This window comes from Gambusia affinis, linkage group LG13 (genome assembly GCF_019740435.1).
Source record: "Gambusia affinis linkage group LG13, SWU_Gaff_1.0, whole genome shotgun sequence".
NCBI classification, from domain to species: Eukaryota; Metazoa; Chordata; class Actinopteri; order Cyprinodontiformes; family Poeciliidae; genus Gambusia; species Gambusia affinis.
This window is the reverse complement of record NC_057880.1, coordinates 10,088,620-10,202,753: the sequence shown is the minus strand read 5'-3', so window position 1 is coordinate 10,202,753 and position 114,134 is coordinate 10,088,620. Positions and strand designations below refer to the sequence as shown.

The 114,134-nt window shown below is 40.3% G+C and overlaps 1 protein-coding gene across 1 annotated transcript; it reads left to right on the top strand.

Annotated features, from left to right (window-relative positions):
* The first annotated feature begins 22,384 nt into the window (after nucleotides 1-22,384).
* On the top strand, nucleotides 22,385-112,613 carry LOC122842130 (ankyrin-3-like). The gene is made up of 51 exons (XM_044135728.1): nucleotides 22,385-22,933; nucleotides 48,896-48,997; nucleotides 49,109-49,207; nucleotides 51,663-51,761; nucleotides 52,581-52,679; nucleotides 54,845-55,030; nucleotides 55,882-55,905; nucleotides 58,432-58,530; nucleotides 59,345-59,443; nucleotides 59,547-59,645; nucleotides 60,210-60,407; nucleotides 61,380-61,478; nucleotides 61,587-61,685; nucleotides 61,767-61,865; nucleotides 61,944-62,141; nucleotides 63,844-63,942; nucleotides 64,319-64,417; nucleotides 65,977-66,174; nucleotides 66,449-66,547; nucleotides 67,070-67,168; nucleotides 67,407-67,505; nucleotides 67,612-67,707; nucleotides 68,271-68,343; nucleotides 68,472-68,528; nucleotides 74,368-74,491; nucleotides 76,080-76,091; nucleotides 79,463-79,565; nucleotides 80,089-80,139; nucleotides 81,245-81,354; nucleotides 82,095-82,127; nucleotides 83,575-83,799; nucleotides 83,914-84,068; nucleotides 84,381-84,592; nucleotides 84,781-84,988; nucleotides 85,108-85,204; nucleotides 86,180-86,408; nucleotides 86,507-86,632; nucleotides 87,623-87,745; nucleotides 88,275-88,301; nucleotides 90,104-90,185; nucleotides 91,363-98,610; nucleotides 99,500-99,574; nucleotides 100,682-100,813; nucleotides 101,119-101,262; nucleotides 105,693-107,079; nucleotides 107,186-107,345; nucleotides 107,798-107,872; nucleotides 108,199-108,282; nucleotides 108,411-108,517; nucleotides 109,526-109,602; nucleotides 111,499-112,613. Exons 1-51 carry the CDS (start codon nucleotides 22,811-22,813, stop codon nucleotides 111,516-111,518), a joined length of 14,067 nt encoding a protein of 4,688 aa, XP_043991663.1. The 5' UTR covers nucleotides 22,385-22,810; the 3' UTR covers nucleotides 111,519-112,613.
* The last annotated feature ends 1,521 nt before the right edge of the window (nucleotides 112,614-114,134 follow it).

Sequence of the window (114,134 nt, the reverse complement as noted above, 5' to 3'; positions counted from 1 at the left end):
ACAAAAAGTTATCCGAGTTCTGCAACACAAAGAATTTTTCTAAAAATTACTGGCGTTACATCCACAGCAAAGGGTGTTATGTAAAAAGTGAGTGGGAAGATGAAATCACTGCCAAAAAGGGAGGGAAAAAAGTCAAAATTACAGAATAATAAAGTTTTGTCAGCACTGTAGGGCTTTGCAATAATGATGACTAAGTTCTGAGGGAACAAAAAGGCAAAATTGTTTCCCTCAGTGTGATTAAACAATGGAGACATCCTCCTCACTGCTCAGCACTGAGAGGGATTGAGTAGTTCAAGGAAGATCTAGGCTCTGATATTTATCACAGCTCTTCTGTCTGTGATTTAGGATCATTAAGAGCTTTGGACACTAATAAGGTGACAAAAAGTAAAGGTGTAAAATCTAATTTGAAAGTCTGCTTAGGTCTGACTTTTTCTCCTGCAAGGAGCAACTAAAGCTTTTTGATTTGAGTCGTGAACATCAATCAGGGTTTATTCACCTCCAAATATAGAATACAGGTGAAACTGTTGTAGTTATAAATGGATTATTCTCAAACACCGCTGAAGCATTTAATCAAAGGTGGCAAAAATGCCACTAATTCCTGTCAACTCTTCCTGATGACCTGCCTGCTTCAGCCATATTTGTCCAAACGCCTTCAGTGGAAGTCTTGCTTTCTTCAGGCCTGTGCTCCTATTGCACTAAAACGATGCGCATCCTTTAAACCACCCAAACTACCCAAACTACCAAACACACATCAAGCGGAGTGACATCTTGTGACCTTGATTGAAATGTCTTAACATAATGTTCACCAACCTTTTGCAGCTGGAACAGCTTCATCTCCTCTGCAAAGGCTTTTCACAAGGTTTCTGGGTTTTCTTCCACAGGTCAGACGTTGATGGCTCACAGTCTCTAATTTATCCAAAAGATGAGGTTACCATGTCGACACTGGTGTGCCCTCACGGTGGAAAAGGATGGGGGGGGTCATTCTCAAACTGCCCCAGCAAAGTTGGGAGGAGAATGTTGTCCTAAACGTCTCGGTGTGCTGAAGGCAGGGGAACTGAACATGCTTGCTCAAGTATCCATTTTATTTCATGCTCCATGACAACCTGCTGCAGGAAGCCTGTATTAAATCAAATAACATCACCGCCCGGAAAGTTTCCATATTCTCACAGTACTGCACGGGTCTGTCGGTGTGTGCTAAAGAGCCTCTAACAGAAGGAAGCAGCTTGCTGCATACGTTACCAGCATAATCACAGTTAAGAGTTTTGTAAAGGAAGCATTAGTATTGATTCTGCACAGTCCGGAGACTGGGTAATGTGCTGAGAGCAGCCATTAATGAGGAATCACAGGAAATAAAAAGCTCATATAAGAACAATAACATAAAGAAAAACATTTGAGACCAAGACATTGTGGACGTTTTTAGTGACTCTTTTTAGGTGAATCATGCAAATTTGCTCACATTAGAATATCTTTAGAATTCATGTATTCTTCTGTGTTATCGGGATGTAATTAAAGACTTTTTGTTCCCAAAAGAAATTAGCTCAAGATCAATGTACTGCTTTGAGGTTTCCCATAATGGTCAGAAACAGACCACAAAATAGCACACTTTTAGGAAGGATATCAAAAGACCAAATGTATCTTAATATATGTGGCATTTAAAAAAAAAAAAAAATCTACATGGTCATGTTGGGAATGTAAAAAGGCTCCAGAGCTTCTGTAGTAGATTGCATAATGTTGAGATGCTTCACCAACTGGAAATATTCACCTTTAATGATAAACTCAACATATCTTATGCGACACGTTTCTTCACATTATTGATCTTAATTTGCTCCCCTCTCATCTGTCTTTCTCTGCCTCAGTTGCCAAAGCAGAATCCCCCTCCTCCAGGCAATCGCTCTCTCTGGCTCAGCCGATTAAAACATTGTCCACTGTGTGACCTCCTTTCCTCCTTACACTTTCAGCCCATATCTGTTGCTTTTTTTTCCCCCCTTTCCTTTCATTTTTATTTTTTTCATCTCTCACCCTTTCAGTTACCTTTCTTGTTTTGTTTTTTTTTGTTGTTGTTTTTTTTGGCTGCGGTCTCATTGGAACACGGAGTAAAACCTGAAGGAGAGTTTCGTTTTCCCTAAAGAAGCAGCAGCTCACGCATGAGCCAGGCAAAGAAAGACCTGCCTGAACATCAAAGCCTCCTGCCTTTATCGGCCTGCTGGAAACCCAGAGCGCTGGCCAGAGAATAGGTGAAGGGGATGTAAAATAAGCATCTTCCAGTAAAAAAAATCTCCCCCCCACTGTAGGCATATATATATATATATATATATATATATATATATATATATATATATATATATATATATATTATTTTTTTGTGGCTGTCTGCATTTCAAAGTATGCAGTTTCAGGCCTTGCGTGTGTTCGCTAGCAGCCCTGCAGCCCATCATGTAGCATCTCAAACCTGCCTGCAATCAAACTCCTAGTGTTTCTCTGCATTGGAGTCTCAGGTGGGGAGAAAGTTTTTCCATGGATAAATATGAAAGACAGTGAAAAGTTTGACTACTTGGTTGCTACTGCTGTGCACACTTCTGATTCCCTTAATAAAACATTATTTCTCAACAATATTGACTTGTTAAAATATATTTCTTTTTTTGTTATTAACAATTTTTATTGAGAAGGCACATTACAATACAATTATATAATTGCGCCGAATACATTCACATTGTTACATGCTTCCTCTATTTTCTAAGTTTAGACAAGAGAGAAAGAAAGAAAAAAAAAAAAAGGAAGAAGAAAAAACAAAAAAACAAAAACAAAACAAAACAAAAACAAAACAAACTTGGGGCAGTACCGACCAATAATGGACATATCAAGTTAGAGCATAAATCTGAATGACAGCAAGGTTTACGAAAAATCAGACACAACAGGTTTAACATATTCTGTCCACTTTGACCATATCTTGTAGAAAGCATCTCTCTGCACATTAATGGAAAAAGATAGTCTCTCCAGTATATAGATCTCTTTCACTACATTTATCCAGTCTTCAGTTGTTGGAGGTTCCCGTTTAAGCCATTTTCTTGTGAGGGCCTTTTTGCTCCCGGCCAGTAAAATGAACAGAAGTTTTTGATCGTTGTAGTTCAGTTTGTCAACCGGTATGTTACATACAAATATGCATTCAAAAGTTAAAGGAAAATTAGCCGTGAAGATGTTCTGTAAATGATTATGGATTTGAGACCAATATTGCTGAATGGTTTGGCAATCCCAGAAAATATGGAAATGATTGGCGTCATCCCTTCCACATCTCCAGCAGGTAGAACCCCTTCCCTGGTATCGTTTCTGCTTTGGGGTTATAAAAAATCTTATAATATTTTTCCAGCAGAATTCACGCCAAACCTTCGATCTTGTTGTTGTCCATGGAATCTTACAGATGTGGCCCCAATCTTCTTCTGAAATTGTCAGGCTGGCTTCTTTTCCCACTTCATTTTAATGTAAACAGTGCTGTCCTTCTTACACCGCAGGATGGCGTCATATAACCTGGAAATTGTTTTACCTGGTTTTGATTTAGTTAGTAATATAAACGTTTCCACAAATCTCAAATTATGTAAATGTACTTTTAGCTCTTTATTAAAATAATTTCTGACCTGTAAAAATCTAAAAAAGTCATCTGCACATAAATCATGTTTTCTTTTCAGGGTCTCAAAGCATTGGAACGTCCCTTTATGGAGAAAGGAATAGTAATTAGTTAGGCCTTTTGAAATCCACTTCTTGAATCTATCGTCCTGTTGATTTGGGGGGAAATCCGAATCGTAAGCGCACCATCTTAAGAGTTTAGAGGCATTTTCTAAATCACAAATTCTAATTGCTTGCTCCATGCAGATATCATTACTTGTGATATTGGTTCATCTGCCAAATTAATTTTACTCTGTAATTTTGTGTCAGCTATTATGGCTTTAATCGGCATTGTTTTGACCGTTTCCCCTTCCACATTTTTCCATCCTGCAGTGTAATCCGGACAACACAAACATATCAAAGGTCTCAACTGAGCTGCACAGAAATATTCTCGTAAACATGGAAGCCCACAACCCCCTTTTTCCTTTTTTAATTGTAGAGTTTTGTATTTGACTCTGGCTTTTTTCCCTTTCCAAATGTATTTGGACAGCATCTTATCCCATTCTACAAATTGTTTTGCAGGAACTGGTAGGGATTGAAATAAATACAAAAGTCGGGGGAGAATGTTTAAATTAACTGACTCAATCCTGGAGTGTAGGTCTAAAAAAGGTATGGCATTCCATCTTTGGATATCTGACTTTATGGCTGTGTTCAAGGGGGCATAATTGGCTTCAAACATTTCATTAGGGTCACGGTGGATCACCACCCCCAGGTACCTAATACTATCTGCCTCCCATTTCCATTTATAGCTATTTTTAATTTCAGCTGGTGGGTCATAATTCACAGTTAAGGCTTGTGTTTTGTTCACATTAACCTTGTACCCTGAGTATAGACCGAAATCTGATAAGATTTTCATTAACTTGGGGAGAGCCTGAGTAGGATGAGATATAACAAGCAACAAGTCATCAGCAAACAATGCCAATTTTTGCTCTCCTCCAATGGTCCTTATTCCAGTTATATCCCGTCTTTGTCTGATCCATTGGCTCAATGGTTCTATAAACAAGGCGAAGAGGAGTGGCGACAGACAGCAGCCCTGTCGAGTACCTCGCTCGAGTATGAATGATTCAGTAAGGTCTCCATTAATTTTAATTCTGGCTGTTGGTTTATCATACAACCCAGATATAGTATCTATTATAGATTTATCAAATCCAAATCTCTCAAGGACCTGGTATAAAAAGGGCCACCTCACGGAATCGAATGCCTTTTCGGCGTCTAAACTTAACACTAAAGTCTCTATTTTTTGTCTGTGAACCTGGTTCATAATATGTAAAACTTTCCTAATGTTATCTTGAGTTTGTCGATGTTTAATAAAGCCTGTTTGATCATTATGTATTAGTCCTGGTAGGATAATTTCAAGTCTCTTAGAGATGATGGAAGTGAACAACTTATAATCAATATTTAATACACTGATTGGGCGGTAGTTACTACAATTTAGATGATCTTTTCCTTCTTTTTTAATTATAGAGATTATTGCTTCTTTCCATGACGGGGGTACAATTTTTCCCTTCATTACCCAATTAAATGTTTTCTGCAAGATGGGAGTCAAATGATCCTGCATTATTTTATACCATTCTGGGCCAAATCCATCTGATCCTGCCATTTTACCCCCTTTTAATCTTTTAATTGCCGAGTGAATTTCTTCTCTGGTTATTGTGGATACTAACAATTTATTTTGTTCCTCTGTCACTGTTGGTAGCTCCAAATTAGATAGAAAAATATTAACATCTTGGTTGTTATCTACATGGTTTTGGGAGTAAAGTTTTCTGTAATAGTTCTGAAAACATTGTTGAATTTTCTCCTCTTCGGTTTCTAATTGGCCATCTAAAGGATTTCTTATTTTGTGTATCGTCCTCTCTGCTTGCTGCTTTCTGAGTTTATATGAAAGAAGTTTTAATGATTTCCCGCCTACATCACAGTACTGCTGTTTGTTAAAAATTATTTTTCTCTGTACTTCAACCATGTTTAAGTCGTCTAATTCTTTTTTAAATTTTGCTATATCCGATTTAATGCTGTCGTTCATAGTCACAGAGTGTTCGTGTTGCAGTTTTAACAATTTATCTTCCAGGTATTTACGTTTTTGTATGTTTTCCTTTTTTAAGTGGGTGGATATACTAATTATTTTCCCTCTAATCACCGCCTTCATTGCGTCCCATAATATTCCTGGTGACACCTCCTCATTATCATTTTGAGCTAAATAATTTTCTATTTCTTTTTTTAACTTCTCTTTAATGTTTGGATAGTTTAAAATATTTGTATTCATCCTCCATAATGTAGATCTCTTTTTCCCATTCAGACAAATATCAGCGTAAACTGGATTATGGTCAGAGATTGTACATGGACCGATTTCGCAGGTTTTAATTTTAAACAAATCATTCTTGAACGTAAGAATGTAATCTAACCTAGAATATAAGTTATGAGGATGGGAGAAGTGGGTATATTCTCTATTAGTTGGGTGATGTTCTCGCCATACATCCACTAATCCTAAATCGTCCATGAGGTGTCCCATCCTCTTGCCAATATTTCGTCCATCGCCTTTCCCACTAGAAGAATCAAATTTGGTGTTTAATAAAATATTGAAGTCACCACCGCATATTAAAGTTCCCTGACTCCTCGTTGTTGCAATTTCGAGAATCTGTCTATACAAGGACCATTTGCTGCCCGGTGGAATGTATATATTCAGGATGGTGGTCATGATACCATCAATCCTGCCCGTAATCATTATGTAGCGACCTTCTTTATCTTTGTACTCTGATATGTGTTGATAGTTGAGAATTCCAGATAACAAAATTGCCACTCCCCTTCGCCTCCCAGACTTGTGGGACGAAAAAAACACATGTTTAAAACCCATCTTGTTTAACTTAACATGCTCGCTATCCGGTAGATGTGTTTCCTGCAATAAAACAATTTGGGCTTTATCTCTCTTAAGTTTAGATAGGACTTTCTGCCTTTTTACTGGACTATGTAAGCCATTAATGTTGTTTGACACCAATTTTATCAACCTGCTACTCATCTAACTTATATTTCTTAATTATATCACAAAGATTATTGGGCTCCCCGCTCACTCTAAAAACACTGAACATAGAACATATAAAGAAATCAACATTAAGAACAAACAGAACTCACACTGAACTCTTGACGTCCAAGGTGGGGGTCTCGGATGAGAACCCTGCTTCACCTCCGAAGGCAGCTTCTTCATCGGTTGATGAAGGGGCCCTTGGTGGCTATGGCTTCGGTGTAGAGAGCACCGTAAGAAACCTGTCTTATTTACTTATTGTACTTCATAAACCAAATACAAATCTTAATTGTTAGTAACAGAGTGAATAAACCTTAATTTTCCTTATGCGTGGGAGAAGACCTCTTGAAGGCTCTGAGTTTTTCTTTGTAACCGGCTGCGGGGTCCCGCCTCTTGTTTGCTGGCCCACTCCCCGATCCGCCGCGTACTCTGGTCCAGGTCAGCTGCTTCAGATGCTCCAGGGCCGTTTCTGGTGACTTGACGACCCGCACAGCGTAGCCTCTACTGGACATGTCTTCAGTAGCTTCCACCACTGTATTGTAGATCTTTGTTTCATCTCCATATTTCACCCTCAGCCGGGCAGGAAAGAGAGTCTGAAAGGGGATTTGAAATATATTTCAAGCTTCTTGCCCAGGCAACTTTTCAATGACCAATGAGCAACGTCCTATCTTTTTCCTGTAAGTCTGAGTTTGTTTGGAGTGCTGATAACTGGTATCAGAGCCCAGTGAGTTTTCTCTTTGGGTATGAAGCATTGGTTTCCTTTCCTCTTTCTAAGGTAAGAGTTGTTAAAACTACATGTAGCAATCTATAAACTTCATGTTCGTTAAGCGGCTGATTGCAAGTTGGCAGAGTGAGCCGATAGCCTGACTTTTTTTTTTGACAAATTGAAATCAGCTTATTGTGCTTTTGTTACTTTTATAAAGGGCAGAGCAAAAAGAAGGATGACATTTAGAAATACACACTTGAAAAATATTATTTTTAAGACTGTGTAACTTTGTGTGTTATATCATTTAGCAGTAAGAGGAATAATTGCTTTCTTTTCTGTTTAAAATAGAAGCAGTAAGATGATAATCAAATTTACATCGAATTATTGCCTGGACGCCATCATACTGCAGCTTATTTACTTAAGATTATGACACAGTAAGAATCTCACAACAGTTCATGTCAAGCTAATCTTGTACTTGAGTGCAGTGTTGACCTGTGATTTTATTACGCTAACACTGCTCTCTTCTTCTTCTCCTCTTCAAGAACTTTAACATTATTTTTGACTTTATTACTTACCATGTGTCTTAGTCAGTTTTTCTATAAATTTACAAGTCATCCCAAGTTTTTTCCCACAACAAAGTATTTTTCTTATAGTTTTTTTTTTTCTTGTTTGCAATAAATACAACCGACAACCATCCGGGTCAGATTTGGAGGTCTGTGCTTGTTCTTTCGCTCCCTCATCTGTCTGGGTGAGCCACTGATTTTTGCCCTTTTCTTATTTTGACGTTTGAGGCCAAATTTGCATAAGCTGGAAAAAGACGGCCCATCCCTCCATGAGTCAGGTTGAGCTAAAATATAAAATACCTGACAGTTCCTGCTACAAGATGTTCCACACACTGTTACATCCAATGTATTTCTTTATTGTCTTCCTTATTTTTATATATTTTTTTAAAATATTGAACACTGAAAGACATGAGCCTCTTGATGTCTATGTTCAGTCTGTAGGTTATAAACAACACTTGGATCCCAGGGGATGTCAGGAGTGGCATCTGTGAAATTCCAGCAGCAGGAAAGCGTGTTTTTCTTAATGCCTTGTGATGGCCTCTTCGCTGCCTCCTTGTTTCCATGGAGACCGAAAGAGGTGTGGAGAATCCTGAATCCCCGATGTGGTCGCTGAGTTTGTTTGCCACCGTCGCTTTTCCATTCCTGTCTAATCCACCCTCTTTGCTTTGCATCATGACAGCAGTGAATAAGAGGAAACGCAGACGTGTGTTATCTTCTGCAATCTTGAACCTTCATTGACATTTTTGATTATTTAAAGAATCGAAACAATCAACCCCTTTAAAAATAAGTAGGAAAAAATTTTCTTTTACAGCAGCAGCAAAAAAAAAAAAAAAAAATCCCAATGTTTCTGCTGTACACTTGTCCTCATTCCCGTCTAAATTGTGACCCTGTCTATCATTCCCTTTGTTCTCTTCAACAATGGCGCTGACCTGCTATATTGTCTAAAGCCGTGTCCTCCTTTTCCGCTGTGAGAGGCTCGTTTGCTGATCTCCTAACCAGATTAGCACTTGTCTGATTAACAGCCTCCAACCAGTAACGCTGCTTACATCCAGAGTGTGGTTCAGGCCAGAGTTTCGCGCTCTTACTATCCCTGCTAAGACCGCCTCGCGACGTACAACAAGCTTTCCCTTTTTGCACCTGATGAGCTTGTGGACAATGTCAGACCCGGGTGAGATTAGCTGAAGATGAGGGGGGCTGAAAGGGTGAGTTCGAAGACACAACCACAAGGTGCTTGTGTGTTTTTCTTCTACTGTTTTGGGATTTCCAGAACAAGATGTTGCAACAAAGTGACTTACACAAAGCTGCCGGTACAATGTCAGTACTCTGGCAACCTGTGTCTGTGTTTATGGTGTGACTGTGGGGTTACTTTCAGATTGTGTTGGGTTAATCAGGATTTATGTCTCAAACTTAACAGTCAGATCAGGTGAGATAAGATTGTAGTGTAGTGTAGTGTAGTTTTATTTACCCAGGATGTGCATGAGGTAGGAAACAGTTCCTTGCAAAAGCATTCATACCCCTTCTTTTACTCTTTGCCATGTTACAACTTAAAATATCTGTTATGAAAAAAAAAACACAGCAAAGTTTCTCATAATTGTGAAAAAATACACAGTTTTTACATTTTTGTGTCATGAATTTGCATCAGCCCACCTGAGTCTAAACTTTGAAGACCGACTGTGTTTAGCGCTGCCAGAATTTTAGGGTATGTCTCCACCATCTTTGCGTCTTCTTGTTTGTAAAATCCATTAAGCTCAGTAAGAGTGCCTAGAAACAATCATTTTCACATCTTGAATGATTTCAGCCTCTTGCTAGCTCCACCCATCCTCCTCATCAGTTCAAACCAGCTTCCCTGATACAAGCATAATGATACCATCACTGGAGAAATACATTTTGTTTCTGAATTTTCTTATCCTGGGCTGCACAGTGGCGCAGTTGGTAGAGCTGTTGCCTTGCAGCAAGAAGGTCCTGGGTTCGATTCCCGGCCCGGGGTCTTTCTGCATGGAGTTTGCATGTTCTCCCTGTGCATGGTGGGTTCTCTCTGGGTTCTCCGGCTTCCTCCCACAGTCCAAAAACATGACTGTCAGGTTAATTGGTCTCTCTAAATTCTCCCTGTGTGTGTGTGTGTGTGTGTGTGAATGGTTTGTGTCCTGTATGTCTCTGTGTTGCCCTGTGACAGACTGGCGACCTGTCCAGGGTGAAGCCCGCCTCTCGCCCGGAACCTAGCTGGAGATAGACACCAGCAACCCTCCGGACCCCATTAGGGACAAGGGTGAACAGAAAATGGATGGATGGATGGATGGAATTTTTTCATCATCACATCAGAGTAAGATCTATCCATAAATGCATCGTGCTTGGAAACCTTTGAGAAATGGGTTCAGCAAGGTGAATCCAAAGGGTTGAACTGCAAAGAGAAAAGAGGTGGAACAGTAATCTGTTCCCCTTTTCTCCTAAAGGGCATTCACAGGGGATCAGGCAGATTGAAATTAATTTGTTTTTTACTCAATATCCAACTGCAAGGTAGTATCAGCCTTTGAGATACAGAACGGTAGGATATTAATGTTCAGGGGCTCCTCCATTTTCTTGGCCTTTGACTCATCACCTTTTCATTTCGGCCTTCGTCTGAGTTATCATGACAGGCTGGGCAGCAACAATGTACCAGGTGAGGACACAATGTGAAGGGGTTGAGGCAAGCGAGTTGCAGAGGGGGTCTGAAATGGAGAGATACACGCATCGCCAGACAAATTTTTCCTCCATGCGCCGGAGCCGGGATGACAGCCATCGTGTGGGGACCGGGGACAACGGGCTGAGGGCGGGGAGATTGTGTATGTGTGCGTGTGTGTCCATCTGTGCATGGCCTTTGCAGCACTACTTCCCATAGTACGCCATCACTCGGACTGCCTTGCTGGAGTGACAGATCAGGAAATTTCCACTGATGTGGGACTGGGGCCCAGCTGGTAGGCTGGAGCAGCAGGGGAGGGCCCAGCGGAGTGAAATGAGAAGGAAAGAGCGAGGAACGTTTGGTGTTACTTATCAGACCTGCTGAGATCGTGCAGCTTTTATGGCTTACAGAGGGGAACACTGATCGGTTCGCTGCCATCCTTTCTCTGCCTGTCTCTGTGTTATTGCTTTTAGTGATAAGAGAAAGCGATAGCCTCTGTGATGAAGGCAGCATGAGACTCATCAGGCAGGATGACAATTTTTCTTTTTTCTGACTAAAGATGAGATAAGCAGAGCTTATTGTGCCACATTCATTAATTCTTGTTAAAGTTGATGTTGTTGTAGCATCTAGTCATCATTGATGTTTGATGTTATGCAACGTTTTCAACGAATGAAAGGTAAGAGAAATGGTAACAATACATTTATCTTACCTAAATTGTAGTACTTTATTCATAGTTTTTTTAATTTATATTTGATCTGATCCAAATGTATTCTCCCTATATATTTGTGTGACAGATTATTATCAACATCAGCACCACTGGCTGATGTTGAACGTCATTTTTTTTTTTTCTTTTTCAGAACAATAGTGTTAATACTCCAGTGCACTGTGGGGTGTGTCCTCCTATTTCTGCGTTTCTCTACTGATGAACACCTGAAACCAATAATCAGTGCTGAGGAGGCAACTTATCTGTAATTAAAGAGTGATGAATCAATTTATCATTTTATGTTTGTTTTTTTTACTACTACTAAGAATACATCTGCCTGTGTCTGTCATCAGTAACCAGACATTGTCTCTTGCCATTTAAAGCCATACATCTCCATGGATTCATACTGCTGCCACATACTTAGAACAGATACTGTTGCATCCTTCTCTGCTGTAAGCCTGTACCTTTCTTTGTGCTATTTGGGCTCAGGCTTTTGTCACTTTGATCAAATGCATAAATGCTGCTCCAGGTTTTTTAGTCAACGTCTAATTTAGGCTTTCTATTTTATGCCACATGACTGGTTTTCACCTTTCTGTTGAATGGACTGTATTTGCTCTATGAAAGCCTTTTCATTTAAGAAGACATGGATAATTTATACTTGCCTCATAAAGAAAAGGTAAGAATGATTATGGCCCCTGGATCATCCATGGCGGTTGCCTTCTAGTGACTTCAAGGACTTTCTGGGAAGCAAAGCTCTCCACTTCAGTTCCTTTACCTTAATGTGCCAAATAGTTATTTTTTTCCTCTAATAAAAATCTTGAGTTGCTTTTAAAAACAGGAGTTTTGTAAATGGTAAAAAGAAGGTAATGTACACCCTCAGTCAACTCTATTTAATTTAAATTCAATATGCTTTCTCCTCGTTAGGACCATACCGAAGATCTCTTTAATAGTGGCATTTATGGAGGGCAAGGAACAAAAGAATGACCTATGAAAATACAAAATAAACAACAATAAGAAAACAGAAAAAATATTCCATTGTTTAATATTTTAAGTGAACCAAAGAGCCACTTGTTGCTCAGAAGCTGCATGTGTCAGACCCCTGATCTAGCAGGTGATCCTTTCTTAATATGTCTGCAGCTAAAAGTGAATCACCCTCTTTAAATTAAAACTGTAAAGTTAAATTATAAATTAAAGGTAACAAATTAGCTATAGTTGTCCTCGCCAGAAATTGATTATTTAGTAAATTTTTTATTATGTCTTCGGTACAAGGGTCACAAAAGTTACCAGAACCAGTTCTACAGGGACACCGTGCCCTACTGGCCGCTTTCTACAACCGCTCATGCTCCTTATTTCCTTTTTGATGGAGTTTAAATTGACAGAAATGTCCTGCACCACTTTTGGTATGTGAAAGGAGTTGACATTTCCACCACCTCTGATTTGCCCTGCCCTGCTAGCCCAGGTCCAGACTATTCAGTGGGTGTGTGCATGCATTCGTGCATGATGATCATTGCAGAGGTGTGAGAAAGACCAAGGCGTTGGATACATTTGACCCAGACTGTGGCGGTGATTTCGGGAACAGCATCTAAATGCCTGCTAATGCCGTTTGCTGCTTCGCTGTTAAACTGCAAACACAATTAGCTGATTTATGTCCATTTAAAACTTAAGCAAGCTATGTTGGTAACCTTTACATGCAGTCCAGGTTCCTGATACTGTATCAGATAGAATGCCAAGCTTTTGGCAGCGCTTTATAAGAACTGGAATGAGCTAAGCGTAGTAGAGCTACATTTCCATCACCAGAGAGTCTTATGTCTGGATAGTGAGCATCTTTGGCTGGCAGTACAGCTTCCCTTTCCAGAGGATGGTAATGAATCCTGCATGTGATAAAACGCTCTAGCTGTAACCGGAAAACCTGTGTTTAATTCCAGGCTTCGTGTTACACACGTCATGTGACAGAAAACACCCAACATCGTCAGGAGTGGAGAGTGTGATGTGGAGGTTAGGGGTGGGATGATGGGCAAAATCCACACTGGGTTTTTTTTGTTACATCATCTAGTGATGTGTAATTTGAAAGAAGGCAGCTTGATATTAAGCACGTGACTCATTTGGACAGATAATTAAGGGAAATTGCACACATCAAAGCATGATTTACTCCGTTAGTAACACATCAAAGCCTTACGCTTTCTGCTCAGGATTTATAATTGCTTTGCCCCACCCCCACTAAGAAAACTTGCTCTTAGTTAACCGTCTTGTTGTCCTCGGGTCAAAATGACCCGCCACTGTGTTAAAACTTTCACTAAAAGATCCACCAAATGTTATTTTAGGACAACAGGAGGGTTAAGATGGTAATGGATAATACTTTATGCTAACTATGTTATTTATGTAATAAGTGTAGGGTTACATTTGGTGCACTGGACAACTAACTGAAAATTCATCATTGTGTCTCTTCAGAAAGATTGTGAATTTCTGTTAATGAGAAGTCAGTACTTCTACTGGAGTCTCGTTACAATCTATTGAAATTTTACATCTTTCTGTACAACTGGGGAAAGTTGCGTAACTTATTTTTATTTTACCAAACCACAGAGGCAACAATGCTGTACATGGTGTGTGCCAAGTTGCCATGAGATCCACTGTAATGGGAATAAATTCTTATGAGCTACTGGCCTGACTTTACCTTTCTGGTGCAAGACTCGTGTGGACTTAACTTAGGGTGTAATAGGATCTCGTGGCAAGACAAGATATTGAAACACTGTGACATTTCTCATCAAAGTGAAGTCTGTTAGTAGGACGATACCCATTGGCTGTTGGCATGGGAGTTTATATGGTGAAGTAAGTGTAAACTATCATCACTGTTCTGGGATATGAATATCACCCTGAATCTATGTTAAGACTCTTTTTATGGGTACAGGACAGCATCTGATTGCAGAAACATTGGAAAAGAAAACCCTTTAGGAGAAAATCACTTTAAAATTGACAATATTTATAGTACCAAATATAAATATGTACATCTGCTTCAGCGCTTCATATTGGCGCCAAACTAAAAGTGTATTCAACACATGAAGAGTTTGATATGTCTACGTTAAACAGAGATTCACACAAACCCCAAAACACTTTTTCCATTTATTTTGTTGTTGTTTTTTTTGTATTGGAACTACTCTAGAACGAGATTGGAACAGGAGTTCTTGGGACCAGAACTTAAGGAATGGCGTTTTGAGCTAGATTAAGAACAAAATGCTACACAGAGACAACTAAACTACATTTTTTAAGTATCTTTCCTGACATACAGTCAGTAAAAAAGATCAAATGGAAGTAACTGTAGCTGTTGAGGTAGAAGGTAATATTTGCCTTCTAAGTGTTGAAGCTCCAGTAAAAGTACCTTTGTTTGTTTATGATTGGTCTCACAAAGCAACATGAGTCTTTCATGTTAGAAGTGCTTTCCAGGTGGTTGTTTTATGTGTCTGCATGCGTTTGTGTGAGACTTTTATTTGGGTCTGGCAGACAACGCAAGAGTGAGCAAGGCTCCCCAGGCACAGTGCCTCTATAATCCCATCATGACCGCGAAACTTGACACTGGGGAGGATATTCCACTGGCCAGCAGGTTAGACCGTAGAGCGTGACTGAACAGACAGCCACTTCTTACAGTTAAAGTGACACATTCTGTTTAAATATGCAGAGATTCATGCACACTCCTGCTTCTTGTCGGCTCGACACAGAAGTTTGTGCATGCAAGTGTTTACGAACTTCATCCGGAAACCGTCCAGCCCCCTTATACATACAGATCTATAAGCAGTTATGCGCTCCCTCCCAGCCTGTTTTGTAGTAATGAACACCCCTATTGCTGAGCGGGCGGTTAGATTTTGGGCACACTGAAAGCATTACACCAGCATTTTCAGGCATATGGCATGTAGACCCACTGATGAGCACACACATATGGTGCTGGTGGCTTCTGCTGCTTCACATGGAAGGAAGTCACTGTGCTTGCCTTTGATCGGGCTCCAAATCATAGAGCAGAGCACACAAAGTACAATCTAAAAATATAGATTGAGGTTGCATTGCACAGTGTGGAAAAATAAACCAATTTCCAGTTTCCTTCAGCTTTATTAAAATGGGATATAGTTTAAGAACACCCTAACAAGAGCTCCCACAGCACTGCAGCAGCACTTCTCCATCATTTCAACCCGAGTTTCACATTGGAGGTTTGCTGGTGGTGAGTTGGTACGGTGTCTTCACTGGTCAAGAAAATCGCAGATATTTGAGTTTCAGAAAGGTGGTGGTCGAGTCAGCTTCTAAGTTCTTTATGGATCTCTGAGATCCTGTGCCATCCTCTAAGCCAAAATGCAAGTATTAAATCATTCACTCTCTATGGTAGAATGAACAAAAGTACTTTGCTTCCTTTGGAAAAGGCGTACAGAGATATAACATACAAGGACATTAGTGCAGAAATAATAAAATCCAAAATGACCAACATTCCAACTCATCTGCTATGTTCATTACAAACCTTTAAAGCAGCTGTTTTGTATCTCGCCCTTGTAAACCTACTGCAGTACAGTAGGCTGATATAAAGAAGCCCGTGAGCAGCAACACGCAGGGTGTGATCGCGCAAGGCCAAGTATTACTGTTTCCAACAGACCGTGTAATTGTTTATTCTTCTGCTGCCATTTTCTGTGTGAAATGGGGAGAGCTTCTCTTTCTTCCGCTGCACAGTCATCACAGTCAGACTGACCCTTGTTTCAGCTAACAAATTAACTGCACATTCATTACAGCAAGTCGGTAATCAGAGGGACGCTGTTTCATATTGGCAATGTTTGGATGTTGTCAGGAAAAAGGCTGATTATGTTATAGCTGATTTCTTTTAACTTGGTTTATTCAGGATGCTTTTTAAAAAAAAAAAAAAAGAAAATAATACTTTGTATAAAATAAGTATTTATTATTATTATTATTGTTTTATTTTTTTTATTTTCACTGGTTTTATAGTAAAAGTGAAATATATGTCACTCTGTCAGAGTCCTGAAAAATCAACAATGGTTGTAGAAAGTGACTATTATTATTATTATTATTATTATTATTATTATTATTATTATTATTATTATTATTATTATTAGTTGGATTAATTAATTATTAATTAGTTTCAATCTAACTCATGACACCCATTTCTGCTTTATAGATCATGTCAGTTACATCTTGTATATGTTATGTGGGTTTAGTTTGGTGCCAAAGCACCATTCAATTATCTAATAAGTCCTCTTGCAGTCAGTCAACCATTCCACCCTTGCAGACCACTTCAATCCATGGAGTAGACACTGCCTTTCTGTGTGTGTGTGTGCGTGTGTGGGGGTGTGCGTGCGTGTGTGTGTGTGTGCGTGTGCGTGCGTGTGTGCGTGTGTGTGTGTGTGTGTCTTCAGCTGCAAATCTCTTTCTGCCCCTCTGTGGGGAAACCAAGCAAGGACATTTTGATCTTGTTATGAAGGGCGCTGCTTGGTTGTGTGACACATATTTAGGTAGGTTATTGGTGGCTAACTGGGTTAAAGCGCTCGTCTAATGGCATATTTTTTCTTATCCGGAGGGGAGACATTACAGTGATTGTGATGATGGAGTTGTGCAACACGGGGGATACTGAGAGGAGTTTAAGTAAAAAGGGTCAGTGATTTGAATGGATTGTCCGTGTAACATAATAAATGAGTTAAAAGCAACACAAAATATTTTTCCTTCATATCTAACCTTCCTGTGTCACTCTTGAGTCTAAAAGCAACCTTGCTCACAACACACACTGATGGATTCTTCTTGAGTATTTTATCACAATTTGCTCTGCGATTTTCTGTTTTACATCTTGGTTGGATTTCTAAAATTAGAGATTGTTCAACTCTGTTGCCAGAGCTATCAGTTTTACCTTTACCAGAGTCCCTCCTGGTACGTTTACCTTTAAGGCAAGGGCGAATGAGTTACAGGGATCTATTTCTAGTTCCATTTCTGTTAATTTATCTGTGTGTGTATAGTAAGTGTATCACATCCTCATTCCCTTTGTTTTTTTGGACTACAGTTGTTGAACACTAGAGGGCAGCAGAGCACCAAGAATTTGTTTCAACTCTCTCAACCAAACATGAGATTCCATTTCCATCAGTTCAGAAACAGTTTCTGGACGTTTTAAGCTCATAAAACTTGACCAGCTGTTAAAATGATCCTCTCTCTTATGTATAACCAGGCATTTGAGAACTGTGTTTGTGCATCTGGAGAAAAATCAAATTGAACCTTAAACAAAAACATTTATTCTCCAGCACTGTCACAAAAACATACAAGTGACTCCTGAAAGCTTTTCCACAAATTAAACATAGTAGTGTGTTTTTACTAACCAAACATTTCCAAGAGTACGCTGTCAGTACTAATATTCATCATTTATTTGTTACCTTTAAAGTGAGTCGAGAAGCTCAAACCCGGACAGATGGATTTGCATTGCCTGTTCTTGCTGGTGTGTGGGGTTACACTGTTTGTGTGCATACAGGGGTTTAAAAAGGTCACTGACGGCGATGCTGCTGTTTGGTGTTGCACCCGTAGGAGTCGAAGCAGCTGGAGACAGACACACGACATACAATGATCACCGCAGACAATGGACTGAGTCAAACAAAGTGGCATCAGGGACACCCGGACTCACATGAAGCGTTGATTGCCGACTGACCTTTGGGTTCAAGAGTGTGAAGTTGAATTTCTGACCTATCAGTGATCGTTATAAACACCCTGATTATTGCATGACGGCAATTTGATGTCTGAACTAATTTCTTTACTGTAACTATTGAACAGCTCCAAACTTTTATCAGCCCTTCTCTTGATATTTTATGGTATTGATTTTCAGAAGTGTTTAGTAGATTGTATTATTGTTTTTATGTTATTGTTGATGTATGTAACGGGTCTCTTGTAAATGAGACGATGAGTCTCATGAGATTTTTCTGTATAATAACGACTCAATAATAATCTAGATATGCAACGCTTTAAATAGATCATTACCAGTTTTTAAAAAGTTTTTTTAAACCAAACTAAAGCCTTTGGGGGAACTACAGTAAAAAAAAAAAAAAACACTTGGAACTGTATCTATTCTTAGTAAATAAGCATGTCTAAACATCACTGCCGATTACGTTCTTTCAAAATGTAGCAATTGAAAAACAGCTGCAGTTCTTCACAACTAAATTAAAATGACAATGTCTTGACAAATGCAAATCTAACTTATTTCTGTAGATGTGGTCGTTTTATCCCGTCTTTGTGTGTGGCCTTGTGCCCAAAGAAAAGTGGAAAACATCCAATTCTCTTCCACTGCTTGAGTCTGCTGTCCTCCTGCCAACTTTGCTCCATAGTAGTAGTCTTTTTATTTTCTCTCTCATTGCCGGCGAAAGGCTGGTGTCTGGAATCTAGGCCACCTTGGCAGTGACTTTTACTACAACTGTTGGATCAGAGTCGGGGGGCTGATGGTGTTAATTGAGGGGTTTTTTTTTCTTTCTTTCAGCTTATTTGTTGAGAGGCTTTAAAATAGATAGAAAAGAACTTATCTTCACATTATTTGAAGAGACATTCCCAAAATTCTTTCAATTTCAATTCCTAGATTATCTTTTTTTGTACTCATGATTTGTTTTTGTTTCCAAATGATTACTAGATAGCCTACTTCTTCCACCTCCCTGCTCCCACCCATCTCCATCCCTCTTCCTGCCTCCTTATCCATCCATCCCGTCCTCCCCAGAGCCATCCCATTGGCCCTCGCCTAGCAACCGCATGATAATTTGGTATAATGTGACACCCCCTCTGATGCATGATAGTAGACAGGGGTTGTAAGTCAACATACGTCCCCCCCTTTTATAGCCGGTGGCTTGTGCTCGTGTTTGAAAGGGAAGACAAATGAACTAGGGAGGCTGAATACATTTGAGGGAGAGAAAAGGGGATTTCACGCTCACAGCGTTACATGACTGGTGTCCGGCGGCTCAACCTGTCATCTCGCTCCCTGGAGGGCTGTTTTCGTCCCTCTTTACCCCTAAGCATCTGATTGTCTCTTTTCTTATTCCCAGCTTCTCTCCGCATGGCTCCAGTTTAGTCCATATGTACATGTGGAGCCACGAACAAAAAAAATAATGATAAAAAAAAAAGACAGATTTAGCGCAGTGTGGGCAGGCAGGAAGCGAGGCAGCCTTTCTACATCCAGAGGACCCAAGCATCCGTAGGTACTTCTGACACGCAGGCAGGCAGGGGAAGGAACACAAAGATGGCTGCTCCGTCTGTCTCCACGCTGCTGTGTCTGACGTGAGCACGGCGGCTGTGAAGGACATTGTGATCGAGACATTTTTTCATTCCTAGTGTTTCTTTTCTTTCTCCCCTCCATCTATATTTTTATTGCTTCTTTGTGGGGTAGATTATTTTCCTGTACATTCCTTGTTTTTAGATGTTGCTACTTTTCAACAACAACAAAAAAAAAATGATTTAGCAAACCAAAAGCTCCCTGGATCCTGTTTGACCTTTTTTACTGATCTCGGATGAGGTGACCACTTTGAGACTGTAGAGAAACACAGCACAGAGGACTCAGAATAAGCTGGGAATAAGATTGCTACTTTTTAAATGATTCATTTATTCATCTCACAGAATTATTTATGACATCATGACGAGTTTGTTCATTTACTGGATTGGCTTTTGAGTCGCTCTTTGATTCATTGAGTTTTTGGGACATTAATAATAAGCATGTGAGCAAAGACTTAGACACACTCTCAAAGGCAAAGTGTGTCTGTTTATAATCTGACGGATTTCTTCTGTCATTGTTCCCCTGTTGTAGTTTCTCCACGAGTCCATTTATGTGACGCTTTCTTTATGCTTACATATATACATACGTATGCAGAAAAACAGCACAGATTATGTTTGTGTTCATTGTGGCATCTATTAGTGGGTGGGATGTTTCAAATGAACCCGTTGTCCTCACACAGATTTTGGAGCAAAATTTTTGAGTGAGTCTGGTAAATGCAAAATTGAGGTACTGGCTGTTTTGGACATTAGCCATTAAGTGCTTTGCAGCATTTCTCGTTCTCTTCCAGATCTTTTCAGGTCTGAGATGATGAGATCTGCTGCGGTACGTTCTGTACCTACTATATGTCATTTCAAACTCACATGGACCTACATTCACATGTGCACTTGGGGATCCTTTTCCTGGAACGAACAGAATTTTCTGACATGCTTGTTATCCCTCTACATTTCCACAGCATTTAGCAAAAGAAGAAGAAGAAGAAAAATCAACCCTGATAAAAGGCCATTCTTTCCATTAACTTTAACTGATATAGTTTTTTAAAACATCAAGTGCTATTTTCAGCGCTCTGTAGGGAAAATGGGGAAGTATTAGAGTAAGCTCTGTGGATCCATAACAGCTTTTTAAATGACAAGGTTCTGCTCATGATCCTGCTTTGTCTGGTTTATGGGCCTTTTTGACATGTGTCTAAAGCTGTGGCTATCAAGTATCTGTAAGAATTACAAACTTCCTCTGAAGTTGAATGAATTTTAATATGGTATTACACCATCAGCATAGTGGATTTATTCTAAATTTATTACCAGATTCTTATTTCAAGTGTAACTGTTTCTGCTCTTGCGTTAGGACATCTGCACCGTCTCGATGCAGATGAGTGTTTGACTCGGTGTAAGTGATTAAGCGTCGTAGCTGTGACAATATCGTTGTTTATGTTTTTTACCACGGGAAACTGCAGCTTTTAGTTCTGCAGTGGAATAATGGGCATCCATCCACTTTGAGTCTCTGTCCATGTAGTACTCTGGTGTGATGGGAGAGGTTCTGCCTACTGACTAAACTTTTTACTGTTTTTAAACAAATCCTCTGTGGATCATAAAGACTATGACATTCTTAAATTCACTTTTACAGTCAAAGTTTGTTTGTTCTCTCTGTAAATCAATGGGTTCTTCTGGCTACTTCAGAGTCAGAAAAACAAAAGGCGTGCTTGTGAGGTTAAATTGTCTGACTAAACTGCTCTTAGATTAAGAGTGTGTAGGTGTGTGTGTGTGTGTGTGCGTGTGTGTGCGTGCGTGTGTGTGTGTGTGTGTACTGTTCTTGTCTGATTGAAATACAGGTGTGAGTGCCCATGTTGGTCATATTATGCTGGTATTATGCTTACATACATATGGGTATATAAAGAAGCACCAAGCAATGATCGACTGGAAGGTCAGTTTGTGAATGTCTGATTGTTTTCTCTATTCTTTTCATGCATCAAGACTAAGAACATCCAGTATTTACAGACTACAAACACAATCACCAGCAGCCCTTCCTGTAATAGATTCATTAAAAATTAGATAAGTTTAAATGTGACTAGTCTCCAAATTCCTTCATTTTCTGTTGAATCAAAGCTATGGTCTTTAACAAAGAACCTGCAGCACGTTCTTTCTTTTGTGCGAGTGTGTGTGTGTGTGTGTGTGAGAGAGAGAGAAAAGTGGAAGTGCACACAACCAGAATCTAGAGAAATGTGTTTGGGTATCAGCCAGGAAAAGCTGGATCAGTGCATTTCTAGTAACATTTCTTATTTTGAATATTTGAATGTTTCAGACAGACTCCAGATGGCTTTCTTAATACATTTGAATGCATGCTAGCTGATTCTGTGTTTGCAGACAGGCTTGTTGCTTGCTGTGTGTGTGGAGTAGGGGTGCAGGGGGGTGGAAATTATGTGCATTCAGTCTTTTTCACCCGTGTCCTTGGCGTATTTCTTCCCCCATCCCGTTACTTGGTCACCTCCACCTTGTAATCTGTGGGGATCGTAACACACACACTACTGTTGCTCCCCCACCTTCTTCCCACTCCGAGAAGCAATGCCTTTGGTTCATTCATACACTTACTACCACTCACATGTTACTGTTTGTTCTCTCTTTCGTACGTTCTTCCCTCTCGGACTCTGGACAAACACACTTATTGCTAGCCTGGCTGAAGGAAAAAGCTGCAATAATGTCAATTTCAAAGAATGGTGTCGAAAGGGAGCGTTGTTACCGTGGAAACCACTCCCCTTGCACCCCTCCCTCCTCCCACCGTCTTTCTCCTCCCATCCACCTCTGTGCTGGTGATGCTCGCGTCTCTTCTCTCTCCACCCGGTTTGTCCTCACCTCTCCTGGACATGCTCCTCTCACACTGCCAGCGGAGGATACACGAGGAGGAAGAGGAGGAAGAGGAGACGAGGAGAAGCAGCTGCCTCTTCTCTCCCATCACTCCATCACTTTGAAAAGAGCAGAGCAACAACCAAAAGAAGAGAGGACACACAGGATTTACTTTCATACTTGGAAAAATAAATAAATAAAAATAATAACAATAATAACCCCTACTCTTCCCCATTCTCCTTTTCAAGGAGGGCATTTTTCTTCCCTTTCCCCCCCTTTCCTTTTCTACCCCGATTTTTTCCTCTGAGATCCCGGTTTTGTTTTTGCCACCAGCAAGCCCCTGAACTTCTCTGGGATTTCAGGTGAGGTGCGCGTGTGCAGTGTGTGGTGCTTTTCCCGTCTTTTTTCACTACCTATCATGGCTCACGCGGCCTCCCAGCTGAAGAAGAATCGGGGGGAAGTGGATGTGAATGCAATAGAGGACGAGAAGGAGAAGCGGAGGAAGAGCAGGAGAGCGTCGTCCCGGGAACAAAAGAGAAAGGTAACAGGCGAGGGCTGGGGCCGCCTGGTCGGGCTGGCTGGCTGCTGGTGGCTTCATCTGCTCTGCTCTCTCTGTGTTGCTGGAGCGTAGCTGCGTGTACGTATGTGTGTGTGCGTGTGGGTGCTCATTAAGCTCCATCGGAGAGGTTTGGAGGACTCACGTGTGTTCATTCATGGATGTGCTCTTGTAAGTGCATTTTTTGCTGCTGGCTGGCTAATTATGTGTACTACATGTGTTACAATAACTCTTTCGTAAGAGCAGGTGCATTAAATGTTGCTGCATAACTCAATGTCAAAACTATTGGAGGTGCAGTGATCAGGGGTTTTTTTTTCTTTCCCCTAGCTTATGCCGATTTCTGGTTTTCTTTGCAATCTGACCAGTGGATTCCGATTTTGACCTTTCTGACGTTTTCTTCTTAAACCCACGTCCTTTGATAGAGAAAAGAATTTGTCATGTTTTTTTTTAAACATAAGAAAAAAAACCCTGCAGAAATCTACATGCTTTTGGGTGATGCAGGTGACGGACTGAAGATTGTAGAAATTTTTGCTTTCAGTAAATGTGATTAATCAGGAAAAAAAATCTGGTCCTTTCAGTATTTGATCTGCCGATCATCAATCAGAGTAAATCAAGGAGAAATTTTGATAAACAAAGTTTTGACTCTAACAAAAAGATGAAGACTATCCACATTTCTATCATCTAAAATTAAACTCAAAGTGCATCAACCCACGTGCCGCTGGTTCACACATGTAGAATCTAAAATTTGTGGAAACATTGACCAATTTCAGTTTTCTAACCAACTGATGAATTTCTAAAATCTTACCACCTATCCACACGCGATAACTTCACTACCACTGCCCCCAGATCAGTTGAACACTCAGGCTTTTGTTTCCTTGCCGTCCTCTAGCTCTCTCATCATTCACCGTCATTTTCTGTTTTTGCTGAGGTACACTTTACTGTTCACTCTGCTCTCTAAAGAACGTGCGTTTGCATGTTCGCTGAATGGACGGCCGAAACACGAGACGTGAATGACTGCTGCTTTTATGATTTCTGTTTGGTTTCAGTCAGTTTCATTGTGGAGTCTCTTGTGCACGTGTGTGCGCTTGGATGCAGAGACAGCCATGTATAATGCATACTCGACTGATTTATTGATGACGAAGCTTTTTCGTATGATGGGAACCGAAATGCACGTGTACCTCGGTGGTCATCCGCCTCTCTTACATGTCGGCTCTCGACTTTGGGCAAAGCGCAAAACTTCTCCCGAAACAAAGAGACGGTCGACGCGATTACAGTAAATATTAAGCGTTGAACTTCTAAAAGCACAAATATATGTGCCTCAGCTGCCCTGTGACTATTTCTGAAAGCATTTGCTGCATTCCCCATATTGATAGTGGCACATTTGACCGTGAGGGATCAATCCAATAACAGTGTACTTTGTACTCATGGGTGCCTGGTTTTGAATTATGCTGCTGGCAATGTTATTTGACCTTCCCATATGCAAGGAGTGAGCCGTCATTGACAAATCTTTCAGAAACGGGAAAAGATTGCGAAGAGGCTTGAGGAAAGTAGTGGCTTTCTTTGGGACGCAAACATTAAAACACGATCCACCTGCGAGAACTTGCTCGCTGTTCACATGTCTGAGGTGAAGATCAGCATTTCAGGTGGTTGTCTTACTGTAGGGTCATGTTTCATAGACGAGAATGACAGAGATGGAGAGGAGAGGCGAGGAGTCGGTCTTATTGATTAGATGCATACCATCTACCACAGTCATCAGTTCTTGTTGTATATAATGTATATTTTCCTGTTTTTACTTTTTCAGGTTCCAAACTTGTAGCTCAGCTCTGATGTTCTGCTTGATTCCATTCCTTTACATGGTTCCTGTTTGTGAGCTTTAATACCAGTAGTGATTCAGTTTGAGCCGTGCTATCTACAAGAGACAAAACATCCTCCTGCTGTGAGATTCTTTTCTGTTTTTGCGCCGTACTTTGGAGTACACTGACAGTAACTTGAGTTTTTCACTAATTTCAGTTTACTCTTTGCATGCCCTTGCTTCTAAACTCATTACCCCCGGCCTTCCAGCTCTCCTTTTGTCTTAGAGTCCTGACTGACTAAGTATCGTCAGTGGACGCGGACGCTAAGCAGAAACGAGACACGCATAAAACTTATTACATTCCAGCCAATAAAATGCAAATTGTGACTAATAACTTAATTTGAGATTAATGATTAAGTTTAAATACAAACTTAGCGAGTTTTACAAATGATGAATAAATTATTTAAAAAATGACATTATGATTACATTTCTTCTGTTATGCAACTTGATATTGCTGCAGAGTGATATTGCCGCGCGGCTGCACACTTGTACAACAAACTGCTTTGAGTCACAGCTTTCCACGGCTCCTACAGTCTCTATATTTAGACGTCAGAACAGGTAGAAAACTTTGCATGGAGAACACTTGTAAATGTAGAGCTGCATTAGTCACCATCAGGCTGATTACTGCATGCAGAATGTCATAAAGTCAAACTAAGTTTTGGCAGAATCTTATTTCATTTCAGTTGTACGCTTTGAGGCATGTGCACATTTGTCGGCACATGCAGTAAAGATATGTGAACAATCGCCTATAATATATTTTTTCTTTCATAAGATTTAGGTGTTGAGTAAGAGATTGCCTATTGAAGATGCCCGATGACAGTAAGCTTTGGAGATTTTTTTACCTTCCATATGATCCTCATGGCATCAAAAATAAATACCAGCCCTCTTCTTTCAGTCTGGTGGTTAATGGCTAACGGTATTTCAACAGATTTTGGCACCAAGGAAACTTAAAGTCATGGATTCCTACTTGGACAGTCCTAGAAACAGACTGAAAGAAACTGACTCAAATTAAATGCAATTAAAGACTACTTTACCATCCAGCAACTGTAGCTGTACGGTAGAGTTGTCGCCTTGCGATCAGAAGGTTGTAGGTTTGATTACAGCTTCCTCCTGCCACATTCGATGTGCCTCTGGGCAAGGCACTTAACCCCAAATTGCCTACCGATCTGCGTATTGGTGTATAAATGTGATTGTGAGTGTGAATGGTTGAATGTGACTCTAGCGTAAAGCGCTTTGAATGGTCAAAATGACTGGAAAAGCGCTATATAAGTTCGGTCCATTTACATTTATTTTTCTACTTGTAAGATTGAGTTATTGGAAGAAAAAGTTGAAGTTATGTCAACTTTTTTACTCAAATTTGTCCATGACTAGTAAAGTGTGTGGTAGCAGTGTGACTTTTATCGGTGTAAAAGGTTGAATGAATGACAAAAATGAATTTAAAGGTTTTTGCATGGCTCACTTTAAACATTTCTCACTAACCAGCCAGTTTGCTCTGATTGATCACCAGATTGGCGATATATGGTGGAGTGCAGATTATCTTTTGTATATCTTCTTTTTGATTGTGGACTAAATTCATTATGTAAAGTACCACTTTGTGTAATAAAGTTAAACTGAGCTTTTAGCTTTATGTTTGTAGCCTTACTACTATCAAATGTTTTCAACAAAGACAGTGTTTGCTGTTAGAAATGCCCCCAAAATAAAACTGTAATACTGCGTATTTCTGCTGTCCTACATTCATAGATGCACCTATCCAAATTTTCAGGTCAGGCTGTGACATTGTGTTGCACTGAAACATACTGTACTGTCGGCCTTCCTGTTATCTGAACGGGAAATCCCTATCCCTTCGTTCCATGAATTCTCCAAAATGATTTAGCTTCAATGTCATTATTCCAAAGCCGGGGTCTCCCAGTGGATTCCCACAGACGCACTCAGACAAAGACAGAGCAGAGCATAATTTTCCTCCCGATGTGCCCCAGTTTTACAAGGTTTCCCAGAACTGAGAACGTGCTTTGGGACAGTACTAGTTATTTCTCTTATAAGGCTTAAAAACAGAGATGCTTCCAATCACCTTGAATTGTAAAACAGCGAGATAATGCTTTCAACCTCCTGACAACTTTAAGATGTCCCTCTCAACTTCTGCTCCAAAAGCATAAGTTGTGAATATTGCTATTATTTATTATTACTATTATCACCTTTGTAAAAAAGTCTATCTCATCAGTAAATCCATCGTAGAGAGTATTAAATAAATGCTGCCAGAAACATAGCAGTGTCCAAACAATACTTTAGCTTAATGCTGTACTTTGAGTTCGGCCCTGAGGGAAGTGGCAAGGCTGGAATTTTTCTTACCCTGAGAGGAAAAACTAAAAGAGAGGAAAATGTTCCTTATGCTCTTTATGCATAAAATAAATGCGTCTTTTATGTCCTTAATTTTTCTTTCATTCCTCCATCTGCCTCCCTTCCATCATATTTCTCTCACTAATGGACATGCATTGCGACCCTCCTTCCTGTCTCCACTTCTTCCCTGCCCTTGTCCCGTACCATCAGCCCATCAAATATAGAGGTTAATGAATTCAGAAGCTCATGCGTGCCTCAGTTAATTGCATTGGCATCGGGAACTCCTCTTTATATTACTAAATGTTTTCACTATCAAGATGGCCACTGGCTAGAGTGAAAATTGAGTGAGGAGAGATTTTAGCATTTAAGGGTAAAATAGGGAGAAAAACAAAAACATCTTTTTTTCCCAGCAGAGATGAATTCATTTGTTCAATTCAAAACCATTTCTGTAAGTGAAAACACCACATGACCCTAAAAGTTTGTGTTAAAAGTTTTGGAAAGGGTTTGGTCATTTGGCTCCAATAAAGTGTCAGCTTATGCCCACAATGTGAACAGTTCATTCTCGCTTTAACAGCCAATGACGTAGCAGTTGTGTTGGATGACACAGTTGTTTTCAGACCCCCGCGTAATATACAGCTTGAAAATAAAAGGTCCATTTCACTCCGTCTGATTCTCTTTGGGATCTGTTTCCATTCTAAGCTATTTTGTTTTGCTTTGTTTTTGCAAAATTGTCTGGGAACAGTTTTCTCACAAAATGGTTCAATGGATTTTCTGCAGACATGCAGGATACAAGTAAACCCCTCTGAAGAGCAACCATCAACTATCGACAAAAATGAAACTCTAAATAGTCATAATTTGAGTGCACTGGCCTCGCTTAGCAATGCTCCACTCTGTAGTGTAACACCAAGATGTTCCATCACGATTTACAACAAAAAGCACACCAAGTTGAATAGCTTGTTTTGTAGGTTGCACGAGCTTTATAGATTTGATATTGACTTAATCGTGTTGATCAATACAAATACAGTTTTTTTTTTAAATTTAAGATTATTCTTAAACATTCAATTTGACTTGTGATGCAGCGTCACTTTCAGTTTCACAGTCGTTCAAGTCCGACATTAAGTATCGCTCTTGACTTCTCAAAGTAGTTCTTTGACAGCAGTGACTTTTGTTTTGGGTCCTAGGAAGACAAAGCAGCGACTCAAATCCAGTTTTGCTGCCGACTGCTTGAGATTATAGACCAATATCTTTATAGCCAATAAACTGTAGCTTCTTGTGAGTCTTGCTGAGAATTCTTCTGTTTGGACGTCTCTTCTGTTCAGATGTGTAGTTTCTCTTGCAGCCCATTCCTGTGCAGAGTTCTAGGCTGGTCTTCTTGAAGATTACTAATCCCGATCATTAACGAGCATCTTGGCAGTTCTGGGGACATTTCTCACAAGCTTTCTTTGCAGGGTTTTATTTATTTTTTTGTTTTGTTTTGTTGTTGAAGCATTCCCGACTGCAAAAGTTTTCTCCTCAACCATATTCTATCCATTTCTGTGGCACACGTTTATTAGTCTAATGTCATGGTAACTGCTGTATTGCATGTGTCCAAAAGCCAGTAGGAATCCCAGAATGTGCAGCAGAGCATCCTGTCTCCTGTCTGCGCCTGCACGTCAGCTCCAGTCTCTAAAGGGAAATGAAAACATGCAATAAGGATTGTTCTAATTATTGATCCACTTCAAGGATCTTTACAGAGAGCTGCTGCTGTTGGAGGGGGATGGTGTGTTTGTGGTACGAGAAGGTGGTGGTGAAATGTTGCGTGGAGTCTCTGTCACTGTGCGTGTGAAGGTTTTGCCATTTGTGATGTTGGGATTCCCCTCTGTTCAAAAATAAAATCTGATTTGCTTTTAAAGCTTAGCAGTGTCCCTCTGTGCTGAAGAATCCCACTGGAAAGGCAATGAGACAGAGCGTCAGATGTGGAAGAGTAGAGAGGAAGAAATGACTTGATGCCATGTGTATATGGAGAGAGGTAGAGACAAGAAGAAATGAAGAGAATTAGCGGGAGAGCAGGATTATAAGCCTAAATGTCATTTGAAGGTGATCAGTGTCTTTCTTGGCGCTCCGACAAACCATCAGCACTCCTCGTGCTTCCTGGACGCAAGTGCTGACGTGACGTCCTGTTTTAAAGGACAGGACATGAATTCACATCTGACATGTCAATAATTACCCACAGACGTGGCAGAGATAATCACAGTCCACAGCAAAGATCCGCTTGGAGTCATCTCATGGATTTAGATGAATGAAAAAAAAAAGGCATTTATAACACGACAGAAACGTTATTTTGCAAATGAGTTGCTGGGATCAAAACGACCTTGGTGTTTTGAGTTTTTGAGCTGAATATCCCCTTGATGAACAGTTTAGTTTCTTGTGCCTTAAAGGATCCAAATAAAAAATGAACGAGTTTTGACGTTTATGACATCGATGAGTGTTAGAACAAATTCTCTGTGGTTATGTTCCGCTGAGCAAATCTTTTATGAACAAAAGTGATATGTGGAAAGTTATAAAACCGAAGTTAAAGCAAAGCGGACAAGACAAAAAAAAACTCTTGTCACAACATGGTGAACATAACAAAAATTCACAATGTCACAAGAAGCCACCATAATTCTCGTCATTTTTTAAGTATTCAGGGTTAATTCAGGGATAATTAAATACATCTGGACTTGCAGAGAGGAATATACCTCATACTAACAAACCAGAGACACCACCAAAAAAAAAACCCTTATTCCCTTCTCTGCTTAAAGATGCAGTGCTATCTTCAAATTCTTAAATGTTGTATTATATTTGTTGTGCACTTTCATAATGAGGTCTGCTGCAGCTCGTTTTAATGCCCCCACCTCTCTCTGTCATACCCGGCAATGCTCTGCTGGGCATCATCAGTAGACATGTTCCATCAAGCTCTTAAAAGAGCCTAATGTTGTGTCACAAGCCTGGGTGGATGTGCTGTTTTCTGTGTGCGTACGGCAGGTGTTCCTCATCCACACACAGATAACACTTCTCTAATTGAAATAATGCTGCCTTGCTTCTCTGTCTCTCTCTCTCTCTCTTTCACACTCACCACATGCAACCCCTCCTTTGACCCCTGGGACTCACACCTGTACGGGTTGATAATTGCTTTTGTTTGTTCGCCCCCCACTCCCACTGCTGCCATCTCTTCCATTCTCCACTTAACCACCTGCCACTCTACCGTGATAAGCACCGATGACCACGTTCATCCGGCCGTCAGTTTTGTCACATTCTTTGATTTTTGTCGCCCCAGATGTATTTTAAGTAGTGCACTTATCATGTCAGTGCATGCTGCCATATCTGTGCGAGAGCTCTGGCAAACAAACAAAACAAAAACAAAACAAGCAAGTCTGGCTCTTTTGCCAAGGACAAAAGCATGTGGTCTTGGCCTTGTGGCTGCTCTGCTAACGCGTGGCGCTCAGAGACTCTGAGGAAATGGGCTGTGTTCGGACGGATCGATGGTAATCACGGCGCTTCACGGTTAGCTCCTTCGAATGGGGGGAGGGAGAGGAAAACGTTGGCAAAAGGGAGAAAGAAAACGGGGGGCCACCATGGGAGGGCTGTGCCTGCAGAGGGTTCCCTTGGTAATAGAAATATGCCTCATTTCATTTTCATAGAGAAAGTCTTCTTGCCCCTTTCAGTTCACTTGCCCTAACAAACTGACAGCCACAGATCCAACCCTGTGTCTGAACATCCTCCAACTTTCAGATCTGTCTTTGACAAAATAGTTTCCACTTCATGTCTCCTCCTACCTCTGCGACCTTTAACCTAAAGCTGCTCTTTGCATTTTCTTTCTTTACCAAAATATAAAACCAGTATCTCTTTAACTAACCCTACTAACGCTGGACATTAGTTGACATCTTTTTAATGCCTTTCTAAGGTTGACCATTCATTGTCTTTATTTAGCCCAGAAATATCCAGCCCGTAGTTACCCCCTATTGAGATTAAACGAAAACAATAAAACAATCAACCCCAGAATCCTTTCGACCACGATCAGGCATCTATGGATGTCTTTATGTGGACGTTCAAGTTTGTGTTGTTTAAGCAGATGGCAATGCGAGCTAAGAAATTAGCTCGTGTTCTATATACCTTATACAGTCTCAAGGAAAAACTTTTTCTACTTTTTAACTACTCCCCACCTATAAAGCTGCAATACAGTGGGAAAACCGAGCACTGAACATGAAATATCTTGTGGCGTTGCGCTCTTCCAAGTTAGAGCAGTGAGGGAACGGGAAGCTTCGATCATCTTTTGGCTTCTAGAGTAAATTTGAAAATCAAGCATGCACAAAACGTTGTGATCCAACAGAAAACTGATTGCTAAGAAAAGGTTACTTGTAGCTGCGAGGTGGTGTTGGTATTCTTTCACTCTGGGTGGCCGTGTGTGAGATCATGGAAAAGATAGACCTTTAGACAACATAATACTGTACACACAGCTGCGTATCACTGCAATCTTTGGTTGCAATAATATGCAGCCTAAGCTTGAATAGAAGTGCGTTCCTTCTACCTTGTATTTGATGCTAAATTATTCACAGGCATCTTTGCATGTGTGCTCTGGTGTCAGTGTATACTGACAACATGTTGAGGTTTGGTTGTCTGTTCTCTTAATGTCAAGTGTGTAAGTATGGTGGCTTGATAGATGGAGTGTTTTTATTCCCAGCCTCCTGGTGATGTGTCAGTTTCGAAGCCGATGCTTCTAAAAGTGATCCAGCTTTTCTGTCCTCTGCCTATTTCTTTCAGGTACTCCGAATCGTACAAATGAGGAAAAATTCAAATAAGAGATTCACTCTACAGATGACTGCGTGGTTTTCCCGCTATTGCTTCATTTTTATTTATTTTTTTTCTGTATGACCTCAAGGTCTGTGCAGGAAAAAAGACCAAAGTCCATATCCTTGTGAAGGATGTGAAGGAGTTCACATCTTGCTGTAAGAATTGGAAAACACAGGTTTAACCTGCTTCACCTTCGATTCTTCTAGGTGAAGCTCAGTATCTCCCTGAAGGAAGAAGATTTTTTTTTTTATCTCTCTCACTCTGATATTGCCTGTCCTGGATCATCCTCAATCATGACATCCAGCTGCGCCCACAGCACTGTACTGGTTGAGTCACCAGCTGAATACTGAAGAATAGCAAGACAGAAGTTAGTTGGAAAAAAAAAAACAATCTTGGCTGTCTGACTCCCTTCGATTCTTCTGTCATGTGCTGCCATGCTCATTCCTTTGCAGTTAGCAGTTAGCGTCCCTATTTTTTCTGGCACTTTGTCTGTTTTTCTTTCTATTTCTGTCTCTTCAAAGCACTTTAGGAGGTTTTAACAGAATTATAAAATTTGCAGCAATAACATAATGTTTCTGTATGGTTTGAGCATGACTGGGGTTTTCTTTGCCATAGTCATTCCTTTTGATTAAACCCAAAAGAAGACAAAAATAAGACTTTGTCTCAGAGACAAAGCAACAGCAATGGCATTTATCATCTGATGATGATGATGATGATGATGATGATGATGATGATGATGATGATGATGATGATGATGATGACGATGATGGTGAAACTTAACCTGCCCTTTCTCAGCAATCAGGTCGTTACCAGCACATCAGCCTGCGCTTTCCAAAATAACTGAGTCATGCTTATTTCTCATAATCCATGTAACAGATCACTTTTCCATCTCTGTTTTTTGATATTTGATGTGTCTGATGTTGCTGATCCTTCCCCCTGTGTTCGGCTTTCGCAAACACACGTGTTATAAATAGAACGGATCCCACAGCAACTTCCACCCTGCTCCATCGACGATGTGCATTTCCACGTTGACAGTCTTGCATCCACATGTTTTTGGTTCTGTACCCGGCTGCTACTTTGAGAGCAGCCTGAGTCAAAGACACCTTATATTCTGTTTGCAATCAATCTGATCTCTGTGTCATCGCGTAGTGGTAATGAGAGCTCCGATTGTTTCACACTGCTGATAACAAAAAGATGCATAAACTATCTGCTTTCACTTTGCTGACCCTATTTTCAAAAAACTAATATTTAGGCAGAATAGAACCGCATATTTACATACAATGAAGAAAAAGAAATGTCCCCGGGCTGTCAGCCATCGAAGCACACTGACCTTTTCTTTAGATCCCAGCCGCTGATTACTGCGCCTTTAAGCCATTTTCAAAAGCTTGGGTGATGATGTTGTAACTTTGTAAAGTTGCTGATAGGACAACTCAACATTTTAATTCAGTGGAAGCACACTTGTGGATATATTTGAACACCTCAAGCACATCATTGGTGACATCATGGAAAAAATCCAGCGGAATCAGCCGTGACACTAAGAAGGACATTGTTGAATCTCCCAACAGTCGGGTTCATGGTTTGGGTTTAATTTCAATACCTTCGGGCTGTTCTGGAAGCAGAGAAGTTCTCTGCCCCCGACCTTTGGTGTTAAATGTGTGTATCAACAACAGAACAAAAGCAAAATTCTATCGAATATCCTGGCTGAAAACACACACACGCACACACACACCATAACAAATTATAAACCTGTTTAGTTTTGGGTTTTTTTACATTTATGGCTCCAAATGAAGGTAATTTTGCTCGTAGACATTTGAAAGTACCTTGAATCTTCAGCTATTGTCAAGGTGATTGATTTTCTTATCTACAAAGTAATGATAGCCAATTACAAAACAGCTATTTCAACTACTACAAGTTCATTGGAGAAGCATTTTTTTCAAAATATCACATTATAACTATTCTACTGTGAGGTTTTCAACCCACTTTTGCTGCTGGTGGCTTGATGTTTTACACCATCCATGTCCTAAACAAAACAACTTAGTAACTTGCATTGCACTTCACATCCATTGAATGTCGGGTTGTATATTCTCCACCTAGATTAGAGGGTGCTCTCTGGGTACTCCTGCTTCCTCTCATTAAAAAATAAAAACATGACTGTTAGGTCAGCTGAGTGCTGGAAAATAAATTGCTCTAATGATGGACTGGTGGCTTGTGTAGGATGTACCCGGGCTTTCGCCCAATGACCGCTGGAGACAGACACCAGCAACCCTGCAAGGATAAGCGGGGGCTTGGAGTATTAAAATTGCTTTGCTCATAAATTCTCTGACTAATTGCACACTTTGCTTTCTGTCAGACTGGAAGGCGTGATGTAATGCTCTGAGATGCAGCAGTACAAGTCAGGTTGCTGGTGGTGTTGCTGCTGACTGGGTTGCTGTCACACAGCAGAATACGTGTTACTGGGTGTGTGTGTGTGTGTGTCTGCTGTGTGAGAGGCTGTCAGTGGTGTGTGAGCCGACTCGACACCCTCATGGCACCTTTAACTTTTCAGAGACCTTCCCTCCGGTCGGCCACCAACCATTACCAGTGACGTGCGAAACACGAGTTGCTGAGTTGATCGGTTTGGAAAAAACAAAACAGAAACTAAACAGAAATGTCCAAGTAGACACCAAATGAAAAATATTGTAGAAAATAAACCAAGCTATTAGTTGAATAATTTAATCCTTTCATAAACAAATACAGTTTTATTAAATATGTGTGTGTTATTATTAACAGTAAAGTGTCTGTACAACTTTTTCATTTTTTGTTTCTGCATAAACAGCGATTTGTTATTGTTAGGCTGATATCTAAATGAAACAGGTGGGATGGAAGTCTGAAGCTGACACCTGAGATAACTAGTGATGCACCAGTCAGGCTTTTCCTGAATAATTCATATTTGTGGTTTTCTTCAAGGTAGGACCTTTCAAAACAGATTTTTGTAAGGACTATGACATATGAAAGTGATGAAAATATGAATGGATTTGTCTCTCTGCAGCCAAAATGTACAAATTTGTAAAAATGTGGCCTGTTAGTAGAGATTAAGCTTTTTCTGAGATTAGGATTACCATTTCATTCTAAACTGTACCAAATAAATGGGGTAAAATAGTTGGAAAACCTCTGAGAGGTATTAAATTAAAATCTAACAGAAGATGACTTACAAGAAGAATTACAAGATTTTTCCTATTTATGTCTCAAAGCAACTATTCGTAACATTTAACAGATTTCTGGTAAGAGCTAAAAAGTGCAACAAAGTACGAGATGTTGGTTTGTCCTAAAAACTGAAAGTCCATGTGTTTTTAGATTAGATAAATAATAACTAACAGAAACAAAGACTTTAGATCTTTGTCATATTTGACCTTCAGATTAATAGTAAGAAAAAGAACAAAGATAAAACTGGTAAATAGACTGATTCAGATCAAAATCAGCGCCACTATTCTATGGCAAATTAAACATGTATTTATTCATTTTGAGAGTGGTCAACATATATTCGGCAATTCAAACAAGCAATACTTTATAAACGTCTTTTATTCTTACTCAGATAATTACATCAGTTAGATTCTCTGCTTTCTGCATTTTGCTTATCTTGAACAAAATCCCAGAGAAGAACGATTAGAAAGACAGGGATCTGGACGAAGGAGAGAGGGAAACCCAAGCTGAAGAGCAGAGGCAAAAGTAAAGGACAAAAACTGACAAAGTGATTCAGAGCTGTGAGGAGCAGAGGACTCTGCGACTGTGTTCACTGCTTCAGCCAAGTAAACTGAATGTCCCCATCAGTCAAGGTTGTGTGTCTTATTATAGGTTGTTAGTCTCTTTGCTCAGCTGCGACCTTGGCACAACTGGACAGAGCATCTATACGTACCATGGTAGGCAAAATCAGAGAGTGTCTCTGCATGTTTGTGTGTGTGTGTGTGTGTGTGTGTGTGTGTTTGTACCTGTGACGCTTTGCAGAGTTTGCTGAAGTGTTGGTGTGGACATGTAATAGCACACATTACTGGGGACTTTGTAAACAGTCAGCTTTAGCTGTGTGGAATGGATGAATGGACAGACAGTAAGGAAGCTTTTCAGGGTCAGATTTAGTACCACTGTACAACAGGACTAATGCTGGCAAAGTAAAAGTGCTGCCGCCCACAGTAAAATATGATTTGCTGTACAGGACATGTAGGCTGTGTTTGAGCTGCCAGCAGCCATCTACCGGCTGTTTTTCTTTTACCCGGTCTGACAGCTGCACGGTAACATGCAAACCACAGTATTTCATCAAGTTCTCAGTCCAGCGGTGGACGTGTCGTTGATGTGATTCGTTGAGAGAAACTCCACCCATCTGCCGTTTCTCGGTTACCCTGGGAAACGGCATTAAAACATGTAACTTTTACTCTACATATAGCTCGTCATAATTCAACACTGCTTTGACTGTTTCAGTTTGAGTTGGATCTTTTGGCTTTAAAACGTGATGATAGTGTGTCTCATTCAACAACCAATAAAAGAACTTTATTTTGTCAGTATTTCTTTTTGTCTAAATAGTTTGTTTTACTGAGCAGGTTTTAGTGGCAGAAGGAGGCTGAGGAAACGCTGGCAAAATTTTTCTCTCTGTTTGGATCTGAGCAGGTTTTTGATCGATTTTTATAGATTTGGATTAAAGCAAAACTGCCTAACTCTCTATGTGACTGTAAACTAACAAAATGCCTCTTAGTGCTAGCAGTGAAAAGGTAAGCCTCGCAAGCAGTGACTCGGGTGGCACTGAATACAAAACCACACCAAACGTCTCAGATTTTTTTCTTGTAAGAAAGTTTGAATATATATATAAAATCACCAATTATAATATTCAATATCAATATTTTTATCTTAAAAATTATGTTTTGTTGTCATGTCGCATGGCTTTTAAATAAAACAGTATTCAATATCGGGTACAAGAAGTTTATAACTTTTTATTAAAGCTGAAATTTCTAAGCCAAATATTGCCAACAGTGCGAAGCCAAACCTTGTTTTCTTAATATTTCAGGATTTAATGTATAAACAGAGAATAATGAATGATTGCAGCAAATAAAAAGGAGAGCAGCACATGAGTTTACGAAGAGAAGCTCTTATTCTTGGTACATTTGTGAGATCATCAGGACAGAACTAATACGTCTACACTCGACTTGTTTTGCATTTTATCCACTTAAATAAACTTCTGCAAAACTTTCTGATTTTCACTCAAGAAATTTGGCAAACTGTCACCACAAGTTTTTGGTTACTGTATTACACCAGTGTGTCAGATTCCCATCGCAGAGTCCTACAGAGAAAAAATAGCCGCCCAAACTGAACTCAAAGACACGAGGAGAAATCAGCTGTGGATCACCCTGTATCTCTCTCTTTATTGATTTCTGGATCCTGAGCTAAACAAAGCTCGGGCGAAAAAAAAAAAAAAAGGGATTTCTTTACAAACACAATCTGACTCGGACTGAAGCAACAGACCAAATTTTTCTATTTTCTGCTTTTTGTTTTATAAATTTCCAACAATTCTTCTTCACCTGTCGGTTATTTATCTAAATTAGCTCCTCAAAGCAGACAGGCTGAATGGCCTCCCTGCTGCTCTGTCCTCTTAAATGTATTGAAATCCTTCCGGAGGCTATGCTTGACCCGGCTGACCTCTTGACCTCCAATGGCCTCTGGGATTACTTGTGAGCTTCAGTTATGGCATCTTTATTGGCTGAGCTTCCTCTGCTTTCTATTAAACGTCTAAGTAGATCCCAGGGATAATCTAACCGGCTAAAACACGTTTTCATTGATACTAAATACTCAGCAGCTGTCGAGGTTAGCACTTCATAAGGGGGAAAAAAAAATTCAAATAAATTTCTTTACTCTGTCTGCTCAATGCCTCTCCTGTTGGTTGAGTCCTGCTGTTATGGATTTGGGGCTCCCTATTCAACAGCCTATTACTTTGCGATGCCTTGGGGGCAGCTGGCTGTTTCAGCACCGAACAACCGTCTGTCTGTCAAGCAGAAACGGCAGATTTTGAGAGGCAGCAATCTACTAACATTGTTCTAGCAACTAACATTTCTCTTTTTAAAAAAAAAAAGATTATTCTGTCCATTATTCTGATGATCAATTGATTGATCGGACTGAGAAAAAAAAAAGTGCCACATTCTGGAGATGTTTCATTTATCCCCTTAAGTGTTATTTTGTAAAACTTTTTTGAAATATTTCAAAGACGAAAATAAACAAATAATTTAATTAATTGACAACACTTTATTTGACGGAGTGTGCATAAGACTGACATCACACTGTTATAAACATGACATAACATCTGTCATGAACATGAAGGAGTCTTTATGAATGTCTGTTACTGTTGTCATGGAGTGTCATGTGGTAAATAATGGCACTTTTAATGCAAAATTCCTCTTAAAGTTGCATTGAAAGTCCATTAAAAGTGCCAAATTTGCATCACAGTGTCAATATTTACAAAATAATCCAAAGTTGGCACACTTAATTCAAAGCAACTTTGCATTAAAAGTGTCATTATTTACCAAATGATACCCCATGACAACAGTAATAGACATTCATAGTTTCATGTTCATGACAGTTGTTATGTTGTGTTTACGACAGTGTGACGTCAGTCTTATGCACACCCCTTCAAATAAAGTTTTACCAGTTCATTTTTCAAATCGTAAAATAAACATTTACTTGCCTAAAATGCAATAAATGCAATAAACTGATTAATGGGAGTTTCTTTTTAAAGAAGTAGCCAGAGGAAGCTAAAACAGTGATGCCTTAGGAGTTCTGGATAGAACATATTTACAGATAAGCTTTCTTTTTTAATCTTAAATGGAAATATTATATATTCACTAATGGATTGATAAATCCAGAAAGAATCCCTCTAAATTCTCGTGCTTATGCCGCTTCTTTCGTTCTAAATGGAGCCTTTGCTCTGTTTGGTCTCGAGTCTAAGGGTGATTGTGGAGAAATAAAAATATTGTCTTCTAATTTTTTTTTAGTTTTGTCCAGATTGTGGTTAAATGTGTGCGTGCATGCGTGTGTTTGTGTGTGCGCGCTGTGTTGACACTAAGGGGGGCTCAGAGGGGACAGATGGCCTGTAGTTTACTCTCGTCTGGTGCTATCTGTCTGCCAAGGACCAGGCGAAAACAGTTTTCAGCGCGCTCTGCTTCATTCAGATCTGCTCCCCGGCCAAAATGACACACATTTCTGTAATCCTGACCTTTTTATAGACAGCTTTATGAGCGAATAAAATGTTACAATGGAAGCCACAAAAAAAAATTGCAACACATTTCTTTTGATATCGTCTACAGGCGTTAAATTTTATTTTTTTTTTGTGCATATGTGATGGCGTTTACCTCCTTGTTGCAATTAAATATTCAATTAAGGGTTTTACGACTGGCTGCGTGGAATCATGTGTTTGTACCCCATGTTTATTAATTTATTGGGGACTCTTTGCTTCTGCTCTGCAAGATTCTGTCACTTTGAAGACATTAGGAGCGAATGGCTCCTAGATGAAACATTAATCTATTTTTCTTATATTTTAATTGTCTATGACTATTTATGTCTGAATTACTTGGAATCAAAATGAAATCTCTCTTCTTCTTACTTGTGTAGCGTTAGACATGCTCAGCACTGACCACACACGCTCCTGTCGAAATTCAATATTTATGATCTCTAGCAGAATCTTAGATTTGAAGTGTTTTATTGCCAGAATGGTTAGCTAATTTTGGTTTGGTAATAATTTGGTATTTTGATCATTTCAGAGGTTCACCCATAAAGGTTCTCCATTACAAAATAAAAACTGCATGTGACCTAAAAAGATGATCAGGGTTTTTTTTTGGGATGCTTTCATTTGCAATAATCTAACTCTGGAAAACATTGTTTGGTCATTGTTCCTATTTTCTAAATTGAGCTCAGAGTTTCTGATGTTAATATTTCTCATACTATTAATTGTTTTCAAATTAATTCAAATTAACTTAATTTTCATCAACAAATAACAAAAGAGGCAGTCAGAACAGTGTCAGAAATGTTGCCAATTTACTTCACTTGAGACAAATGCAGGCGAAAGTCTGAAAAAAAGCCAAAAATGCTAAACCTGCACTAAGAAAAACAACAACAACTCCCCCACCTGAGTTTTAAACAAGCAGATGCATCTCTGGGATCAAAAACAAACGGTCACACTGTCAACGAGAGGTTGCAACATGCTGGTATTTATGTACAATAGCTCCTCTTGTAATGAATGTAGCAGCAAGATAAAGATCCCTTTGTACATAAATTATTCTTAAAACAACACAAGGAACAGATGGCTTTGCTTGCAGGAGGGTTCCTGGTTTTTTTGGGACACTGCTGACGTCTCAGTGGGATCGCTGTGATGTTTTGCAGTTGTGATGCAGGAGACTGTCCACCAGAGTCCAGTGTTTGCCTGCATAACAGAGCCTGACCGGGATCAGGCTGAGGTTAGAGAGGCAGATGCAATAATCCAGCCAAGTCTTCGGATCGGATTTGGATTATTACATATATTGATTGTATTTGTGTTGGATCATGTGCATAAGCTGTGTTCCCGTCAACGTGCATTTCTCTCTCTCCTTCTTTTCACTCTGTGCCCAATCTTTTCTTCGTCTTGTGTGCTTACATCCTGACCCGTTTGTCCTTTCAATAACCTTCCTATAAACCTACCCCCTCCTTTCCGTAGGATGACCTGTGTCCGACAGGTCAGTCTGCTGCACAGACAGATATTGATGTGTGAAACTTAAGTGTGTAGATTTCACCTGTTCAGCTGACAAACCAGTTGGATGAAATCCAGTACGGCATTCATTCCCATTTCTGATGCCACAGGATGTTCGTAAGGGAAACTACAGAATAACTCCATGCTTATCAATTCAGCTGTGCCTCCCTTGCGATTAAAACACTAGAACCTGGATAGCAAATTGTGCAATTTTTTTTTAAATATTGAATCTGGGTGAGCTTGGATAAAAAGTTGACATGAATTGTACACCCACTTTCGTCCCTCCCTCTTCTCTTTGCCGAGTCTCCCATTTCTCCCCTTCCTCCGAGCGCTATCAGCTCACTTTCTCTCCCGTTCCCCCACCACCCGTTGCCGGTTTCATGTCCCGGGTGAGTGAGGGCCATGTCCTTGAGCACGCTCTGTGCAGCTAAAGCAGCAAATATCTGCCCGCTGTGAGTGTGTCAAGATTTCCTCCACAGAATGAGGATATTGGGGTTTCTCATTCCTCCAGTTTAGGTTTGAGAAATGCAAGACAACGAATGCACATAGCCAAAAGCCATTTCTTTTTCGGTTAAATTTCAACAGATTTTTTATTTTTTATTTTTTATTTCATGACAGCCTGAGTGTCCAAATCTAAATGCTGTAAAAAAAAATAAAAAAATAAAAAGCTGAGAGTCAAGCTGAAGAGGAGTGAGTATAACGGAGAGCGTGGGTCGATTGTGAGAGAAAAGGTCAAAGATCACTCAAAAAAGAGTGACTGCTGTCCTGTTCTACAAAGGTATCACGCCATATTGTAATATTTGTTACATGAAGAGTGACCTTACAACCAACTCACTACAATTTAATTAATTAATTAGAGACTTTGCTCACATATTCACAGGATTAAATGTAAGCATTTGCTGTAAATAGAAATGCAAGGAGGAGAAAAAAAGTCCCCTCCTTTGATGCACAGAATCAAAAATGTGCGTTATTGTTTGAAAAGGCAGGATTTAACTGTGCCAAAATGATTTTCCACTGCCAGGCCTGAGTCCCCTCCTTTTCCTCAGTAACCCTCCCTCGTAACTATGGCAACCCAGTCTTTTCCCGAGGAGGATTGCTCACAACGGTGTTAGCATGAAGGAGCTCGTGATCCACCAATCACACGTCGCGCTCGCCTCTTCTGGTCCAGAGCATCTGTCACTCCCTCCGTCAGCTCACTTTCCAGGACTCCCTCGGTTTGAAATCCCCCGCTGTTGTCAAACTCGTTTTGTCTCCTGTCTCAAAGTACAGGGATGCACCCACAACAACGCCAGCATTATAAGACAATTTCATTTTCTTTTTTTTTTTTTTCTTATGTTTCTCCTTGCTCCATCTCAAAGAGCTGGCACGTCGACGACACCATCTGTAGTAGTTCTTTCGCGGGATAACCGTTTCACACGCACAGACAGAAAAAGTTTGGTTATTTTAGTAAAGCACTGGATTTAGAGAAATATTATTCAGAATTTGCTATTCTAACATATGGCCTTAAAATATACATAGTGATTCTACAGTTTTATGCAGTTTATGGCTCACAGGTATAGTCATAATCAATAACTTAGAATATGTGCTCTGATTAGGTTTGCTTGTTAAGCTAGTATGCAACATATTTTTCATTAAGGCCACATTTTTTAGGACTAAAAATGCTTATTATTATTATTATTATTATTGGTATGATGTAATATTCTAACCTTAAATCCTGTGTTTTCTTTATATTTAAGCAGAAATTCATTTTAAAATAGTCATAACATCAGCAGTCTGTATGTAATGTATTTCACTTAGAGAATGGAGTTACTGAAACAAATTAACTCTAATTTATTGAATAAGGATGTTTCATTCTGTTCAGAGAACTCTGTTCTTTTTTTTTTTTATCAACTTTTAATGCTTGTATCAGATGAACCAGACTGAGTTTTTGCTGAACTTTGCGTTGTCATAGCCACAGAAAAATGAGTCAAGGAACACTGAAGTGTTGTAGAACCTCCTGTAAGACGGCATCAGATGACCTTTCACCCTCAGGTGTAATTACCCAAGATTAAGCATGCAGTTTAGATGCAGAACTAATGCAGCATTTTCTCCTCTCTGCTGCTTGTATGGATCTCTGTGCACATGCTTCTATGTTGTGCTGAGGCGTAGCTTTGAGTGCCTGGAACAATCAGTGGGGGTGTGAGTTCTCCATGTTCGGCTCCCACTCAGCTGACTGCGGCGGCGCGCCTGGTGGAGAGACAGAGGGTGTCCCTAATACTAAAGGAAAAGCCCCTAATCCTATGTTAGCGTCCCCCGTTGATGGGAGAGGGGGACCCCCAAGGTCCTGAGCCCTCGAAGTAGCGTCTGGTGTTATTGTTTGTCCCCTGCTGCATTCAAAGCCGCCCCCCACCCCCCACCACACCCCACCTCTCCCCTCAGCATCACCAGTATGCATACAATCATCACTGTGTTGGGATTCCAGGTATAGCAAGCCCAGCCTGTGTGTGTATGTGTGTGTGTGTGTGTGTGTGTGTGCGTGCACTCACAGCAGCACTGACACTGGTCTTTGTTTGAGGAGCAAAAAAAAAGGCTGATTAGCAGGGCGACAATAAAGAGAGGAGCGGGCTGGCAGACACTACGGGAGAGAACGAGTGGGAGGGAAAGAGAGGGAGAGTGGGTGGGATAGCATGGCAGTTAAGGGGGGGTGTTATGGTGAAAGTATTTGTTTCAGCCGCTATTTTCAGTTTGGCCCCTCTTGCTGCTCGTAACCTTGGATATCTAGATCACACCGACAGCCCCCCATCGGACGCCCACTGCCCCCCATATGCTCAGAGTAAATGAAGGTGAGGAAGAAGAGAAAGGAGGCAGACGGGGATGGAGAAGCCTCAGCTATTATGGTAAGTCAGCTTCCCCATCTCCTGCGTCTGTAAGAAGGCAGGGATTTACCCTCGTTTACAGATTTAAGGAAAAAAGAGAAGCACAGGAGGGAAGGGATTGGGAGGGCGAGAGGGCGGCAGAGGGGATTTGGCGTGTGTCCTCTCTGCAGCGTGAGCGCTTTGTTTACTCACTATGTAGACTCCACTCTCCTTATCAAACCTCCTGCCATCCTTTCCCCTCCGCTCACCTCTTTACCCTCCTGTCCAACCCTCGCCCTGATGTGCATCGACCACAGAGCGGAAGGAGCCCAGAAACTCCCACCGCTTGCAGTTTTTCCTCCCCACTCTGTCACCTGAGCCAATGGCTCCTTGCACTTTACTCCGGTTGGGCTGGAAGGTTGTGAGGCTGAGATAGCAGCTCACCGACAGGCTGAATAGATGACTGACTGGCTACTTGGCTGCCTGGCGACTTTCATCTCAGGTTTCAGTTTTCGTTATTGGGAGGCGAGAAAGAAAGAGGCAAAGAACTTGAGCATGGCTGTGGAAGAGGGTGCAGCCTTTCTTGCCAGAGTAAGTAGTGCTATTATTGACAGTTAGGCTTCTATTTTGAATATATTTTGTGATACTTATTTGTTGTTGTGTTTTGGCTTGATGTTAGAGAAATACTTACACTATTAGAATTGCAAAAGATGTGAATGCAGGTATCCAAAAACTACCAGGACTCTTAGCAGTGGTGGTTGTGCAGCTAATCTGATAAACAGTGCAACATTATGCAAAAAAAAACAAAAAAACACCTTTTTATTTCTTGTTTTTATATAAGTGAAAAAGATGCAAGTATATCTTAAGAGAATGGCTCGACGATTTATATATTTTGTAGGCATACATGCTTTTAGGCATATTGTTTTATTTTTTTCTGATGTGATCAAAAACTGCTCTCATGCTCAGCTACATATAAACATCAGGCATCTGCTTTATATTTATCTCTCCGCAAGAAATTTAATAAAACATATTTATCTACCATAAACGAGTTGGAAGCAGTGTCTATTTTTTGCACTGATGAATCCACCAGCGGTATTTTAAGATGCTACCACATGTGCACTTGTAACTTAAGGCTGAATTATAATTTTAATATCCCCATGTCAGCATGACGCCACCAGGACCATGTTGGCTTTCTCTGTATACATCCAGCTGCTCACTGAAGGTCTCCGAGGTTTGTTCGATAACATTGGTGAACAAACAACACAAGACAAAAAGGAACGTACGAGGTTGAAGTTGAAAACAGAGTTAGGCTGTAAAACAGGTTTTGTTGGCTCTAGAGGCCTTTATTTGAAAGTAGTTAAGCAGGAAAGAGGGGGAAGACATGCGGCAAATGTCACCAGGCCGGGAATCGAACCTGAGACCACCACCACGAGGACTAAGGCCTCAATGCGTGGGTCGTGCTTTGCCCCTGCGCCACCACAGCACTCCGAAGCATGTAGTCTTATTTGAAGACTCTCACTCTCCATATCACTTTGGGAAATCAGATCTCTATAATGAAACATGGTGGTGAAAGCATCATGCTGTGGGAAAGCCAATTATTGCTTTCCTTGCACTTAGGAATATGTACTAAAAAAGTCAAAAGGCGCATAGTTTAATTTTGCACTTTTTTTTCATTTTTTTTTTCATAAAAGCCCCAAAAACATCCTCCCGTGTAAACATGTCAAGAGCCAATAATTCCTCAACATGCTCAGCGTGTTTAACCGTGGGAGGCCGATTCTGTGAGAATCTGTTCAAGTTTAATGAATTTGTTTTGCTTCACCTCTTGTGGTAAAGTGACTGCTGCTGTGAGGGAGTGTTTTGGCGCTGCTAGCCGCTGCGGCTCTCATCCTGACGCCGCTGGCTTTGTGCTCCCCGCTCTGAGTTTTGTGCTGTCAGGAGAGCAGAGGATCAAGTTGAACAATACAGCTGCTGCTGGCCTGGCTCTTCTCCTCTAAGCTCCCACTGAGCCCATAGTGATGACATCAGTGTGTGCTTATATTGCGTACCACTATCTCCATGCAGGTAAACAACATAAAAAGAGCTTGAAGACTTTTGCAATAACACATCTTTATTCTTTTTAATGTGACAGTGGGTGCACTTGTTCTGATTTGTTTGTACTTTGCTATGTGCCGAAGTGACATCAAGGAAATGATGCTGCCCAGGGTTCCGTCTTTAAACGGACTGAATATCCAGCATATCTGTGCTTGAATATCGAAGAAATTGCAAAATGTGATTAAATTAAGCTTTAACGGTAAAGTCAACTTGGGCTCTTCCAGCATGAAGTTTGAATGTTCTCCAGAAGGCGTGGTTCTTAAATGAACTGCTGACATTCCCAGCGAAAACTAAAACACTGTCTGTGAAGCATTAAGGTTCAGAGTAAACCGCAGAAGTCTGCAGGACCAACTGGATTGCTTCCGCGATTAGTTTTTCTTCTGAGACGCACTCACAGACAGCGGCCACTAAACAGAAAACGGAAAGGGCTGAGCTTTTTCTGCATTTCTGGCTGTTTCGAGTGCAGCTCGGAGACAGCACATGTAATTTATCGCCTGTGTGTCAGATTTGTGCCCCTCATCCTCACCCATCCAGCTAACAGTAGATTAAAGCTCTCCATCAGGCTTAACCTCGATTTTAATGGCCCAGTTTCCTTTGACGTTTGATCTGTACGCGCCCAATGACGTTCCTGCCGCGTGTAATTCCTCATTCACAAAGACCGTCACGTCCCTTATTCTGGATAGAACGTAGACCTTGAAGTTAGTCTCAGAGATTTTCTAGGGACTACTGTGTATAATTGAACAAAAGCAGTGTGCGTGTGGGTAAAATCTACTTACTTTGTTTAAAGATGCGTTGGCAGTTGCATGATATATAAATAAAAAATTTTAAAAACACTTGAGGATCTCATAAAGAATAGCTTAGCAAGTGTTCTCATACGCTAGCACATACATAGCTTTTCAATACTCAAGTGTGTTCTGCTATTTCTGTGATTAAAGTGTAGTACATGTTACTACAAAAAAAAAACAAAAAAAAAAACAAAACGCAGGTTTTGTCTTGAATCTAAAAATCATACAACACTGCGATGTGCAAGTTTAAAGGGTTTGTTGCCTTGTAGCAACAAAGCCTCAGTAGGTCACACACCTGGACGCTAAACTCAGGCTGCATCATTACAAACACGCATTTCAGTTTCTGTAACATACTGGATATCTGTTTGGGTTTTATTCAGACGTGAAAAACCAACAAATAAAAGTACTTGCATTATGTTACAGACATTGTAACATATTTGTAAAAACTTGTTCGGTTAATTGCGCAAATATCAACATGTAGACATCTTAACAGGACAATAAAAGTCCAGGGAGTTTACCTCAGCAAATGTGTGGATGTGTATGGTGACTTCATGGTGGAGTTAAAGCTGAACTGGAGACAAAATGTTTCTAGAAGGTCAATACGAAGGTCGCTACAACTATAGCTCAATGTCCATGACTTTCAGAAGACTTTATTTTCACACCTTGTTCTATTTTTTGTCAAAAAAACAACAAGCTTTGCTGTATTTTAGAAGGCTATATGATGGAGTAGTCTTTGTTTACTAATTAATACTAATTAACTAGCTTTTTCAGGCTGTTGCACAGGTTTTGATATCAGAGTAAAAAGGGTTAAGAGACAAAAGCAAGCCTGACTTTTTTCCAGACTTTTATTTGAAAAACCAAAGGAGTATTCATTCAAGAGTGTAGTTATACCACAACAAAAGGAGGTATAAATGTTGTTTAATTGCTCTGTTACACTCTGATCCATAGTGTAAGTAATTATGTTTGTAGGGTAGAAAGGGGGATTTGACATTACTGAGATTTCACAGTCAATGCCGCATTTCTCCCACTTCTCATCATCTAGCTGCAGTCTCGATGAAAACATGTTTTCTTTTGGCTTCATTGATCGCTTCTGAACCACTCATATATTTAAATTTTAGAAGGTTTTATTGTCAACATGTTCGCCACTCAGGCCTGAATCCTGACTTTTCTCACAGCCGTGAGAGCAGAGACATCATTAGCGATCCATCAAACCGTCCTCTGAGAGTTGAGGATATGGAAAAAAGAAAGAACAAATGTGTACTTGCCAGCTGATGGTCTGCAGCGATATGACATTTGGCTTAATGGTTTCTTGTAATCAGGAAATGACTGGTTCCAGTTAGCGTGGCTTCATTTACCATTAATTTGCGTGTCTGCCCATGAGCAGACGAGCGCCAACATTTTTCCTCCTGCACTTTTATTTACAGATTGTTAGTGGAAAACTCTGATTCTGGATGTTTTGCGTGGTCACAATTTGGCTTTGAGCCACTGTTATTTCAGGACAAACTTAGTAGAAAGGGAGGAGGAGGAGGAGGATAAAGCATTGGATTGTCCAGTTTGGCCCCGCTGAGTTTCTTCCAAGTGTCTCTGGGTGCGAGGCTAAATTTAGCAGGTCTGGACCTTTTGATAATTCAGAGGAATTTGGACTTTAAGCTCCTGTTATGAAGGAGCTTTTCCCCCCGTCCTGATCTCAGCAACTCCGCTGCTGAGTTTTACAAAATGCTCCTTGCAATGCCGCTGCTAAGAAGAGGGGAAAAAAAATGTGCAGAGTTTGCTTTGTGTCATTTCATGTCAAATCTGATGTCCTGGGAGCCAGCATAGATACAGACAAGGAGTGCAACCTTTGATTCTTTTTTTAGCCTTCTCCATGTCTTTGTTTTTTTCCGGCTCTCTTCTCCTCTTCCATACCCCCTCGTACTCTCCACATTTGTTAAACAGGGGTGCGAACATGCTTACCTCATCATTTTTTTGGTGTGCAAAGCCCTATTTCTGTATGGGGATAAAGGACAGCCGAGCAGACTAGAGGGTGCGCTGCTCTTCGTAGCACAGTGACTGTTTTGCTGGAGAACTGCGTGGAAAAGAGGAGGGCTCTGTGGCAGCTGGGAGGACCACCCGGTCGCTGAACTTCCGACGCTGGGGAATCACAGACATTTGGATGGAGCAAAGCTGAAATAACAGATAGTGTGGGATCTGATGGCGGACCGTTGAGATGGCAGGACGTGGAGGACTTCTTGAAATGGGATTTGAAATGCTAGCTGGTGGACACAACTGGATTCCGTTACCGTGACTATCAGTGGATGCTGACTTTGGGTTTTTTGCCTTCGTCAAGATGCCATTAGATCCCTGAGAAATAATGTCAGAGTTCTACCTGGTACAGTGATGCTTCTGCTTTTGTTTTCTGAATGTATTTTTTACAACAGAGTCAGTTGGGTGTTTACCTCGCATCACTCTTTTTTTGCTCTTGTTCTATTTTGTGACTTTCTTTTTCTTTTCTTTTTTTCTTGTTTTCTCCAGTCTGACAGTAATGCTAGTTACCTGCGAGCTGCCCGGGCGGGGAACCTTGAAAAAGTCCTTGACTACCTCAAGTCTGGAGTTGAGATTAATATTTGCAATCAGGTATGTTTTACTAAAATGCCAGCCTTCGTCCAAATGTCTGATTTCTTCTGTAGAGAAAAGATAAAACAGACTCTGCAGCTCTAACTACTTAAACTAATGTTTCTCCCCCAGAATGGCCTAAACGCTCTTCATCTGGCCTCCAAAGAGGGACATGTAGAGGTTGTTGCTGAGCTGCTGAAGCTCGAAGCCACTGTGGATGCAGCCACAAAGGTAAGGCACGCCCAGCCTCGCATGAAAGTGGGCAAAACATGGCCGCCTTTGTTAGAGTTCAAAGCCGAATCTCTAATTAACGAGGCCCTGGGGATTTCCTCTGCCAAGAGGTACATTTATATCATTATGCATATTCAGTGTGATCGGTTGGATTAAAAGGTATATGGATGTGAAAAAAGTATTTCTACTGGGTTTTTTTTTGTTTTTGTTTTTGCATTTTGACACAAACATTTCTGATCATCAAAAAAAAGTGGATATCAGATGGAGAGCAGATAATCTAAGCAAATACAAAATGCAGTTTCAACTTGCAAAATCATATCAGTATTTCAGTATTTAGTCACATTTCAGAAAGCTGAAACCAATTACCACCAAATCTGTAGCATCAATAAATCAGTTAATTAAGACCAGTCTGACTGCATGAAGTAGGGTAATAGATGCTTATCAGTCTGGAAAATGTTACAAAGCCATTTCTGAGGACTCCAGTGAACCACAGTGAAAGCTATAACAAATGGAGAAAACATGGGATATTGGTGAACTTACCAAACTTACTCCAAAAGTGCATCAACAATTCACCCAGGAGGTCAGAAATGAATCCAAAACATTTAAAAAAAAACATGCCTTACTTCCTCGCTTAAGGGTCAGCGTTTGTGATTCAGCAATGAGAAAGAGATGGAAGAAATGCCATGCAATAGAGAGCTCTGAGACGAAAACCACTGCTGACCAAAACAAAAAGAAAAACTCACAAAGGCTCGTCTCAAATTTACCAAAAACATCCTGATGATCCCCTAGACTTTTTGGGAAAAGTGTAACGTAACTATAGAAATATGAGAGGGTGTACAGCAGAAATGAGAGTATACTGCACCAGGACTTGGACAACTCAATGTAACTGATTTAACCGTGAATTTCATTTTACCATAAATCGTCCAGCTTTCGGATTTTGACCTTACTCTCACACAAATTTAGCTTTTGTAACAGAATACTCAAGGAACACCAGCTATAAATGGCTCAAAAACACAAAATCAAAGTGTAGACTTTAGTCCATAACCTTAAACAGGCTGCTGATGTTCGAAAAGCCTCTAATGTGGCTGAAAGAAAAAATAAATTGTCAAGAAGAGTGAGGCAATATTTCCTCTACAGAGATATAAAAGATTCATTGCCAGCTACTGCATGGTAACTGTTTCCACCAAGCGTTTCAGAACCAGCTGTTAGTTTTCACATGAAGTCGGGTTGGTTTGACATCTTCCTAGAGCAAATGAAGTCATTTAAAAACTGCTTTATGTATTTATTTGGGTTGCCTGTCTGAGATTACAGCTTGTTTATTTGAAACATTTAAGTGAGCCCCCAAAAAACAACAGAATAAAAACCGTAACAGGAAAATTAGATTTCCATACCACTGCATAAAGCAAGTCAAACAAAAGGAGCGGAGGCAGGATACTTTATATGCTGCATAAATAGATATCCTGTACTCAAAAAGATATCGCATCACTATTCTGACGTGGAAAAGGGTTCAGAAGTGGAACATTATTCACATTTGTACCTTGAAGGCTTTTTATTCCCATTTTGTCGACTGGTTCGGCGTCTCTGCCCCGGGCCGCTCGCCTGGTGCTGACATAAACATGAGACGCAATAAAATATTTAAGATCAAGGAGAAAATCTCCAATTAAAATATCTCTGTTCTGTGACCCTGAGGATTCTTAGGGATTAGTTTGGATGCTGCGTGCATCTTAATGTCATCAGATGTTAGGATTTGGCTCAGCTTTTGTGGGCAGTAGAGAGGATACCTTGAGTTAGAGATTTCTGATGTTGCTGTGTGTAGCCAGCCTTCTGACATTGTTCTGCTCTATTTGCGGAGAAAATACAGTGTCGTGCTCGACTTTATTCATTGAATAATGTATGCCATACTTTTCAGTCTTTTCTGCAATTATTTGTTGCTCTAAATTGATTTTCCTCTCTCCCATGGGATTGCAGTAAAATACATTGAAGCTTGTAGTTGTAATGGCATTCCAAGTGGTCAAGTCACTACCTATAACATGACACTTGTACCTTGTCTTACACTGCTTTGAATATCAGATGTGTGCTTAATTTCACTGCGACTGAACGCGGTAAACGTGACCAACCACTCTTTTGTCACAAGCACATTCCATATCCCAGAGGACAACGTGAGGGTCAGCCCTGCCTTCACTCTGACCTGGACACATTCGTAGAAGGTCGGGGAGGTTTTATTTTTAGGCCAGGTCTCATTTACGTGTGGGATGTCGGGATCGGAAGTGACACATTGTTGGCAGTGCGGCCGGGGGGACGCCAGAGCCCCCAAATACCAGTTCAAGCATGTGATCGGTCGGGATGGGATTTACTCGATCACATGGATGCGACCTACGGTGGCAAAGAGCAAAAATGGTCGGACAGGTGGGCCAGAGCTTAACTTGCATTCCCTTGGCTGTTGTGTGTAATCCAGAAAGGAAACACTGCTCTGCACATAGCCTCACTGGCCGGCCAGGCGGAAGTCGTCAAAGAGCTGGTTACCAATGGAGCCAACGTCAACTCGCAATCTCAGGTGGGACACACACACAAACATTCACCTACAGATAAAAAGAAAAAAAAAGAAACTATGGTTCCCCTGCTCCGTTGACCTGAAGCCATATAATGTAATCACACTTTCAGTGATGCACACGTTTGTTGGGCCTGATAGTGTATCAGGCAGTCAGTGACATTGTGGGAATCACTCAGCGGAAAGGATTTTACTGACAGTAGGTGGCAAATTGCCAACTAGGCCTCTGCGGAAAACTGCTGTCCGTGCATTTTACATTTAACTCTGTCAGATCAAGGTGAGAAGTGACGAGAAGTCTGACTGCTTCTCTTGTTGCAGGGGTCTCCAGCTCCCTGCTTGAGAGACACCGTGCAGCAGCTTTTAAATGCACCCCTGTTCCAGAAACACCTGGACAAAACGAATAGCTCATTACCACACCTCCACAGTACTTTAATGGCATGTTAGAGAGGCTTTTTGGTTATTTGAGTGAAGCATGCTGAAGCATGAATGCAGTTGCAGGACAGTGTCTCTTAAGAACTGGGGTTGGACATTCCTCCCTTACAGCAGATAGATCCTAAAACAACACACGAGTATTACCTTATGTGTGTTTGTGAGGATGTTTTTAGGGCTTGATTTTTGTCACTGATGTCAGAAATATTGGCTGAATCTGAACAAAACACAGCTGCATTTTGAGCAATCACAGCCCATCTTACGGAGCTGATGATATTTTTCTGAAATGAATTATTTGGTTGAGGATCCAGTGATCTTGAACAGGTCCCTTGTGTTGACCTGTTTGTGACTGTAACTGCTTGTGTGCCTGTGTTGTTTTGACTCTGGGCTGTGCAGAATGGCTTCACCCCTCTCTACATGGCGGCGCAGGAGAACCACCTGGAGGTGGTGCGGTTCCTTCTGGAGAACAACGCCAGCCAGAGCATCGCCACAGAGGTAAACGTATGCGCATACGTTCTACTCGCACGCCGGTTCAGTGGTGTGTTTTTGTGTCAATGCTGTCGTACAGTTCGTCTCCATGCGTTCGCCTCAGTCACTTGTGGTTTTCACAGCTGTTCTACTAACCACGTTCCTCTCCTCTCCTCCTTTTGTTTCCTCCCTTTCCTCCCTTTTCTTCTCCCGCCCCACCCACTCGCTCCGCACCTTCCTGTATCTTCGTCTGCTCCTCCATCCTCTCGGCTGTTTGCTGCCATGGTGTTTTCCTTCATTCTCTCTGTCTCACATCATCACTCTGTTTGTCTCCTCCTGTGCTCCTGTTCCCACTCCCCCTCTCTCCCCACCTCCACCTCCTCATCTCTTCGTGAGGGCCATGGCAGAGCCTCATTGATTGGTAGTGTATGTTGGTGGAGGCAGAGTGACCTTGAGTCGGTCACAAGACGTGGTCGGCTCCGCTTGCTGCCTCTCCTCCACCGCTGCTGCCGTGATTTAACGCCACTCAGTTTGTGGGACTCAAACACACAAACACACAAACACACCAAGAGGGATAGGTAGCTGCTAGTGCTAATGCAGGTACAAAGTGGGATGTAGTGGGAAGGCATTAGCACTAGCTAAAGCCTTCCCACTACTTCCCACTTTGTAGCTACATGCTACAAAGTGGGATGTCCCTCTGACTTATGTAACACACACCCACACACACACTGATAGCTCTTTAAACTATGAGTTTAAAACTAATAGTTTTAACTATCAGTAGTTAAAACCGATAGGTATATACTTAAAAGAACCATTGAATCAGCTGTATTTGTGTAACATAACTGATGAGCTGAATGGACCACGTGATCCAATAATGTTATATTTGAAGAAAGTTCTCAAATAATGAAAAATCCAGCTTCTTGATTTGCTGGAAAATTTTATAGTTCATTAATTATAGATTTTTTTTTTCTTTTCCCCATCAGAGCTTTGCAGGATTAGTGTGAAATATGTCACCACCAGTAGTAATCAATCGAGGGCTTTTAAAGAACTGGTTAAATTTTTTTAAACTGAGGTTCTGTGACGTTATCAGTAAGGATTTCTGGACCTGTGGTAGAAACATTTTAAATGGCCCCGAGTTTGTAGAAATTGTTTGCTGTGGGCGTAGGTGTCAGACGGACTGCCATTTGTTTAAGTTAAATGAACTCATTGTGACAATATTGAATTACTCTGAATGCAATGCTGACATTAAATGTTGACACAATCATCAGAAACAGTAATACAGTTTTCGTAGTAGAGTAAGACCTTATTGCTAACAAAACTATTCTGGTGGAGAATGAGGCTGTTATGCATCTATAGGTAATAGATTGTATCTTCCTGTACTTTGTGGATTTTATAGTTGTTGTTTGTTTTTTGTTTTTATCACAGCTGATCAGCCAGTAGTCTCCACCAACATAATTTCAACATCAACCTTGTTCAACTATCCTAAAATGAATAAAATAGTAAAATCCGTGACAAATAAAAAAAATAAAATTAAATAAATAGATCAAGAGTTGCCAACTCAAATCTTCAAAAACAGATGTCCTTTGTGTTTTAAATCTTCCTGTGGTACAAGACATCTAAATTTACTAAATGGTTTATTAATGGTTTGTTGACAATTAGATGGCATACCGATCAGGTGTCTCTAGTTTTTAACTCAGCTCTGTTGGAAGCAGGGATGCATCTAAACCATGCAGAACACAAGATGTGCACAGTTAATACCCACCAACCAGCTGCACTGGCCTCCAGTGTTCACTTTTCTTTAAGTGAGTACATCCTTTGTAGAAAAGAGCATCAGACAACATTCACTGGAGTTGGATGTCTTTCTATAAAGGCTTAGAGGAAATGTTTTCAATAATGACTTCATAAAACCTCATTTCAAAAAAATCCCAACTATTCCGACACACTCTAAATATGAAGTCTGTCTTTTGAACAACTTATGCTTGACTTCATTTGTAAAACTTAGATTTTGTGTCTCTTTGCCCCGCACTCAAACAGCAAGTCAGACATGTAAAAATGTGCAAGCAACATCTCTGCATATTCTGCTCTAAAAGCTGCTTCACCACCATCACTCTGCCACTCTTCATCCATTCCATCTCTAAGTGAAGCATTTATCTGTTTGGCATCGGTGACCTTCTCTGTCCCCTCACGTGCAGGACGGCTTTACCCCTCTGGCGGTGGCCCTCCAGCAGGGCCATGACCAGGTGGTCTCCCTGCTGCTGGAGAACGATACAAAGGGCAAGGTGCGTCTGCCTGCCCTGCACATCGCCGCACGCAAGGACGACACCAAGGCCGCGGCCCTGCTCCTGCAGAACGACCACAATGCCGATGTGGAGTCCAAGGTGAGCATTGGGGAAGTTCAGCTCTGATCCGGGTCCTTCGGTCGGCTGGTTAATGTCAGATTTTTGTTTGAACTCAAATGACTTTGCACTTTTCTATTTGTTTTGTCTCTTGCTTTCTTTTCTTTCTTATTATTGGAATTTGTTGCAGTTATTTATATTATTTTTATTTTCGGCAAAAAGGAGAAAGAAGTAAAGTGATTTTGAGAAAACTTGATTACTGATTGGGACACTGATTTGCTCTCTGCTTTGGTGTTAACTAATACAAGACAATAAGTGAAATAATAGTCTTTTTTTATTTTATGTGTTCATATAGTGAAAAAAAAAACCACATGCCTACTAATGGCTAAACAAACCATCAAAGAACTAATAGTTTATACCAGCAACATTCTTGACCTTTTGGATGCACGGCAGCCATATTGGATTCTGAATTTAGGATGACTTAAGGATATCTGATCGTCCCAATCAAGATTTCCGACTTCAGGTGGACCTTTGTTTGTATTTCAAGCTGGAATTTAGAAAATCCGACCTCCAAGCACATAAAATGCATCATAAGTACATTACTTTACAAAGATCTCAAGTTTTTCCCTCTTGTTTTGTACTTTGTTTTATTGTGTTTATACTCATCTTGATGAAAAAAAAAAAACAACAACTATTTGAATGTTTTCAAAGAGCTATAAATTCAGCACAATTCAGCAGGTATATTATTGTAAGCTACTGTTCTCAAGCCGGAAATCTTATGCAAATTTGACTCAGGGTATATTATTTCTCACTGAGCTCCTTCGCTCCTCTTTGCCTTTTCTGTTTTTTTCTCACTAACTGCCCATTCTCTCTTCTTTTGGCTGACTCTGTAGATGATGGTGAATAGAACAACAGAGGTACACATATATATCTGTACATTATGTAGTTTCCTCATTACAATTCATAAAAACAAATAACAATCACTTCAGTGACCCCAACCTGATGCAGTTGTGTTTCTGCAGCCCTATATTATGTCCCCCCGTTCTCCATTTTAGCTCATGTCTTCCTCCTCATCATTGCTTCATTATGGCGTATATCTCAAATCATGGAGAAGAGTCAAAGTAAAAAAGCATGTTAATACCAAAATGTAAAAGAAAAAGTAAAATCTGGAGCTAGAGGCTTGGGTGTCAAGGCTTTCCTTGATTGAAATGGTTTCATGGTGTCCAAAAATGTCCAAGGTTTCTCTTTTTGGCAAATGATTTGTGAATGTTGACAGAAATGTTGTCTTAATGTGTCCATGAAACTGATCAACATGATAACCAGTGACCGCATGAGAAGTGGTTATCATCCACTGAAAAGCTGCAGTTTGTCTATAACCTGCATGGCAATCCCTATAAGCTGTAAAACATCTTGCTGCCTAGCAACAGCCACTCGGTCTGTTGGTAGAACAGAAGAACTCGGTCTTTAGCGTACAGTGCCTCGCAAAAGGATTCGCTGAACTTTTTCACACTTTGACTTCAATGCATTTTATTGCAGTTTTATGCGTTGAACCAGGTCAGAGGAACATACTTAGTGAAGTGGAAAATGCATCTTTGCTTTTTTACATTTTTAAACCTGAGTCTATACGTTGCAGAACCACCTTTTGGTGCAGTTGCGTCTCGAAGCCTTGAGCAGATGTACCTCCATCAGCTTTGCGCATCTAGAGACTAAAACCTTTGCCATTTTTTTCTCCTTGAAGAATCAGGGCCAGTAAGATTGATTGGAAAACATATGCGGGCATGTTTTTTAAGTCTTACCTTAGATCCTTAAAAAACCTAAGACATAATGCAACCACCACCACCACCTTGTTTCACTGTGTGGTTAATGTGCCACACATCTTGGTTTGCATGTTTGCTGAAAAGTTCATGGTACCACATGGCTCATGGTAAACTACAAACAGGACATCGACTTTTTTTAACAATAGATTTGTATTTTACAAAGACAGACCTGCTCATAATTGAAATATCAACTATATTTATTCTGAGATTGATTACATAGAGGCGGGACGTACAGTAGTTATATAGGTGTATTTCACACTTTCCTTATTTTCATCTGCTTAAAAACCTTGAAAACCAATAATCATCCTTCCACTTTACAATCCTGCTCTGTTATGTCTTGGTCTATCCAATAAAATCCAGAAGAAATATACTGACGTTTCTGCTCATAAAACAACAAAAGAGTCAAAGGACATGGATACTTTCGCAAGGCACTGCACCTCTAGTCCTAAATTCGTCCACTTGAAGCATTTTGCATGGGACCAAAGCAACAAACATGACACTGCTTCTGCGATAACCAGGGCCCCTTCGTCACACCAAAGCCAGGTGGCCACCTCCTGTGTGTGCCTGTTTTGTTTGGCTTTATTTCTGCCATCGGTAAGCCTGACAGTCATCTGGTATGATTCACCCAAAAATGGCTTTACTGACCTGAAGCTTGAGCATCGTGGTAAACAAATGTGCATAACGTTCAGGTTGATGAAGGGCTTTTGATGGTTCTATTAATTTATCACTGACTCACAATTTTTTAAAGGATCAGATGACAGTTTCATGTTTAAATATCAATTAAAAACATTTCAGATTGATTGCAGCTGTAGTGTTTTAGATACATTTTGGGTGCACAAATATCTCTGAATCTTCTGCCTTGCTAGTACTTCGTTCATTCTTAAATGACAATTTAGTACCTGAAAATCTTTGTGCAAGATTCCCTCAGTTATTTGGTTGCCAGTTTTTGTTTTTGTTTTTTTGGCTTTATCAGCAGTTTTAGCTAACAATGTAATCTTACGTGATGCCTGCCATTTAAAATGTAAAGAACTGGATTTGTAGTTCCTTTCTAGTGTAGTGATTTTCAACAATAAAATGTTCAGAATGTCAAAAAGTTTAATCAGTCACTCAAACTTTATTTATAGAGCACCTGTCATACACATGAATTTATAGATGTTAAAACAGAACATCTATAAACCAGAGGCGTGCATTCTCAATGATCTAATTATTAAGACAGAAAACCAATAATAATTGTACGAATGATGATGATAAGATGATGGAGATAAAACAGCAATAGGTAATGAGGAAAAATAAAAACTGAGGTTTATTTTTGAAATAATTTTTCCATTCAAGAAAATTCTGAAACACTTCTAGCTCTGCTTTAGATTTTATACCATCAGACACATAAAGACACATATCTATGAGAGGGAAGGCGCTAATATTGATTAGCATGTAGCTGGACCCATGTGTAATGCATCTGTAAAGACTTTCTCTTAGAGAAAACGTCAAGTGTTAGCGATCATGAATTTGTTCTTGTTTAATGTAGACAAAGGCTGACATACTGACTACTTTTGAATATTTGGTTGAATTATTTTCTAACATAATGCGTCTGTTTGTGTCTTTTTTTCCCCTCCCCTCAATTCTCAGAGCGGCTTCACTCCCCTGCACATCGCAGCTCATTATGGCAACATTAACGTGGCCACGTTGCTGCTTAACAGAGGGGCTGCTGTGGACTTCATGGCTCGAGTGAGTTTACTCTGCCCTCTGCTGTCTGGTGGAAGTATTACCAACTTTTACCAACTCTCAGTAGAGAGACAAGCAAGCTCAGGCAACAGAGTAACAGAGAAATTCTTTTCATTTCTAAATGTTTACTTTGTTAACAATATTGACAGCGTGGAATGTCACATGAAAATAAAAACCACTGCATCAGAAAAAGCTGACTATAAACCAGAAGGTCGTCTTTACCACTTTGATACAACATGGATCACACTATGGTGGCTATGACAAAATCAAACTCTACCTCTTTAACGGCCTTTTTGCATGTCTTGTATATTTTATAGGTTTTACTCTGTACAATTACATTTCATTACATCAAATACACCTGCTTAGTTCCTCCAAAATAATCGTATAAGTATTTTCCAAGGCAACACTATTAGATCTGAGGGCAAGTGCAACCAAATCCTCTGCCTCATCAAATGTTGCCAGCACCATATTTATTAGGGGCCTGATTACTGGGTGTTGGCTGCTGTTTTAAGGGGTTGCTGGTGTTTGTGCTGATTTTGACACTGATTACACGTCTACAACGTCTTGCCAGAGCAGAAGGGATAGTTAGAATCACCCAGGGAAGAGGCTCAGCAGATGCTTGTTCTTGAATTTACACCATTTATTTTCACTAATAGTTAGCCTATGGTTGTTTAATTGTTGAAATTGCTGGTTAAATGAGAAATGGCTAATGATTAAATGCTAAATTACAGTTTTATTCAACTGGCGTTGTTGGCCAAGCAGAGGTAAATCAATGTGCGGTTAAATATTTATAGAAACATTCCTATTTTTCTATTAGAATGACATTACTCCGCTTCATGTGGCATCGAAAAGGGGCAACAGTAACATGGTGAAATTACTACTAGACAGAGGGTCCAAAATAGATGCAAAGACCAAGGTGAGATTACACTCTCTTTCTATAAAAATAGTAAATTAATCCATAAAAGACCCTGTAATGTATAATAAAGGGGATGAACATTTATGGATTTATATGTTTTCAGGATGGTCTGACGCCTCTTCACTGTGGAGCGAGGAGCGGGCACGAACAGGTGGTAGAAATCCTTTTGGACCGAGGAGCGCCCATCCTGTCCAAGACCAAGGTAGCTACCTGAACGATAACTTTGTGAGCCGATGCTTTGCTCGTAAAAGGAAGAGGTCACAAAGACATCACAATTGTTCTTGGCTGTTAAAAATAAGGTCTCAGTAAGTCATACCTTCATCAATAACACTGACACGTTTGTTTCAGTCAGCTCCTCTGATCACACAGAGCGATTTGAACTCTGTTATCCAATCAGACAGCAGAACTGTTGCTGTAGTGTTGTCGCATTGTCTCCATAACGTCTGTGCGACTTCTCCAGAACAGCCTGTCCTCGCTGCGTAAACCCTGCCGTTTGACCGCGCAGGACAACCAGTGTAACAACATAGACATTGTTGTAATGACCTCGTTATAACAATGCTTCTGTAACAGCAACTTCCTTCGCAGTTTTACCTGTACAAGCGCACGGCTACGTCCTAACTGGCTATGTCTGTCTGTCCACCTGTGTACTTGTCTGTCTGCGTGTGTCTGTTTTTTTTCTTCTTTTCTCTCTCTCTCTTTGTCTGGATCTCTCCGTCTCCTCCCCTCTCCTCCTCTGTTCTCTCTGCCTCTCTCCGGCGCCTTGTAGAACGGCCTGTCGCCGCTGCACATGGCCACTCAGGGGGACCACTTGAACTGCGTCCAGCTCCTGCTGCATCACGACGTGCCGGTGGACGACGTCACCAACGACTACCTGACGGCGCTGCATGTCGCCGCGCACTGCGGGCACTACAAGGTGGCCAAGCTCATCGTGGACAAGAAGGCCAATCCTAATGCAAAAGCTCTGGTACGGACAATGTTGGAGCAAACTATGCTTTAAATGAGTTAACATGATTGTTGAATTTTTATTTTGATGCATTCTCTTTATCTCAGATGACAGTCCAGGTCAAATAGTTGAATCATAAACCCAACTTGGTGTTTCAATTGAACATTGATCACAAATGTCAATGTTTTAGAAGACCTCCTGAAGGGTTTTTGAAAAAGTCTTAACTTCAGTTGTTTTTTGAAATTGGACCACTTCAACTTCCCTTACAGACTACCTAGAAAAGGTACTCACATAGCCAACCAGAATTAAGTCGGAAGCTAGTCGGTGGGTATAATAAGCAAATGGTTGAGGTGTTACTTGTTAAGGGATATTTACCTAAATATTAATGCACCACATTAACACCTGTGTGCATATTATACACAGGAATATGTCTATTCATGTAGCCCAAAATGAACTATGTTTATGTTGGTGGTATATGTGCAGATTGTAAACCTGGAGCTGAAAGTCTATCAGCAGTTTTTTGGTTGTTTTATTTTTTGCATAGAAGCCAAATCTTATTTTAGATTTCCAATTTTATCACAAACTTGCTTCGAGTGTGAAGAGAGACGTTGGTTGTGAATTTTTCAGTTTGACTAGAAAAAGGAAAGAGAAACAAAACAGAAGTATTATTAAAAAATTTGGGTGGACTGCTCGAGTTTCTGTTTAAATCAGCAATTTGTTGATGAGACATTCAAGGGAAAACTGGAAGAAAAAAAGAGACTAAAAAGATAATTTAAGGTGCTTCCACTGTTGAACTTATAACTTGAAAAAATAAAACTAGCCTGGTGTTTTTCCTCACGCTTTACTCATCTCCAGTTGACCTTTTCACCACATTTATTTTACTAAGTGGTCAATTGTTTTCTTTCTTTCATCTAATAAACAATCTCTTTTGTAACTGTAAAATGTCCAACGTTGACTAGGTGTCACTGTAGCATTGATTTTCTCCCTGTCTAGAACGGCTTCACTCCACTTCACATCGCTTGCAAGAAGAACAGAGTAAAAGTGATGGAGCTTTTGCTGAAGCACGGGGCGTCCATACAGGCCGTAACAGAGGTACAGCACCAAGCTGGAGCGCAGTTCTAACAAAATCGGATTTGTTTTGCTCTTCAAGCTTGACATGTTTTACAGACAGATATTTGAATCGTTACTGTTTCTGTGCAGTCCGGCCTAACGCCGATCCACGTGGCAGCCTTCATGGGCCACGAGAACATCGTTCACGCATTGACACGCCATGGAGCGTCGCCCAACACCACCAACGTTGTGAGTGGATGATATCTAAATGACGCTGATTCTGGTTTTGTCCAACTTCGACTGGAAACACGCTGTGTTCGTGTCCTCTAGCGAGGGGAAACGGCTCTCCACATGGCGGCAAGGGCTGGCCAGGCAGATGTAGTTCGTTATCTGCTGAAGAACGGAGCCAAGGTGGACACCAAGTCCAAGGTTAGTGCAAAGCGCCTCATTGTGATTCATTCAGTCCATTGAATAACTCTAACGGTCACCTCATCGCTCTGCGTATAGGACGACCAGACAGCGTTGCACATCTCCAGTCGGCTGGGAAAGGTTGACATCGTCCAGCAGCTGCTGCATTGTGGTGCCTCTGCCAACTCTGCCACCACTTCAGGTTACACGCCCCTTCACCTGGCCGCCCGCGAAGGGCACCAGGATGTCGCCTCCATGCTGCTGGAGAACGGTGCCTCACTTTCCTCCTCCACAAAGGTAAATCCCACAGAGGTCAGGTCAAACGCAGACATTGGGGGAAACAGAACGGAGGTCATCCAGTTTCAGTACCACACTTCCCCACTAGTAGGCCTCCGGGCTGCTTGTCCTGTTTTCTGTTCCACATCCAATTTCGATTGGATTTTAAAACTGTTCCTGGAGTTAATTATGATTTTTGATTCTAGCTCAGATCACAAATCCAAGTAGCGGTAGAGATCAAAGTCAGAAAAAGGAGATGCGGAGACAAATTAATGCAGCAGGTTTGTGGAAGTGTGCGATGTGTAGCTGGGGGCGTTTTTAAAGGTCACCTCGATCGGTGGAGCAGATTAATGGAGGGTGAACCCCACGGTGGGCTCTTTCTCGCTGACACTTAAGTGAAATGGATGCAAGAAATGGACGCAGCTACATGTAAGAGAAGAGGAATTGGAGTTCAGTAACTACAAGTTAATTTGTGATGTTTACCGAGCAATTGTGTTAAGAGCAGCTTCTCAATCCAGCAGCCTGTCTTCTCCTTCACTGTGTGTGGAGGTCATGTGAATGCTGACTGTAGGCAGTCAGAAAGAAAGGAGGTCATGTGTTTCAGGGCAAGTGGGAATATGTGGGAGTCCCACATTCCTTTGGAAAATATTACCAAATGTCTTTAAATATCTCCACACACTGACACGCACACACACCCGCAGGAAGCCGAGTGCTGCTCATTTTGTAGCATATTTGGCTCACTATCTGAGGCATTTTTGACCCACTGTGTTTCTTTTGTGCAGTAAATTCTTTCTAACAGCAATGGAGACACGAGCTTGATTATCGCTCTGGTCATAACAGGACAAAAAAAAAAAAAAAATCTCAAGTAGGTAGTAACTATTTAGGGTTCTCTAATCATTTTGATGTTGTTTTTTTTTTTTTTTTACACAACAGCCAAAATCACTTTTTAATGATCCATTTTACTTAAATGTGATGTTTTATGACCATTTTTGAAACATAATTCTTATATAAAATTGTGTGACAGTTGATCTCCCTAATGGGACTATGCACTGTCTCAGATCACGTAAACTTTAATCATTCTATCCACCCTTCGCCCCTCACAATTAGCACACAAATTAATTTATTCACCATGGTAGTGCAGGCCTTTTCTTTTCAGACTTTCAAACTGAACCATAAAAATCCCTTCCCCTTATATTCTCATCTATATCTGTGCTTTTTGAGATTGCTTTTGCAGTCATGTGCTACCACTTAAATTTGGACTCAAATTACATTCAGTGACCTTCCTAGCTCAATATCATGTCAGTGTTCAGCTAATACTAAGCAAGAGTCAGGCAACATCACACCGATGAAAATAAATAGTTCACTGGCCCTCGTTTCTCTCAGTTGCTTGACCTAAGCTTCAGCTACAACCATTTTAATTGAACTGGACAGTGAAAAGTTAGACGTGTGGGTTTTCAAAGAAAATCATATTTCATTTCTATAAACCTTGGAGTTATTGCGAGTCTCTTCTTCTGTGTTGTTAAGCAGATATGTTACCCTTAGAAAATGAATCTTCTTGCATCATTATTTCTATAGCACAACCATTAGATTAGAGTTATATGAAGCGCTATATCACTACAATAAACTAATATACAAAAGCTTGAAAAATATCCTATGAACTTTCTTTACTTTTTACTTACATTGTATTTAACTCCACTGACCGGTTTTGCTCTGTGTCAAACAGAAAGGGTTCACGCCGCTGCATGTAGCAGCAAAGTACGGCAAGATGGAGGTGGCCAGTTTGCTTCTTCAGAAGAGAGCCCCACCTGACGCAGCAGGAAAAGTGAGGACAAAATTCCCGTGCCTTTTCTTGTCATGAAGATCGAAATGTTTCCGTATGTAAGCTGCCAAAAGAGGCCCCAAAAATAGAAGTGGTAATACTTTACCACAACAGTATAAATCTAAAAAAAGAAAAAAAGACCTTACAAACAAAGTCAAGGATTTGGCCAGTGACAACACTCTCCTTTAGTATGCCTCTTTTTGCAGATGCTAACATCCTGCTTTAGTCTCCCAGTCTTCCTCCAGTTTTCTCTCCGTATTCTGTTGATTTGATGCTCTAACTTTATATTAGCATGTTTCTAATAGTACATGCTAAGTGATTTCTAATATTCTGTCTTGCATGCTCTGTGTGCGTGTGCGTGTGTGTGTGGGTGTCTTAGAGTGGGCTAACTCCGCTGCATGTAGCCGCTCACTACGATAATCAGAGAGTGGCGCTGTTGCTGCTGGATCAGGGATCTTCCCCTCATGCTGCCGCCAAGGTATCTACACTGACATTACTTCGTTACTTTTTTGGTGTATATATTTTGTTGTGGATTGGATTTAGAATGATAGGTCTTCCCATCTCATAATTAGCTTCCTTTGAATTTTCTCAGCCAGGCAGACTTAGCTCCTGCATAGTGGCTTCAGTGACTTCTAGGAAGCCATTCATAGTATAGTGATGCTTTATGCAGTTTGCTCTGCATGGAAATATTTGTTGATTTACAGTTTGGCAGTGACTTTTGTACTCAAGGGATTGAAAAGAAAATTGAAAAAAAAAATGTTTTTGTCAAGAGAAAATATGATGCAGCACTTGAGAGACCTTTTCATTTTCTTTTTCTCTATCAGTCATTCCTTCCTGCATGGGTTTTTTTTCTCTTTGCTTCTAGAAAAACATTGGGTGTGTATTGGGTATATTTGGATTAATTTAAGTGCTTCTGGCAAGTTGTTACTGGTGTTATTCTGGAGGAGTCTGTCTGCATAATCTTTCATACAAATGCAGGCTGTACATATTTCAGAGTCAGACATCATGTGTCTCAGATAACAAAAACCATTAAAGGATCCCATGAAAATTTACTCTGATTTTTAGAAGGAGGTCTTTTTAAAAAAAGAGAGTGTGTCTTTAGCTGTATATTTTTAGAATGTGCTCTAAATTTACCAAATGTGACAGATGCCTTTTGAACACACTCTTAACCTGTTTTTACTAGCTCTATTTTAAGCTTTAATCTCCTTGCTACTTTTTGGGTCCTAAAGCTGAATATAAATTTGAATAAACCCTCCTCTGTTTGTGCCAGTGGAAGATGCACTCATCAGCCATAATGGATGGCTCCCAATAAAATCCCCTGCAGTGCTAATACTGGTTCCATTAAAACCAGTATTAGCATCCTTAGCTATTTTAGGAGAATGTTTCAGCCAACATGCATCAAAGAGCCTTTGCCACACCTGACCCTGTTGCAGATCCTAAAATGTTTCTTGATGGTTCCACTTTTGAAAACTATTGACCAGCAGATGAAAGAATGGGATTCGAGTTTCAAACCTGGAATTAATTTAACTTGTGCCTCGTTTCACTGAGCAGCTTGGGTTGGTGTGGGTTGATGCGGTTTGTTGCTCTATTTTGTGGTCCGGTATATTCAGGAAAGGGTCGGTTCTGTTGTGTCACTCACTCGATGGTAATCAGTGGTGTCGGACTTGGGTAAAGTGACTCTGATTTGACAGAAGACCTGCAGTTTTTGAGATGTTGCAACCGAGTTTTCCAATTTGTAGTTTTTCTTTTGTTCTTATGTAAAACCAGTGTCAAGTTAGTTATTTTTGCTTCATTAATTTAGGTCTGGGATTATCTTTAATTAGCTTTTGAGGAATGACAGTCTACTAAATCTTGAAATGACCCAGAACATTTCTCCATCCAACAATTTTAGAGCAAGTAAAAATAAGTGATTGTGAAATGTCAAATGTTTTTGTTGCCTTGACTATAAACCTGAACCATGGATTAAAATGAGGTTGATCATATGAATGACCTGCAGTTACATCAAATTAGTATTTTAATTTCCCTTTCTTGTCCTAGAACGGCTACACGCCTCTCCACATCGCTGCCAAAAAGAACCAAATGGACATCGGGACCACACTGCTGGAGTACGGCGCAGACACCAACGTGGTGACGCGGCAGGGCATCAGTCCAATTCACCTGGCGGCACAGGAGGGCAGCGTGGACCTCGTGTCCCTGCTGCTGGCCAAGAACGCTAACGTCAATGTGTGCAATAAGGTGACCGATGCCAGTTTTTGCAATCCTTGCTGGAAACACGTAAACCGATGTTGTTTGAAACAAATGTGAAGGTGTTTAGCATGTTTAGCTTTCGATCCCAAAACATACAAAATGTGATTTTTTTCTTCTTTTTTTTTCCAGCGGGATCTTTGGAGCTGCTTTTTTTAAATTTATTTTATTTAGTAGAGTTGTTATCCTGCGGTTCTGTTCTTAGCTACATCCAGGACATATTTGTTCATGCGTTGTATTGTGTGTGCGCTTTAATTTAACACAGAGTGGACTCACGCCCCTGCACCTAGCAGCTCAGGAAGACAAGGTCAACGTTGCAGAAATCCTTGTAATCAACGAGGCTGATGTCAACTCACAAACAAAGGTAAAACTCTCTCAATCAGTCCAGTCTGCAAATCCGAAAAAAAATTGTAGCCTTATTCGGTTTTCGTAGTTTTTTTGTTGAGTCATTCTTTCTATCTTACTTAGAGTTTTAACATTTCAAATAAGCAAAATGTGTTTCAATGTGCTTCAAACAAATACATTCTAATACAAAGTCAACCTGTATGTGTCCACTGAGGCTGATCTGCCCCAGGTGAAGGTTATGTGGGGAGTGTTTGTGCTGACAGGACAGATGTTTATAGATGCTCTGATCTCTAAGAGTTGTGCTCATAATCACAACTCAACATGAGACACGAAGCAGTGTGCTGTTTTTTTTGTAAGACAGTGATAGCCTGCTGAGAGTTTGGTTATATGAACATGTTTCCAAATTTTTAAAAGAAATATCACTAAAAACAGAGATACCTATTAGAAGTTATGTTACAGCTTCATGCCCCTATTGAGCGTCCATAACTACCTCCTACTCTCCCTTTCATCTTCTTTCCTTTTCATGTTCCTCCATCTGCAGATTGGATACACTCCCCTACATGTGGCCTGTCACTATGGCAACGCAAAGACGGCAAACTTTCTTCTGCAGAACCACGCCAAAGTCGACGCCAAAACAAAGGTAAACCTCCTCAGTGTTGCAGTCAGTATCAGTCGCTTTAAATCTCTTTAATATCTAGAGCAGCAACAAATTTCATGTTTTTTTTTTTTTTCTAACAAAAGATCAGTCTTGTAGCTTATCCTCAAACCAGTTTAAGCCGAGGAGGAAATCCTAAGCATTCCATCAAGTTTCAAACTCAATTTAGCAAAGAAGACGATGTTTCAATTCAAGTGTTTTCACTGTGTCTGTCTCCGCCTAGAACGGCTACACTCCACTCCACCAAGCAGCTCAGCAGGGCCACACCCACATCATCAACCTGCTGCTTCAGCACGGAGCCTCGGCCAACGACCTCACCGTGGTGCGAACACCGAACAGACAAGCTAAAATGCTGAATGCTTCCTATGTTTTCTGGACCTCCAATATCGTTCTCTCTCTCTTTTTTTTTTTTTCTTATCAATGATTAGAATGGAAACACTGCCCTTTCAGTGGCCCACCGTCTGGGGTACATCTCTGTAGTGGACACTCTGAGGCCCATGACTGATGAAAACCTCTCAGCGATGGTGAGACACTGTCTTCTATTCAGCAGTTTCTTGTTTAATGTTAGAAAAACTACATCAATGGGATTGAGCTCTACTTAATCGTGTAGGTGTCGACTTGTCCAAATCAAACCTGGCCTTCCAGTCAGCAGCACAGTTAATGGAGCGAGTGAGCAAATGTGGCATCGTGAGCCGGCAAGTTAGTCCGTCACGCCGTGTCACATGTGTGACGTTGCCCTGATTAAGAAACAGAGAGAAGGCTTAGATTGGAGCTTAGGTTTCTTCTCCTTAGCCAAGGTCACCGGCAGCGATCTTATTGACACGAGGCTCAATGAGAAGTGTCAGGGTTGGCCACAGGAGAAGAGTTTGCCCACGATACAATGCCACAGTTAGTGGGAAAAGTTGGGAAAAAATGGCCAGTGAGAAGCAATCTTTCTGAGTAAAAGATTGCACAAGGAAAAATCCATGTATGCTTGAAGTGTCAAGTTGTTGAACAGACAGACAGAAAGAAAGTATAATGTTTCTCCAACTATGTGTTATCTCACATTGTGTGTGTGTGTGTGTTTTTTTTTATTTTTTTTATTCAGAGTGCCTCGGAAAAACACAAAATCAATGTCCCGGAGACCATAAATGAGTTCCTTGACATGTCAGATGACGAAGGTGAGTGAATTATTGTTAAAATATCTCATATTTTATTGGGTTTTTTTAATCATGATTACCACCTACATTGTGTGGTAGATGTCTTTGACAATTGCATACTTAACTGTATGTGTATCCAAATCACGCAGTTCGGACTAATGTGCCACAGATTCTCAGAGAAGAGTCTTTTTCTGATTTTGATGAAGGTACTGGTGACCAGTTTGAATCTGTTTTGTGCTGTTTGCTTTCTTTAACTGTAGAATCTGCAGACATTTTCTTATCTTTAGCTCAGTGTGCTAAGCAGCCATTGCTTTACTACCAATCAAAACTCGTACTTCAGCTGAGTGAAGTGATTTGTTTGTAGTTGCTGTTAGACTATTAACCACTTGTGCTACAAAACCACATCCTGTCTGTTTTTATTGTTTGTTTTTGTTTTTGCATCATTTAAGCTACATGCATTTCATTTGAGATCTGCAAAGTTATATTCTGTCAAGTTTTATCCTTTGACTTTGCTGGTTTTGGAAAATCAAACACTGATTATCTTTGTCAAAAAACACTTTCTGCAAAATACCGATGCCCTTTGACCACTCTCACAGTAAAACTACACACTTCTCTGTATTTATTGGGATTTTATGTGATAGGTCTACACAATCAATCAATCAATCAATTAATTAATCAAATTTTATTTGTATAGCACATTTCAGAAACAAGGCATTTCAAAGTGCTTTACACCACAACAAACACGAAACACAATGCAACGTAGAATCAACAATCAAAGCACAACATTAAGTCAAGTACCATCAATAAATTTGTAATTGGGTAATTACACAAGATAGTGCATGACTGCCAAGTGGAAAGACAATTATATATGGTTTTGATATTTTTACCATTAAAAATCTCAAAATCCTCTGCAGTCATATCCAGTCCCTGGGAGTCAGTTCTTGTAGAACCAAGTGTTTTTGTTCTTTTTTTAGAATTAATGTTTATGATCGGAGAGCATCTATAAACATAAATTTTCAACTTTTGCCGTACATTTTTGAGTGGCTTTAGTTGTGGATTTAAATCGGCTGCTCTAATACATGGAAGTCTGTTAATGTAAACCGTTCCGTCATGGCCCTGGTTGCATGTTTAAAGTCACTCTAGTGGTGGAAGGTGAAAGGACGTTCTGTCTGTTAAAGGTTCCAACAAGTTTCCTTCCAGGACTTCCCTGTAGCCCCATCCGTCCCAGTCAACTCTGACCTGCTTCCCTGTCACTGCTGAAGAAATTCCTCGTCACAGCATGATGCTGCCATTACCATGTTTCACTGTCTAATCGTTTTATTCTTTCGCATGTACTGTGGTGTCTTTTGGTCAACAATTCAGATTTTTTTCCTCGTCGACCATGTCATTTCCTATGTTCTTACATGGCTTATGGCAAACACTGATCATTGCTTCTTATGACTTTTTTTTTCCCCCAACAGTGGCTTTCTTCTTGCCACTCTCCCATTAAAGCCGTGTGTTCCTGTGTTCCCTGGTCATGTTTACTAATGTTCTCCAGCGAATCTCTGTGACCAGGATTTAGTGTGATTAAAATGCACACAGTTGGTTGCGCTTGATGTTATTTAGAGAAAAAGGGGGCTGGATACTAATGACTTCGGATTTTTAGATTTTAATTGTTGAACATATAAAATTGCGATCCTTTCACCTTCCACTTCACAATTTTGTGCTATTTTGTGTTAGTCAAACAAAATCCCAAGAAAATACTCTGAGGTTTGCAGTTTTAATGAAACAGAATGTGGAGAATATAATGGGATAGAAATACTTTAGAAATGCTCTTTATGCAAGAGATGACAAATCGTGTCTCTATCACTAACATGAGCAATAGGCTCCAAAGCCATGACCACGGCATGCTTGGTTACAGAACCCCTTTATTCCTTCAGAGCCGTGTTTATGGTACGTGTCCCACTGTTTAAAGCTGCCACCTTCAGTCCACTGCAGTTTGTTTTGGAACCACCGACCTAACACGCTTGTAAAATTGATGAGGTTGTTCACAGGCTGTTGCTTAGGGGACGGTTGGGAGGGCGGCGGTTCTTTGTCAGGTGATACGGTTGGACTGCACAAACATATCAAGTGATGGTGGATGAATTTATTTTTGAGCTGGATCCTCGCTGGCCTTGTGCGCTCCCACCAGTGTAATCTTTTAAAACAAAAAAAGACAAGATAATTTTCCTTGTGCTATGTATGAACTGTTTGTAGTGTGTGTACATAATTCATCTGCAGTGAGTCTGTTCAGAGTGGACTTGATAGCAGCCCAATAGAAGCGAGGACAGATTGGGTGTTTACTTTCAGGAGTGGAGTCCCTTCTTGCTGCTGGACAGTTTTTGGACTGTGTGTACGTCTGTCTTAAAGAGCCAGGAGAAAGTAAAGACTTACCACAACTCTCTTTAATCCAATATGGGGAAATCCTATTATAGCGCAGGTTGGGTAGTATGTGTTGCCTCTAGCTGTTTATGTGGCTTTTCCTTTACTTACATTAAACTTTCAGCAGGCGTCTGTAGTTTCCAATTGTACTGTGAATGGGTAAACGTTTTAATATTTGTATTTAGGGTATTTGGAAAGGCATGCTAGATCGAGTCTGGTGTTTTTTTGTGTTAAAAAAAGCATGCAGAGCAAACAGAAAGACGGAAAGTTGTGGCTCAATATTTCCTTAAAGACTGGGGGAAAAAAAGTGCCTGCTGAGTATTTCATCATTACTGACACTACTTCCCCCAGTTTGACATCGAGACAAACTCTCCCTGGCTTCCAGCATAAAGAGTTTCCTTTTTTTCCCCCTCTCTCATTCACTGTCCTCTCCAGTGAGATTCTCAGGCATTTGCTCAAACAACCTGTCAGCTGACTGTGGCGACTCTCCACGGAGCCCTAAACTCTTCCAGTGACGGTGCTCTCTGTCTCTGCTTGTGTTTGTTGAAGACTAGGAGTTTTATGCCCCGCTCGCTCTCTCTCTCTTTCTCTCCCTCCCTCTCTTTCTATCTCGCTAAATCCAATAAGATGAGCTTTCTCTGAGCCGCCTGCGGGAGAATTAACTCCTGCTGTCAAGCGGCTTTTTGACTTCTGACATTTCCGCGCTCACGGCGACAAAAAAGTTCCAAGAGTTTGGATTTGTTCTATTTATTTGCGAAGAGAACGGAAGAGATGGCGCGCACCGGCGGATCCAAACGCGCAACTTGTTATTGTTGTTGTTGCCCGAGCGCAGTCAGGCGCAGGAGTTGAATGAAGAAAGATCGCAACTTTTCCCGTCTTCGCCAGAAGCGCACCGAATGGACTGTTCGCTGTAGGTCTTCCTTAGTTGTTTTTTTTTTTATTTTTATTTTATTTTTTTAGCTTCAGGGGTTTTTGTTGCTTCAAGTTTGGGGATCGAGAAAAGTCGCAGAGGAAATAATTAGCGGAGCTGCGCTCAACATGGCTGCGTCGGAAAAAGGTAAGCATTAAGGGACGTCGAGGATGTACACTAATTAACTCCAAAAAAAAAAAAAAACTACATTGAGATGAGCCGTCTGAATAAAAAGCATTTTATTTCAGGGCGTATTTATATATTTATTTATTTATTAGCGGAGATTATGGTAATGGAGCATAAAAACTATATGTTTGTGCCGATTTAGTGTGTTTGTACTTGAATGGGTCTGTGAAATGTTACTAAAAAAAAGAGGTGGATTGCTTGTTTAGTCAAGTCAGGCAAAAAAAAGTGTAGAAAATACAGGAAGTTGTACGAAGAATGTAGAGCTCATTGGTTTAATGTAGGTTGTGTTATTTATTCAATTTGAAACATTTGGAAATTTGATGGGAACATAAAAAAACACACAATTTAGTTTCTTTTTTGTTTTGTTTTTTAGCACTTGCCTGAATTGCACATAGTTCCTGGATATAATTTAATGATTCTTTAATGGAAACCGTTCATTTAAATGAACCACAGCAATACTTAGAATAATAGATATTACAATTATGATAAGCAGTTTCATTATGTCCTCCCACGTCAAGCCTCACTAGATGTTGCCCTGGAGTTGCATCCAATGCCCCACACTGCAAGTGAGAAAATTCTGTTACATTTTGTCAGAATCCACCATTGTTTAGGGGTCACTGAAGTAAAACTCTGCTTCAAACATGCCATTTTAAGTTGTTCAAAATGACATGGCATGCAGATAACAAAGATTGGTGTTCTAATACACAAAATGTCATAAATTACATTTTATGCTTCCCTAATTACTGTTAGTAGTGCCACATTCAGATGTGCAACCCAAATAATAATAATAAAATGACCTCTTTTTGATAAATACTGATGGAGGGGGAAAAATACATAAGTTAGCTTACACATGCACCTTTAAATAAACACGTTAAAATGCAATTTGAAAGTTTTAGCACATACGTGTCAAACTCAAATCGTCATAAGTTTTTATGTGACCCTCCAGATTCTACACAAATAGAACCTACAAGATAACAGTTGTGTGCTGAAATATTATATTATCAATCAAATCAAAGCCGTTTTTCATGTATACTTCCAGATGTTACCATCGAAGAGAGATAGTAGCATAATTTCTCTTCAATGATGAGAAATGATGTTGTTATCATTTCTCATGAGAACATGAGAAATGATGGTAACATAATTTCTCATGATGTTGCCATGAGAAATGGTAGGTAGTTTTATGCAAATAAAACTATCTAAACTATTCTAACAGTTTAGGTAGTTTTATTCACATTTTTTATGTATTATTGTTGTGTATCATGTTCTTTTTTTCACATATGTGGACCATGAATCTGATGAATAAATCAATCAAATCATATTTTCTACTACATCCGCCCCGTTGAAGACATTTGTGATCTTCATAAGGCCCAACATAAAAATGAGTTTGGTTGATACTCCTGTTTTTTGGATTCTAAGTTACCAAAAGTCGCTCATTCTCTGGTGTTTGCTATTGCAGCTGATCAGCTTAAATCATTTGTGATTTCGCTGACCCAAATACAGCAAATATCAGACACTGTTTAAATAAAACAGTGTCTGATATTTACTGTCAATGTACATCTATTAGTGAAAAAATGGCTACAATTTAAACATTGACTATAGTTCAAAACACAAAATCAATAGAATCAATTGGAACTGTAGCATTTTCTCATTTTTTTTTTCTTTGCTTGAACACTCTTCTCGTTCCGTCAGTTTTCCACCACATTTTTTTTTTTTTTTTTCATTTTTAAAGAAAATAAAGTAAAACGAGCCTTTTTGCAAAGGAAAAAAACCCCCACAGATTTCCTCCGTTATTTGTAGTTTAGAGTTGGGTTTTATTTTGAAATCAGACTCCGGAAGTGCTCTTATGCCGCTGCCTTGACGCCGGTTAGTGGCGTCTGCTCGGAGTGCGGCAGTGCTGAAGGCAGGAGGGGGAGGGGCTGCGGTGAAGGAGCACAGTGTTGCAGGCAGGACAGAGACGGACATGAGGGAGAAGGGGAAGCACTACGGCCGCTCCGGCGGCTTCATTGATCGGCGTGTCATCGTCCACCGGTCCGCCGATAGAGGTGCGATGCGCTGCTGAACTTTCCGTTTCTGTATTGTTTTTCTGGCTTTGCTTGTCTTCTGTGTTTGAGTGCTGTGATGGGAGGTGCGTTTGATTATTATTATTATTTTTTTTTTTTTACAGGACAGCAGCAGATTTACCGCAAAGTTGCTTTATTGCTGCCTCTCCTGAGGTTTTCTGTTAAATCCTCTTCCTAACCTCTGAATGAGCTGCAGTCATTTGTGATTCACGTTGTTGTATGCCACAGTCTATTGAACAGATTCAAATAAAAGTAGCTGTAGGCTGTGTATCTGCAGTGATGTTTTGGGTTCAACGTCACAGTGCTGCTGATAATTGCCCCCAGTGCCTTTATAAGTGCTCTAATCAAATAAGAAAGAGATGGATGCTGGCTGTTCTGGTTTATTTTCCCTCTCTGAGGTGCTGCATCGCCTCCTCCTTTATCTGTTTGTGAAGTTAACAGCTGGATGTTGTGATTTCAAATCCCACCCCCACCCGCACCCCCCTCCAGGTGAGGATGCGATGACCGGTGACACTGACAAATACCTGCGACCTCAGGACCTCAAGGAGCTGGGGGACGATTCTCTCCCGCAGGAGGGCTACATGGGCTTCAGCATAGGAGCACGCTCTGCCAGGTAGGCACCTGTCATTTGAGTTAAGTTTTTATTTAATCTAACTGAATTATCGGGAGATTGTTGATGCAGAAATCACATTCATTATAGATTTATAACTACTGCATTGGCCGCTGCTGTACAAAACCGAAGCATGTTGTGAAGTATTTAGCTTTCTGGTTTATCTGAACACAAAACAAGTAAAGATTAATATAGAAGTCACCTCAAAACAAGAGCCTGGAAAGTTGCCATCTAACGATTCAACCTGACAAAAAAAAAAAATGATTCAGCGTTTTGCCTGACCTCATTCAAACGCCGGCCAGAGCTACGAAACGACCCAGAGTGTAGCACGGTGTAGAGACGAGCCGCATGAGTGCACTTTTCAAAGAGACTACAAAAGGTTGTTGTGGAAAACTGGCAGGCTACAGGAGAAAACACATCAGAGGCTATTGTTTCTATAGTGACAGATGGCAGATGTACCGTGATGGCTAGATTGATAAAAAAGGAAACGGAGAGCGGCGACAGGAAGCTGCTAGCATCAGCAGGGCTCGGCAAACAAGGGAAACCCAGAATTACATGGAAAGATTCCATGTAAACAAGTTTTTTTTATTTTGTTTTGGTTTTTTTTTATGGAAAAGTCTCAGTAGTTGCTAAATGTAGTTGCTGTTCAAATGTTAAGTTACCGAACAATGAAAGGATTTACTTTTATTTTATTTATCTATTTTTTTGCTTCACTTTTTGTGTTTAATATTAGAGATGAACGGATCCAATATTACTCACGTTTTGCTGAACTTTGACTAGCTGACACCAAATTTATCTGATTCCAGTTTCAATTTTAGAAAAATATAATGAACCAGGTTTAAAATATCTCTTTCCAAACTTCCTGCCAAGAGATGCCAGTTATTAAGAAATCAAGGTGACGCCACAGCTTGTGTGAGGAGTTATTTCTTTGTTTTGCTAAAACTTCAAAAAGAAGATACATTAATTGCACTATTAGTTATTTGTTGTATTGTATTAGTTGATCTTTTCAAACTATCTTTTGCAACTAGTTTGATTAGCATGGCTAGCATTAGCTGTAGACATTCACAGGATTGTTGCATCATCAGAAACATCCCAGAAGAGAACTGGACCGTAAATTTTACGTTAGCATTTCTAACTTTAAATTGTTCACATAAAAAATGTACAGTATGTAAAACTGAAGTCACGTAAAATTCCTCCTCAAAATGCATTTCTACTCCTCTAAAACTGGATAAACTTTACTTGCCAACTATTCAAATGTCTCTTTACAAGAATGTGAATGTTGTGAAATATATTAAATAATGTATTATTGATCTGTGTTTATGTATGACGCTGAGCAAGGCCTTTGCTTTCCCTTACCTTTCTGTTTATACATCGACATTGCATGGTTTTGCTTTTGCTGGGCTGCACACACATACACACATTCATACAAATCTAAACAAAATGTGCTTAGAGTAGTGCAACCATGCAAAAGCACAGCATCAGTGTCCTATGTTTAAAGAAAAGTCATATCATGCCTAAATATTTTCAAAATGCTTTGCTTTTCACTGTTCTGTTTTTTTTCTTCTTCTTGTTTTCTTGTCCCTCATTCTAGCCCTAGGATCAGGTAAGAAAAGGGCAGCAGTATCAGTAGCAGTAGTAGGAAGCATAAATGTGAGTCGTGTCTTTCGTGTATTAGAACCTCCACCTAAAGCCACAAGTCATCCTATTGCACATTGGTCTCATCGTGTTGCTGTTACAGCATTGCTCACATCATTTAGCTCCATCTAGCTGGTTAGCATTCATCACAGTTTCTCATCCCTGTTAACAATCATTCTTCACATGTGCTGTTTAAGTTTTAAAAGGAATTTGTGTTTTGGGTTACTGGTGTGGACAAAAAAAGATGAGAACGCACTGGTGGTGCTTTATTTTAGATTAGTTTATTTTAGAGATGCACCAATCTGAGAATTTGTGGCCAATTTTAGCTTATTTCTGTTTCACTTCAAGTTTTGCAAATATAAAATATTAAAAATAAATATTTATGTAGTTCCTGACAATGTAAAACAACTATCTTTAAAAACATGTTTCGTCATAATATCATCAGCTTCATAAAATAGTGGGATACGTCATATTTTTCCCAAAAGTGATTTTGGGGGGAAAAAAAATAAAAAAATGCAAATAAAAAAAAAAATAACCCATTTGTATTTCTTCTCCACCATTAGCAGGGTTAATGTGACTAGCATTGCTAACTGTCAAAATGAGTCTCTTTGTACATTTACTCTCAATAGAGTAGATTTGTTTCTTAGCTGAGATTTCCCCCAAATTGAAAAAAAATAAAAAATCCAAATCAAACTTGAAGGGTTTGTTTTGTCCCTTCAAAAAGCCAAAACAGACAAATTTTGCTTCCTGCTATATGGTACCATAACATCTCCCTCCTAGTTTTAATCAAGTAGCAGTCTCCAAGAGCGACCCACATGACTCTGCAAAAACATCTCTTTATTTTTAGAAGCAGAACAGCTTTTGTTCTTTCCCCTGACTTCATTTTTAAACACCTCGCTGATACGGAAAATGTGGACAACTTTCACACGGAAAAGTGTTGTTGTTAGCATAACATGTTAACATTTAGGTACGGTGTTTTTCGCTGACCAAAACAAGATGGATTTTTCAAACAGTAAATGGCCTGACTCTGGTCACCGGCGTAATTCTCCGTGCATCTCTGGTTTATGTTCTTTTTTGTTTTCTTTTTTTTTTTCAGTTTTGATTGTGTGGCTTAACCACTTCAAGTTTTCTTTAGTGTGTCACCAAGTGTAACTTCCAGGGATCAAAATGTCAGCATATATCCCCAAGTAACTGAACTCCTCCCAGGATTATTCTAGATACTGTGATGGTTTGCAGAGATGGAACGCTTACACGCTGACGGATTGGCATGGCTGAGACACACACTCACATGCACATTTGGCACTTAAATGGATGCACAATGACTCAACAGTCAGCAGTTGTGTTTGTGTGTCCGCACCCACTCCCCCAGCAACTGGAAACCGCCAGAACGCTGATATATTCCCATGCAGATGTTGAAGAGAAAAAGAGGAAGAGGCGTGCAGAGTGGGGAGCCTCCAGCAAAATAACTCGACTGGTGTACCAATAGGAAGTAGGAGAGCAGAAAAGCATGTGGAAAGAGCGAGACCGAGGAGAAAAAGTAGAAATGCCTTCTCGAGATGGTGCATCATAGCTGTGAAGGCAGAAGCACTGCTACGCAGAAATAGACAGTTGAGAGCTCCAAAGGTTAGAAAGAAACGAAGAAAAGTGAGGGGAGAAGTGATGTACAGAATGAGAAAGAGGAGGAAGCTGTGAAAAACAAACAAGGTCCTGGTGTGAACAGAGAGGGGCGAGGGGGACGCCATGCCAGCGGGTCCATTCAGTCCGTACAGAGTTGCTTGGTTACTTCGACAGTGTGGGCAGGCTCTGCTGAATAAGGGCCTTCTCTCTCTGCTGAATAGTGTGCCCACTTAAACCCGCTGAGCTCTGCAATTTCTCTGCGCCCCCCACCCCCATTTTACACTCACACACATGGCGCATCAATACACAAACACAGTACACTGTCCCGGGAAACACAGCAGTAAGATGTCAGCCTTTCGTTGTGGGTGTTTAATCATTTTCAGAGGCACTGATTAAGTGCAGTCCTCTCAGTGACTAGTAAAAATATTTATACTGTTTGTCACGTATTTTATTGGGATTTTATGTGACAGCGCAACATATTGTGTCACATGACTGTGAAGTGAAAGGAATACTTGGTTTTTATTTTATTATTTTTGAAATTCTAATCTTAGTGGTTTGGGACCATTTACTTTATTACCTCTAAATAAAATCCAGGTTCTATTCAATAAACACAGTCACCTGTGTGTATTTACACCTGAAAATTCAGCTCTTCTGGGAAGGTGTTCTCTTTTATGGACTATGTGGCCAGAACAACCTCATTGTTAAATAAACATCCATGAATTTAAAGCTTGCCACAGGCCCTTTTTTGTCAGATGAGACCAAAATCGTCTCTTTAGCCTAAACTGTTAAGATTATATGTGGAAGAAAACAAATCTTGTTCATCTCCTGAAAACACTATCGAGATAGTGTTGGTAAAATATCCCAAAACATACAACTTCATTTCAAAAATGCTCAAGCCATGTATTCATTTTCTTCCTCTTGACAAATGTGCACTACTTTGTGTTAATTTAATTGCATGAATAGTTTAATGTATTTAAACAGCAAAGTTTAAATACATTAAACTTTGCTGTATGATGTACTGTTTGATATAGAAGTCCACATTTCTCATCAGGTCTGTGTGGCAAAAGAGTAAAGGAATCTACAGTGCTGCATCAATGCTGCAGAAATAGTCACCCATCATTGCACGCAGCAGTAAAACAGACTGCAGCAAGGTTGAGGGTAAAACATGCTTCACTTTTCTGAAACAGGCCGAAGAGGGCCAATATTACAACAAAGTCAATTTGACAGCTGAGACCTTGTTTCTTTTTCAGTTTTGTGAAAATGTAAAATCTTCTCACTGTCACCTCTCAACCAGGTGCCGAAATGTAAGATCCACTAATCCCTCACGTTTCATCGTTTTGACCTCTAGTCTAGTTTAGCTGTATCCGTGCTCATGATGCACACCCACCACACCTTCCCAGAAAAATATTCTCAGCACTTTTTTTCCCCTCTCTGCTCTGGCCAACTTTCCCTCTTTTATCTGCTAAAGCAAACAAGCTGACCTCAGTCTCATTTCCATCTCTGAGCAACCTGCTACAGTATCTCTTCCTCCTCTCACTACAGGCTCTTCTGCCTCTTCCCATTTTCCTCTTGACAACTGGACTCTTCTTTCGTCCAGCGACTAAATTCTGGTTCCCTGGAGGTTGCATATTGTAATGGAGTTCTTGCTCTCTGTTTTGTGCCCCGTTCTCCTGTCCATCACTTGTTGTTGCCCGTGGCGCCGGGTTGCATGGTAACATGTAGCCTCCACTCATTCAGTTCGGATAGGTCCAACACTCTCAACCGGAGCTCCTTTGCCAGAGACAGTATGATGATTGAGGAGATCCTGGCCCCCACAAAAGACACAGTAAGACAAAAGTTCTCTTCCTTCTTGCCGTCAGTTATTTCCTTTGTCAGGATCTTTCGCTGACAGTTTTAAAAAAATGAGATGTGTGTTGTTTTGAGAATTGCTGGTAAACGCCTGACGGGCTTCGCAACTTTCATGCTTTCTGTTTTTCCGATAAAAATCGAGTCACAAGGCAGGTTGAGAAGTTTAAAGCAGGATGCTTTTTCCTGCACAGGCAGAAGCAGTGTTGAGATTATGCTGGCTTTAGCCATAGCAGTCAGATTAAGCATCATCCTTAACAGAGAGTGTATTTAAAGAGGCCCAGAAAACTTCTTTAACTTCGATTTGAACAGGAGTTTATTTTGCTTGGTTTTTTTTTATTATTTAAAAATGTGTGTTTTATACATTTCCAATGTATTTGATGATTCAATACAATAAATTGTAATCGGATCTAGAACTCCTTTTGGTAATCATTAATCAGTTCATTTTACTGCCCGTTGTTCCAAGTGCAAACTATAAACTGATGTTTTTAATCTTCCCTAAGCTTCAGAGTGTCTGTAAAGACATTTCCTACCTGGTCGACCCACTTAATAAGGTATTCACCATGACAGATGTCGGGCTTGTTCAAAAGCCTTTTTTGGTTTTGAGTCAGTGTCACGGTGCTTCGTCGTCCATTTGTTTTCAGTGTATTTTTTGTACATCTGTTTGTTGTGGAATCAAATCATTGCAGTTATTGTTTTTTTGTTGGTTTTTTTCCATTTCCCTGTCGGTGGACATCAATTCATGAATGTACACGATCCTTTTTTATGATGTTTGATCGGAGTTCTCTTCATGTCTTCATTTGTCTTTCCATGAAGATTGACTAGTTGGCTTTGTTCCTAGTTACTGTATGTTATCTGTTGTGTCTTCATGTGCAAGAAAAGGTTGTCAGACTGTGTACTTTAAATGTTCCATCAGTTTCTGACCATTTTCACCCTTCTACATTTTGTACTTTGCTAGTTTTTGGTCTTTGTGCCCAATTTGTTAAACTATTTTAACAACCTTGTGCCATGGGAGGTTTAGTACCAACCAGACGTCAGGTCGTCATGGGGATGTTCCAGGCCCACTTTGCCAACCAGTGGGAAAAATGTTCTATTATCCAGTTAAACAAATTATTGGACTCTGTGTACAAATTAGGGGCCTAGATGTCTCTACAACATGATCTTCTTGCGGTCCATATTCCCATTTAGTGATGAAATAGACATTTTGCCTAACTTACTGCTTCAAAGTTGAAACATTTGAGAAATATAATGTATGCATGTGCTGAGGTTTTTTGATGTAACTGGCTGCACAATGTAGTCCTATCGACTCAAAGTGTTCTTTGGATAGTTACCTATAATGTTGTTTAAATCTCTTAAAGCGGATCTTTAGGGAGCCTCTCGTTAAATTTTAATTTGAAATCTGATCGGGGCTCACTCAGACCTTGAATGGTTCTACACCGAGCAGATAGTGTCATGAAATCATAGGGAAAGGGGACTTTCTGTCCATCCACTGACTGCTGTCTTTTTTTGTTTGGCTTCAGTCAATTTTTTCCACATTCCTCAGTGGTTTCTCCGCTGTCTGATCATTCTGACCTCCTCTGTCTCTTTATTCGTTTTTTTTCTCGTGTCCATGTTGTCCTCTCCGCCGTTTCATCCGTCTTTCCTCTACTCCACGCCCAGCACCTCGCAGTGACCAGGGACCACAGTTCGGACTGCATGCGACGCTACAGCTGGACTCCGGACACCATGGACCACAGTCACAACACCGTGTCCAGCCCCATTCACTCTGGGTAAGAGCACCTGTGCTGCCTCATCTTCTCTGCCGACGTTATGCTTCTAGCACATTTAGAAATAACGCTACTGCACAAAACTACCGTTGAAAACTCCTATTCAGCAAAGCCTGCAGCACCAGATGTGGTGCTGTTAGATTCTGCAGTTCTGCTACTGTAACCATTACATTGTTACTGCTACTTAGAAACGCACTTCATTTGCTGAAGCCCTTGTGTAACACCGCACACCTAGAGACACGGCCCAGAAGCAGGACTCGACTGGCCGATGCTCTGCTATTTTAATCATTAGTCAAACAAAACTGCAGGCTCTAAATGAGCTCATTCTCCATCGGGCTAATGTGTTTCATTTGGATCCGGTGATAAGATGCCGCTTTCATGTCCCTGTGCACACTTTGAATATGTGACATCATAAAGTGCTGAGGCCTGCTTTAAGCAAACTGCGCTGTGTCTGCACGGATATTAGCCGGTGTTATTTAGAGACAAAATACGGCGACGTGTCACGTCCAACTTTGGTTCTATTTTTGTCTTGTGAATTTGTACATGTAGCTGTTCCTTTGTTCCTCGCCGTCGTATCCGCAGTGTGTGTTATTTATTTGGTTGCTTGTCTTTTTTTCCTCACTTCTAGTTTTTAGGCATCTTTCATCCCTATTCCCCGTTACAGATCCAAATAGAGCTTCTGAGACTTTGATACTAAATCTAGGTTCTGGGGGCGCACTGCCTCCATGTGTTTACTTTTGCAGCGTCTCGTCCCCACTCGCTCAGTACGACTCCAGGTGACGACTGAGTTCGCTGCTCACAGCCACAGTGTCGCAGTGATGTCACTCACTCCTCCACCTCTCGCCTCATCATTGTTCCTTTTTTGTTTTGTTTTTCTCTTCTCTGTCCAGTCTGCGCTCGTCTCATCCGTGTCGTCTGGTGTTTCATTTTGCAGTGCGTAGACAAGTAGAAGTGTGTTGGGAGTCTTTGCTCTCTCACTCTCTCTCACTGTGCACGTCAGAAATAGGAACTGAAAAATAACTTTCAGCGATCCTGCCACAGTGTATCCCCACCTTGAACCATTTCAAATGCTGTCATGTGAAATCCTCAAACCTCAAAGAATTTTATTTTGATATTTTATAATGGATAAGCACAGAGTTGGGTGGTGGGGCGGGGGACTCTAAGGAGGAATGAAAAGGGTAAATCATTTTTCAAGTTTATTTAATACTCAGAATAAAAACATTTTTGCTCTACCAGCTTTGCAAACCTAAAGAATAAAATTCTTGCCATTTTTTACTTTGAAAAGTAGCTTCTTCTATTTGTGAAACTGAATGGAAAGCATCTGTCAGATTTTCAAGAATCCCCACATCATGAGAGTGAAACCACCATGTTCCACCACTACACGCAGGCTTATGCATTAAAGCCAAAAAGTTTCATTTTGGTCTTATACTGAGGTTAAAGAAGTGGACTAGTTGCTTTGTTTTCCTTGCATACAATAAATTGGGTTGCATTTAAAAGATGCTACATGTTTTCAATTTTTATTTGTAAAATATTTTAGGGGAACGGGGGGAGGTGTCCTTCTCCTACCACTTCCCAGGTACACGCTGATTTATGGATGCTTTACACACCGAGGTTTGCGGATGAAACATGAATATATGAAAAAGTTCAAAAGGTGTGAATACTTTATAAAGACGCAGTGTAACAAAGTAGAGTAAAACTAGTATTTACACCTCGACAATATCTTCATCCTTTCTCATATTCTGAGTATGGGGTGCCACAAATAGCTTGTCGTGTCACAAATAGGACGCATAAGATGGGGGTCTTGTTACCTGATCTTGGTGAAAACAAACATTTGTGGAAATCGTTGTCTATCTAATCACCGAACGCTGCTTTTGAGGGGCTTTGACATGCATCTCATCTTCAGGCTTAGAGCTGGAAAACAAACTTTCCGCCACATTCATAACACCCCCCCGTTGTTTCAGGCAATGTTTGATGTCCTATAAAAAAAAAAAAAAGATGGCTGACAGTGAAAACTGTCAAGTTTCACAGCTCAAAGCATCTTTTGTTCTTTTTTTCATTTTTTATCTCTCTCTCTCTTCTAGTTAATTTACTGCCTTCCTCTTGCTTTATTTGGGTGTCCGGGTATCACAGCATGGAAACCGTTCACCTTACCATGTGTCCATGTCTGCCCTTATTTCATAGGCTTCCCCTGTTTTTCTGAATTGGTCCTCATTATTCTTGCAGGTTCTTGGTCAGCTTCATGGTGGACGCCCGTGGCGGTTCAATGAGAGGAAGCCGCCACAATGGGTTGCGCATCATCATTCCTCCCAGGAAGTGCACAGCGCCTACACGCATCACCTGCCGCTTGGCTAAAAGGCACAAACTGGCCTACCCTCCACCCATGGTGGAAGGGGAGGGCCTGGTCAGTCGGTTGGTGGAGGTTGGACCTGCTGGCGCTCAGTTCCTTGGGTAGGCTACTAATAAGGCAACAATTAAGTCCTTGTCATAGCACCATGACTGATTGGCCTGTTTGGGAGTTCTTGAGTAGCTCTTTAAACATAGCTCTCCTGTTTTCTTCCTCAGTCCAGTTATTGTGGAGATTCCTCATTTTGGTTCAATGAGAGGGAAAGAAAGGGAGCTAATTGTGTTAAGGAGTGATAACGGCGACACTTGGAAGGAGCACCAGTTTGACACCAGGCCAGAAGATCTCACTGAACTGCTAGCTGGGATGGAGGAAGGTAACAATGATCTTTTACTAAATCTGAAAGTAAAAGTGATCAGATTATAAAAAAAATCTATTGCGAGGACCACACACATGTCCATGTAGGGGAAACTAAACAATAAATGAATTAAAAAAATACTTCTCAAACTTTGTGAAAGTGAATGCATAGCATTATGCTCTCTCTCAGTAGTGTTAGGGATGGAGGCGTATTTATTTAGTCAAATCTAGCATTTAATATTTAGCACCAAAGATGGAAAGAGAACTGTCGACTCTAATTAAATGTAATAAAACACTTTTTTCTTTCTTTTTTTTTTTTTTTGGCAAACAGAGATGGACAGTCCGGATGAGTTGGAGAAGAAGCGCATCTGCCGCATCATCACCAGGGATTTCCCCCAGTATTTTGCTGTGGTGTCCAGGATCAAGCAGGAGTCCAATCACATGGGTCCAGATGGAGGAGTGCTGTCCTGCAGCACGGTGAACATGGTCCAGGCCTCGTTCCCGCAGGGGGCTCTAACCAAGAGGATCCGCGTGGGCTTACAGGTACAAAAAGACTCCTCTGATCGTCTTAAATAAAGTCTGCAGATGCAGTCCACTCACTTACTTAGACTTGACCTAGCTTTGTCAAAAATCTCATTCTACCTAACTTCCCTGCCTCCTTTAATTTGAGATAAGTATTTTAAAACGTTCTGTTCTTGCTTCATTATGTTGGTTCCTGTGTTTCTGTGCAGGCTCAGCCGGTGCCAGATGAGCTAGTTAGGGCGGTTCTTGGAAACAGAGCCACTTTCAGCCCCATTGTCACCGTGGAGCCCAGAAGGAGAAAGTTTCACAAGCCCATCACCATGACGATCCCCGTACCTCCCAGATCGGCAGAAGGTCATCCCAGCGGCCAGCGGGGCGAATCTGCGCCGTGCTTGCGTTTGCTCTGCAGCATCACAGGCAAGTTAGCGTGCAGATAATTAGAGCGTAAAGGTTTTCCATCTGCTGCTTGGACTGGTTATGAGCAAAATGAGTTCCGGAAAGCAAATGAGCTCATCTACTGGCCCCGTTTAACGCAGGAGGGACGTCTCCTGCGCAGTGGGAGGACATCACAGGAACCACTCCGCTGTCCTTTGTAACGGACTGTGTTTCCTTCACCACAAATGTATCGGCCAGGTGAGACACCTTCACAGATTTTTTTTACTAGTAATTAGGATATATTTTTTATGGATGTGGAAAAATCATTCTTCACAAAGTGCATGGGTAAGACATATTTGTATGTAGTAAATACTTATATATATCATATACTAGCTAACTTATATTCATTTTTACTTAGCTGAACTTTCAACTCCAATGTACTTGAATTAAAAGATTATTTTTCTAAATATCTTCCAATGTGATGCTTGAAGAATTAGTTGTTTTATCATGAATGTAATAAATAATGCAAGCCAACTTTCTGATAATAGAAATGTTTTAATGTTTTTATTATGGCCGGTTTCATAGATTTGAACTGTCCACTGCTTGTTATCTGAGGCTAGTTTACGGTACATGTGAACAAATGCACTTAGCTCCTGCACTGAATGGAAAATCATCATTCATATAATTAAATAACACGCTTTTTAAGCTAAAGGCATGATTCTGAATCGTATTGCTTCTGGTTTCCACGTGAACAGACAACAATTAAGAAAAAACACAGAAAAGAATACAAAATAAAAATTAAATTAAGCAAATGTGAATAGATACTTTGTTTTCTGACCTTTTCTCTACATTTAAGTTTTCATTAAATGTGAAAATGTCTACTTACTGGAGGATTTCTGCTGTTTTATTATTAAACCAGTATTTGGTCTTACCTGTCTGGTAGGGTGAATGTCAACAACAGTTTCTTTTGGCATTCTGCTGAACTGATCTGAGTATTGTTGTTCCTTGGTCACACTATGCAAAGTAACAAATCCTCATCCTAGCTCAATTTGAATCATGTGGTGAAAGTGCAGCCTGGTATAACCTCTCTCTTTGGTAATTCTAATCTACAATTAGTTTGCTAAACAGCGGTCACGCTCTAGATAACCAGCTCTTCTGGGTAAAGGCTGATTACTCTAAAACCCTGCGGCACAAGGGATCTTTTGACGTTCCTCTTACTTCTCTCTTCCTCAGGTTCTGGCTCGCAGACTGTCACCAGATTCCTGAGACGGTAAGCCTAGCGTCTCAGTTATACCGGGAGCTGATCTGCGTGCCGTACCTGGCCAAGTTTGTGGTGTTCGCAAAGATGAATGACACCGTGGAAGCCCGTCTGCGCTGCTTCTGCATGACGGATGACAAGGTGGACAAGACTCTAGAGCAACAGGAGAACTTCGAAGAAGTGGCGCGCAGCAAAGACATTGAGGTGAAGCCGACTTGCAAGTATTCCGAATAAAAATGAACGTTTGATGCAATTGGATGTGAGTTTTATCGAATTTAAATACACGTTGTTTCTACACTCAGGTTCTAGAAGGAAAGCCCATCTTTGTGGATTGTTACGGCAACCTTTCACCTCTCACCAAAAGTGGGCAGCAGCTGGTTTTTAATTTCTACTCTTTCAAGGAAAACAGACTTCCTTTCAACGTCAAGGTATAAAATGTTTCCCACTTATCATATCTTTTGTGTGCTTGAAGTTTTTTGGCATTCCCAAATTCCAACCATCTCCTCTAAAGTGACACCATAACACTTGACACTTGAAGTTCATTGCCATAAAAGCATTTCTGTGCAACATACGATGATGTAGTGCACTGACATAGCAAAACTGTTAGGACTTAGGTCATTAAATTGGTATCACAAATTGCATACATTTTATTTGGGTGGATTTTTAATCAGTTAAAAAGAAAAGTTGAAGGGTATACAAATATAATTCGTTCTTAAATGTACTTACTGAACTAAATGAGGTAAATTCTAACTTATTTGGATCAGTTTTCTGATCTAGTTTGACTTACACTGTACACTGTAAAATAATCAAATAAAAATACAAGCTGGTTTGTGATGAAGTCATGAAATGTTGCTAAACATAAAGTTTAAGGAACTCAGCTTGTTAGCTCATGCATTGATGCTGTTGCTAAACTAGCTGGTGCTGAATGTGAGCTTAAATTCTTGCTCCAACACAGAAAGTTTCTCAACCACAAGTCTCATGGACTATCATCAATACACTTATTGATGATAGAACTAGATTAGCATTAGCGTTCCTTGCCAGAATGTCCAGTTAATAATTGAAATGTTTAGACCGGGTCACTAAAACATTGTCTAAAATAGCTAATCTTCTTTAATGGTGGTGATTTCAACCATCTCTAATGATTTAATTTACAAAATAACATATCAAAGTCAAATGGAAATAATTGGCTAATATTAAATTCTTCCAAAATTGATTTTTACAGTACATCATCACTCTGTCTTTCTTCCATATTAAAATAAGCCAAAAGAAAAAGTATAATATGTTTCAGAAAAATGTAAAATTACTTTTGTGATCTAATTACAAACTTTTAACGGTTACCATCTACCAGCTAGAATTCCTTTTTATAGCGTATAAAATCAGGTGACAGCAGTTCTTTCTCGTCTTTTCATCCTCCACAGGTTCGAGATGTAGGCCAGGAGCCATGTGGCCGCCTCTCCTTCCTGAGAGAGCCCAAAACCACCAAAGGCCTTCCACAGACTGCCATATGCAATTTGAATATCACACTGCCAACCCACAAGAAGGTAGCATTACTATATTTGTACTTTTCATCCTGTTACACCATATCATATCATCTAAATGTAAATGATGTTCCCAGACAGAGAGCCTCTGAAGCTGAATTAGTCCAGACTCGACTGCCTGCCGCTTGTGTCTTTTTTTAATAGTGGAAAAGCCTGTGCCAGTCATAAGACCCCACAACGTACACACTGAAGCACACATGCACACCGTGCTTTCACCTGTTGCCTGGCTCAATGTGGGCAGTCCAAAAATAATGCAAAAAAACACCTGTATGTTTGTTGTGGCATTGGTGTATCACAATAAACTGTATTTATTTCTTTATTTTTTTGCTTTTGCTTTAATTGTTTTGCTGTTTGTTTCATTTGTTAACCCCATAGATTTTTTCTGATGCCTTTTGTTGTTTTTGCTGCTCCATTTTCATCCCCTGACTTTTATTTCTGCCTCCCGCCCACCACCCGCTCACTATAACTTCCCTGCTATCCATTGTGTCATCTCTCCTCTCCTCTCCCGCAATGCATCTTGGAATTACCACAGGACATGGAGTCTGACCCTGATGATGAGGTAAACATATTCTTCATCATCACATGAAACTGCTTCTTCTTGGTCATTCTTTATGTTGCCTTTGTTGCAGAATCTGGGGGGGAAGGGGAGTGTGCTGCAGATAGTTTGTCTCTGTGCAGTTACCCGAGTCTGTCAGATGCTGCTAACTGCATTTTTTTTTTTTTTTTTTTTTACATAGCAGTAACGTTCACAAAATAATCCTATGCACTGCATGAGTGAGAATGGCAATGGTTTTATTTAGCCAAGATTTTTTTTTTTTTTGTCTGCATCCCAAGCCCAGAGGACCAAAATGCTGTGCCACATCTCGGCTTGTTATTCATCCCCTTCTCCTCCCCATACACCTGCAAGTTGGCCCCATTATTCCGACTAACTGCTCCTCCTAGATATGATGTCATATCAGCTAAAAATAAAACCATAACTCTTGACATTTGTCCACTTATTTCAAATTTTGCTTAGGGCTGGTTTTATGTTTTTTGAGACTTTAGTATTCGATATTTAGTTAAAAATGACTATGAAAACTCTAAGCAACATCCTTAAAGGCTTAAACCAAAGAGTGCACTTTTCTGGTTTAAAATTTTGATCACGAAACGTTGCAGTGTGTTTGACAACAAAATATCCGTCAGGTGGCTGTGGAGAAATTAATCAACCAAACTCGTACATCTGGGTAATGTGGCAAAATCATGTAAATAAACACTTTGTTACCTGTAAAATCAAAATTTTGTATTTTATTTTTTGCTGTGGTGGCGCTGGGGGTTAGCACGCCCCACGTTTGGAGGCCTTAGTCCTCGACACGGACGTCTCGGGTTCGACTCCAAATCCCGACGACCTTTGCCGCATGTCTTCCCCCCTCTCTTTCCCCTCTTTCCTGTCTGCCTACTGTCGCAAAAATACGAGCCACTAGCGCCGCAAAAACTCTTCGGAGAAAAGAAAAAAAGCTTCTTTTTTTAAGCCAAAGAACATTTTGAAAATATTTTAAAATTTTTATGCAGTTTGGTCAATTTGTGTCCACTCCAATTAAAATGTAATACTTAAGACTAGAGTGTTTTGCCAAATTAATATTCTATTTTAACTGAACTGTTAAGACTGGCAGACTACAAAAAAGTTATGAAGCTACAGGAAAAGAATCTGCACAAGACTGCAGAACAACAATAAGCCTCAATGCGACAACCTGTATGAATAAAGGTTAAATAAAAATTAATAATAATTTCACTATAAATATCATGGCAAAGATTTAAAAATCACATAAACTGTTGGGGGAAAACAATTCAACATACTCTTTAAACGTAAAGTGGTATTATTTGTCAAACTTTGTAATTTTATCCATGGTTTTGACATTGTGGAAATCACAGTCGATAGATTATCAACATGTACTAATCTTTGACAGTCTAATATCAAAATACCTCACAATCTAGCATATGACAAGATTTATAATTAATTGGCCAAATAATTTGATTATTGGTATATATTTTTTTATTTTTATAGATCACTAGAATGTTTTACTGTTTGGTTTAATCAGATAAAGTCATACAAGTTCCTCATTTTAACAACAAACTGAGGGATCCCTTTTTAGATGAGAGTATTATGTTCATCTTCACAACCAATGTTTCATATTATCCACGGTAAATCTGCAGTACCTCCTTGTGTCATTACTAACCGTCTGTACAGCATTTCTAAACACAGGACTACAGTTCTACTTTGTGTGAAATTATTATTTCTAAGTTCCGTTCATTTAGTAGATGAGAACCAGATTTAATTTAATTTTATGTTAAAGCTCCTTTTGTTCTTTTTTTTGTTTGTTTCAGACTGAAAAGCCAGAACGACGTCATACCTTTGCATCCTTAGCTTTGCGTAAGCGCTACAGCTATTTGACTGACCCAGCTGCGAGTGAGTTTCCGATTTTTGCTTTATAGTAATTCTTATTTAGTTTAAGATGGATATTTAGTTGTAATTTTAATTAGTTGTATTGCCTGTAGTTTCTATAATTTGGTGAAAATGTCACTCAGAAGCCTATGTACAGAGAAAGATCTATATGACATGTTCTCACCTCCAAAACAAGTTCACTAATCATTTTTTTCACCACTCCACATATGCTCTTCTGTCATCCTCCATTCCTCAACTATTTGCATGGTTTTTGTGTGTTGAGCTTTGCTGACCAACCCCATGTTGGAAAAAAAAAAAAAAAAAAACGGTCTCTGTGTTTCAACTGTTTTGTCATTTTTACATTTGTGGAAGCACTGGAAACTGACATGTTTATCATTCAAACCTGTTTTCAGTCATGTTAAATAAAAATGTTCTGTTGAATTGTCATTGTTTTAGTAGCCATTGCATCTTTTATTGGCTTTATGATTGTGTGCGGCTGTGTATATTATTGTCAAACTGGTTGCACTTTACACCAATTTGATTCCCTTCATAGGGCAGATTTAGCAGAGTAAAAGTGTATCATATACATATTTTTTACTTCTTAAGTTTTAAAAAGACCACAAATGGCTTCTTAATTGTTGAAACTCAAAACTGACTTTGAAGCCAAAAGTGACAATTTATTGCAAGTAAAAATAGACACACGTCTCATTTGGTAAAGTGCAACTTCTTATTCAACAAATTGAAAATTAGTAAGATTAATTTTTTATGAGTAATATACACTTGTGGGGTCCTCTGGCATTGAAAATATAACATTTGAAAAGATCCACATTTTATTCTAAAAGACACTATTGCTTAGAGGCACACACTGCAGATTAACACATGAAAAGTCAATAGAATTGTAATTTTACATTTTTATCGTTTCATCTTGTAATCTGTATCATATGTCAAGCATTCTTATTCCTGCTCCATTCTGTATCATGTATAGTTTTCCATCAATTCATCATTACTTGGCATAAGAACCTTTCTCATATTGATTGTGTAAAATTTTGACTTTGTTGCTGTGTATTCAATCCCTTTTTTGACTGACTCAAATTTCTCTTTCTGGTTTTTGTTGTTTTTGTTCCATTATTTTATGTTAATTTTGTGTTAAATTTCTTATTGCTTTTCATTTAATTTTTTTTTATTTAAATTATTGTTAAAGAAACAACTGATCGAAGCCCGCCGAGAACACAGCCTTCTGGCTACCCTCACAAACCTGTCTTTACAACAAGATCTTATCAGGCGTGGTCGCCTGTTCCTGTCACCGGCCCTGGCCAAGCCAAGTCTGGGTTTGGCTCCCTCTCCAGCTCGTCATCAAACACGCCTTCTGCCTCTCCCTTAAAGTCTGTCTGGTCCATCAACTCTGCCTCTCCCATTAAGACCAACATCCCTGGATCACCTGCCTCCTCTGTCAAGTCAGTTAGTGACACAGCCTCTCCCATCCGATCCTACATATCCATTTCGTCTCCGATAAAAACCGTAATCCACCAATCCCAGTACCCTGTCCAGGTTACCCCCAGCCCCCTGGCTTCACCTGGTAAAAGTGCTTCTGATCCTTTGTCCATGAAAGGATTAGCAGCATTGACTTCTAGGACCCCTATAACGTCAACTGGAGGAGGAAGTCCTTACCTTGAGAGAACGTCAATGGGCCTGACCCCACCAACCTCTCCCAAATCTTCTCTCAGCATGTTCAGTTCTTCCCTGCCATATAAAACTATTTTGGGAAGTTCAGCTGGTACAACTCCATCCTCCTCACCTATAAAAACAGTCCCTGGTCTTACATCTGTGCGGTCCCTTGCAATGGATTCCACTGCTCCTGTAAGAAACCTATTCTCCTCCCTTTCATCACCTCTTAAATCCAGCAACTCTCCAAGTGCTGCCGCTCTGATTAATGGAACTGTATCACCTGCACAGTACCGCTCTTCATCACCAACATCTCATCTCGCCAGCAGCCTGCAAGAAAGAATACAAGCAACCACCAATGCCGCTACAACAAGTGTTAATGCGGCCTTTGATGAGGTTGAAAAGACATTCAATTCTTGCTCTGCAGGTTATGGCACCCTCAAGTCTTTGTCCTCATCTGCCTCCTCCTCATACCAGTCCATTAGGTCATCGGCTTCTGGTTCCCTCTATACCTCCCTAAGATCCCCTCCCAATGTCACCACTGCTGTAACTTCAAGTACTATGACTGTTCCAGTGTACTCTGTGATTAATGTGGTCCCAGAGTCCCAGTTGAAAAAGAGATCTGAGGTGCCCCCCTCAGTTGCTGTCCTTCTGTCACCAAGAAAAAGTATTCCTTCTGACATGAATGTTCAGTCCTCCTTTGTCAGAACCCTGTCCCCTGTCAAAGCACCCCTGTATTCTCCTGGCATCAAATCCAACGCAGCATCACCATTATCATCAAGCCAAGAAATTCTGAAGGATGTCGCTGAAATGAAAGAGGACTTGATTAGAATGTCAGCCATTTTGCAGACAGAACCAAACTCTACAGCCAGCAAAGGGTTTCAGTCCGGTTCTCCTAAAGAGGTTAAGATAGAGGATGAGGAGCCATATCGAATTGTGGAGAAAGTAAAGCAGGACTTGGTAAAAGTAAGTGAAATCCTGACTAAAGATTCCAGAAAGGATGGTAGAATTTCTCCTGCCAGAGGTTCATTGGATGACATACACTTCTCAAAAGTCCAAGTTGAACAGCCACCAAGCAACTGGAGTTACCCACCAAGATATGAGACAGTAGTTTCTCAAGCAAGATCAAAACCCATACCTGACAGAGATTTCAATCTGTCCAAAGTGGTTGACTACCTAGCCAATGACAATAGCTCTTTTTCCAAAATGCATGACACAAAACAGAAAGCAGATGAAGGAAAAAGAGAAGCAGAGGGTAAAGAGAAGCAGAAACGAGTTCTCAAACCAACTACAGCAGTTCAGGAGCATAAGCTCAAAATGCCTCCTACAACCATGCGATCTTCCCCTTCAGAAAAAGAATTAAGTAAAGTGACTGATGCACTTTTTGGTGGGGACACTGTGCTGGAATCCCCAGATGACATATTCCATGAACAAGATAAAAGTCCTCTCTCAGACAGTGGGTTTGAAACCAGGAGTGAGAGGACTCCATCAGCTCCTCAAAGTGCAGAAGGCACAGGTCCCAAGACTCCTTTTCAGGATATCCCAGTTCCACCAGTAATCACAGAGACTAGAACTGAAGTTGTGCATGTCATCAGAAGCTATGAGCCAGAGGATGATAATGGACAGCTTGCAATGGAAGATGTAGATTCTGTTAGAAACATTGATTCAGATTTCATAAAGCATCACACGCCCTCTCTATCAACTCCAGATCAGAATAAATGTCATTCAGTAAAATGTAGCCCTGATGAAGACCCAATGGGAAAGGGAATGAGGGTAAAAGAGGAAACTCACATCACGACCACCACTAGGATGGTGTACCACAAACCGCCTGGCAAAGACGCACCATCGGAGAGATGTGAGGAAACTATGTCGGTGCATGATATCATGAAGGCTTTTCAGTCAGGAAAGGACCCTTCCAGAGAGCTAGCTGGACTGTTTGAACACAAGTCTGGCAATGAGGAGGTTTCACAAAGATTTCTTGAGGACATCAACTCCAAACCCAAGGTTGAAAGAATAATTGAGGTTCACATAGAAAAGGGTAGTAAAGCAGAACCAACAGAAGTAATAATCAGAGAAACAAAAAACCATGCAGAGAAGGACATGTATTATTACCCAGGGAGTAGACAAGACGATGAGGAGCCTGAGGAGTCACTTCCAGTGTACCTTGAGTCCCCTAGAGTGAATACACCTCTTTCACAGGAAGAAGACAGTCGTCCTAGTTCTGCTCAGCTAGTGGCAGATGACTCCTATAAAACATTAAAGTTACTTAGCCAGCAATCTGTAGAGTTTCATGAAGATGAGTCATCAGAGCTTAGGGGAGAATCATACAACTTTGCTGAAAAAATGCTATTGTCTGAGAAATTTGATCAATCTCATTCAGACACTGAGGAGTATCTCAGAGATAGATCTCGGTACCACTCACCTGACAGAAGCACTCACGTAAAGGGTAGGTCACCTGGGCCTAGGACAGAGTATGTATTTAGGTCATCAAGAAATGTCTTTGACAAATCAGGACGAATGGCTAATGTGGATGATAACTTTGACAAACTGACACTTTTGCAGTATTCCTCAGAGCCTGGTAGCCCAAAACAGTCTGTTTGGATGCGTGTGCCAGATGAAATGCAGATTAAGGAAAGAGAACAGTCTGAATATGAGGACAGAGTGGATAGGACTGTTAAAGAAGCGGAGGAGAAACTTAGCGAGGTATCTCAGTTTTTTCGGGATAAAACAGAGCAACTAAATGATGAGCTGTCATCTCCAGAGAAGAAATCTCGCAGACCAGATTTCAGGGAATCACGATCTGGGCCCAGTTCAACTCAAAGTAGCCCAGAGAGGTCACAGTATAGGAGTGGGGGTAGTGGAGAGGAATGGAACAGAGAGAGGTTAAGAGACAGATTTGGCCCTAGTGATAGAAAATGTTCCAGTCTACCCAGCAGTCCTGAAAGAAGAGTATTGCTCCAGTTAAGTGATAATGACCCAAGAAAACAAGGAGTTGGAAAACTACAGGGAAATGCTGGTGATAGTCCAAAATCTTTTCAAATGTCTTCCTCCAAAGTTAGTGCAGTAAGGCTAAAATTTGAACAAGAGGCTCAGAGGCAAGATAGGGGATGTTCAGGGAGTCAAAATCAAAACCCTCCTATCAGAAAGCTCCAGGAAACTAGACTACCTGTGTATCAGATGTTTTCTGGGTCTTGTTCTCAAAAAGCACCTGACAGTCCAGAAAACCAAAGAAAATGCAAAGAGACCGAGTCAAATAAATCATCACCCAAGCATGAGACCAGTGGCAAAGATCAGGAAGAAAATAAGTTGTTCAAAACATGGGAGAGACAGGGGTATGGGCCTTGTAAACCTCAGTCCACAAAACTATCCAATTATTCAGCTCAGGATTCCACAAAAGATTGCAGTAGTGATTCCCAAAGACAAGAAACAACAAAAAAAATAATGTATACAGAATTTGTTGTCAGAGAAAGTCCAAATACCAATGATGGTCTAAAAAAAAACTCGGAATCGCAAATTCCTGTAAGAAAATCGTCTAATTTTTCAGAAAACCACAAATCCACCTCTTTAAAATTAGATGAACCAAGTGAAAGAGCAGGGCCTCATACACCTACTTTAGGTAGAAATCGGTTACACAGTAGCTCTGAATCCAATAGGTCTACTCGTGGATCATCCTTAGGGAAATCCACAGCCTCCTCAGAATGTAGCCAGTCAAATGTAGTATGTAATGGCGTTGATGATGATCAAGTACAGTACTTGGATCAAGCAACTCCTGTAGTTGTGACTGAGGGTTTCAAAGATATTAAACCATTGCCAGTGTATGTCAGCATCCAAGTAGGAAAGCAGTATGAGAAAGAAACAAGTTCAGGGCAGCTGGGAACATACAAAAAGATTGTGAGTCATGAGAGCAGGACAGTGCATGAAACGAGAGGCGCAGTTTACAGTGTCAAGCAAAAACAGTCTCCTTCTCCTCAAGGAAGTCCAGAAGATGACACTTTAGAACAGGTAACTTTCATGGATAGCTCTGGGAAAAGCCCTGTAACCCCTGAGACCCCAAGCTCAGAAGAGCTGAGCCTGACATCCCGAACACCAGACTCTGTGATAGGTTTTATGACCAACATGCCAAGCACTATCCCAGAGGAGTCTGACGAGGAAGATGGAAAGACCTTCATCTATAAAGAGCCCTTAAAATCAAAATCCAAGCCAGCCTCTCCAGAGAATCAAAGTAAAAAGCAGGAAGGAGAAAGAGGGAAGTCAAAGGAAAAAAGAGTTGCTTACATAGAGTTTCCACCCCCTCCTCCATTAGAGGCCGAACAGTGCAGTGCTGAGAAAAGGTCTGCATGTACTTCCTCTGAAACAGAGACAGAGATGATGGAGGTAAATCTGCAAGAAGAACATGATAGACACCTTTTAGCCGAGCCTATCATTCGAGTCCAGCCTCCTTCTCCTATCCCCCCAGGGGCTGATAACAGTGACTCTAGTGATGATGAGTCTGTCTTCCATCCTGTTCCTGTCAAAAAGTACACCTTCAAAATGAAAGAAGAAGGAGATAAGCGTCAAAAACACAAAAAGTCAGAGAAAAATGGAACTAAAGAATCTGGGGTTAATGGTGGAAAGGGAGAGGATGCTGATTTGGAACAAAATGGAAACGACCAGTCCATCACCGACTGTTCAATAGCAACAACTGCTGAGTTCTCCCATGACACAGATGCTACTGAGATTGACTCTTTAGATGGCTATGATCTTCAGGATGAAGATGATGGACTAAGTGAAGATCCTAAAACATCAAGTTTGTCCAATGATGGGAAAGCTACTGACCGTTCATTTAATCAGTCCACGCTTGAAGTGATAGAAGAGGAGAAATGTGAGGAAGGAGGTGACAATGGAAAGACTAAAAGTGGCCCATCTGGAGCCAAAGCTAGTGGAGAAAAAAAAGACTATACCCTTGAAGGAAGACATCCGGATAGGAAGGGCTTTGGGGAGAACTATTTTGGATACCAAATTCAAGATGAGCTGAATTCAACCTTTAAAACTGTTGCTACCAAAGGTCTGGACTTTGACCCGTGGTCAACAAAAGGGGTTGATAATGAAGGGCTTTTTGATTCTAAAGCAAAAGAAGAGGACCCCAAACCTTACAGTTTATCGGCTGAAGAAAAATCACAGGCCACAACACCTGACACAACCCCTGCTCGAACACCAACTGATGAGAGCACACCGACTAGTGAGCCTAACCCCTTCCCTTTCCATGAAGGGAAGATGTTTGAGATGACACGCAGTGGTGCTATTGACATGAGCAAGCGGGACTTTGTTGAAGAGAGGCTTCAGTTTTTCCAGATTGGTGAGCATTCCTCTGACCCTATAACAGGGGAAAAAGGGAGAGGGGGAAAGATCCTGGGGGTACCTTCCTCTCAGTCAAAAACTGGGGAGAGGTCCACATTAGATGGAAAGATGACGGTTGTAGATACTACCTTAGACAGCAGCACTAGACCAACAACACCAGCAACAACTGCAGCGAAATACAACCCTGCACAGCCTGGCAGTGACATAGGTTGTGCTGTTACTGATATTCCTGCCTGTGAAGCTATAGCTGAGACTGCCTCTTCATGCACAATCACAGCCTCTAAGGTTGATTCCAAATTACGAACTCCTATTAAAATGGGCATAGCTGCCTCTATAACTGTGAAAAAAGACTCAGGGGATCTCACAGACTGCAAAGCTGAGTTGTCAGAGGGTCAGGTGGTGCCAGAATACATTAGTATAAAGGGTCAGTGTTCAGAGAAACAGTCTAGCAGTCATTCTGAGCTTAGAAAAGAAAACAAAGACTACCCATCTGAAAACTGCAACAACAATAATAACCTGGAATCCTCCAGTGTTCAGGCCAACTATATTCAGTGTGGCAGTTTAGTGTTTAATTTGCAGTCCTCCTCTGAGCCCACCTTACAGAAAGCTAGCAGGATAGAAACTCTGTGCTGTAAAGATAAGAACGAGAGAGTAGAAGTGCCTAGCAGTAGTCACGTTCAAGAGCAGAAGACCGAAACAGTTAAAGAGAGTGAGGCAAAGCAGCCCAGGTCGAGGCTTCCAGTCAAAGCATCAGGCTGGTCATTTCACACACAAGGAACTGCCATTGGGAAGCAGAAACCCAAACAAGTAGTAGCAGGTGAGGTCAGGAAAAGAGGAGCGCCAGTGATTGCCAAAGTAGAGCCTAGATCAAGGATACCAGTCAAAGACGTTAAAAAGAGTAGTCCTGCTGCTTCAGCTAGCTTACCTGTCTCAGTTCGTATTACCTCACATCCAGTAAAGACACTGAATAGAGGGAGAGCAGCCATACAACTCCCAACAAGGCAACCACAGAAGGATAGGCATCAGTTTAGCAGTGTCACCAGTGAGGGAGCTTCTAGACAGAACAGGCAAGATAACCCTAGTGAACTTTGTAAGCGCACCATTGAATACTTTAAAGACATTAGCGGGGAGACGCTAAAGTTGGTGGACCGCCTGTCAGACGAGGAGAAAAAGACGCAAACAGAGCAGTCGGAGGAAGACAGCACCTCCCGAAGCACCTCTCTGTCGGACGCCTCCCAGCCTTCCCAGCCCTCCCAACCCTCCCGCTCATCCAGGTCTGGTAGAGGTTCGAGGGCTGAGGCCGGGGCCTCGTCCGTAAGGGCAAAGGTGGCGACGACGGACAGGGGTTCCGGCAGTGAGAGGAGCAGAAGGAGTAGGCGGACTGGTGGGAAGGAGGGCAGTCAGGGACTCACAGGGTCTCGAACGCCTCCCATCGCGGAGATCAAGCCTAGTTTGTAAAACTTTCACACTATGTTTAAAATACATCTATATATTTAAATTTTTCACTTTTAGTTGCATGACTTTTTTGTGATCATTTATGGATTGACTGGAATGCCTGTGGCGTGTTTACATATCCTCGTCAAAGCAGTAGCTGTCATTTAAATTCCTTTTTTTTGTCATTAATGTACTGTGCTGTCAGTGTTACAAATTTTTCTGTCCTCCCCTCCCCTCTTTCAACCTTGTTAAGCATAAACCCGTGGGGCTAAGCATGCCAGTAAAAGTGTCAGATCACTGGCACAACCAGTCCCATGTTTGACAAACTCCCTGGTCTACCTGTCTATTTGTCTGTGCAGGGTGGTTACTGACTTATTGTGGTAGTTTGTAGTAGAACTTCTTATGCAATTGTCGCCGAGACTAACAAGTGTTTGCAAAAAAAAATATTAAAAAAATAACTGTCTATGCATGGTCACATTTTTAGATTATAGATTTGTAGACCTATAAGCCTTTCATTATATTTTGTTTTGTGTAGTTGTCATGACAGTTGCTGCCTGCTTAGAGCATACATACCACAAACAGTCACAGAGCACCACTTACCTTATTGACACATCTAAGTCATAATGTCTAGTAGAAAATATCTTTTTCTTGCCATCTTGAGCTTGAATGTGTTGATGTGATAAATATGGTTGGTAATTTTGACAAACACTTGGCTTTAGTTAAGTAGTTTAACACATTTTGAAAACTTTCTAAATTTTATAACAGACCTATGCAAAAAAAAAACAAAAACAAAAAAAACAAGTGGCCAGAAAAGGAAATTATGTCATGTTTTTCTCACACATTAGTGAAAACTCAGGAAGAATATGTATTATTGTAATGTATTGTTATTCTTTTATCATCTTCAGGTCCCCAAAGTCCTTGTGAGCGAACAGACTTGCGCATGGCTATCGTTGCAGATCACCTGGGGCTCAGCTGGACAGGTGAGAAACTTGCTGTAAACATTTAAAATAAAAGTTGAAAATCACTTACTGTGCATTTATATTGCTAGTCTAATTTAAAAAGTGAAACTCTTTTACTATGCAGATTCATTATATAAACACATACATGAAGCATTTGTTTCTGTTGTATTAATATTAGGAACAGCTAATGAAAACTCAAATTTCTGTTTCTCGGGAGTTTGGAATATTACATTAAACATAAATCTTATCAACAGTGTAGTCCATTTTTTATGCTTAGCTCTGGTAAGATATTTTTAATATTGTCCAGGAGTGGCTTCCCATTAGGGATGCCACAGCTGCAGCTTATGTCATGTATACAGCAGTGTGTGAACAGCCAGCCTCTTTATCACTGACTTCTCCTGGCCTATCGTCTTTATGGAAAGAGTTATTAACTGTCTGCTGGACAGCTGTCGACTCAGTAGTCTTTTTTGTGATTGTGTTGGTAATAACATAACATAAATGTATTAAAAATACTTTTTAATTGGTCATATGTAACATTCAGATTGTCAGAGGAGCTGCATTTTGAACCATAGTCAGCTACGTTAACATGAATTATTAGCTAAAACGTATCACTCTGTGTGTAATGCATCTTCACACAATATTAGGTTATCCTTTTCTATTCACTGAAATAAATGAACTTTTCCATAATAATTTAATTTGGTCAGTTACATTCACACCTCCTCTACTTAGTTTCCCTAAAGAAATTCCTCTTTCCTTTCTTTCACAAACTGTTTTTTGCTGCCATCTTCAGGTTATCTGAAGCCAGACAACTGCATTATTTTAAATCAATGCACCTTTTAACTAAATCGCAATGTCTACAATATACTCAGTTATTGGTTGACCTCGAGACATGTTACTTGGTGCTCATTTTAAAACTAACGTGGCTTTTCCAGCGTCTACGCTACTTACACACACCTAATTAATAATAGAAGCCTAGCAGGAAGTTAGTGCTCTTATATTGCTTTGACAAGTGGACGTATGCAAAATGTGGAAGAGGCAAAAATACCTATGAATATAAAACAGATATTTTATCCATTTTAAATATTTTATTTTCACAACTAACATCAGAGTCTCTTTCTCTAATCACAGAGCTGGCTCGAGAGATGAACTTCACAGTGGACGAGATCAACCACATCAGACTTGAGAACCCTAACTCTCTGACAGCACAGAGCTTCATGCTACTTAAGAAATGGGTCAGTCGTGAAGGGAAAAATGCCACAAGTAAGTCTACTTTTATATATGAAAACATTACTTTCTTCTACAGTCAGGATCGGAAACTGATTTATCATTTTTACAAATACTTGTATTTAAAAGAAAGTTATCTATTTCCCTGCTGTTCTCCTTTCTATCTCATTTCGTATCTTCTCTAAAATATAGTATAGATTATACTGTAACTGATAACATACAGATTACTAAGTGGTTTACTTTTGCTGATGTTTATTTTTCATGAATATATTATGGTTTTTGTTTAAGTCATTAAAAAACAGAGTTGTGGTTTCTTTTCTTCTTTTTTTTTCCCTCCACAGCGGATGCCTTATCTGAAGTGCTGACCAAAGTCAATCGGATGGATATTGTGACTTTGCTGGAGGGCCCAATATTCGACTATGGTAACATTTCAGGCACGAGATGTTTTGCCGATGATAACGCTGTTTTCCGGGATCAGGCTGATGGTAAAGTTTAGCTCTACTAGCTGACCTCTTACCTCTCCCTGCTACCTTTTCTTTTGTACAAATGCAAATATCTAAAGTAGATATTATTACACTAAGATTTGTACTTTGGACAACTGGGTCCCGCTGTTTCCCAAATGCTTTGTTGATTTCTGCAATTACACAGCATATTTGCCTTTGAAATAAGTGTAATAAACAAAGCTTAACATTATCTTTTACTTTTAAATGTATATTTCAACTTTTTTAATGATTCTTCAACTTATTCTAGGATCTGTGTTTATTTAAATTGAGATATTCTTGTTCCGTTCAATAAGGATCAAGAAGGTGAATCCAGTTGTCCCAAATAATCATTTTTACTGATAGAACCCTTTTATAAATGCATGCTTACTCTAAACTGCTTTAGATGTTGCTGATTTTTGTCCAAGTAGAAATTAACTTTATAGAGTCTGCCTTTCTCCCTCTATTGTGCCTTGTAGAGGTATTCATTTCTGTTAAACTTCTCATTTTGTTACATTACAACCACAATGATATTTATGGGGATTTATTGTGATAGACCAACACTAATTGTGCCTAATTATGAAGTGAAAGGGGGAATATGAATGATTTGCAATTCTTTTAAAATAAAAATCTCAAGTGTGCTGAGCACTTGAATTCAGTCTCGACTCTCCTGAACAAAATTCAGTGCAGCCAATTGCCTTTAGGAGCCTAAATGAAGTAACGTAGAGTAACTTCAGAGATCCATGGCTTATATCAAAGAATCACCTCCATAGATCCGGTTCATGCAACAAAGTGGCAAAAAGAAAGCCATTACTGACCAAAACTGCTGGTGGCAGCATCATGCCTTATGGATGCTTTTCTTCAGCACGCACAACAAGGCTGGTCAAATTTTATGTGATGATTGATGGAGCTAAATTAATGGCAATCCTCAGAGAAAATGGTTAGAAGGGACAAAAGACTCGAGACTTGGGCTGAGCATCACCTTTTGGCACGACCTGTGTGTGTGTGTGTGTTAGAATGGCTTAGTCAAAGATTAGACCTAAATCCAATTGAGCACCTGTGGCAGGATTTGCAGATGCTCTCTGTCTAAGAAGAAAAAGGGGTAAAAACAATTCATGAAAAGCTGGCTAAGACATAACTTCAACATACTCACAGCTGTAAATTCAGCCAACACTTTCATTTGTGAAATGTGTTGAAAACCATGTATTAATGGCCTTTCTCTTCACAACTAGGAACAACTTTAATTTGGTAAATCAAAGAAAATGTGTGGAGGTTTGTGTTGTAACATGTGAAAAAGTTAAAGGGGAGTGAATACTTTTACAAGGCACAGTTTTTAGTTTCTCCTAGTCATCCTCCAGTTCCTCTGAGCCTTCTTTGCATAGATGAGAGAAATTCTTCCTCCTTGAAACCAGACTGCCTCCTCCTGCATTCCCGTCACCTCCCCGCAGTACTACGAGTCGCTGATATGCTCTTAACTATTTAAGAGTCATCCACATATGCCTGCTACTGAATCCAACATCATGCATCTTTTCTGTTGCACAATCATTATTTCACAGCACTTTGTGTCTCCCTCCTCCCTCTTTCTTCAATTCCTCTTTTGTTTTGCCCTGTATGTCCTCTGCTATTTTATTTCTTCGTAGTGTGTATCATTATACCCTTAACTCCTAGAGGCACTGAAACGGCTTATATCCTGCAGACACCGAGTCCATATTTCCCTACACCGACACCAACTCCTCCACCCACTCCCCTCACACCTTCTGCGGCAGCTGCCTTCCGTCCTTTATCACCACGCCGCTCTCCGAGTTATGAGTCGTCCATTTCGCTCAAAGACTTGGCGCCTCCTTCACAGTTGGAGCTACCACAGTCTGACTGCCCCCACTCTCATTTCTTGCATCCCGTTCCTCAGTGGCCCTCTTCTGATCCATGCGAATTTTCCTTCTTGCCCCAAGTTTCCTCTCCAATCCCCCTGATCACCTCACCTTTACCTTCATCCCCTGCACCTTTTTTCCCATCAGGCTTTCCAGTCTTATCCATCCCAACTTCTCCCACATCAGTCCCAGCCTCCCCTACTCCTAACACATCCTGCCCTGTCGCTTTAGAAGCAAACATAGCCTCCCTCACTTTATCTGAATGGTCTTCTGAGTTGTCCTCTCAAACCACATCTTCCTTAAAACCAGACCCCAGTCCTACAACCCCTACCTCCATATTTTCTTCTCATGACACCAACCTATCTCAGTCCTTTACCACCCTAGCAGCATCTGCCAGTGACTCTGCAAGCAAAGAGTCTCTAGTTGCCCAACAGTACTCTTCATCTCGGCCTGCCTCCCCTCTCTCCGTATGCACCCTTCCTCCAATTTCTCCCTCCGGGTCCCGTTGCCCCAGCCCTTCCCCTTCTTCTCCTCCTTTGCGCTCCCTCTCTCCTTGTCCTGTTTGCCAGTGCAAATGTTTGACCTCAGTCAACCCGCCACCCGCTCGAACCCGCTCAGATCCTTCTAAAATGGAGCTTTTTATTTAGCTCACTCTGGGTTGATCCCTCTTTCCCTCTGTCCAATCCTTCCTTCCTCACATCTCTCATCTGTCATCTGTGTCATGTGAGCATGTAACACAACACCCTGGCAAATAATGTGATCTTACACTTACCACTACCCACGCTATGATTCATGTAACCTTAGGGTGCAGCTTTATCATCTTATTTCTCTGAAACTGTAACAGTCTGAAAATCAGAGACTCTGTCACTCTATATTTGTGATAGTTTTTTAAGATGTGCATATTTGTTTCTGTTTCTATTGAGCAAATCCATGGTTCTCAAACTCTAGCACAAGAATCACTTGTGATAAAAGACCTGCTTTCATAGATGCTTATTACAAATTCTGATATTAACTATGTAGAATTAGATTTGTCTTATATGTCAGAGCAGGAAATGACTTTACACCTGAGTTCTGAGCATTCTGGAAGTAATTGTGACTTCTCATTTCAACGTTGAACTCAAGTTTGTTGACTTGTTCAGCACTTTTGTCTGCTTCTGTTGTTTCCAAAGTGCTCAGTCACATGGAATTTCGTTTTGTTTTTTTTTTTGTAACTATCATCAGTAATGTAATCTGATACCAATGTATTGCACTCTATCTTATGTGTTCAAACAGTTTACACATTGATATTTTACAGTGCTATGTTAAACCATCAGAAGTGCTAATATATAAGTAATACAGGCATGTTTCAATATATTCTACATATGAGGCAGCTATATGAGATACAAAACCTCTTAGTGAGGCTTGACATTCCAAGAGAGAATAATGACGTAAGAGGCACCGTTTTTTTTACTGGGAGTTCAGAACATCAGATTTTCCAGAACAAAGAGAACGTTCCGAGTTTTGCATGGTGAAAATGAACATGCTAACGTAAGCAATGGAGTGAACTGAGAACAAGTGCCTGTTCAATACTTATGCTGCGTTATATTTACTTCTATCATTGGAACTTGGCTCTGGGAAAGGCACCGAATCTCAGTTAATATTTCTGTTCCTAGTTTGGAATCCAGTGAATTCTGCTGATTAGCAAATTATGTTGCATATCAGTAGGGGTTTCCTAATTTAAATGCTAAGTGACCTTGCTAACAACTCTTCGAAATATGTGCTAATAAGCATGCCTTGCTCTGCATTACGTTCTTTCAAACACTGATCTCTTGGCAAATAAGTTAGAAGACAAATAAGGTTTGCTAATTTATAAGCGAAGTGACTAGGCTAATAATTATTAGCAGTAGAAGCTAATGACAATTTATTTCTTTGCATTTTGTTGTTTCAATCACTGTAGAAACATGTCATCCTAAAGGGAAAAAAATACCATCAAAAGTGCAAAACTATTATGAATGGCTTTCATATTCTATTCAGACATAGGACATTGGAATGTGGTGGGGTAAAAATGCACAACTAACTATACAAACATGCATTATTGAATCACATCCCTTAACTATTTGAACAGTCACATTGTGCCAGTTTGCCTAAGACCCAAAAAAACCTGATCAAAGTCATGTTATGGCACCATTTTAAATTGTCAATCCTATTGAGCTTAAAACAACTTAGTATTTAATGAGGTGGTACTTTGTTATGAGAAGTTTGAGAACCAGTGGAGTAAATACTTTACACACACATACTTTGCAAGAAACAGTTGATAAAATAACATTTGTAATGCTTTAATTGATAACATTTACACTTTCATTACTGAATGTATTTTTTACATTGATTTGCCATTCTGTATTTTTATACCATATTACATCTCGGCTAGTGTTTGGTTGGATACTGGCTTTGCACTTGAGTCTCTATGTCATTGTCCACGTCACATGGTTTTTGGATTGGGTTTTGTGTTTTTGTCTGTCTGCTTGTGTCGTGTTCTGCTGTGGCATGCTTCTGTTGGTGTCTGTACATTTGTCATCCTGTCGCCTACAGATTATCAGAGCATTCTAGCCGAGCTGCAGTCCCCTGCCGCTCTGCAGCCCACCCTCCACTTCCTGGAGCCTGAACTCCCTGTCACCCCCAACCCTTCCCTTGCCCAGCATCAGCATCTCCATTACCCCAAACCAGAAAACTCTTGCAATCAGCCTCAGTTTGCGGATTGGAGTCCAGTTGTTGATCCTTGTAGTAAAGAACCAGACAGCCCACCTAAGAGTCCCCCCAGGCCCTGTGAGCTTGCCCTGCCTGCCCCAACCTTTGATTTTCCTGACCCGCTTCCTCCTAAGGTCAGAAAGCCCCACATTGCTTTGAACGACCAGCTTCTTTTGAGTGAAGAGGAGGACAGACCTTTTCAAGAAATGGAGCCCACCCTCAAGCCCAGATCCCAGTCCTTTCCGACAATGTGCGAACTGGACATCGAGATGGCGTTCTCTACCTCTTCTCCTTCGCTGTCATCCATGTCAACGATAACCCCATCGTCCCCTGATAGATCATGCATAGGTATGTGGTTGGGAAACACCTCAGATGGAGCACAAGAGGATATAGGTCAGACAGGCGGTCAAGTGGAAGTGAAAGAAGAAATTGAGAAAGTGGGTGAGAATGTTACGGCGCAGTTGGTAGAGAGGAACGGATTAGTAGAGAAGTTGGTAGAACAGGAATTAATTAAAAATGTGGAAAGAAAGTGTGAGATGGTTGCAAAAGACAGGTCTCAGTTGGTGGAGGAAGGGATAATTTTGCTGAAACCAAAGCGGTCCACAGAGCAGGATAAAGATTATGTTAATGAGCAATACGATGACGTTCGAGATGGGAGAAGAACAGCAGCATGTGAGGAGGAGAAGGCTGAAGATGAAGGCAATGTCTTAATGGAGCATCTTAGTCTAACAGATAAAGTAGTCAAAGAGGCTGTTGGTCAATCACTGGATGTTGGGGAAAGAGTACAAGTGAAGGAAAAAATGGAAGATCCTGAGTCAGAACTGCAGTCTAAAGATCGACAAGACATCTGTGACACATTAGAAGGGGCAACAGAACGCCAGACTTTGTCTGACCTTTCCCCTCAAGCTTGGGTTGAAGCGCTTGAGCAACTGCAGCCCTATAAGTCTGGATCCAATGAGAAAGAAGAGAAACAGAGAGGCAGAGAAATTCCAGAGGAGGCATTAGGATCTCTGTTGGAAGAGGTGAATAAAGAAGGCTCAGAGGAGAAAGAGGAGGAGGAGGACAAAAAGGTGACTCAATCCAGGAATCAGGAGACACTTGAAGAGGTTGAACACGCAGAAAAAAACATATGTTCACTTTCAGGATGGCACAGCGACTCATCCAGTGTCAATGTTGAGCCGCCAACTCCGGGCCGCAGTGTCAGCTCAGACTTACTCGACAAGCAGGAAAGGTACAAGTGTAACCCAACAGAATAGACCCAACTTAATAGAGGAATAAAAATACCCACTGACTTTTTTAAATGAAAATTTTGTTTGTTTTTATTTTTTACCCCACAGTCAGGAAAACTCTAGTGAGTCTATCACCTCCTCATCTAGAGCTGAATCAGGGAGGTCCAGACCTAACGGTGATAACTCGAAACACTCACCTCAGGACGCCTCATCAGACTCATCTAACGGCAGAAAAGACGGTTCGCCAGTGTCGGAGAAAAAAGTGCAGGTGATGTTACAGTAAATAATATTTGTTTTACTAATCATGCAATAGGATTGTAATAAAAAAAAAATTCTTCACCTTATGGAAGTTGGTTGTGGCTTTCAGCTAACTAAAATTAGGATTCTAAGAAAAATAAAATACAACATAAAACCAGCAAAATGTGATTTTCAACCATAGATGTTATAGTACAGGATTGTTATGGGATAATATGTGATGGATAGCTGGAAGCCAAAATGAACAGAAATAAATGCTTGAAATATACCACCCTGCGTTTAATGGCACTATTTATGAGTTTGAGAATTACTGAAATAATTCATAACTTGAGATGCTCCTTTATACTCGGTTTTCTTGTTCAATACAGAACCCAGTAAGAGCTCAGTAAGGAAACCAACAAAATGTTTCAAATGACAAATTTGTGTATTTGTTGTGTAATCTTTTGACCCGTTCCTCCACATCAGGTTAGTGTAGATTCTGGTTCAGAGGAAGAACAGACTGTAACCACCAGAATCTACAGGCGGCGTCTCATTATAAAGGTACCCTGAAAGCCTGGAGTACAGGCTCGGTGGGCTTTGGTTTGGTTTAGTTTATAGTTCACCTCCTCATTCTGGTGTGCGCTCTGTAGCTTTGGTCTCTGTCCCGATAGGTTTTCTCCATGTTTGTGTGTCTGTGTTTTTAAAGCAGAAACATTTGAGTACATGTGTCATTGGTTGTGTTAATGGCAGTTTATGACTGAGGACTAACCCGAGGCATTCTCGTTTTCTGAGGTTTTCTTCTAGCGTGGTGTTGGTGATGGATTATTTCACTTCTTTTTGTAGTATGAGCTGAAATGGAATTATTTGCTAACCGCGAACACTTACAGGGAGAAGAAGCAAAAAACATCCCAGGCGAGTCTGTGACAGAGGAGCACTACATGGACCACGATGGTAACCTCATCAGTAGAAAAGTAATGTACAACGTTCATTTGGACGTATCATTTATCTCTCTAAATCAGGAGAGAGAATCTGTTTTTCTTTTTAGAAGGAAACAGGAAACAGCAGATTATTTGTCCCATTGCCTTTCTGCCTTGAGCAGGTGATCAGGAAGGTAATTCGGCGAGTCTCAACTCCCACTCCAGAAAACCAAGGAGGTGACAGGTGGCACAGTGACCTTCACCACAGTCCCACTCAGCAGGATTATGGGTCAGAGGTTGGCACAAAGATAACCCTTTAATTATTCTTCCTGAAGGGTTAATCTACATAGGTGTATGGATTTCTGAGGTCATAATCTCGGGGAATCTAACTGCTGATTAAAAGGTTGGCTTAAAGCTGCACTGAGCACAAACAGCTTTTAACACTATTAAGGCACACATTTAATTGGCTCTAAATGGCTAAATGAATTTTTTTCATTAGTAAGATCTATTTTTACTTTTTCTGGTAACATACATGTAGAATCACAGGTTTAAAGATGTTGCACAAAATTGAAATTATCATCCATTTAAGGCAGCGGCTTCCTGTTTTTGAAATTGTGACAAAAAAAGTCCCCTTTTGTGTGAGAAAACGTCTAAGAATTAAAAATAGTTTAAAAATTTTTTTTCTCAAACTTGTGAGAATTACAAGTTAATAAAAAAGATTTCTAAAAATACAGGTGCTCAGGTCTGTTTGTGTGCAGCTTTAAGGTAAACAAGAATCAGTTCTGTTTTATCGGGTTTTTCTTCAGTTCTGCAGGGTCATTCTTGTTAATTGCATTAATATTACTGTCCTCATTGTTTCAACTCACGGGGATAAAATGCTTTTATTTGATATGCGGCCTTGCATGCTGGATATGAATACAACAGACAATGCGAACCACTTTGCTCCTCACTGTGTGTGTTTTTGCTGTTTTCTTCTAGCCTGACCAGTTAATAATGATACGAGTGCTGTGACTTTGTTGTTTCTAACCCTGCTCATAATATGTTATTTTTCCTTCCAGGTACATAGCTGGTGTGGTGTGGTCAAAATTGTTTATTTTCTATAACACAGCTATAACTAACCCTTGCTTTGGATGAAAGCACCATAAAACCAAACCATTTAGGTTGAGGCCTTCGTGTGCTGCTGTGTGTGGTGTTTATCTATCTAGCTTGAGGTTTCACATTGATGTTGAGGTTGCATGCTGTTAAAGGGACGGAGACATTTTAATTAAAGAAATTTCTGTGTGTTTGTGTTTTTCAGCCGGGGGATGGAGCGAGGAAATGCAGACGATCAGGAGACAAAAAGCACCTCTAGTAGGGATGGGTTTGGTTTAGCAGGTACATTAAAATACAGTCTACCAGTAAATGCTTTTTTTTTCTTTTTTTTTTTTACAAACTTATATAATCTCATAACATATCCAACTTATACCTCTATTATAGAATCCTTTCCCTTTCATATTTTACTGTAAATAGGTCGGCACGGAATAACAGGAACCACAAATAAACAGTTACTTAAACTTTGGACATCACGGTTTATGACATCACTAAAATAGACTAAATTTGCATTAATATTGTTATCACTGGTTAGGATGCGTGTTGTGAAAAACATCAGATGCCTATTTAATTGAATTTTATTTTCTTTAGCAGAAGTTGAGGCTTTAGCAGTTTCTCGTCAAACAGTAGATATGCGTAGTCAGTTTCCATCCCAAGGAAGCTGCTTGGCAATCAGCCACATACTGAGCAGACCAGCTGAGCTGTTCAATTACAAAAAGTTATCAAAACGTTATTTTTAGATGAAGTTATATGCTTACAGTGCCTTGTAAGCTTTAGTTGCATAACATTAGTACCACAAACTTCAACGCATTTAACTAGGATTTTTTTTGGGCTAGAAAAACATAAAGTAGTGCACAATTTTGAAGTGGAAGGAAAATGTTACACGCCCTTGAGTCTTTTATTTTAGCAAAATAGTTGCAGCTGCAAGTCTTTTGGGATACGTCACTATCAGCTTTGCATGTCCGGAAACTGACATTTTTGTCTATCCTTCTATAAAAAATAGATCAGTAGGAGAAAAATCAGTGATCACCACTTTTCATTTCTTGCCAGCGATTCTCAGTTAGTTTTAAGTCTAGACTTAAAACTAACTGAGAAACTAAAACTAACTAACTACTTTAGCCATTCTAAAGTATGCTGAACATGCTGTACTGTAACTGTAGTCACGCACAGTCACTGTACTATGACTTTTAGATTTCAAAAGCACATTATTCAAGGGAATGAGGTGGTAACCTCACTATTTCATTCAGATGTGTGCCCCTGCATTCAGCTCCATCCATCTTCCTTTAAACTCTTTTGTTTGGCTTGTACCACGCTACAGAAAATTGGATCCATCAAATGATGCATAGAAATATAAACAATTTTGCACATCAGACATGAATATATAATTTATCATTTTAAGCAGCCCTTGGGAGATTGGAAAAAGAAAGAAAGCTAATTTAATCACATACAGTACTTGCTGTGTTCCACTGTACTCGGTGTAAAAGGCTGACTGGTCTGAGCCTGCTTATCCCCCTAGCCACTTTTCTGCCCTGCTAAGGGAGCGTGAATAGGAGCCAGTTACAAAGAAAACAGGGCTTATTGATAGCACACACCTCAGCATTGCATCGCGTTGCTGATACCCCTGCGTGCCTGTTTTTGTCCACCAAATCCCCAACTCAGAACAGCCTCGTAGCATCCGAAAAGAGTTTGTTATCCCACCGGCCAGACTGTTAATCCCAGCTGCTGCTCACCCTTATGTTTGCTGGGAATCATTCCATCTGTGGACATGTCGCTTCAAAACAGAATGGCGCTGCTGTGAAATCAGAAAGACAGTTTCTATAGTAACAAGGGTCATGGTAGCAACTACGTGTCAAGATTTACCGTTTTATAATTATATCACGTGTGCAGCAGTACCACTCCATGCACCTTCCAATTAAATCCCATGCAGTGCCTTGCTGAAGTTGATCTTTTTCCACATTTTGTCTCATTGCAAAAACAAACTATACTGAATTTTGCTATGGAATTTGTATGTTAAATTTTGTGTTGGTTTACTACATAATATGAAATATCCAGAAGTTTGTGGTCTAAGATGACTGCTTATGTCTTCTAGTAATTGTATGTAAATATTTTTTCTTGAATACATTTGTGCATTTGAGATGATCATATCAGCTGTAACATTTCACAAACTATTTTGTCTTGCAGGCTTACAGGAACTACATTAGATGTAACCTGGGATCAAGCGCTCAAACCATTTTGGGAGCTCCATCCATTGTGAGGGATTAAAATAAAGGTCCAGTCTGCAGAATTTCTGCATCAAACAAATGATGTTTATCCCGTAAGAGGAGCCACACCTTCTCAGATTTACGCATGAGCATGAAAAACTCACTTTTGGTCACCATGAGGACCAGGAAGTTCCTTTCTCTGTTTTTTTTTGGTGGGGGAGAGGACTGCGGTGGACCAGTAGACAGTGATTCTGCTTCCTGTTTTGTGTGAAACAGTCTGTGCCGTGGATCCACTGGTGGTGCGAGAACCTTCTTGAGGAGCATCATTTGCTGTGGAAACAATTATAATAATAATCTAAAAGACTGCAAAGGCACAACTGTGACCAAAGATGGCGCATATGCTCAAGGAACGGATAAAGCGAATATGGTATCACAAAAGTAACCTACAAAACACTTCTGACCCGACTACAACACTCGCCTTATAGTTTTTTCTTGATTCATTACTGTCAGGATGTAAATTCTTTGGGGATTTTTTTTGTTTGTTTTTGCTCCTTTTTAAAACTTAAACTAACAAAAGAGCTTTTTTCTGTATAGAAAATGACTATGTGTATACTTCTGAAATAAAGGGCGAGTTAGTACTAAGAGTGCACTGAGGAGATGGATCTTTTCAAGTGCTTTCATAATCTACAGAAGCAGTTCCACTTTCAAAGATCTGACTGTAACTTCACAGGTTCTTGTATATTTAATTATTAGAGCAGGTTTAATGTTTGTACACACAAAAAAGCTGGTTTGATTTTAATAGGGGGTTTCCAGAAACTTTCTGTTCCCATCTTGGGAACTGATCTAATCCTGCAACAACAAAAAAAAGAAAAAGAAAAGAAGCAGCCTTTCAGAGTAACTCATATTTTCATGCATGCAGTTCACCTTATTTTAGGTACAATTTTTACAAGTTTGCAAACACTGTATTTAAGTGATAAAACCCTTTATCTCTGTACACCTAAAGCCCTGAAACTTGTCACCAGTTTTATATTTTGGACTGGCAAAGGATGCCATTGACGTGTTTTTAATGCTGGGGGTTGGGATGAAAAAAAAACAAAGAAAAAAAACACATATAGCTTGTTGAGAATGTGATGTCTTGTCTGTCTGTGTTGAAAAACCGAAAGAGGGCCGGCTTCCGCTTAGAGGACAAGGTGACCTGAATGTAAATGCTTGTAGGCTGGTTCACTGTAATATTCAACTCGTTCTTTGTGTATTGGCGATAAGGTGTTGGAGTCTGTTAGACTGTAATCATTTTAGCTGAGTGTCGATTTGGTTTTCTAACAGCTGGTGTGGTGTTAAAGAAGAAGCATTGGGGCATTTTTTTTTTATTATAATTTTTTTTTTTTTTTTTTTTTTTGGACATATAATCATGGGTGGGTGGGAGGTGAAATATCTCCTTGGTATTAAGGACACATAAAGGATTTATTTGATTGTAGCTCTACATAGCATAATGTATGACAAAACACTGGATGGATCCAAACAATAATTTAAGCATAAAATAAATTGTGTTTAACTCTGAAACTGTGTGATCTCTTTAGACTTGAGAGACTGTATATGCAGTGTGAAATAGAAATGTTCTCACTAGCTCACTGAGAGGATTTTATTTTATATTAGGAGCCATCTTTGTATTGGTTTTCATTAGATACCCATGTAGTTCTAAAGTGTGGTGTTCTACTGATGCGAAGCCTCAGTATGCTGATGTCTATGCTGTGGACATGGATAAAAACACAATGTGACCTGTTTTTTATTTTCCTTTTTTGGGGCACGGGGGGTGTTTAGAAGAAGTCAGTTATGGTGTAAAATTACATCCCCTTCTACTGCTATGTCAATCAGGGGTTAAAGAGGATCCTTTGATATGGTTCGAAAATCAATTTTTTTGGTCAATTTTGTTTGATAAGTGTTTTCACCTGAGCAGACTTTTTGATGTACAATTCTTACTAACAGAGTGAAGCCATTGAAAATGTAACTATTCTAGCACTTTGGTTATTCAAGGTCTTTTAGAGGCTATAGCAGCAAATGATGCCACCACAAATGTTTCAGACATCTTTAAAAAAAAAAATTAAACCTAAAAATTTTTCAAAAAAAATTAAATAAATAAAAATGCTAAGATTTCGCAATATGGCTGTTTCTCCTCTCTTTTTTGTGTCCATAAATGGTTTGATATGCAATGACACTCTTTTTTTGTTTTTTTTGTTTTGCTTTTTAAATGCAGTGTAGATGAGTCAGGTTTGTAGGCTGCCTTGCTTTTCTGTTCCACCCACATATTTTCTTTGAAACTAACAAGAGGGCTGTGTGATAACCTCTCCACAACACTGACATTATTGCCATTAAGCCATTTTGTAACTAATCTGGACTTATCTTCCATTTGGCAGACCCATGCTTTTACTTCCTTACTTATGTTTTGTGACATTGCTACAGTATTGTCACATAATGTTCCTTCCTCAGGAGTCCATATATTTTGGAAACTGAACCCTCTGGCAAACAAGAACAACAAAACCAACATCATAATTCTGTCACCTCCATACCTTTTCACTTGGGATTGTGTTTTCACTCCCTTCTTTTTCTTACAAATATAAC

What these genes read in the sequence shown, in the direction of transcription:
- LOC122842130 (XM_044135728.1), top strand. Translation starts at nt 22,811, where the DNA reads ATGGCTCACGCGGCCTCCCAGCTGAAGAAGAATCGGGGGGAAGTGGAT. An exon ending in GGATCCGCGTGGGCTTACAG is followed by an intron (nt 84,593 to 84,780) that starts GTACAAAAAGAC and finishes GTTTCTGTGCAG; the next exon opens with GCTCAGCCGGTGCCAGATGA. An exon ending in CCCACTCAGCAGGATTATGG is followed by an intron (nt 108,518 to 109,525) that starts GTCAGAGGTTGG and finishes TGTGTTTTTCAG; the next exon opens with CCGGGGGATGGAGCGAGGAA.